Source organism: Haemaphysalis longicornis, unplaced genomic scaffold (assembly GCF_048455015.1).
Source record: "Haemaphysalis longicornis isolate Haplotype H1 unplaced genomic scaffold, Haemaphysalis longicornis Haplotype H1 scaffold_4, whole genome shotgun sequence".
NCBI lineage: Eukaryota > Metazoa > Arthropoda > Arachnida > Ixodida > Ixodidae > Haemaphysalis > Haemaphysalis longicornis.
Genome location: NW_027526361.1, coordinates 161762070 through 161906248, shown reverse-complemented (window position 1 = coordinate 161906248; position 144179 = coordinate 161762070). Strand labels below are relative to the sequence as shown.

The 144179-nt window shown below is 48.8% G+C and overlaps 3 protein-coding genes and 1 pseudogene across 3 annotated transcripts; 1 reads left to right on the top strand and 3 right to left on the bottom strand.

Moving 5' to 3' along the window:
- Nucleotides 1–39765: 39765 nt before the first annotated feature.
- On the bottom strand, nucleotides 39766–85196 carry LOC144180079 (uncharacterized). Its single transcript, XM_077708487.1, is given in 8 exon segments — nucleotides 39766–40299; nucleotides 40301–40452; nucleotides 40455–41582; nucleotides 41585–43052; nucleotides 63257–63337; nucleotides 65430–65756; nucleotides 65841–66484; nucleotides 85124–85196. Coding segments are annotated over 8 exon segments (4386 nt in total). The 3' UTR covers nucleotides 39766–39786.
- A 35151-nt stretch (nucleotides 85197–120347) lies between these two features.
- Nucleotides 120348–120833, bottom strand: LOC144180650 (uncharacterized). Its single transcript, XM_077708958.1, has one exon. The coding sequence runs from the start codon at nucleotides 120831–120833 to the stop codon at nucleotides 120348–120350; it is 486 nt and encodes a 161-aa protein (XP_077565084.1).
- A 12910-nt stretch (nucleotides 120834–133743) lies between these two features.
- On the top strand, nucleotides 133744–134750 carry LOC144180649 (uncharacterized). Its single transcript, XM_077708956.1, has 2 exons — nucleotides 133744–134184; nucleotides 134339–134750. The coding sequence occupies exons 1-2, from the start codon at nucleotides 133877–133879 to the stop codon at nucleotides 134553–134555; spliced, it is 525 nt and encodes a 174-aa protein (XP_077565082.1). The 5' UTR covers nucleotides 133744–133876; the 3' UTR covers nucleotides 134556–134750.
- Nucleotides 134751–136581: 1831 nt separating this feature from the next.
- On the bottom strand, nucleotides 136582–138295 carry LOC144180078 (uncharacterized; annotated as a pseudogene).
- Nucleotides 138296–144179: the final 5884 nt, after the last annotated feature.

Sequence of the window (144179 nt, the reverse complement as noted above, 5' to 3'; positions counted from 1 at the left end):
GTGTGAGGCCTGGCGACGCAGTGCACGGGACGCCGAAACGGTGGACGGACTCGACAGGTAGTGCAGTATGGACGCGATCCAGGGGTCTTTTCGCTGCTCTGCGGCCATGTCGTGTATGTCAAGTGACGCCAGGGCATAGTCCGTCGAGGAAATGCAGTCATTTTCCGACTCGACGGGACATCGAGAAAGGGCATCAGCGTCCGTGTGTCTGCGGCAGGACCAATACACAACGTGGATGTCGTACTCTTGGATGCGAAGAGCTCACCGACCAAGTCTTCCGGACGGGTCTTTCAGTGACGAAAGCCAACACAGCGCGTGATGGTCCGTGACAACGTTAAACGGGCGTCCATAAAGGTAGGGGCGGAATTTGTGAATCGCCCAAATGATCGCCAAACATTCTTTTTCCGTCACTGAGTAATTTCTCTCCGCCTTTGTGAGAGTACGCTGGCATAAGCAATTACGTACTCCTGGGCGCCTTCTCTGCGTTGTGCGAGCACATCGCCGATACAGACGCCACTGGCATCAGTGTGTACCTGAGTTGGCAAGAGGGGGTCGAAATGTCGCAGTATATGGGGGCGACGTAAGCAAACGCCGTAAAGATACGAAAGCTTCTGCACAGGCAGGCGACCAGTGGACAGGTTCTTTACTGGATCCACGGAGGAGTTTCGTCAAAGGTTTGATGATGGTGGCAAAGTTCCGTACGACACGCCGGAAATAGGAACATAATCGGACGAAACTTCGGAGGTCTTTAATCGAGGTTGGTTTCGGAAATTGGGCGACTGCGCGAAGCTTCTCCGAGTCGGGAAGGATGCCATCTTTTGATACGACATGACCCAAAATGGTCAGTTTGCGAGCAGCAAAGCGGCACTTTTTCAAGTTGAGCTGTAACCCAGCGGACGTGAGGCATGTCAAGACCTGTTCTAGGCGCTCCACGTGAGTGGTGAAATCGAGCGAAAACACGACAATGTCGTCTAAGTAACAAAGGCATGTTTTCCACTTGGGGCCTCGTAGAACACCGTCCATCATTCTCTCAAATGTTGCGGGCACGTTTCAAAGTACGAAAGGCATGACGTTAAATTCGTAAAGTTGATCAGGTGTCACGAGAATATATATATATTCTCACAATATGTCATAATATATATATATATATATATATATATATATATATATATATATATATATATATATATATATATATATATATATATATATTTATATATACATATATACAGAGTAAGGGTTGGCAGTCAAGAAAACCTCGGAAAGCAAAGGGGGGAATGCGTTAGGTCTTAGAAAAATATGAAGAATTTTTTGAGTCAGAAAGAAAGTGGTGAAAAAATTCCCGCCGGGTCGGATCCAAACCCACGACCTCCAGAATACCGGCCTGGTGCGATAACCACTACGCTACCGGCGGGGCTGTTTCCCCACCTCTTTCTGTGGTATGTATGTTAAGGTATTTTTTTGTTTCCTGCACTTGGGGGTGGTAGCCAACACCACTCGGACTACTCGGGGTGAAGGGGGCCTTCTTTTTAATCCCCGAGCCGTGACCCGAGTGTCTACGACATGTCGAGAGTGGTCGGCCAGCCTTTAACCGTCTTAAGCTACCTTTGGCACAAAGGCTGCCAAAACAGAGGCCCTCGCTATGCATGTAGCGAGGGCCTTCATTATACGGCGCTTGATACGCCGGCATGGGGCGCGTCGTGAGCTCCTAAGCGACAGAGGACATGTGTTTCTGTCAGTCGTTATTCGTGCCCTCCTTTCTGAGTGCCGTGTTGTTCATCGCACAAGTACAGCGTAACATCCGTCGACAAACAGGCCTCACTGAGCGCTTCAACCTCACCCTCGGCGACATGCTGTCGATGTACATCTCAGCGTATGTGCTGCTCTACATGACTTATACGTACAATGCAGCCATGCCATTCATGTCCCAACAGGTTTCTCGCCCTTTTTCCTCCTTTATGGTCGCGAGCCGTCATGCACCCTTGATACTCTTCTCTCCGACAGACCGGATCGCTCCGAGTGCTCCCCAGCTTCTGAAGCGGCCAAGTACGCGGAATAATGCCGCCAGCTTGCGGTGTCCTTTAAGAGTTAAGGTCAGGGGTAGTAAAAATCTCGGCACGACGACGCAGCTACCCCTCCGACATATTCCCCAGGATCTATGGTGTGGCTGTGGATTACCTCCACCACACCAGGATTGTGTAGCAAGCTTCGTTCTCGGTTTCACGAACCTTACCCTGTCCTCGAGCGGACGTCGCCGCTCAAATACACCATAGAGACCGTGACACCTTCCTCAGAACTCCATTGCCGCAGGACGGAGAGTGTTGCTAGTATCTATCTACCGAAGGAAACTGACAGTAACAGTTCCCGTGGCGAGAACTGCAACGCCGTCTAAATGCCGAAGGACTCGTTCCTCACCTGCCAATTCTATTGACCTGACTGTGGAAGATGTAGCCGCGTTATCGTTTATCGATACTAGTGCTCTGTGTCCGTCTTAAAGGTGCCCTGCACCACTTACCATTGACTACTAGGAATGTATCTTGGGGTAAAGTCTATTGTCCCAGCAATCTCCTCCCGCAAGAATATGAAAATCCGTTCACTATCAACGAAACTACGCGTGATGAGAAATCGCGCATAATCGTTCCCTCTCAACTCGACCGCGGACAACGCGACGAAAGCTGCGCGCTCTCTCCCGGAGAGGGGGGCAGCTCGCGCCGTTTTCTTCTGCTGCCTCCGATATATCACAGACCGGTGAGTGTTCTCATTTTCTCCGCAACGTGGAAGGGTTTAATTCCGGTCTGGTGCCACAAAAAAGCAGGCATGGGTGCCTGCCACAAGGGTGCGCTGAGGCCGGGAGGTCGTTTTTGAAGCAATAAACATTCGTTGCCGAGTGGTCTGGTTGAAAGGGAAGTATTGAGCTCATTACTGAAACTCCGCGCGCACTCAAAACCCAAAAGAAATAGCGGAACTCTGCCTACAGGTTCAGGCATAGAAGAGGTTCGTACACAGCGCCGACGACGGCGGATCGTCACAGGAAATGCGAGAAAGTAGCCGCGAAGTCGACGAGTGACGCCAGTGACAGCCAATCGGACAGCCATGGCCTCAATGGCGTCGTTTAGGCCATGCCCGGGCTACATAATGAGGACAACTGAAGAGAGCGCGGTTGGTTTTTCCGCGCCATTCCCAACGATTTGCGAGCTCACCGCTTCATGTGCACGTGCAATATTTGACTGGGATATTTCGGCTAATGAAAGTTAAGCGTCGCGCAACTTTACATGCACTGCTCAAAGTGTTTTGCAGGGTCCCTTTAAGAAATTGCCCCTGCCGCTTATTTCGAAAAGTGACAACGGCACTCTCCGATTTTACTCTCCGAACCGCAATCGCGCAAGCGGTTAAAGCGTTAGCCATGTGCACCGCTCGTGTAGCCATGCAGTACATCTCATACCTCAACGAGTTCATTGTGCTTCCTTCATGTTCTCCCGACATGATTCTCGTACGGGACTTAAAACGTCATCACGCCATCATTGACTGTGCTCGTGCTCAGGTCGAACTATTTCCGTCATGCGAACCACCAATACAGGACTTTTTTCACTATTTTTCGTCATGATTAACCTGACAGACACCCAGTCAGGTTAATAGTGACGGACGCCAAATTCTTCCGTGCTTGTGCCTCTTTCTTGTGACGTCACCAATTATTCACCTGTTGTTTTCACGCCATCGAGTGTAGTTTCGTCTAGGAAACGCCTGCCTTTGCCCGATGCTCTCTTCGACGTCCAATCTGGGTCTAGTGTGATGCTTTTCAGGAATCCATAATCTTGCCCTTCAACATTATATCATGGGCAATGTCTCGGATACGTGGAAGCTCTCAACCCCATTCTGGTGATGACTATCCCGGAGGAATCATCCTGGTTTTTGGTGAATGTCCTCAGCCCTCATCGCGAGGCAGACCCCGATGTTTTTCAACGATCCATCGATGGAAACATCACCCCAGCACAACGCGACAAACTCCTTGCCGTTCTCGACCGCTGCCGTCAATCATTCGACTGTCATCACATCGCCTTGAGCCGCACGTCGACTGTTGCCTACGAAATCAATGCCGGATCCCATACCCCCCTGCGGCCGCGACCTTATCGTGTGTCACCTGAGGAACGAGGCATGATTGACGAATCATTCGCTGACAAGCTCACGCGTAAAGTAATTCGACCCTCATCAAGCCCCTGGGCTTTGCCCGTTGTGCTTGTCACGAATAAAGATGGGTCCCATCCGGTTCTGCGTCGATTATAGGCGTCTGAACAAAATCACCCGCAAAGATGTCTACCCACTACCTAGTATCGACGACGCTCTTGATAGTTTACAAGGAGCTGAATTCTTCTTCTCTTTTCTCGATTTACGTTCACGTTATTGGCAAGTTGTCATGGCCGCATCTCATCGCTCAAAAACTTCCTTCGTGACATGAACTTTACGAATTTAACGCCACGCCTGTCGGAATTTTCAATGCGCCCACAACATTTGAGAGAATGATGGACAGTATTTTACGAGGCATCAAGTGGAAAGATTTCTTTGTTACTTAGACAACATTGTCCTCTTTTCGCTCTGATTTCACCACTCACCTTGAGCACCTGGAACAGGTCTTGACGTGCCTTACGTCTGCTGGATTACAGGTGAACTTGAAAAAGTGACGCTTTGCTGCTCACATACTAACCATTTTGGGCCATGTCGTATCAAGATATGGCATTTTCCGAAACCAACCACGCTTAAAAACCTCCGAAGTTTCCTCGGCTTATGTTCCTATTTTCGTCGCTTCGTCCGGAACTTTGGCGCCGTCATTGAAATTTTGAAGAACCTCCTGAATGGATCCAGTAATGATCCTGCCGACTGGTCGCCTGCCTGCGAAGAAGCTTTTGTGTCTTTACGGCACTTGATTACATCGCCCCCAATACTGCGCCACTTCGACCCCCTCCTCACAACTGAGGTACACACTGACACCAGGGGTGTCGGTCTTGGCGCTGTACTCGCTCAACGCAAAGAAGGCGTCCAGGAGTACGCAGCTGCTTATGGCAGCCGTACTCTCAATAAGGCGGAGAGAAATTACTCAGTGACAGAAAAACAATGTTCGGCGATTCCGAACTTACCTTTATGAACGCCTGTTTAACGCCATCACGGACCATCATGAGTTGTGTTGACTGTCGTCACTAAAAGATCCATCCGGTCGACTTGGCCCTTGGGCTCTTCGCATCCAAGTGTACGACATTCGCGTTGTGTATCAGTCCGGACGCAAACATGCGGACAGTGATGCAAAGTTCCAGGTGTCCAGTGGAGACAAAAAATGACGGCGTTTTCTCGATCGACTGCGCCCTGGCGTCGCATGAATCCACGACATGGCTGCAGAACCGCGGAAAGACCCTTGGATCACGTAATTACTGCAGTACCTGTCGAGTCCATCCACAGTTCCGGCGTCCCGTGCACTGCGTCGCAAGACTTCCCACTGCGCCGTTCTTGACGAACTCCTGCAAAAGCGCAACTATTTCGCAGACGGCCACAAATGGTAGCTAGTAATTCTGGGTCATTTGCGTTCTGCTATCTGTTCATCTTACCATGCTGACGCGCAATGCGTCCACGCTGGCGTCATCAAAATATTTCAGCGTCTGAGCACACGTGATGTACTGGGGCAGGATGTGCACGTTTGTTACGAAGTACATCCGCTCGTGTCCCAAATTCCAGCGCCTCAAGTCTCCGCCGCAACATCCTACCGGACCTCTGCAGCCACTACCATACCCCGCGCGCCATTTCGATCACGTTAGAATTGACATCTACGGGCGCCTCCCCAGCCCAACCGCAAGAAACCGTCCTCGTACAGGGTTTATTGTGCGCCACGACGCGCCCAGGTTGCTCTTGAGGTACAGAGGACGCGTCTTTTTGTCGGATGTAGTAAAGCCCTACCAAAGCAGTGCCAAGTCGTGCATAGAAAAACTACAGCGTATCACACGGAAAGCAATGGGTTGACCGAAAGATTTAACCGCACGCTTGGTGACGTGATTTCGATGTATGTGTCTTCGGGCCATTCGAACTGGGTCTTAGTTCTGTCATTTGTCACGTATGCGTAAAATACGGCGACGCAGACTACAACGGGCTGCTCCCATTCTTTCTGCGTTATGTGCGTGAGCGTTCCGGCACCTTAGACACCATCCTTGCCTACCGGCTCGACGTTTCCTAGTGCACCCCCTTTTCCGAGATAGCTAAGCATGCCTAACAGGGCCGTCCACTGGCTCGCTCCTTCACCGCTACGGATCAAGGACGCCGAAAATCTCGTCATGACTCTTCAGCCACATCACCTATTTATGCCGACGGACCCCTTCGTGTGGCTGGGGATTCCGTCCAAGACACGCGGTCTTTCGCCGAAACTCCAAGCTAAATACCATAAACCCTACCGAGTTTTCTAGGAAACGTTCCCCGTGCATTGAAATACGTCGTTGCGCCTATTGCTGCCATGACCGGTCTTCGTCGCCCTAGGCGCAAAACAGCTGACGTACAATGCATGAAGCCCTACTATGACCCCCTCCTTGTCGTATCGCCCTGAGTCCCCAGGATTGCTCCTCTCTTTGCCGGGTGCTTGTAATTAAGATACTACGGGCAGAAATTGCTGATTGACTGAATGTAGGGTTTAACGCGCCGACGCAACGCAGGCGATAAGGCGCGCCGTAGTGGAGGGCTCCGAAATAAATTTGACCAGTAAGGGATCTTTAATGTGCGGCGAAATCGCGTACACACAGGCGTTTTTGCTTTTCGCCACCATCTGAAAAGCGCCCGCCGCGGACGGCAATCGAAACGGTGTCCTTGGGCTCAGCAGCACAACGCCTTAGCCACTGAGCCATCGTGGCGGGTGAGATGCGTGTCGCTCTCTCTCTCTCTCGCGCGCGCGCGCGTGCGCACGCGCGTGTGTGTGTGTGTGTGTGCGTGTGTGTCTGTCTGTGCGTGCGTGTGCGTGTGTACGTGCGTGCGCGTGCGTGTGTGCATGCGTGCGTGTGTGTGTGTGTGTGCGTTTGTGAGTGCGTGCGCATGTGCGTGCGTGTCGTGTGTGTGCGTGTGTGCGTGTGTGTGTGTGTGCGTGCGTGCGTGCGTGTGTGGGCGTCACTCTCAGCGCCATGGATTCTGGGATTGTGGTGTTCTGGACAACCGCAGAGGTAAAGGGAACAGGGCACGGACCCTAGTAGTTTATTTAATGTCGCGCACGCAGGAGCTCGCTGCCTGTTCTCTGAGATGGAGATCTAAATACTTGTACTTAATTTTTTCTTATCCTTCAACTTCGTCATCATGAATGGCCGGCCCGGCACGATACCAATCACGGTCTGCTTGGACCACGCTATTCCGGTTCTGAACAGCGGATGGTACCGCGGCGGGATCGGCTAGTGCCAAAAACCTTGGTTGAGTGGCTGCATGAAGATCACCACTCGTATTTCCAGACCTTGCTAGTGCAGCGCCGTGCGTTCGGGGTTTTGACTGTTTGTCACTGGTTTCTGCTTCGTTGTAGCGAGTAGACGAGGGTAACGATTAGGGGCGCAGCTTTACGATTGACAAGTTCAGAGTACAGGTCCTCCTCGAAAGTTTCAAGGCGTTCGGTCTTTCTGTTGGCCGAAAAAACAGATTCTCAAGCTAATGGAAGGAGAGGAAGTGAGCGTCGGGTAAGCCGATGGGGATCATGAGGCAATTTTAGAGAAACTAGAACGACAGTTAGCCCAGAGACTACGGGAGCAAGAGTGTAAGCTTCGGAAGGAACAAAGGCACCGCCAGCACGAGAAAATGCTTCGCGAGCACTATGCTAGGATGGAGATTGTGTGTGCTAGGAGCGACACAAGCACCGAGCGAGTAACGCGAAAAAGAAAAGAATTCGCTGAGTTGCAACAACTCGACCAACATGGTTCCGAACTCGAATGTGATTTGTCAGTTTTTGATGAAGGAATCTGTCATCGTAAGCAACAGATCCGAGACAAGAAAACGCGTTATGTATACAGCAACTAGGTCCCAAGCATCGAGGAGCAAAGTGTGAATTTGGCGATGAAATGAAACTCTTGCAGGAAATCTTGCAACGCTCGGTTTTTGTCCAACGTTTAAGTAAGCGTACTGGACTTCTGGTAGAAGGAGGTCATTCGTTTTCAGGCGAAGTTGTTCGCGTGGTGCCGATGAGCTCGCAGGCGTATTTGCGCTCCCAGAACACGGAGTTACTCTCCCAGAATGCGGAGCTCCCCCTTTAGAAGTGCCGCCCATGCAACAGGCAGAATGCGCAGTGGCTGAACCCGTTGCCGCTCAGGAAAGTAGTGAGCCAACCGCCTCGGCAGGTCACGAAGCGCGAGCTGAACCGGTAGCCGTGCAGTGTAGAAAAGCGCCGATTAGGTCGTCAGATCGCGATACCCAAGCTGCGCACGTAGCCCCTCAGGATAGAAGTGGGCCGATCATGTCGGCAGATCGCTTACAGTGGGCTGACGCCGTAGGCGCTCAAAGTAGAAGCGAGCCGATTGGGTCGGCGGACCGCGGGAGAAAGAGAGAGAGAGAGAGAAACCTTTTTATTGAGTCTTGTGGTTTTGCGATGCGTGGTGGCCGCCGGTTGAAGTCTGGTGCCGACGGTGGCAGCTCTTGTGACCAGGTGTGTTTGCAAGTCCAGGTCAGAGCTTCCCAGCGCACGCTCCCATTGCTCATGACTATTTACATACGGGAAGGGGTCTTGGGGGGGGCATGCCCACATAGAGTGGAAAAGTGTGGCGGGGCGCCACAAAGGAGGCAATTCGGTAAGGAATACTGATCGACGTACATGCGATGGAGTACTGCCCCGCAAGTGAGGGTATTAGTTTAAAGGAGTCGCCACAGGCGTTCCTGATAGTTGGAGAGCCCTGGATGAGCTGGGGGATAATGGCGGCGGGCGAGGTGGTCATGCATGGCGATGTCGTGGTAGGTAATTAGTCAGTGCCGCGCGGATCGGGGCACTATGGTAGGGGGTGATGCTAGCCCCGGCACGGATAGTAAGCCCTCGTGCTACATTACGGGCTACCTCGTTCCCTCCCAGACCAGTGTGCGCCGAGGTTCAAATGAGTTCGACCGGAGAGGTCGGGGTATTTTAAGAGTAGTTTGGATGCCACGAAGGAAATTTACCCAAGGGCGCACTTTTGAATGGCCATTTTCGAATCTCTGATTATAAATGTTCAAGTAGGCCGGGTGGTTAACGCAACTGCTACTGCAGCCTCATCTATCGCCGCTGGGGAAGTGGTACGCACGGTGAGAGGTAACAGGGGGACTATCCGGGCTGTTGATGGCAGCGAGGGAATAGCCATCGTGATTGCGGTATTCTGTAGCGTCAACATACATGATATCTGGGCGGATGGGCAATTTGTTCGCTAGTGTTCGTGCTCGCTCCTCCCTGCGAGTCCGGTGGTACTCGGGGTACATGTTCCGTGGGAGGGGACGAACGCGGAGACAGGCATGGGTGGTTCTTGGGTTGGGGACATTTGGGTCCGACATCTCTGGTGCGCGGATACCCAAACATTTTAGAATGTGCTCACGCAGTTGAAAGTCGGCGGAGTTAGTTGCTGTGGTTGGCTTCAATAAACTCCTCAGCCGTATTGTGGATCCCTAGGCGTTCAAGTCTGGCAGTGGGAGCATTCTGGGGAATTCGTAGTTCTGCCCTGTATGCCTTCCTAATTAGACTATCAACTTTGGCCAGATACGCATTGCTGACTCAGAGATAGGGGAGGGAATAAGTAATCCGGCTGATGCCACATGTCTGTAAGAGTCGTAGCCTGTCCTGTTCTTTGAGTCCATGATTTCGACCAGAAATTTGTTTAAGGAGTCCAATTGTTTGATTTACATCCGAACCTAATTTGGAGATGTATTGCGTGTTACCTCGGTTGCGCTGTATTACCAGCCCTAGTATTTTAAGGGCAGTCACCTCTTGGATCAGGTGACCATCTATGAAAACTGCGATGCTTGGGGAGCGCGAGCTAGATCCGTAGCCCTGCACTCAAGTAGCGAGCCGATTGCGTCGGCAGGTCGCGAGGCACGAGCTAAACCCTTAGCCGCTTAGCTTAGCAGCGGGCCGCTTGTGTCGGTAAATCGCTATGTGTGAAACTTATGCTGCAAATAACTTAACAGGCACGCGGAGTGTACGGACAGCGACGGAAGCCAAGTTTTGGTACCCTCGTCAAAAACCTCTCGGCAGTTTATCAGCGCTGAGAAGGAGGCGCTTGTCATCAAACAGAGCACGTGTTTGACGCGAGAACGTGGAAGGCTCGGCGGCTTCAGACAAGGGCGAGCCGACGGTGAAGGCGAGTGAAGCCGTAGATTTTGGGGCGCTGAGGAAGCCACCTGGACCACAACCCATCCGTGTCGGCTTAGGACAGGATTTGGAGATAGCAGAAGCTGGCGATGAATCGTTTCACTGAGCGGGGTGATTTCCGAGCACGTTCCTTCTTGCAAAAAAAACGCGCGAAAGGTGTGGACCCTCGCGATACCTACGGCAAAGAATGTTCCGTGCGAGCAGCAGCTCAGAATAGGAAGCTAGTCTATGCTATCTTGGAAGTATTTGTGGGGCCGGGTAGCCATAGAACCAACGGAAGCTACAGGCTACAGATCGTATGCCCCCTGGGATCGGTGCATTGCCGTTCGATTGCACCGCGATACCCAACAGAAGAAAACGAAAAAAAGGCGGCCGAGAAACAGGGAACATGAAAAGCGAAAGAAAGAAGGCGAACCCTCAATGCTGCAAACTGTCAGTTTGCAGCATTTAAGTCTATAGATTTGAATGCTCGATGCTGATCTTTATAGTCTATAGGTCGACCAAAAGCCGCAAAGCAAAACGAAAACTGAGACGTGTGAGGGAAACTAATAGGCCGCTGCCCAGTCATGACAAAGGCCGATGGAGGCACCGCCGCAAAGGGCACAAGGGAGCGGCTCGGTTGCACAGGAATTTCACACAACTGGGTGGGGGAGGACGTGTCGGGGAGAATAACCACTCCCCGGGAAGAATAACCACTCGGGACGTGTCGGCAAGAATAACCACTCAGCGGGCCGCAGCTTGTGCTTACTTTCATGCCGGTTGAGATTACGCGCCGTTTAACGGGTGAATAGCGCAGCCGCGAGAATGTTTTAAATGCAGAGCATTTCAGTAACTCACGATGTCACCCGCGTGACGTCCGTAGTCGTAGTCCGCACCCCTCCCCCTACATTATATAAAAAAATACTATCTGGCGCCTGGTTTCGATCCCTCGGCCCTGCGGGCGGAATGCAATGTACATGGTGCTCTACCCACTGCGCCACAAAGCCGACACAGAATGGGAGGCTACGAACGCGCCTTACATCCTTGACTCATTCAAACTACGTCAAGAAGCTGCTGATACAACGCATTCACTACCACCAGCTCGCCAAACACTAAACGTTAACGCATACACCCAACCCCTATGCGACGCATTTACTCGAGTCGCCCAATTTTTCAACTTTCATCGTCTGTCTCGGGAGGCCATGATGCACGTCTGGAAAGGTTGCCTAAGTTCGAGCGCGCGCTGCAGGTACCTTGTGAAACTGCCCTATCTGTATATTGTCACGGGTAAATACCGCATTAGTGCGTGCGAGACGCGGGTGCGTTGTTTTCGGAAGAGTTGCGCTCGTTGTGAGGTGATTCGAAGGGTCACCGGCTATCAGTAGAGCTGGGTACACTGCTTCTCGGGATAGTGTACTGTTCGAGGTTACAGAGCACGCGCGCAGTTCGTCACGGCGCAGTATGTCGCCGATGTGGCGGGGATCAGTCGACGGGGGTGCCAGGTCCTTTTGTATTGCCCGCGACGTGCTTACAAAGGACCTGAATTTTGTCATGGGTGGGCCTAATTTCGTCGCGCGCCGTATGAACAATACCTGAGAGAGGCCGCCCGAAGGTCGGTGGCCAGCGTTCAGAGTTGCTTATCGAAGAACGTTTCGGAAAATGCTCACCACAAGTTTTTGTAGATTTGTTTTGTTTTTTAGTTTTCGCGCGTGCAGCAATGATTTGCCCGTCGGTATTTATATGTGTTTCTCCGTGAAATAATATTTAGTTCGAAGTCTCCAATGGTCCTAGTGTAGTTCTCTCTTTGTGGTGTCTTCCTCAGCGGAGCTTAAACCCCTTGATAATGTGCACCAACTCGCCCAACAATAAGTCCGTCTCAAGTACGTACTTGCCGGCCGCGGCTTCTGTTGTGAATGTCACCTAAAAAAGAGATACCCTTTTTCTTTAAATGTAATGTGGTTTTGTTTTAAAACAGTAAAAGGTTGGGGATATGCTTGACGCATTTACGTTGTTATCTTGCAATTATGCGAGTTTTTATTCGCCACTGCTATCATTATCGAACGGACTTTTTTCGCCATGTAGACCCGCATGGCCGAAGCGAATGTCACTTGTAGCTAATGTCGTTCGCGTTAAATGACATTAAATACCTATGTATTGTTGCTCTCGACGTGGTTTTTTATGCAAAAAATTTATTATGATACTGTATGCGAGTAACTTTCTATTTGCACACCGAAGAGCAGTCGCCTTACTGCACATTTGTAAGACCAAAGTGGAAAGTGCCATACAGGTTGCACCTACAATAAATGAGCACCAAAATCGCCGTCAGACGTGTCTGACGTTTGTCCGGTGCTCCCAGAAAAATTCGTCTAGGGGCGTATCTTTGGATTCCTTTTGTCTCTGTATAATCTGCGGCCGGCGGTGTTCATATTCGTATAATAAACGTAGTTCGATGTAAGTTTTAAATTTCTCACTTTATTTCGCGTTTATATCCGACACCATATTTTAATTTAAAAACAGATGTAACGTTAATGTAACGACACGTTCCAATGTTGGAAGTGGAACTAGAACGCGTTCTTTTCGCAATAAAGGAACTTGTAACGGGAACGCGTTTCAAAATTGGGAAGGAACAATGAACGAGCTTTTGTTCCTGTTTTAGAGGAATGTGAACAACACTGGTTTTGGTTAGCAGTGTCAGTTGTCGCGATTTAACACCGCGTGAAGTAAGCGTAATTTTTGTGTTCTTTTTTAGAAAAGTGGTTATTGTGCGCGATCTAACACCGCGTAGTTAGACCTCTTGTTTGGCCTTGGAGAGGAGTTATTGTTTGTGATAGAACACAGCATAAGGTGGGCGTAATGTTCATTTCGTCTCATCCCGATGGAGCGCACGAGTTTTCTGTATATACACCCAAAGTGTGTACTGCGTCTTAATGGTCAGTTCCCATCTTGGGGGCATCTACGTGTGCTAGTTTGATTGTCTTGCGTAATAGTAACCAAAGGCACTTTTGTAGTTGAATGTACAGAAGCGATGCTAAACAATAATATTAATGGCTCTAAAGCCAAAGATATCTATGTCAGATATCGGTACGTCACCTGAAAGATGCGCGTTCGTGTATCTCAGGCTTCGACTGTTATCCCAAGTTTCATTTTGTAAGTGCACGTATGAAATGTTTGTTCATCAAGGAATTGTACTAAAAGTCATACTCTGTTTTGTTGTACCGTCATATCGGTCCCGTAGGTTGTAATTTTGTGCTGTAGTCAGTGTTGTACCCATTCCTCTAAAACCGGAACGAAAGCTCGTTCCTCGTTCTTTCCTAATTTGCAATCGAGTTCCCGTTACAAGTTCCTTTATTGCAAAAGAAAGGCGTTGCAGTTCCACTTCCAACATTTGAACGGGTCGTTACAATAACGTTGCATCTCATTTTTAATTAAAATATAGCGTCGGAGGATTCCTGAGGCAAAATAAAGTGAGAAATTTAAAACCCACATGGAGCTACGTATCTTATAGGGGTATGAACACCACCGGCAGCAGTTTATCTGGAGATAAAAATAACCCAAAGAAACGCTCCTACATGATTTTTAAAGACGATAGTCTTTCTTGGGCTACTTAAACCCAGAAATTTTGGTCTGTCTGTATGTCTGTCCGCCTGTCTCTCTGTGACCCGATTCAGCGACCCGGCCAAAGCAAAACAATGCCTGCGCAATAGTCTTATATAGTCACAGCTAAAACTACCCGTCTATGTCCGGTGGAATGTTCATACTTGTCAACATTGTTGAAGAAGAACAAGACATTACGCAAATATGAGACAACTAATGAATACAGAAGTGATATTTGCAGTGTTCCTTTATAAAAAAATCAAACATGCTTGAATTTGCGAAATTAAATACTTCATCAACTGCAGAAAAAGAATTCACTCCGCCGTCACCTGCTGTCGCCCGCGCCACTATAGCTTCTGGGGCCATTTTAAGAAATCAACCGGCAACAGTTACGCAAGGTTCCACTAGGTAGGTTCCACGTTCTGCTTGCAACGCACGTGGAGTAGGGAAACGTGGTTCTATAAACGCTGAAGTAGGGCGCCTCGGTTAACGCGCGTCTTCGCCGTACGGCAGCGTTCGCATCGAGTCACCCGGTTTGGAGCAGTGGAACGCGGGAAATTTAAAATGATTTAAGGAAACCTTTGGCGTCTTTACCTTGGCAGGCGCGCGACGCAAGAGGAACAACATGAGAGGTGAGCGGGAAAGCGAAGGGAGGCATTTACTTCGCAAAAGCCGATAAAGACTATCGTCTTTTGACGGCATTTGCAACGAAAGGAGCAGATACGCGGCCAATTTTTTTTTTCAGGGACCACCGGAGAAACTTCCAACATGTCTAAATGCGACTTTGGTGCTCGACAATCATAGGTGCACCACATATCGCACTTCCCGCTTTGGTATTACGAATGCGCACTAAGGTTACTGCGCTTCAGATATGCGAATAGAAAGTTACTCACATGCAGGAACGTAGTTAAATGTCTTGCATTAGAAATCGTGTGGAAAGGAGCGATACACAGGATTTAATGAATACTGATTTAATATTACAGTTTATTTATAATACCGTGCAGGGCCCTTTGCAGGAGATTAAGTAAGGGGGTTGTGACAAGTGTGTGGCGCCCCCCGACCCTAATCTTTGTTAGCCGCCAAGTTCAGTGGCCCCACCAGGTTTGGTGGGCAACATTGTGTAGGGCTGACCAATAAACACCGACGAGCGCGGCTGCTCCATGCCGCTCTCGTCCGTCACCGTCACCACCAGCACGCTGCGTCTCGTCACTCGGCTGGAGGGTACCCCGACCCTCCCACGTTCATGAATGCAGGCCGAATAGTGACACTGGCGACGAGGGACGAAGCCCGCGGAGCGACCGAATCCACCTAAAACGCTGAGACACCGCCCCCACACGCCGTCCGCAATTACGCCATGCCGCTGTACGGGAGGTTCGAGCCGTTCGACGGTGAAGGGTCCGCCTGGCCGGTGTACGAGGAACAAGTCGGCGTGTTTTTCCGGGCTAAAGACACACCCGAGGCAAAACAGCGCGACCTTTTCCTGGCCAGCTGCGGGACACGGGTCTTCGCTCTCCTGCTCGACCTTCTCAAGCCAGCCACGCCGCATTACAAGTCGCTGAGTGAGCTGCTCGCGACGCTGCGCTCGCACTTAGGCCCGGCCCCGTCGACATTCGCTTCAACAACCGGAGCCGCCGAGACGGAGAGACTCTCGGGCAGTCCGTCGCAGCGCTGCGAGGGTTAGTGAGCGGCTGCGCCTTCGGGGACCAGCTCGACTCGCTGCTCCGGGACCGTTTCGTCTGCGGCATCAACGACGCCGCCATGCATACGCGACTCCCGGAGCTTCCTAACCCCTTGCTGGACGACGCCGTGAAGGCAGCGCTGGCGATGGATGCTGCGGCCAAGGACGCGGGCGAGATAGCGCGTGCCGCCGGCTCACCGTTGACGGAAGCGGCAGTGAACAAGATGGCGATACGGAATGGCAGGTGCAGTCGCTGCGGTAATGAACCCCCACCCCTCCTCCTCACAGTGACAGTTCGCGGAAGCGGAGTGCTTCGCGTGTGGGAGAACTGGGAACATTGCTCGGCCGTGCCGAGGGAGGACGGCGAACGGACGGAAGCAGCAGCCGGCGTCGAGCACATGTTCCGCGCCAGCCCACAGGCCAAGGGAGTCGGCGCAAGGGTTGGCGGCGGGGGCGTGCGGCAGCAGCTTCGGGTGCAACCGCTAGTCTTCACGTCGTGGCCGAAGACCCGCAGATTTTTGACAAGTAACACACGGACATACGTCAGTCGTCTGTGCCACCGTATATGCTCACTGTCAAAGTCTGCGGGCGTCCAATCTGCATGGAGCTGGACACGGGGGCCAGTGTGTCGGTCATAGCCGGGAAAGCCTTCAAACGCACCTTCCCTGGCGTGTCCATCGAGGCGTTGGGCGTCATGCTGCGCAGCTACTCCTGACAGCTCGCTCAAGTCGAGGGTCAAGTCCAGGTCAGCGTTCGCCTTGGCGACAGGGAGGCCACCTTGCCCTTGTACTTGACCAAGGAGTCGTCAACGACGCGGCTGTGCAGGAACTAGATTGAGGCGTTGGGTGTGCGGCTGCCGGAGTACCAGGAAGCAGTTCAGGTAGTGGAAGACGCCCTGAGCCTCTTGACCAAGCTCAAGGCCCTGTTCCAGCCCTTGGTGGGCACATTCACCGGCATGGCTGCGAGCATTCAGGTCCCAGAGAGAGCCCGGCCCCAGTTTTTCAACCCACTCCCGCTGCCGTTCGCCCTGAAGGATGGGGTAACCTAGGAGCTGCAACGGCTGCAGCGAGACAACATCTTGGTGCCCGTCAAATTGTCGGAGTGGGCAGCTCCCATCGTGCCAGTCCTGAAGCAAGACGGCAGTGTAATGATCTGCGGGGACTTCAAGGGCACCATCAACCCCTTCGCTACGGTCGAGAAGTACCCGCTGCCACGTATTGAAGATCCCTGGTCGGCGCTGTCCGGGGGACAGAAGTTCACGAAGGTCGACCTCAGAGATTCGTACCAGCAGCTGGTGCTCCAGGTGTCGTCCCGGAAGTACGTCACCATATCCACAACGCTGGGACTCTTCCAGTACACGCGCCTACCATTAGGCGTGGCCTCAGCACCTGCCATTTTCCAGAGGGAGATGAACAACCTGTTCAGGGGCATGAAACACGTGGCGGTGTACTTGGACGACATCCTGGTGACCGATACAAACAACGAGGACCACCTGCAGAACCTGCACAGCGCCCTGGCACGATTGCAGGATGCCGGGCTGAAGCTCAAAGAGGAGAAATGCATTTTCTTGGCCCCCAGCGTTGAGTACCTCGACCATGTCATTTCCCAGGCACGCCTGGCCCCGGCACCCCGCAAGGTTGAGGCCGACACACCCCACCACGTCACGGGCCGTGCCCACTACGAGCTCCTGTTGGGCCGGATGGTGAAGACACCGTTAGACGAGTTGCACCCAGACCTCCGGTCCACAGCGCTGCTGAAGCAGCTCAAAAAGAAGCTGGCAGCTGACCGAGGTTACCGTCCTGGGCCTTTGCCGGAGTCTGGGGCTCCGCTCTTTGCCAGGAACTTCCAGCTTGGTCTGCACTGGTGAAGCTATGCGGACTATACAGGGCAAATTTGCGAGTAACAATACACAAGAGAACAAGAAATTACTACGAGGTTCGCAATCCAAACTTTGTCCCAAGACGATAACAATAAAAAGAATGCCAAAGCGTAATCACACACGAAATCTACGCACAAGAATTACAAAGCATGCCGAACACAATCAGCACAGGAAACAGCAAAAAGATAGCCAAATATGTGGACGCGATGCACAAATCAGTTGTGGTGGTTAGAAATACGCATAAAGGAAACGCACAGAAAATAGCGCGGAGCCTAATCACGTACGTAAAAAACATTTACACCATAAAAAATACTGTCGCACACAAATTGCGGCATTATAAAGCAAAAGAAACGACCACAACTAAATAAAAAGTAATGAGAAAACAAAAACACACCTGCCGTGGTACGGAAGCGACAGATTATTTGCTTCTTCAACCAGAAAAAAAGTTAATGCATAACAAAGCTATAGGATATGGCAGAAGAGAAAAAAAAGTAGAATAAATAAAAAACGTGAACACAATTAGTGGGAAAAATGGATGAGTGCATAGTCGTAACTAAGTAGAGTCCCTTGTTTGAACTCAGCAAGAGTTGCATTTCGATGTTGGAGTTAGACAGGCGCACCCGTTTTTTCGCCAACACTTCGTTGGCAATGCTGAAGAGCCGTTCCACGGAAGCGCTTGAAGGTACTGACGTGTTGTACTTTGTTCAGTGCCTGGAAGTTGTTCAGTGTTGTTCAGTGCCTGGAAGTTCTTCATATTCGACTGCGGGTAGTCAACTGGTACCAGCAGGTACCGCGACAGCTCATCCTGTGCCTCGGCTGGAAGGATTTGCTGCCCAAAGGAAAAGAAATCCTCGGGCGTGGACGAAGTGGCAAGATCTGCACTGGATGGCTCGGTCCCCGCACCAGCACTGTCGTTATGTCGTTGGCCGCCTTGTCTGGGATCCACGATCGCTTATACATTCGGATTAAGCAACTGGTGACAACGAGCTCGCGCTTACCTTTGAGGGGTACAAACCTCCCATCCCGAACAATTCCCGGTGACCCAGTGACCCTGCAATCTCAGCGACCCTTCGAATAACCTCACAGAGAGAGCGACTCCCTCGACAACAACGCACCCTCGGCTCGCGCGTCTAATGCGGTAATTACCCTTCACAAGATGCGGTGGTTTCACAAGGTACCTGCAGCGCCACTCGGACGTAGAAAATTCCCGTAGGGAACGTTTTCTACGTAGGGAACAATTCTATCGAGCAGACGCGCATCCTGGCCTCCCCACACAAACGATGAAAGGTGAAAAGAATTCTCGTGGCTGCGCTATTCACCCGTCGAACACCGCGTAAGCTCAACCGGCATGGAAGCAAGCACAAGCTGCGGCCCGCTGCGTGGTCATTCTTCTGCCTTTGAACTTCGAGGAAGCACGTTCCGCTGAAGGGCGAGCTAATTGCCCAGCTTATAGGAAGAGAAATACAGTATCGACTAGTGGATTTTCGTACTCGAGCCTTGGCATCAAAAACAGCCAATTTCTAGGGATGTAACGTTTGCAGAAGGAACGCTGTTCCTGCCTATCCGTCGAAAACCCAACGAGTTACCGTTACAGTTACACCAAACGTTAATGGAACGGTGACGTTCTTCCTCTACTCAACAAAGGAACTAGTTCCAGGAACGCCGTTACGTACAACACTGGCTGTAGTCGGCGGCTAAAGGCTTGCGCACCTCTTAAAGGAGCCATGAAGAGAAAACACAAGTTTGGTTCATTGAAAAGATTGCCTCGTTAGAATCATACTGACAGGGCTTTTAACGTGAACTTGGCTCAAATAAGGTATAAAATTAGGAAAAAAAGGAATGGCCATGCGACCCACTAGCTGATTTCCCGCAAAAGAACCTATGATGTCATACCAGCGTGCTCTACGATAGGCGGGGGCCGGCAAAAGCAAACGCAAATTGCACAGAGCTTATAAGCTTTCCGAACGACCTATTTGCGCCTAAATGCCATGCATATTCATTTTACAGCAGTAAGAATGGTGCACTAAACAGCAAAAGTTAAGAAAATACACGTAAACATAGAAGTACCGATGCGCACTGCTGTTGGTACTGGGAGCCCTATGCGTCTTTTAGCTGCACAACAGTCCGGAGCTATGGAGTTTTCTTATACGACGCTGGCCGATTGGCGTAAGCGACGTTCCCTTACGTGACCCTGTTTGTCAAGCATACCCCACGTTTCATGAAGCGATTACTTCCTACCGTAACAAAAACAATCCAGGTGTAAATACGGTCAAAAACAAAGCAACGGCGGGGTAGTAGAAGTAGTATAACTTTATTGTGCGAAGAAGGGGAAGGGGGCAGGGATGAAAAGTTGAGAGGGAGTTCATGGGTGGGGCCCGACGCCCAGGGCCCCAGATGCAACGGCTCCCACCTTGGCTCTCTGGATCAGACGTAGCCGATCTTCGAAGGATCAACTGGAAAGGGCTGCCTCCCATGTCTCGATAGGATTATTCAGTATACAATTGTTTTCTCGGGGTCAGATGCGCGGGCACACCCAGGTTGCGTGAAATAGCGTGGCTATCTCTTCGAATTCTGTGCACGTTTCTTGGAAGGAATTGCGGAACGTTTTTCTCCGTCGTGATTTACGTGGGTACGTGTTTGTTTGTATTTGCCTCAGGATTTCAGCTTCTATAGCATTTCAGTTCCTTGTGTGGTGTAGGAAAGGTACTTCTCTTCTGCCTAATAAGCGAGAGTCTTGTTCCATATTTTTCGGGGAGGGGGATGTGATAAGCGTGATCGTCAGGTGTCCGGTGTGTGAGTTCACGCACTGCCTTGTCCGCTGCATCATTACCCTCCAGTCCTTTGTGTTCGGGACACCACGTGATGTGTGCTGAACATGCTAGCGCCATCTGAGAGGTTTGACGGCAAGCAAGGCTGAAGAGCCCAATGGCGCAGTGGAAAGTCTTTTGTATACGCGCCGTTATCACTTCAGTGTAGACGTCACCAAAACACGATTTGGCGGGAGAACGAAAATTTTAAAATAAATTCGTTAACTTCTGTGTGACAACGGCATCATTTGCTGCCGTGCAATCGCTGGGGACACTAAAAAACACGAAATCTTTCGAATAAAACAAACTTTTATATTGTACTCATGGCTCCTTTAAGGGCAGTTGTACAAGTTGAGTCGTTTTGACAAATAGTCATAAGCAAAAATTACACCATCTTCCCGTAGGGGAACTCTGAGTAGTATGCGAAGCAGCCATGGGGTCGACTGAAGTTCCCATTAGTTTTCAGTTCGTCGTTTCCGTTGAAGCTCAACTTCGCGTGTCTTCGCAGTATCAGTAGCTTCTTCACGTGGTTTGAATGAGTGAAGAACATGCAGTGCATTCGTAGCACATGCTCCCGTATCGTTTGTAGCGCAGTTGGAAGAGCGCCCGTTGCGCCCAGAGAGTCGTGGGATCAAAACCGGGCGCCGCCTACCTATTTCTTTTTTATAGTGGACTGTGCTGACGATAGCTCAAACGCTGACGGGGCTGAAGAGACGCGCATGCGCAGTAGAGTGCGGACGGCGGACAACGACAACGAGGGCGGGAGGGACGCAGCCCCGAGCATGAGATGCTTCGCATCTAAAAGGGAAGTGCCTTTTGAATTGCCTTCTTCGCTCGTTTGCATCACCTGCCCGAAACAGCTGCTACAGCACATTCATGATTCTTTGCACTGCTGTAGTTCTGGTTTCAACGACACCCCGAATTGAGGCCTGATTTTGAACCTATGCCACGAGATGAGCGCTTCGAATCGTTTCGGGAGGTGTAATATTTTTGCAGCCAGATTCATTTTTCATCAAGGTCTGGTAGCGCGATGGGTGTCCAGAGGGCGCTTTCCTCATCGCGTGTGGTTCGACAATCGTTCTCCTGTCGAGTTCGTCACTTCTGCAGGAGCCTTGTGTTCGCGCGTTCTTTGCGTTCATGGCCAGAGAGAGGAAGCAGCACTCCGGGGAACTCCGCCTTAAGGCATGGATGGACCTGCTGACCACCCGCATCATTCCAGCTGAACCGGGATGAGGCGCTCGCCCTCCTGATGCGTTGTCTGGCCGCGGGTGTGCTGTTGTTAAACCAGTCTTAGGTATTTCTCGGGTCGAGCACTAAATCCTGCCGCCAGCTGGGTGCCCTCCCTCATCGACGTTCGACGACCTGGTGTGTCGCCGATAGCGTCGCGGCTAATTGTGGCTTGAGTGCGACTGCGGCGTAGAACTGCGGGAAGGTGTCTGGTACGTCGACGCAGAGGGGGAGGGAGCTGTGGCGTGCCGGACCGGGAGTGGTGTGGGGACTCGGCAGTGAAGCATCGACCCTTGCTGAGCGTAGACCGTGTGTAGCCGAAGAAAATAAATGTCGTTTTGTTTCATGTCGCCAAGGTTACCGAACGATCCTTCATCTTCAATATGTGCCACGATGAAGTTCCTGTCCACGCCACAAGCGCGGATCAAACGGGAGAGCGCAGCAGCAGCATGCTTCGTTCCTCGCGGGGCACGCAACCGCGAGGAACGCAGACATGATAGTGCCTTTTTTACGCAGGTCGTCCTGCTTGCGAACATCACGTCGGGTCTCCAGATTTTCACCACCGCCCGCCTGGACCCACACGGCTGCCACGAGCAAACCCACCATACTCTGGCCGGCGACATACCATTGCGCCTTGCGAAACAACCGCAGGTCCCCGTCGCAGCCGGTTCTTCCCTCCTGCACGCTAGAACAATCACCGACCCGGCATTCCTCCATGCCTACTTAAGTGGCTCCCGCACCCGAGTCAGTCAGGGCACGCCACCGCGAGGAACGCAGACATGAAAGCGCCTTTTTTGACGCAGGTTAGTGACCCACAGCACGCTGCTTATTGCGTTCGTTCTGACGACCCTTTCTTTCTCGCGGTGTCGTGCCCCCCCAACATGCTCGAGTCCTGGCGAACATTTTTGTACCAGTTGTTGTGCTCTGCTACTACAAATGCTTACCTTGTATATTTTATGCTTGTAGTTTGGGGGACGTTAAATTGAACCCCGGACCCTCTCCTGTAACGCTTGAATCTATCGCGGAGGCCATCGCACGCTCAGAGAAATCCCAGAACACTGTGCTTTCTGATCTCGCAGGCATCCGTTCTGCGCAACTTAACTTAGAACAATCCGTCTCGCGCCTTTCGCTCCGAGTTGACGCACTGGAAAAAAATGCTAGCACCGACCTGCTGCGTGGCTGTCCGCCTTTTTCTCTCAGTAATGGTGCTGTCGGTGCAGAAAATGCTTTCACAGCACAATCAGCAGAAATAGCAGCGCTGAAAGCATGCTCACACGATGCCGAGAACAGCCAGCATAGAAATAATCTGCTTATTTTTGTTTCCCTGATTCCCTTTTTTTGATTCCCTGTTTCATTTTTTTGATTCCCTGTTTCACGGGCAATTTTGCAGTCAACAAAAATAAAACGTTAAGAAAGTTTGCACTGCCACTATGCGCACGCGCGCAAATGTCCTCGTTGACGGCGTAGCCTGATAACGTTCCTTCAAGAATGTTCGGCTGTGCTTTCGCTCACTTGCGGTGCCCAGAAAGTCAGTTCGGTGCGCGGATCGATGAATTCGGTGCACGAATCGAGCACCCAAGGCATCTCGTCGCGCACAACCACGGCACACACCCACACACACCACCGGCGAAAAAGGACGGGTGAACGGGAACGTTCACGTCCGTCGTGGCGGTATTAAGGCTGGGAGGCAATTCAATAATGGCCTCCCCGAGCAACATTCCGAAAGCAGAGTAGTGCATTCGAGTATTTCCAACCCCTCTGCAGATGATCCGGACCGTGTAGCGTTGCAATGTCAACGCAAGTCTCGACAATTTAGCCCCATGAGGCGAACACAACTTCGGGGAAGACGGAGTAGTATCGCAAAATGCGACTTCGCTTCCTGTTCCATAGGCCAAGTGGCCATGCATCTCCAATGCCCCAACGTAAGGAAATGCTGCGTGTTGGCAGCGTGAGCGAAGGGTTGATGCTGGAGCGGAATGGCGCCCAGCGAACGCGACGACCTTCTCGAGATCATTCTTTCCCCTACGCACAGACTGCTCCACAACAACGACCTCACAAGCACCTGTTATTACCAAAAACCGCTCGTGCACGCTATGTGCATTCTGAGCAGCGGCCCGACAAAGACAGCTTTTCGGCTGTCCCCGCACGCACTCATCCTGGCACAACTCAGAACTAGGGCCTGTGACACACTGCCAGGTCGCAGACCTTAGTGCGTCAACCCATGCAGCGCGGCTCCCGACTAATTCTCGGTAATGGCCGCAACCAATACTAAAGCTACGAAGCTCTATCCCAGACACCGGCTTCGCGAAATCGCCGATTGCGTCTCGTTCTTCTGTTTCAACTGTAGCTGCCTCCGCACATGGTTTTTCCCTTTCCTTCGCAACCTCCTCGGGAGCTCTCATTCTTGGCTTCGCAGTCTCCACGCATGCGTTTTCGTGTTCTCCATCGGCCTCCTCGGTTACACTCTCACCATCAAGACTGCCAAACCCACGCGACACCTCCGTATCGTTCCTACCCTCTTCAAACGTTCTGAGTACCTCATCCTCCGTCTTCTCGCGTTCCCTCTCACTTCCTCTTCCATTTTTTACATGCTCAACCCAGTCTACCTTCTCAGCTCCCTTATCGACCTTTAACTCCTGCTTTTCCTCAGCCTGATCGTCAACTCCGTCTCTTTTTCGCTCCGTCTCGTTACATGCTTTCTCGTCTTCTATCTCTTTTCTCTTCTGGGCGAGCTCCTGAACGCCCGACACGGAGTTCGCTTTCTCGTGCAACTTTCGAGCGTAATTGGGAGCGCGGCGGGCCCGAAGACTTTCCTGCACGACTCCAGTCTCCTCCAGTCCGCCGATTAGAATTTGGGCACTGCCCGTGCCAGCAAGTTCAGCATGCATTAGCGCAGTGTCCGGTGCAAAAGCAGCTGGCGGCCCTACACTTGCAACAACAAGGCTACCCCTTGACTCTGCTCCTATACCGGACGCGCTCGCTGGAACACGCCTCATGCTCACTTCCCTTTCCGTGCAGGTGTTCCCGGCTGGGCGCTCACTTCCTGTGCGCAGCCACGGCCACATATCTCGTTCTCGCGCGGCTTCAAATTGAAAAACCGGCTGCCCCCATTCAACTTTGCTGTCAGTGCATAACTGGGCCTGCTCGAAGGGTTCTGCCTTATGCGCTGCAGCTTCACCCCCACACTTTGCCTGCGAGGATGGTCGTCATGTTCAAGCATCGCCTCATTACACCGCTTTACGATATCACCGGACGCGCTTACCTCGTCACCCCTCATCCCAATGTCCATCTCCACGCGTTCGACACCGGCGGAACTGCTAGCCTCGTGTAGGGAGTCACGGCTGCTTACTTTGTCATCGCAATGTTCAACGTCCAAACACTGGGCGGAATCATTCAACTTCGCTGTCGCTATACAACTAGCTGGGTCTCTACCCCATTGTTTCTGCTCGCGGGTGTCCGAGCGCAAGGGCGTCTGCCTTCTCCGCTCCAGCTCCAACTCATACCTTCGCAACCGCTCTTCAGATTCGAGCCGAAGTTTTTGTATACGCTCCTTCCATTCTCGCGCCTCTCTTCTCTCCCTCTCCTCCGCTTCGCGCACTTCTTTTCTCATTCGCTCCACCGCCTCTCGCGCTCTTTTTCTCTCTCGCTCCGCCGCTTCTCGCGCTCTTTTCTCCCATCGCTCTTGAAACTCCAACTCCATTTGTCTAAGAATTATTGCCTCAGACTCCGCTTGGACCACCCCTCTTGCGGCCGTTCCTCCTTTAAGTGGCGCCTCATGTGTCTGACTATTTCCATCTCTTTCCGCCATGTTCGCCAGCATGCTCCGCGTGACTACAATGCAACCCCAGACTGAGCCTACACCGCCACAACGATGCGCAAGAAATCCCACTCACCCACACCTTTGGTGGTCGTCTGCCACTTCGTTGGCCCCGTGCGCTGGCTTGGCTCACCCGCTCCACTTCGCGCGGAGCTTGGCTGCTGCTAATGAAGGCAGGCTTGCGTCCGCTTGCTGCCCCTGGTTGTGGCCTGGTGATTTTTTCTGCCAAATCCTGTCGGCTGCGCCAGTAAAGATTGTCCTGTAGTTCATTTCCCCGAAGTCTGTTGTCGATCAGGAACCCAATCGCCCGGGCTCCGGTTGATTTCGCAGGAGGCTGACAGGGCGATGGTATTGAAGTTCTTGTAGATGGCGGTCGAATTGACGAACTCGAGGCGTTGAGGTTGATTAAGTGAAATGAAAGTTTATATTTACAGTAGGATAACTGGGTTCATGAGTAGTAAAAGGAAAAACTTCGAACTTCAGCTAGACGCTAGCTCCGAGTGCGCACAAATCACTCGAGCTCCTCAAATTCTTTTAACTCTCCTATTCTCGGAGCGTACACAAACCGCCAGAGAAACGACGGCCGAGACCCTGTCTCGCCGCAGGATCCGTTTAGTTGCCCGGTACGGCGCTGCACCCTGAACTTCCGACGCGATCCTAACCTTTATCCTAGGAGGCTCACAAATCCCAACCTAGCTTCAACGGTCGAGACTCCTTGTCCCGCCGGGAACTGCCCAGCTGGGCGCTCAGACAAGAACAACCTCCAACGGCCAAGTTCGGCCTTATAAAACCTCGAGATCACCTTCTCTCGGGAATGCCCCTGTAGCTTTCGTACACGCGTGAGGGAGTGCCCAAATTCACGTAGACAGCTGTCACTCAGCACGCCACGGAATATTCAAAGAGGCGCCGCCATCTTTGGGTCAACGGCCCGCTCGCAGACGAGCAGTTGCGTGCGACTGCGCAGGGTGAGGGCGAAAGACGGCGACAGTGCACTGGGCCGGCCAGGGCGCGTTAACAATGGTGTCTCGTCGGGCGCGCGCTTCAACGCCGGTAATCCCACCACCTCCGCTCGTCATGTCGATGGTACCCGGAATCTGGCGGCGCCGTCTGCTTTCTCAATGGGGGATTATTCCTGTGGTATGCGGTTGGCCAGACCATCCGTCTCCCGTGCGCGCCGTGACGAATTGGCGACGGCCGTGGCGTAGAGTCCACCTTGCTGGGCCCCCAGACAGAGTGGCGGGTTCTCACGCGCCGCCCGAGCGCCTGGCCGCTGATCTCATAAGTGGACCTTACACCATCTTCTCTTGGCTTACCAAACAATATTCTTTTCTGGCTTCAAAATTATCTTACTGGTCGATCCCAAAAGATTGTTGAATCAAAAGGTCGTTGAATGGTGTTGAATCAACAAACGTTCCTGTGTCATCATGTGTACCGCAAGGGTCGGTACTTGGACCACTTTGACTTCTGATTTACATCAATGACGCTGGTGGTAGCATAACTACAAGTATAAGGCTATTCGCAGACAACTGCGTTCTGTACAGGGAAATCCGAGGTGATGATGATAGGCTGGCGTTACAAACTGACTTAGAGAAAATCTGTTTTTTGGTGCAGCCACTGGCTCATGTCCCTAAACGTATCTAAATACAAACATATTCAATTTTCCCGGAAACGCAAACCATTCCAAACACAATATAATCTGGGTAACGAAGCTATCCCTCAGGTAACCCACGCTAAATATTTAGGAGTAACATTTTCTCAGAGTTACTGGATATATACAGTTGCGAAACTCTCCATAGGCCTCATGTATCAAAAGCCGGTCTTCGGTTGCCCCCCTGCGCCGGGGCAAGCACGGGGCAACTTGACTAGCCTGTCGTCTGTCGGCAGAAAGTTGAAGTAGTACTCAATGATTGCGGCTGCTGCCGTAAGTCATAAATAGAAAAGCCGCAAAAACGCGAGTAAATTTTACGTGTAATTAGTGTATTTTAATTTAGAAAGCAATTGTTATTTTACAAAAAAAATGTTGAATAATAATAGTCCAGCCAAGTTCAGTTTTTATCTCCTAGGTGCCGCGCGCGTCGACTTGCCCCTCAGCTTCCACGGAGCAGGGGGGCTAGCGGCGCCCGGATTCTGAAGCGGAGTTTCGCAACTGTACATATTGAGTAACTCTGACATTTTCTTGCGACCTGTGATGAGGTAGATGACAGTGCTGGTGTTTGCGTCGGACAAGGTGTCGACGACGACGAAGTTCAACCATTTAACGTGGAAAATCACCCTGGGGGGTATGTGCCACCTAGGTGTCGCCACTGGGGAACTGGCAGAATAGCCGGTAGAAAAAGGTGACGTCGAACAAGAGGAAGGGAAGATCATGGCTGTTGACGATGCACGGGGGTATTCGTAGGAGCAATGATTCGGAGGGCTAGCCGCAAGATGCGGTAGCCGTGGTCTTCCGAGGCTGTCGTCGAGAACGCCCGGAGACGCAGCCTGTTCGGCTGCAGTGCCAGCCATGCCCGCAAGCCGGCCGTCCACTACCGAGCATCAAATCGCCGGATCGACTAAACGACGTTTCGTTCCCGTGTCAACAACCAAGGGATCGCCGACAACCACGACAATAGCAGCATCGACTGCATCGAGAGTGCCAGCGCACGTGAGACATTTGCTTCCTTTCCGGTCCCTGTTGGAAGTGAACATGAACGTGTTAGTTTTTGCCGTAGTAGAACTTCGTATTTATGATTGGCTTTAGTGTTGCAGTCTTATAGTAACTATACCTTCCTATCTTCAGCTCGTCTCGTCTCGATAAAGGTCCGTCTTCGTCTTATACGCCGGTCTCGAGCGCCTGTCTTTTCTGTGCGACGCGACACCCAAAAGAACGATACATCGCTTTCCACTGTTTCCAAGCAACATGGAGCTTCGACGATTGGGTTCTCCGATCTGCAATCCAAGCGTCCACGGAGAAAGCCCCGACTTCCGGTACAGGCGAGCAAAAAGCAACAATCTGAACGCAAGTTCAAGAAGGTGCATTTTTTGACTATGGGTACGGCGAACCGGAAGGCCGTTTAGACGAACAGGAGCCATAGACTTCCGACGAGGAAGATTGCTTTACCGTGCTTGTCGAAGTGGAGGCGGCTGCAGTTTAAACCAAGTAAGAAGACGCTGCGCAACATTCGCTCCGCAGGGCTACAGTCACAGCAGTGGCGAAGGCATATCAGCTTCCCCACTGGACAACCGATCTCTCATGCACCAGACCACTCATTCCTACTCACGTAACCATGTGGCAAGAACGAGTCATAAAGACTCCAAGAACTGGTCTATGCTACAGCGACTTCTTGATGCCCAGAAGGATGCCAGAGGACACGGCATGAGCAAGAGGACTGACTGGTTTCGGATGAGACCATGCCGTCTCAATCTTCATGGCGAGCCCTGCTGGAAATACAAAAAAAAGATAAAGCGAATAACGAATAGGTTTCTTACAACATGAAAACACTCTGGACTGGATGACCTCACGCGAACATGTGCCAAATAAGTTTGTGAACCACGACATTAGAAAGCGTCGACTTTACGCCTCCAGCTGCGTGACGTGACATTTGTGCACTGTGGATGCTGTGAGTTTTATCTCATGGTGTGATTTTTTTTTAAAAGTGTGTTGGGTCCCCAACAACTTTCTTAAATGGGGAGCATTGTGATTAGGTACAAGACAGTGGTGGTGCGCGCATCGGAAACGGCGTCGACGACGACGAAGTTCACCTGTTAAACGTGGACAATCACTTTGTGGGGGTATGTTTCACCTAGGTGTCGCCACCAGGGAACCGACACAATAGCCGGTAGAAAAAAGTGACGTCGAAGAAGAGGAAGAAGAGAGGGAGAACGAAGCAGGGTTGGCTTCCGAGGACTCCTTATTCGAACGGCTAGCCGCAAGATGCGGTAGCCGTTGTCCTCCGACGCCGTCGTCTAGGACACCCGGAGACGCAGCCAGTTAGGCTGTAGTGCCAGCCGTGCCCGCAAGCCGGCCGTCGACTACCGAGCATTAAATCGCCGGAACGCCTGGACGACGTCTTGGTTCCCGTGTCAACCACCAAGAGATCACCGACAACCGTGACAATAGCAGCAGCGGCTGCATGGACAGTGCCAGCGCGCGTGAGACATTTGATTTCGTACCGGTGCCTGTTGGAAGTGAGCTTGAACGTGTTATTTTTTTTGCCCTAGTACAACTTCGTGTTTAGGATTGACTTTAGTGTCGCAGTCTGATATTGACTGTACCTTCCTATCTTCACCTCGTCTCTTCTCGATAATTGTCCGTCTTCGTCTTATGCGTCCGTCTCAAGCGCCTGTCTCGTATGTGCGACGTTAATCTCGAGTTCTAGCCACGAATACCACCACACGACCTAACATGGAATCGACACCTAGAATCAAAAAACACATAGGCAGCCCGCTTGTTTAACTTCATTAGGAGAAATTTTAAGCAGGCTCCGCAGGCTGTAAGGGAACTTTTATATATATCCAATTCTCGAATACGGTTGTACGGTTTGGGACCCTTTCAGGCAAAATCTGAAAGATAGTCTCGATGCCACACAGAACTGCGCTGCTCATTTTGTTACGCAGAGTTATGCATTTCCAAGCAGCATTACTCGGATAAAAGATTCTCTTGGCTGGCCTGCGCTTGCGTCGCTTCGGGCCTTTTTTCGTGTGGCTTCTCTTAGAGACGTATACTTCAACCGCACACCACTGAACAAAGATGCTTACATGGTGCTGCCCCCATATGTCACCCGTCGGCGTGACCACCCGCTCAAGATAAGAGAAGTACCCACTCGTACAACTGCTTTTATGAACTCATTTTTCCCCGCATTATAAAATCCTGGAACCAGCTTCCCCGGGACATCATCCTAGTTCCAAGTGACAATGAATTCCTTTACGTAGCTTTACGCATTTACGCAGTCATCTTGAATGCTAAAATTTGAACGCTATTCTTCCTAGCGTGCATATCTGTTTTTGCATACTTGTTTTCTTTTATACGCTAGTTAATGCATACGTTTCTGCATACATGTGTTACTTGAAATGCTGGGCATTGTTACTTTTTATGCTACTTTTCATAGAGTCATTTGTTAATTTTTGTCTGTTATTTGTCTCCTTGATCGTTGTTATTCTTTGTATCTCTCATTTTGTTGGCGCATTTCGCGTATGAAAATAGGTTTTTACCCCCCTACTGTGTGCTATTTGTTTCCCTGTTCCTTGTTATTCTTTATAGCTTTTACTTTGTTGGCGCATTTCGTGTGTGAAAATGCGTTCTTACGCTCCTATTGTAATGCCCTCTGGGCGAAATGTAGGTATGTGAATACATAAATACATAAATACGATGGGGCTACTTAAACGCCGCAATTTTGGTCTGTCTGTCTGTCTGTCTGTCTGTCTGTCTGTCTGTCTGTCTGTCCGTCTGTCTGTCTGTCTGTCTGTGACTCGATTCAGCCACCGGGGAAAAGTGAAATATTCTTCTGTGCATAGTCTTATATACCCAAAGCCAAATCTAAACATCCAAGTCCGGTGTCAGTGTTCATCCTTATCAACATTGTTGCACAAGAACAATGCATTACGCAAATATAAGGCAGAAAAATAAATATTTGCAGTGTTCCTTTATTAAAAATTCATGGATACTTGGTTTTTGCAATAGCAAATGAAATACTAAATCAACGGCAGAAAACCGTCGCCTGCTGTTGCCAGCTCTACCTCCTGGCGGCATTTAAGAAATCAAACGGCAGTAGCAACGAAAGGTTCCACTAGATGCGATACCCATCCTCGTGCAGTAGGGCACCGTGGTTCTATAAATGTTGTAGGGTGCCTCAATTCACGCTCGTCTCCGCCGCACGGCAGCGCTGTCATCGAGACACCCGACTTGGAGGAGTGGAACGCGGTAAAGTTAAATTGTTTTCAAGAAACCTCTAGCTTGTTATCTTGGGAGGGACGAGACCGGAAAGGAACAGCTTGAGAGGTGAGCGGGAAAGAGAAGGGAGGCTTTTACTTGGCAGCAGTGCCAGTCGACTATCGTGTTTCGGCGATATTTGCAACGAAAGCGGCCATTTTGTTTCGAATACATGGTGGCCGTGTGCAGATAACGGTATCAGTGCCGTTCAAACCATTCCATCCTAGTTATTTACTCTTCTTCGTCGTTTGGACTTGTTGTCTTTGGTGCCTCACATGAAAAATTCACAAGATTTGCTTAAGCAAAACTGTGTTGGATAGTACCAGCTCCGCCGCAAGTGCTCGTAGTTTTCGACGGTTTTTCTCGTATATACTTGGTGTACGTGCTATTCAGCATAGCGGAAAGTTTCTTACAACTAGCCCGAAAAAATGGCTTCAAACAAAAGCGGCGACTCCCAAAAGGCTGGGGCAAAAACAAGAACGCCAAGGCAGCGACGCAAAAAAACCTGCCAAGGTTTACCAAGATACGGTTCGCGTATAAAAAATGTGTGCTGGAACTCACAAAATGGTCAGCAAAAGAAATTGGAGGAAGTGAAACAAAGGGTCAAACAAACCATTCCTCTCCCCAAGCGAGCAGTTCCCTAAAAGCTCTCAACCAAATTTTCTTTGAGCCTCAATTGAATGGCGAAGCGCGATAGGCGTCTGCCCATTTCACGTGGATGGAGTGGAGACATAAACAAGGCAGAAGGCGCGTTCAAAAGCCACCCCCTTCTGTCACTCGTGTGCGACCAATCTGGGCGGGGGACCTGAGAAAGGCTTTGATTCCGCGAAGATTATATCCAAGCCATACTCGTGGAACCATGAATAAATTCGCCGACAGTACATTTCAATCCGGAGGGGATAGGCTTGTCGATTTCACCCCGCAAATCTGAACAAGGCCGCACCCTTTCTGCCGCCGTTGTACCGCGAGCTCCCTTCCGTGTTTCAATTCATTATTATTACTTCCAGCCTGCGGCTCGCCCAGCCTATTTCGCCCGAGGAGTCAACCCGACGAGTCCCCGCACAGGACGAGCAGGCAGGCGGCGGCCGATAACCATCTCGCACGGCGACCGAGCCGGCGTCGTCGGCGATTGCCTCTGCCCTACAACACAGACGGCACAAAGCACTCGGCCCCGCGCGCAGAACACAGGAGCATCGACAGGGAGACATGTGCGCTCAAAAAACGCTGCTCTCTCCTCCCCCGAAATTTGCATTTTGTAAGCGGGTAAAATCAGTCCAACGAGTGCAGCGGCAACCGGTGGGCTATATAAAGTTTAAACTGGGTGAGCTGCCACTCCACGGCCACTAAATCACTGCGATAAAACGCGGTTTGACTTAAAGTTGAATGCGTACGCTGCTACGACAGTGCATTGAACGCGATATCGAACAATGCTGCTTCCCTGAATGTATGTTAGCAGAAATTATGTTCGAAACGCTGGACAATGCCGAAATTCTGTGCTTGGCACTTTCCACGCCTCGTGACTGTTCCATCAATAAAGAGCGCATATCTCGTCTACGCCTCGCCCATTTCCTGCGCGTCTGATAGGTGCGTATGTGTGCCTGTGAATGCGTGTGTAATGACGCGCGATGATACCCTAAAATGCGCCAAAAAAATTGGTCCCGTTTTGGCAGCGGACGGCTTCCCTGAATCAGCTTGTTATACACAAAATTGAGGGCATAATCAATGCAGGTAGCCCCATGTGTGTACTCATGACTTTCGCTTTCCTCATAATTGAACTCATCTTCACAGTAAACAAAAGTTGCTCCTGTGTTCCTTTGGGATTTCTCCGGAACCTCCGCGAAAACGGCAATCCTGTTCATGAAGGAAGAGCCTTACTTCGAGTTGTTTTGTTGTTGCCCGATGACAGAAAACGTCAGAGCGGTGAACAGCGTAACAAGGGTCCCTAGCACGAGATAACGGCTACGCCCTCTTCTGTGCCTTTGTCGTTGAAAAAGTAGTTTTTGTCACCAGCACCAAATTGGAATCCCTCCAAGTCTGTTCCAAGGCCTATTCTGACAATTTATGGTTATTTTTTCTGCAAACATCGTAATGAAAGAATAATTACTCTAATAGTGCATAAGCATTTCGGCCGCACCCCCGTGGCTTTCTCCCTATCGTGTGACTTTACACTTCTTAACCCAAATGCAATGCGAGAAAGCCCACTTTACGAACACTACCACACCATCAAGTTCCGCTTAACTATCAGCTTTACTTCTGTACACAAATGCATTGCCGGGAAGGCATTTTTTCTGGGCTGCTAAAATCACCACTTTCTTACAGGGTATCTTATGAGCTACCCAACATGCCTCATATACATATACGAAGCGTGGGGTTCAGCAGTGCGGGCCTCCCGTAGACAACACATGGACAATTTCAGAAGCCATAGCGGACCCAATACTTGGCCTAGCCTTAGGCGGTTAGTGTCAACCTTTTCCGCTGTCACAAACGGCAGGAATGTTGCGGACAGTTTGTTTCATCTAGGTACTTGATTTTTTTCAAACGAGTAAGGAATATGAGCAAAAACATAGGTTTTCGGGGTGCACGTGTTTCTGCACGCCGCATTGAAAAAAATCGCCCAATATTGAAATTGTGTTCAGAACATTCCCTCCCTTTGGCTCTTCTGATTGCATACATGCCGGTAGAATTCTTCTGAGGCGCACAGTTTTACCGCTAGGCTTTCTGAAAGTTCCGCAGTCTGGCAGCGCTCGCAGTCGAATTCCCACCCTTGTTGGTGGCTCCGTCGTCTTTTGTAATCAGGAGGAAAGATTATTAGGCTCTACCACTCATAGAGTTTCTTAGTAAGTATACTAGAGAGGAAATTGCGTCTCGTAAGCCATGTCATCATGGGGGTTCATGGGAAGACCCCCTTTTTGGCTTGGGCTTGGCATGACAATTGGATTCTTGAGCGGTTTTTGGGATTTGCTTTCTTCGCTATACATTAACACGTTTACGAGCTACAAGGTAGCCGAAATCCTCCCGTTTCTGTGGTAGCCGTGTTCAGTGAAACAACACGTATTCATCGACTGTTGGGACGCCGTTTTCTTTTGGGATGTCTTGCAGCGTACCCTAAAAAAAAGACCTTCCGATAACGGCTCGAGGAATCCGCTTCCTTGATGGGAAACCGGATGTTTTACCATACGATTTGTTTTTCCTTCTGGGTTTACATAGCATTTGGAGAAGGAGAATGGATGTGAGAAATGCAGATGTAAATGCAAAATCGGTGGGCAACCACTTTGTAGAGCACGTGTGTAAACTGCGGGAAGTTTTTGTTAAGCTGGAGTATGATGATGATGTGATCACTGTTATGAACGAACTAGCTGTATTGAAAGTTCACAAAAACGTAATCGCCAGCTAAAAGCTCGGCGGTTTTTTTGTATGTTCCTTTTTTTTCTCAGCCCTGAGGGCTGATTGTGTAGTACTTGTTTTGTTGTGCCCAAACGGCAATAAAAAAAAAAGTCGGCTTTGTGGCGCAGTGGGTAGAGCACCTTGTACCTTGCGTTCCGCCCCCATAGTCGTGGGATCGAAACCTGGCGCCGGTAAGTAATGTTTTTTTAAATAGTGTGGGGGGAGCGATGCAGACTACGGACATCGACGCGGGTGACATCGTGAGTTACTGAAATGCTCTGCATTTAAAAGCCAGCCCCAAACAAATTAAACTGTATGACCGCGAAAACTACGAAGCGTTTAACACTGAGCTTGAAGAATTTTACACAGTATACAAAGACAAATTTTATAGCCGTTCCGTGGAAAGAAACTGGAAAATGTTTTGCGACAAACTAAATGAATTAACGAATTAATTCATCCCGTCAATTACGATAAAAAAATACGAAGTCTGCGCCATGGCCAAACACTGCTGTAAAAAAGCTAATCAGTAAAAGAAAACGTCTTTTCAGAAAAGCCAAAGAAAGAAATACAGCGGACACTTGCAAGCTCATTACAGCGCTGATAAAGAAGTGAATAAAGCCACTCTCACTGCTAAAAAGGCGTTTTATCAGACAACACTTCCAAACATGCTCAAAATAAACCCGAAGCAGTTCTGGAAAACCTTAAATCCATCCGTCGTTCCCCAGGTTGCCTTATCAGACAGCTCTGGCGAACGACTCAGCAAGAGTGAAGCGGCCAACTTATTTAACGACGCTTTTTGTGCAGTATTTACAAAAAAACAGCCCTGCTCTTTTCCAACAACTACTGACAGCGCACAAAGTGAACTCCTGCCACCCATAACAATAGCTGTGAATCGAATAATATGCATCATCAATAATATCAAACTTTCATCAGCTGCTGGTATGTAATATATCACCACTAAAATATTGAAAAACACAAAAGAACTAACAAGTGCTATTCTAGCTTTGCTATTTATGCAATTCCTCGACTTACCTCCCCATTGATTGGAAAATCAGAAAAATCACCCCAATTTTCAAAAGCGGCAGTAAAGCATCCCCACTCAATTATCGACCTATATCCTCAACGAGCGTCCCATCGAAAATAATGGAACATATCATATTCACGAACATCATCAACCACCTTGAACGAAACCATTACTTACACCCTGCGCAACATGGATTTAGAAAAAGGGCTATCGCGTGAAACTCAACTTGCCGCGTTCATACATGATCTTCACGTCAACTTCGACAAAAATACACAAACAGATGCCATATTCCTAGATTTTGAAAAAGGCGTTCGATAAAATGTCACATTACCACTTAATGGCCAAACTTGTACAGCTTAATCTGTATCCTGACGTATTAGCATGGCTTAACGACTTCCTTACCAACAGAAAACAGTTTTTGTTGACTAACAACGCGTCCTCACACACACACACCCCGTTTTTTCAGGTGTACCACAAGGCACAGTCCTTGGCCCTCTCCTCTTTTTGATATATATCAATGACCTCCCATGCAATATTGCAAGCCAAATCCGCCTATTCGCAGATGATTGTGTCTTGTACAGTAAAATCAATAACACTGAAGACCAAACAAAATTACAAGCAGACATTTTGGTAGTGGAAAAATGATGCAAAAATTGGAAAATGTCTCTCAATGTCACTGAATGCAAAGTCGTTTCCTTCCACATCGGTAACCAACAACTCACTTACACGTACACGCTTAATAACTCAATCCTACAAGCAACTAACACATATAAGTGTTTGGGCATTCACCTGATCAGTGAACTTTCATGGTCTACACATATCGCTCACAATTCATTATTAGCTCGAAAATCTCTTGGCTACCTCCAAAGCACCCTAAAACACGCCCCTCCTAACCTCGGCTTACACCACACTCGTCCGCCCCAAATTAGCAATCTGGGACCCCTACCAAACTTACCTCATCGATCAACTGGAAGCCATTCAAAATCACGCCGTTAGGTTTACATATTCTGACTTCTCTTCATTCACAAGTGTCACAGAATTAAAACAACGCGCCAACCTTCCTCTCCTTAGTCACTGCCACAAACTCGCCAAAATAGCCCTATTTCATAGATACTATCATTCCCTGTCACCTTGTAAGTACATCACCCCCTGCCCACAAACTTCTTGCCGCAGTAATATATTCAATTCAGCTATCATATCCCCGCCCTAGAACCAGCACATTCGCCAACTCATTTTTTATAACCTGTGCAAAACTTTGGAATAATCTGCCTGAAAATGTACAAACAAGCGACCCTGAACTATTCAAATTAAAACTGCTTGCCATGACTTCACTCTAGTTTATTTGAAACTGTGCTATATTGACACTGGTGCTATGCTATCTATAAATTCTACAAATTGTATATTGCTTTGAAGCTCATACTCTTGTATTTTTTTCTTTATTTACTGTACTACTGTTTATTTTTTTGTGTGTGTGTACCTTACCCACCCCTCATGTAATGCCCCTTCTCCATGGGTCCTTTGAGGTAACGAAAATAAAATAATAATAATAATAAAAAAATAAGGCATTAACAAAATTCGTAACCTTCTAGAATCTCATGTAACGAAAAAAACGGCAATGATACAGACCATGACAAGTCAGCTACCTCAACAAGACCCCAAAGAGGAACCACCTCGCAAAATTCCACCGCGTACAAGTGGCCCAAGTCAGTAGTGGCTGCACCTATATATTACAATGAAACTGTAGACGTTTTTTGCAAAATTCACCAATATTACAGCAGAAGATTCAGCAACTTAAACCGCTGTTTCTTCTCCTTCAAGAACCCAGAAGCAATCCTAAGGTGAATGAATATGTTACGTATTCGGACCCTGTAATAACATGCAAGCTAAAACGCCCCGAAACTCTGCCCCTCAAGCACCAGTGTACTCCCTGATACTGGTTCGACAAGAAATTGCATGTCATTAGATCAAACTTCCTGGACTTACATCGCAACAGCACGAAACAGTAGTAATCAGTGGCAGACTTCCTAATGGCAAAACAGTTCTTGTCGCCTCGTCTTACTAGAAGCCGATCACTGGATCTGCTCGACACACCTCTTTTCAATGGATCACCGAGCTCATACATCAATATCCTGCCACGCAGACAATAATTGGTGGAGATTTTAACGCCAAAAACACAACGTGGGGCTACGCAGCTACGGATATTAAAGAAAAACGTTTGGAAGAAACGATGGAGATGAACAATCTTATGCTGTTAAACGACCCCTTCGAAGCAACGAGAATAGGATTGCGCGCTTCCCAGAAAGACACCTCTCCAGACCTCACCATTGCGTCAGCGCGGCTAGTAACTACGTGGAAAACATTCGACACGACTTGGGGCAGTGATCACTTTCCAATATCAATTTCCCTTCGTGGTAAGCGAATCCGGACGGCAAAAACTTTGGAACGGACGAACTGTACCTCCTTTCGTGAAATTCTCAATGAATCATCAGACCCAGCAACACACTTTCATATTTTCATAAAACGTATTCAGAATGCTTCCCAAACCTCTAAAGAGTCCATAACATGTTCTGGGGACACACCTGCCATGGACGGCCACGTGGCAAACTTGTGGAACCGAGCTAAACACCTAACTCGTAAGTACAGACGACTAGGGAAACGCCACGTCGACCTAGCGAAACTAAGGCGTCAATACAAACTGATTCAAGAATATCACTAACAATTGGCTCATGAGCCAATGCTCAACATAGCTCAAAGAGCTATGCTCAACTTTAGGCAAAAAGCGCAAACTCTCCAAGCTTTGGAGAATCTACAGAGGCATGGCAGGAAAGGGCAAACAAAGTCTTCCCTTCTTCTCGACGCTCACGCTCCACAACACCCCGGAGGTAGTCGAGCGGGATATTATAGCAACGCTTTTCCCTTCAGCAAGTACGCAACCCCGCACGTACCTACCTGTCATCGAACTTGACTCGGACGACTCAGCTTTAGACACCGCTTTTACGATAGCAGAACTTCGCACCGCCATCCGACAAAGCAAGGTGAAATCATCCCCAGGACATGATGGAGTCACGTGGCAACACATCCGTAACCTCGACGAGCCTCAGCTAGAACAACGTTTTGGCCTTATAAATCATTCCTGGGACACAGGGAAAGTTCCTGACACCCTGAAGCTTTCCCTGGTTAACCTAATTCCCAAGCCTGGAAAAGACCCTTCTGTCATCTCCAACCTTACACCCATGTCTCTTACACCCACGTTATGCAAACAGATCGAACGCCTGATTAGCAACCGGCTACAATACCATCTGGAATATGTGAACCCATGGTTTCACCCGTCCCAAACTGGCTTTCGTCCGTACCTAGGGACACACGATTGCCTCTGGCTCTTACGACGGATAATCAACAGATCCCCGTACGACCGCGGACTTGCCGACTATGTCCTTACCACGGTGTAAGAGGTATTTTAGGTGAGAGAGCGCCGCCGCCCAGCGCGGCGACGTAAAGTTCTCCTTCGGGGGCGGGCCGACAGATGGCGACCGTGATTGCGGCCCGCTCAACCGGCTACGTTGCGCGTGCACGTTGGCGCGAAAGCAGCCCCGGCGCGATGAATAAAAATATGTCGTTCGAGTGAGCGACCATTGGGAGTTCATCTGTGAATCAAGCGATGTTTTGTCTTGCACTCCCTGATATCCGCTGCACGTACCCGCCCAGCTCTGACGCACTGCGTTTGAGAAGACGGCATATTGGCGTCAGCGTGCGGCGCGGTTGCACAAGTTTCATCGTATCTTCGAGACAACTGCTGCTAGTTTTTTTTATTTTATTAAGAGAAATCGCAACAATATTTAATAGACAGCACAGCACGAACAAGACATGAGATAATAATTGAATTTTTGAGGTTCGAAGCAGTCATAATGCTGTCAAATATGACACTCCTGTCGGCTTTTACGAAGAACCCTACCTGAAACCACAATGAAAAAACAACGCCAACATTTTTCTATCCTCGTAACTAGCCATTGTACAATGATACAACACATGTTTGCTTGTTTCTTTACCATTTATTTAAATGATAGCAACGTTCTCAAAACAATAAGGGCGAAACACACAAACTGAGGACACCTAAACTTATACGTGAATGAAGGTTGTAAAAGCGGTACTGCACTCGTCCCGACATTCGGTCTCAAACAAGCTTTGACATTTTTCGCAAGTCATGGCTTTTGGTTTCGTTCTTCTTTTTCAATTGCCTGCAGTACTGCCGCATGCGCAGGCACACGTAATAATGCAACAGCTTTGCCAGCATTTCTTCTTTGTGAGCACTGCATGGAAACATAAAGTTGTGATTCTCCAGCACAGCATCAATGGTTTTGTCGTATACATCTCGGTCACTAGCATGTTTTGCAAAATGCTCTTCAGTGCATTTGAAAAGATCGATGAGATGCATATTTGGGTGTGTCAGCCAGCCCTTTGTTTTGCAGTTCACTAGGTCGGCTTCAGGGACATTTCCAATGCCCTTTTTCCCCGCAAGAGCCTCTTTGAAACTGGTGCAGGATGTGCAGCTGCCAACCTTCCGGGATACGAATCCTGTGACGCAGTAGACGATGCAGTCAACTACTGTTGCGTCTGAGTCGTCGAAGTCGAAGAGATCGTCGTACTCCCAGCTCCCTTCTTCAATCAGACCGTCAAGTTTTTTTTTTCAGTTGATCTAATTTGGCAGGGCATTGCGAAGATGAATCATTGTAAATATTTCTTAAATCCGCCAAGGTGACAACAGAAGCTTGCTTGTTTCCAGTAGTCGTGCAGTTGCCGAACAGCGGTGGCTTTAGCAAGGAATACAAGCTCAGCATGGGTATAGCTGAAGGAACGTGGGAAATGTAGGGTGTCCGTTCTGCCCTCCAGCTTGCCTGACGATACCAAAAAAACATTCCAAGGGGTCTTGATTCATCTTCGCTATCAGAACATACTTGAAACCGCACTCTTTCAGTAGGTAAACTGAAAGCTCCCGCACCGACTTTAATGTTACGCGTAAGCCTTTAGCTGTTGACTGCGTCAAAAAAACGTCTTTGAAAATTTCTCCTTTCACGACCTCGGTCTCCCAAGAGTCTAGCCACTCAGATTCAGCTTCTAGGACAGAAAAATCTTTGCATCCCAGTTTTAGGCCTTCGGAGGGAAAACGCCGGTTCAGTGCATCAAAGAGGTCGTTTAAAAAAAGGGTAAACTGGGCTGTCGGCTCGGCATTAGTTAGACGTGGTGCGCCTTTCTGTGCGTAGAACATTATTCCTTTAGCCACGCAGTTACTAAAAATCTGTGTCGCCAGCTTAACTCTCATTTTCAGCATCTTAGATGGGTTGACGTGATTATACGTTATTTTTGGACATACTGTAAGTTCACCACAGTGCTTGCTGTCTGCAACGAACAGGGCATCATAGCATGACCATCTAATGAGCTTGCCATCTTTCATCAACACCTTCCTGTCGTGTAGTCGATTCGTAATGCACTTAAAAAGGTGAGGGGTGTCAGATAGGACATACACCTTCCTTGAAGTGTCCAGTGGGTGCTCGAATGCATTTACCACGCTGCCCAGTGCGCTACTGATCCCAAGCTGCTTCCACATGGAGCGGTTGGTGGATGCTCCATCGGACACAACGCCGTCAATGAACACTCCGGCCTGCTCAAGTTTCACCATGCACTGAATCAAGAGCTGCGCTAAAAGAGTCCCCTTAGTCGGTCCTTTGGACGCAAACACTGCTACGGGCTGCAAATAGTTCTCGCCGAACGGGGCAAAAGCAAAAACCAGGCCGTGATCTGCGAGCTCACTACTCTGATCCTTTGTTTCGCCATGATCAACGAGTCCAGTGTACGTCATCGTTTTCGAATTGACGGATATTTCCTTCCTTACTTGAATTTCGTCAAATATCAGCATTCCTCTGCGCTGAAACTGTGACTTGGAGGAAATTTTAATCTTGAAAACTTTAAAAAGTTTTCATCAAAGCCACACTTGAGGCCAACCATGCCTATGTACTTTCTTATCGTAGTGATGCATGGCAACGGCAGTACATCATTATTGCGCAAAAAAGCGTATGTAGCTGGGCTGCGGATGTTCAGAAGAAGACACAACAGGAGCCAGTCATCCGTATACCGTCTGTTTGTTTTTGAAGTGCACTTTGCGGCCGATATGCATTCTTCTAGCAGAAGAAGCTGCGCTTGTGGCAAGTTGAGGCCTTTCAATTTTTCAGTGATGTCTTCTTCCTGCAGCTTTGTAAGTTCCTTCCTGGAAGCTTGCAACTGCTCCAACAGAAGCTTGTTCCTTCTTGCGAGTCGTGCTCGTGATCTTTGGAGTGCATAGCTTGCTCGCCTCAAAGCGTGGAGCTTCTGTTTTTGAGCAGGTGCTACTTCCAACCTGATGCGCTTCAGTGGTCGATCCTGTTTGGCTCTTGCAGCTCGACGACCGGCATGTATTCGCAATGTATCAGCAAGGCCGCTGCAGAATTGACAGATGGTTCCACTGGGTGGAACTAAAAGGCACCTGTTGTGTCTCCAGTTCCCCTGGCAGTCCACAAAATCACACTCAGGAGCGACACCAGGAAAATCCTTTAAATTAGGCCCTCCGCAACAAACGCTAGTGCTGTCGATGACGCTGAGCATAGTATCCAGCTCCGATACAGTTGAGACTGACGGATTTAAGCCCAAAGCAGCAGTACCTACTTGCTTGCCGAAGACGTAGGCCTGCACGGTCATGTCACTCTTCACATGCAACGTCTTCCGATTGAACACCAGCGAAGAGCCGTCGCTTGTCCTGTGCGTCACCGCAGCGTCTATAAAGACGATGTCCCTCACGCCTTCTGCGTCAGTGCGATGCACAGCCCACAAAGATTGTGGTAGACTAATGCCAGGCGCCGTGTTAAAAAGCTCTCCAAAAGATGAGTCACGCGAGGCATTTGCGTAGGGCTCCATCACAGTACTGCTGTCACAGGGCATTTCCGCGCTAGAGATCTCACCAGGCGACGTCGGCATGGGCTCACTGCTGCTTCCACTGTGAGAAGTGCTTGTCGAAGGGGCTACACGATGGGCTTGTCGCTTTACTTGCTTGCGAGGGCTTTTAATCTTCTTGGAGAGGTATCTTGGTGCTCCCTCGAAAATCGACGGTACAGCGTCTTTCGCTAGGCCGGCTCTTCTGTTTCCAGACATCAGCACATGGCCGTCTATTTCAGCGGACCAAGTCTTCATGATTAAATGCGGGGCGAAATGCTTCTCGCAGACTCTGTCCGTCCTTTGAAGCACGCGGTCCTTCCGAGGTATTGCACGTCTCCATGCTTCGAGCCTCGATGGGTCGTGCGGCGGCGTGAAAAGCGAATACTTTTCCTTGCACGACTTATACCCCGTTTTGCAAAACGGAACAAAGCACTTTCCCACCGCGCATGCTCGGGAATGAGTTCTTAGCTTACAGTTCTTGAGCACAGGAAGTGAAAATGGCACAAAAACGTCGCACAAACAGCACAAATTCCGCGCACACGGGGACGGAAAGAAGTGACAAAGAGGAGCCGGCCGCGCGCGGGCGAGGCACTAGTTGCTAGCGCCCTCTCTTGGCGCGCCGCGGAAGGAAAACAACGCCTCCCCTTGACCGCGAGCGGCTCGCCCTTGCCGTTCGCTCACCTAAAATACCTCTTACACCGTGGTCCTTACTGTAGACCTCCGGAAAGCATTCGACAGAGTAGATCAAACGACGCTTTTGACTGAACTGGCCAAAGCCTTCCCGAGCAAAAAAAACACAAATTTTGCTTCGTAACTTTCTCCACAACCGGCCCATTCAACTCAGCAGTACGCTCCCTGGATGGACACCCAATACCTACTACAAGGACAAAGGTGTTCCACAGGGATCTATACTCGGACCAGTACTCTTCAACATTGTTATGGCAAAGTTAGCCAAAACTCTAGAACAAGAAACGTCCGCCCGTTTCGCAATCTATGCTGACGATATTACGATATGGACGGAAGGTAAAAACTACTCGTTAACAGCCGACATGCTGGTTGGGCTGCAGGCGGCGGTGACAGAACTTCTAACGGTATCAAGCGATAACAAAATGCACCCGGTGGACCCTGCTCTGCTGTACATTGGAGACACAACTATCCAAGCGACACGTGGACACGTACGCCTCCTCGGTCTCCCACTTGACAGTAACAATAGTGCTAAACTATGGGTAAAACAACTACGCCAGAAATAGAAACCCATGCTCAAATAATCGCGAGGCTGTCTAACAAATATGGGGGCGCAAGTCAACAGGCATGCCTCTCCATGGCCCGGACGGTTGCAATCGGCACTCTCGCGTATGGAGCGCCAGTATACAACCTGAACAAAACAAACACCTTCGGGTGCTCCATAGAGCCACATTGCGTACCATCACAGGCCTCCCAAGACATACAAAAACAGAAGCTCGTGAGCCAGCAGTTGCGCTCCCTCCTATGGACGTAATCATGAAAGAAACTTGTGAACAGGCAGACACACCAAACGCGGGCTCACCCGTCAAGGGCTTCTTCTCACAGCATGGGACGAGCAAAAGCCTATCCCGCTCATCTGACTTCCCATCCCTTTAGTACCCTGCACAATCTCGGAAAGCATCACCTGCAATCTCACCAAACCTATCCCCCATTCTAGAACGGCAACAAGATCTAACAGTAGCCTTAACTTGGAGAAGTTCCAACTTCCCAATGAGTAAAATGATTGCGCTAAAAAGGGACCCGGACGGAGTAAGGACAGACACACACGGCGCAAACTTCCAAGTACTTTTTATTGCCACTGTGTCAACTTTATACACTTTGCAAAGGACGATCGCGCACGCGCAAGCAAAAAAATTAAACTTTCGGTGATGCGGCGGCCAAGAACACCAATTCATTTTCGGTAAGAGCCAGCGAGGGCTTGCTAACACACATATCACCGAGTCTTGCTATCGCCTCAGCGTCAGTGATTTCTCGCAAAAGTTGCATACGACCACGAGATAAAACTGCACACTTCTCAAAGATAGGCTTACAGCCGCATCTCAAACAACGTGCCGCCAAGAAATCACCAGTGCTAGGTTTTGTATTATTGGCGGCACATTGTTTGAGATGCGGCTGTAAGCCCATCTTTGAGAAGTGTGCAGTTTTATCTCGTGGTCGTACGCAACTTTTGCGAGAAATCACTGACGCTGAGGCGATAGCAAGACTCGGTGATATATGTGTTAGCAAGCCCTCGCTGGCTCTTAACGAAAAGGAATTGGTGTTCTTGGCCGCCGCATCACCGAACGTTTAATTTTTTCGCTTGCGCATCCGCTATCGTCCTTTGCAAAGTGTATAAAGTGGACACAGTGGCAATAAAAAGTACTTGAAAGTTTGCGCCGTGTGTGTCTGTCATTACTCCGTCCGTGTCTTTTTTTAGCGCAATCATTTTATTTAACAATAGGGTACCAACGTGCCCAGGACACTACCGTTATTAAGTTCCCAATGAAATTGACATATATACCGACGCCAGTGTGGCAACTTCGCATATTAGCATAGCATGGACCTGCCCTGAAAACCCATCCCTTGGAGTTCAACTCCCCCTCAGACGCGATCGTGCAACTGCACTGGAAGGCGAACTGCATGTCATCAATGCTGCCCTCAATCATATTTGCTACGACCTAAATACCCGACCACCAGCTAAAATACGGATTTTAACGGACTCGTTCGAAGCAATTCAAGAACTTCGCAAGCCACTCTCCCTCAACCCGCTGGGAAACTCTACAATCTTACACAAAGAACTCCTCAAAAGCCACAACGTGCACATCAGAATTGACTGGATTCTAGGCCACGAGGAGACCGGCCCAGGGAACCAGTCCTCCCCCGAGGCGGCACAGGAGTGTTTGAACTTTACGCCTCCACTGGTTCCCCTTTCAGCCTCCACGCCCACTCCTCCAGCCCTCCTGCTTCTCCGACTAAAGAAACGTAAAAGACAACGTTACCAGCAGGTTACACCCCTTGGGTATCTTGCCAACATTGTCTCCTCCAGCATATCCGAGGAAGTATTCATTAACAAGCTATGCGCGGATGCCGCCTACACACCTCATCTTACCCAGAAATGGACAAGATGCCCCAACACACACCCACGATGCCCCTACTGTAACACCGACGTCAAATCAGATCTCCACCCTCTAGTGTGGACGTGCCCACACTTTGGCAAACATCGCCCAGAGAGTTCAACAAACATTAATCCCGACACCCTACCACATGACGCACATACTGGATTAGACGCATCTTTATTACGAACAATTGCCGCTTTTGCAGTTAAGAGTGGTCTCGCGCGACTAATCTAACTGGGGCCGATTCCGGTGAAGACTTTCAGGCCCCCATAACACGAATCCCCTCTTTGAATACGGACCTTGATTAGTAATCCCCTTCCTTCCATCCCTCCCCCCACTGTATGGCAAACGCCCTCCTTGTTCCAATAAAAAGACTCAATCAATCAGTCTGCTCGTCTTGGTTTTACATGCAGCAGCGGAAGGCTCACTGATAGAGTCAGTGGACTAGGCGCAGTAATCAAATAGTTTCGTTGTAATCTTAGAAATATGAATTTAAATGTGAGCATACACAAATCAGCATGTGTATTTGCACAAACTTTTCAATCCTGGATTAGGGTGATAAAATTGCGGGAATTATTCTGGCCAGTATTTCATAGAATTGTGTTAGTCTTACTGAATGTTAGTATAAAACAAGCAGCAGGTACTAAGTGCAGGGTCTAGACTACTGCAATTTGGGTTTGGGCTAGTTGGTAGCGGTAATGACTTTGTGTAGCGCAAAAAAAGACAAAGGGCACAGGGAAGCGACGGGCTTGTGCCTGTCGCCTCCCTGTGTCCTCGGTCTTTTTTTTTGCGCTACACGAAGTCATGGACTAGACTACTAACAACAGCAATTAGGTTCCATGCTTAGTGGCAGGGCCTACGTACTCTGCTGGCGGTAGTAAATTTCGTAAAGAGTTCGTAAGTACCACCCATTACTTCCTTTTACTAGCATCCTCTCCAGAGAAGACGCTACAACTTAGCGGCGGCTCCAAATGAATACCTATCCACATCCCACCCGCCTCCACCTCATCTTCCCCACCCACCTCATCTTCATCTTCACCTCATCTTCCCCACCTCATCTTCCCCACTCTTCCCTATGGGCTCACTGTCCCCAGCCTGGCACCCTCTACCATATACTACGGGAGCGCCAACGTACTCCGGACTTGCGCCCAATTCCCAACCCCACCTACGAGCAGTGGAGGGCTTCCTTGGCCAGCCCAGACTCGGGTACCCAGCTCAGCCTGGTGACCCGAGCAAGGACAGCCAGCCGAAGTCAAAGCATCCCGGACTAGGGATGCTTTCCACGGGACGAGGCCCATTCATCAGCCTCTGCTCGACAAATAAAATATTTATTCTAGAAACCACCTTCGTATTTCAGTCAAGTTGCTCAACACTCTAAACAGGATCTTATACGTATTTCCCTTAACGACGAAAAAACAACAGCCTGAGTCATCGCCACTGAAACGGGACAGATCTGAGATAAATGTCATATAAAGCCCATAAGACAATATCCCTGGATTAAACAGGGCCACTTGCAAGGACCTATTTGTCTGTACCGTGCTCAGTTCGCTGGCATGAGACGAGTGTTCGGTTTTATACGCGCTGAATTTCCACTCCATTATGGGTGTGCGTGAAAGCAGAGTTGTCTATTGCCTCAATCTATTGTAAAAGAAGACGGAGGCACTTATTGAGAAAGTTTTATTTCCAAACGACACCATTAGAACCCTTTCGGGGTGCAAACGAGGTCGGGTTGAGTTCGATGGCTTAGCGGGATAAGCAGCCTGCCTGGCTTGTTGGGGCTACCACTGCAGGAGGAAATATATTGCTTACGAAAAAATATATTACTTTAAAGCATTCACTCCCGGCCATTGCCTTATCCCGGCTTTAAATATCATCACAAATGCTTGGTGTTTTTGCGTGTCGTATTTTACCAACAATGGGCTCCCATATCTCAAAGAAGGTGTGGTGTATCAACCTAAGAAGGAGGGCGCTCATTGCACGAAGAATGGAATTAGGAGTAATATCAAAGCAAAAGTAACCAAATAAAGCAGTCCACCTCTTCCCCTTCGTCCTTTTGGTACTGCAGCGAAATGTAGAAATCACCGCGTAAATGGCGCTCAGTGAGTGAGCGCCATTTGTGATTGTAGCGTCTAATGGTGTTAAGGAAACAGCTTTGTTCCTCCCATTCAATTATATTTATTCTTCCTCGGGGGTCTTCAGTAACAACGTAAGCATTGCCCCGTTCGGAAGTATAGTTAATACAATTTCTGCTTGATGTGAATTTGGGACCGAAATATCTTTCCCTTATCGCCATATGCTCTCTAGTAATCTATAGCGTGTTGCACAACTCAATTTTACACAGGATGACTCAAAGACGGTGACAAAGAGCAAAAGTCCAAAGCGCAACCCATCTATGTAAATGAGAATTTGACCCCCAAAAACAAAATCCTGGAAAAACGCTCGAACTGAAGAAACAGAGCAAATGGATGTTCCTCTGGACCGATCATTGTGTGATCGAAGCCAGGAAGACTCTCGACAGCCGTGTGAATCGTATCACCTGCGATCAGGATCTTCGGGTTTTCGCGCAAAAATAACATGAGCTAAGCGGCTTTCCTTTCATCCATTCCCATGGCTTACATTTCAATGAGTGACGTCAACACAACTTTGAACAATAGGTCTTGCTTTCCTGGAATTCATTTCGACGCCCGAAGCCTCCGCAGGTACTACGACAACATGTCAACTTTCGTCCACTCGTTTGATCAGCAATTTTTCGTTATCCGCTTCTCAGAATGTTGGCTTTCTGGCCATGATATTTTTCAATATTCCAGGCTACAAAAAGTGAATACGGTCATCGTGACGGTAGCGCGTACGGAGGCTCAGCTATTTACGTTTTGAATGGCTTGTCATATAAAAGGCATTTTGATATAAATTTTAATGTTCCTTCTTGTGAATCTGTATGGGTCGATCATCTTTAAAGGATAATCATTCTAATGTCGTCTGTGGCGCTATATATCGATCTCCCTCCTCTGATCCTGCAATTTTTTAAAGCATGCTCTCGGACATACTTCACCAACTTTCTTGGAAAAAAAAACGTCGTTATTTTTGGTGACATTAACATTAATCTCCTCGATGATTCAAACCATTATACCCTGAAATACATCACCTGCATGTACAGCTATAGGTTTCAGTGTCTTATTAACGTTCCTAGCAGATGTCCTAATCATGGCACTCAATCCTTCATTGACCACATCCTGACAAATTCCAGTTGCACTTTGAAGCAGGCGTAATTGAAACTGAAATTACTGTTCATTACCCTGTTTTTATAACCGCTAACCTGTCGGTTCCTACTATCATCAAGCCATGCTTTCGAACTATTTTTGTGCGGAAGAATACACACGGATTATATCAGATACTGACTGGTCTGCGATACTCGATACACCAGATACTGACATTGCCCTTGAAATGCTCTCTGAAACAATTACATCAGCGATTGGCTCGTCCACTACTGTTCATGTGTCCAATCGACATTACCACGCCCCTCGCTGTCCTTGTATGTCGAACGGCTTCTTATGTTCTTTACAAAAAAAAGACAAAGACAACCTGTATAAAAAAACTAAGCGCCAACCCTTTAACACGCACCTCAAAACCAGGTACACATGATATTGCAATATGTTATCCGTATTGCAAAAAAGGCCAAGCGAAGCTATTATGAAAACCATATTAGGGACAGCGGAAGCTATACAAAAATAAAATGGCAATTGATACGCGAATTCCTTAACACACCACTTCAACATGACTCGGTCACATCCATTAAAACGAACGACTCGCACGTCACAGCACCGCGTGATATTTCGAACGGTTTTAATCAACATTTTTCTACAGAATCTTCTGACCCTTCTTCTTTGCCCACATTTACTCGCCACATTACGCCCACATTTACTCGCCAACCACAATGATTCTGTCTTATGCCTACCAACCCTGCGGAAATTGAAGCCGTAAATTCAGGGCTGAAAGCGACTGGTCCTTGCTTAGATAGAATTCAGGCGAAACACATCAAATTGATTTGTCCATTCATTCTCTCAATCTTAAGTTCTGTTTTCAATGTTGTCTTTAAAAACGGTGTGTTCCCAAGCGTAATTAAATTGGCTAAAGTTGTTCCGGTCTTCAAAAAAGGCGATCCGAGTCAAATAGAAAATTATCGATCGATTTCAGTTCTTCCAATTTTTGACAAAGTTCTTGAAACGTTAATCGAAAAGAGACTGTCTAACTACTATAAAAACTTTAATAGACTAACTCCCAGTCAATTGGAATTTCGACCTGGCATTTCAACAGATACAGCTTTGGCATGTTTTGTCGATAGCATTAAATTATTTATTGAGAAAGGAAATTACGCTGGCTCGGTATTCATTTGACTTATCGAAAGCACTCGACAGTATTCATCACGACATCCTCTTCACTAAGCTTCAGTTATACGGCATAGCTGGGCCGCCCCTTCAACTGTTGAAAAGCTTCTTGTCATATAGGCAGCAAATTGTTTGCGTCAATGGCACTTTTTCTTCCTCTACTTTTAGCAGGAAAGGTATCCCCCACGTCTCTGTTTTAGGGCCGCTTTTATTCCTTACTTATGTAATGCCTCACGCGCTCGAAATGCATTCTATACGCCGATGATACCACCATCTTTTCAGACAATCCTGATGCAGAGATATTAATTTCTGATTTGCAAAATGACTTATCTTCCCTTGAAAATTGGTGTGCTAATAACAGACTATCTATTAACTCGTCCAAATCGTCCCTAATGGTATTTTACTCCCGCAATAAAAAGTTGCATATAAATCCTTGCCTCCATATAGGTCACAATTTCATTCTACTGCGGAACCAAACACCTTTTTTAGACGTTATTGTTGAGACTCACCTAAGGCTACAATGCAATATCTCCTCCATTTGCAAAAACATATCATTTGGCATTCGAGTGCTTCTTAGAGCTAGACTGTACTTCAGTACGAAAACTCTGTAGGATTTATATTGAGCATTTTTTCATAACCACTTGAACTACTGCATCACATCGTTGGGCGATCGTATAAAAATCACCTTTCACCATTAGAAAAACTTCAAAAACAAGCAATGCGTATAATAACATTTCCCCCCAAAATGTCACCATCTCTTCTTATCGTTACTCAACTTAATTTATTACCTTGTCCAAAGATGTATTATTATAGCGTTGGAGTTCTGTTTTTTGAACTACTGCATAGCCTCCTAGATCTTGACATTTCCCTCGCCACATGTTAACCAACCCTAATTGCACCAGATTTTCCTCGCGTCAGAACTAAGAACTAAGGTAAGAACTAATTATGGCAAAGTTAGTCTACTTTTTTCTGCTGTTTCCCTTTAGAATGACGTACCAAAGGAAATAAAGATAGCTCGCTTCAACCCTTTAAAAGTAAATTGAAAATGTTCTTAGCTACTCACCAGTAGCTCCTAGAAATATTTTTCTTGTGTGAAATCTTTCCCTGCTTTGTTCTGTTCTCAATTGATTACAATTTTTCTATTCTTTCCACAATGTGTTATATTTTCTTTAATATCCCGTTTTTACACGATGTCTTATAAGATTTGTATAACGTATGCAATACATACTGGTGTATTGTGCTCACAACTTATCTCCAAAACATCTAGCATAGGAGGTCCCACCTACGGTTCGGAAACATTGGGACCTCCTCCTGTATATTCCGCCAATGTTAATACACTCTTGTACTTTTCTGAATAAATTTGAATGTGAATTTGAATGAGTGCCCTGGACACGTAATTGTTTCTAATACGCGACTTGTCCAACCCCCTTCGAGGGTTGCGATTTAAGAAAGCTGAAGCTGCGCCATTGAATATTGGTAACATATAAATTTCGGATAACTCGTAATGCGGCGCTAAGGGATAACCGGTTAATGCAGGCGAAAAACGCCTGCCCTTCCCCCTTCCCCCCAGGGGCAAATAATAATTGTCACGCCAGACGTGGAGCACATTTAAATGTGGGACAATTTAAGTTGGACGTACAGACCAAAATAAAGCGATAAGAGCGAGTGAAGCGCGGACTATACATGCTGAAGTCTGTTGATTGCTCGTTTGGCACCTTGTACAACATTCCCCTTTTGTGCAAGACGTCGTATTAATGCCTCGATGAGCGGGTTAATAAGGACTACCTTACCTGAGGCAAAGACGGCTGCTTGGGATAACCACGCTCGGATTTTCGCAAATTGCAAATGCGCCCCATCATTCTACAAGACCACGGTCCTATTCAAACTGAAAAATCAAACCGTCGGAGAACTCTTGGAGGAAGTGTTTGCTGTGGTACAGGAAATTGACGGGCAGTGTTTTTGAACAGGATCCATTTCCTTGTTAGCGAAGTAGACAGAGCCCTTCCGGGATAACAAATAAATGTTAGACATGTGCAGACGCCTTGGGCAAGTATTGGCTCGCATGCATTGTCTTTCACTCAGGCGCTAAAGCCTCAGTTCTCACTGCGCGCTTGAGGCGTTCTGTCCTTTTCGTTTTTAAGTGCGAATGCACTTCTTAAGCGACCCTGAATCACGCGTCCACCGCCGTCCGTCCGTCCGTACCACATACCCACTTAGGGCGATTGGCCAAGAAGAGTTCCTAATTTCTTTAGCACATACCCACTTAGGGCGATTGGCCAAGTAATTTGAATCACGCGTCCACCGCCGTCCGTCCGTCCGCACCACATACCCACTTAGGGCGATTGGCCAAGAAGAGTTCCTAATTTCTTTAGCACATACCCACTTAGGGCGATTGGCCAAGTAATCTGAATCACGCGTCCACCGCCGCCCGTCCGTCCGCACCACATACCCACTTAGGGCGATTGGCCAAGAAGAGTTCCTAATTTCTTTAGCACATACCCACTTAGGGCGATTGGCCAAGAATCGGGCGTGAGAAGGGCTAATGCACCCGCTTAAAGGAGTACTGACACGAAATTTCAAAGCTGAGATCCGCTCTAGCAATCAAGTACAACGACAACACAAATAGGTGTCTGTGCATGGCACATACCCACGTGGGGGATTGGCCAGGAATCGGGCATGAGAAGGGCTAATGCACCCGCTTAAAGGAGTACTGAAACAAAATTTCAAAGCTGAGATCCGCTCTAGCAATCAAGTACAACGACAACACAAATAGGTGTCTGTGAATAAATGCATCTTTCTTTCTTTGTAGTTGTGTGTGTGTGTGATCTCTCTTTCGCGAACATTACCGAACCGCGCAAATTCAACTCCTGCATTCGCACATTCACATTCTTCCCATCGGGGAAATGCGGGGAAATTTTTGTGTATGCCACTCGTAAATTTCAAGCGCCCACCGCTTAATCATGCCAAGTGCACCAATACTGAAACTTTTTTAATTCTTTCTTATGAATACATTCCATTTGGGCGGTGCTTTCTCACGGGAAAATATGCGTGGGTCGCCCGAAATGCCTCCGTTCTCGGCAACGGAAGGTGTGTGGTAGCCCCTCTTCAACTGGACAGGGCGGATGCAATATCTGCACTTTTGTTACAGCTAGTGCCGCAGGGACTCGAACGCCGCTGAAAAGCAACTTCATGACCGGCTTTGTCAGCGCGGATTGTTCCTGTTTCTGCCTGTATCTGTTGGTGAGGTCCACAGCACAGGGCTGACTGAAGCATCTGAAACGCAGGCTCTTAATCCTAGAATGCGCGCCCTCATTCGGCATGAAACTTTCTCGATGGCTGACTCAAGGGCGGAACGGAAAACGTAAGTTCTTCAGACGTGAAAGTGGTCGGATTGACTATCGCGATTTCGGCAGACAAAGAATTTTGTGGTATAGCAGCAGCGCGCGCAGGACATCCCATGAAAATGGTTGAACCGCATATATGCCTCCCTGCACCCGCCTTCCCATCCAAGGACGACAAACAGGTATCGCTGCACCGTATGTTTTTTGCTGTCGCACAGTTTGTTCTGTGACAAATTGTAATCGATGAATAATGATGGCAGACTTTGTTTTTTAACATTTTTCTTAAAATTCCACCCTTTTATATGTAGAATGAACGTATACCTTGATGAAAATGTCGTTTTCAAACGCGGAGCAGTTTTCGAACATAACAAAAGACGCGGTATACACTGACGGTACCGGTAAACCACTGCTTCAATTTGTGTTTGGCTACCTGCATTTTTTTGTTGGCCCCACAACCAATTACGACCCTGAAACCATTAGTTAAAATTTTCCACGGAGCTGAAAACCTACGAAGGGCTGTATATTTTTAATGTTCTGGTGGAATATTACTTGACTTTCTGTTCGTAGTCCTTGTCGGTTCACCAAGCTTGCAAATTGCACGGAGTTTGCCATGTTTTGACTCACGGCATTTCGGAGTGTACGCGCGCTACTCACGTCTTTTGTGTTGCAAGTAGTGAGAAAGGAACGGAAGAGGAGAACCCTTACTTCAATTACCAATTTGTAAGCAAACAAAGCACGGCTCGTTGTAGAATAAAAGTAGCAAGAGCTATAAAAAGTGCGATGATTCATTTTCAACAAAGTGATGTTCACCTTGCGGCATCCTCCGAAAGGAATTTCACAAAAAATTCCCGCGCATTTCCCCGAGGGGGAGAAGGTGAAAGTGCGAATGCACGGTTGTCGGCCCGCTTGCGGCGCTTGCGCTCGGCCCCCGCAGCCCACCGCCTCGCCGCCTTCTCTTCCATCTCTTCCATCGGGTTTGTAGTATCACGTGTACACCACGCAGTTATCAAGCCGCTATAACGCCGCTGAGTCGCCAACGCACGCCGCTGACGACGTAGTTTGAATGCGTTAAAGATATAAGGCCGTCACTAACACTGATATCAGCGTTGCGTCCGTGGCTTGGTCGGTAGAGCGTCGCGCTGCGGCCGCAAAGTCCTCGGATCGAAACCTGGCGCCGGATGCTGTTTCTTTTTTAAATATAGAGGAGCACTGCGGACGCCGACGCCGCCGCCGCCGCCGACGCCGGCGGTGGATGGTTTGGGGTCGCTTGGGTGTGAGCAATTATATTCTGTAGGCTGCCAACGAGGTTGTGTGGCCGAGCCCACGTTTGTTTAGTTTGAGATGGCCATGCCATGGCGAAGGCCATAGAACCGGTGCCTTTCCAGATGTGTGCCGGGTGCGTTCTGTCCGCGAGGTGGCTGATGTCGATAATGTACTTCGATGGACATCTCTCCTGTCGCATTGTTCTGGCCTGGCAGTATGGCAGAGAGAAATTTCCGCAAGCTGTAACATAAGGATAGCAAACTATTCTTTACAGAGGTTCTTTACGTATCATTACATTCTTTACGTATCATTACATAAATGAAGTAACAGTTTCAGTACATCACAAAAGGAACAATGCGTGCTAAACAATCCCCAAATATCCAATTCCATCTCGCTCAGAAGTACAACAAAGCAACCGTATTACATGAGGGAATGTGTAATCCAAACACTGAAAACGGTAGAAATAACAAAAGAAATAGGACATTCGAGCGATCATTTGCGCTTCAAACGGTACATAGCAGTTCAAGAAGATTAATTGCGTTTGTCAATCAACAATTGCTTGTTTCTAATTTATTCGTTACTGCTAAAAACCACTTTTAGAAAGCCTTGAAAATAAGTACGCTATTAAACATATGTTTTAGAGAAAACGGCCAGTTGTGTTCAATAGATTGCTACTTGCAATTATTGCGGTATTCCCGCTGGTGCCAGTTGTCTGTGTTACGGGTATCTGTGCAGTTCGTTTGTCCTGGAGTGATGACGCATTGCGAGTAAACTTGCTATTAGGGAAACTAAAAACGTAATTATCACTGTGTTATTGCCGAGTAAGCATTCAAGTAAAACGCTCAAACAGCACTAGACGCCCTTCAAAAGCTGCAGTTTTATTTCTTGGCAATGGCTTTCCGAAAAAAATCTAAAAGGGTTGTTTGAAGTCTGAGATAGAATTGCCACCATTTCTATTAGGACAATGCAGTCTTCTAATTATTCCAAACATGCATTTTGGGTTCAAAGTCGCTTTACCGTAACCTAAGCTAGCTTAACCTGACTTGACTAATAAGAGCCCAAGATAAGGTTGCGTAGGCTATTGGGGCTGGTGCCCTTTACTCGCGCCGCATAGCGTTGTGGGTTGTACGAACTTCCCAAACTCAGAGCTCGGAGCAAAATAACATGGAGACACTTGTCGCGGCACTTGCGCTTCGAGGTACGCGCAGCCATTGGCTCGGCTAGAGGATTTGTCCGGCTTTTCATGTTTGGCAGCCGGCGCACATGCCCCGCCTACTGCTGGCTTCGTGGCACTGCTTTTCGCGTCGGCCGTACTAGCGACGGCACGTCAGTTCAAGCATAGGGGAAACGAGCGCTTGAAGGCCGGATATGGGGAGGCCAACGCAACAGGCTCACTCGGGGCAATAAGGTGTATTACGAATTATTGTCGTGAGTAATAGTGCGTATTTTTGGTGGTTCTGGAGTTGTTGTTGCATATTTTTACCGAACCAGAAAAATGTTCAGTAAGTAATCCAACGGAAACAAGAGATGCTACATTGTGACCTTGTATACTTTCGGCCGTATCTCACAAATATTCAATATTCTGGCAGAGAGAGAGAGAGAAATGACTTTATTGAACATTTGTCCGGCGGGAGGAGACGGGTCAGGCCACGCAGGGCTTCGCCGTCCCCCCTGTCTATATGGTTAGGCAGACCTCGAAGCACTGGAGCCTGGACCACAGCCTGGGCTACTAGAAGGGTCCCCGTCTCTCTTCCCTCCGCCACCCCGAGGGGCGGCAGAAAGAAGAAGGTGCGGGTCCCCCTTTCGCCTCTGCTGCGCCAGAGCAGCCTCGAGCCGCTGGACTGCCTGCAGTTGCCGCTCGCATTCTGGCGAGCTCATGAGTCCGTAAATGTCCGGGGGGAGGTCCTTGCAGCCCCCCGCTTGCCACGTGTCCACCGCAACCCCACAGGAGGTGGGCGAGGTCCGCGGTTGTAAGCGCACACACACTGCACACACTGTCTTCGTAAACGTCCGGGCACACGTGTCGCGCAAGCGCTGGCGTGAGCACAGTCTTAGTCTGCATCTGCCGTAGGAGCACCGCTTCTCTTCTATGTTCTACACAATACAAGCATTCGAATTTTTCTTCATGTTATTAATCCTCTAAGATATTAATCCTCCAAGTAAGGCTTTAGGGCCTGTTTAATATAGGTGTGCGCATGTTTTTGTTAACACGGGATACGTTTTACCTTGTAAGGGAAATTCACGAGAAAATAGTACCTTTTTATAGATTTAGTGTTTTCTACATTTCTTTGCTTGAAAGAGGTAAAATGTTATATATTCCTATGTTCTTTCTTGGTATGAAAATTTCCATTTTTAACCTTTCACATAAAAATTCCATGTTTTATTTTTATACCAAATCTTTAAAAGGAAATACGTTAGTTCAAGTTTCTTTTTTGTCTTTATTGGGATAAACAGGATTTCAACTGCTGAATTTTCGCATCAAAAATCAAATTTTTATGGCGTGGACTTGCACTAGGAAATTTATTGTGACATTCATTTTGGTACTTACTTAGAAAGTCCTCTCTTTTTTAATTGCAACATAGAGGAATTGGACGCCTGTGAGCAGGCAGTATCTGACTGCCTGCCTTGATGGTACCCCTTAGCTCATTGATCTCCGGGTTCTTTAGCTTCCCCCGAGTTTCACAATTAAGCGGCACCTGAAGTTGTTTCTTAACAGTGCTTGCTGTACGGCATAGCTCAAAAGCGCCCACTAGCTGTCCTGTACAAGCTCAAACAGGTCTGCTCTGACCTGGTATGGCCATGGAACAGGAGCCGTTTGCAGTACTTGCTTGCTGAAGCTGACCCTTTCGCGGTTGAACAGGTCAGGTTTGCACCTGCATACGGGTACGAACCGGGCCTCTATGATCAGCAGGCTGTACTTGTATGATCCTGTGTGATCTTCAAACGGGTCCTGTTTCAACGCGTTCAACCTGTACGGCCGTCCAACAGGTTCGGTATGAACCCGCTTGAATAGGAACAGGATTTTTCAATGGGCTGTTTTTCGCACGTAGTTTTTCATCAGCGCATTAGGTGCAAGAAGTCACGGAAAAGACTCGGGTCACGTTCAAAATACTCGCAGTAGGGCTGCTATGAATTAGGTAGCGTCTATTTCATGACAACCGTAAAAATCATCTTCATAAATTTCTCACGGCAGTAACCCCTCACTGGCTAAGCACGCTACCCGGATATTCTGTGGAATAAATATTCCCTAAAAAACCGTGTTCGTACCTGCTCCTGTAGAACTGTGCTACACTACTAGCTGTTAAACGAGAAAGCTCAGGTTCGAGTCCGGCATTGCGAGATTTTATTTTGTTTAGCTTTCGGATTTTTTCGGTCATCGTAATTTTGTTAATGCTTTTTTTACTATGGCTACTTACTGGTCAACAGTAAGGGGTATAGTTTAATAAGAAAGAGACCAAAAACCCTAAAGCAGACTAATGGCGTCTCTGCTTGCTGAGGGAAGCCCGCGCGAGAGAGAAAAGTCCTCTTCCTCCTTTAGCCGGGGTGTTCCCGTGCGGGAACCGGGGTGTTCCCGCGCAAACGAGGGATTGACGGCACCGCCCTGCGCTTCTTGAGTGCCTCAGAGTTGCCTTCTATGACTTGACTGTGGCATTGCCCCCCTCTTCGGAAGAAGCATCGTCTCGATGCTCAAAGTGCGGGTCACCAAGAAGGAATAGATGACGGCCCCGGAACGAGATAATGGAGTGCTTCATTGCCGAAAACTAACCATCACAGGGATTCGGCAGGGAAAACGTTCTATCCATCAGCACTGTAGAAGACATGGCTAGTCTCTGTCGTAGTACGGTTTCATTCGGACCACCTGCACAACCTCTGGAGTTAGCCTGACGCGTCGGGAGCAGGGTGCCCTTCCATAAGGTGCCACTTCATAGTTGACGTCGCTAAGGCGGCGAATAACTTTATATGGCCCGAAGTACCGACGAAGCAGTTTCTCAGAACGTCCACGCTGTCGAACTGGTGTCCAAACCCAAACCGCGTCCCCTGGTTCGTAGAACACGGCCCGCCTGTGCTCGTTGTAGCGAGCAGCATCGGAACTTTGCTGACATTGAATTCGCTCCCGTGCTAGCTGGCGTGCTTCCTCGGCTCTTTGCACGAAATAGTCGGCGTCGCCATCTTGACCCTCATGGACCGGAAGCATGCTATCAAGTGTCGTAGTGGCCGTGCGACCATAAACCAGCTGAAATGGAGTCATGGCTGTGGTCTCCTGAACTGCGGTGCTGTATGCGAAAGTTGCGTATGGCAAGATCTCATCCCACGTTTTATGCTCGACGTCGACATACATTGAGAGCATGTCGGTGAGGGTCCTGTTAAGTCGCTCAGTCAAGCCATTCGTCTGCGGATGGTAAGCAGTTGTTCGCCTGTGAGATGTGTGGGTTAGTACCATGACGGACTGCATGAGGTCAGCTGTGAAAGCAGTGCCCCTGCCCGTTATGACAATCTGGGGAGCTCCATGCCGTAAAACGATGTTGTGGACGAAGAAATGAGCTACCTCAGGCGCAGTTGCCCTTGGGACAGATGCTGTCTCCGCGTACCGCGTGAGGTAGTCGGTCGCCACCATGATCCACCTGTTCCCCTTCGTGGAGGTAGGAAATGGGCCCAGGAGATCCATGCCTACTTGCTGCAAAGGGGCCATCGGTGGTTGTATTGGCTGAAGAAGCCCTGCTGGTTTCAAAGGCGGAACCTTCCTCCTCTGGCAGTCGCGGCAGCTCTTGACGTAGAGCTGAACTGTTCGCAATAGCTTCGGCCAATAGTATTTCTGGCGTATCCTCGCCAGTGTACGGCTGACACCCAGGTGCCCCGCCGACGTTTCGTCGTGGCATGCGTATAGAATTTCCTGGCGCATCGCTGTTGGTACAACGAGTAAAAACGCGTCCGAGCTATATCTGAAATTCCGCTTGTACAACACTCCGTGCCGGAGGCTAAAGGACGAGATGTTGCGGGCAAAGGCGTGCGGAATTTGGGCATTGAGACCTTTCAAATACTGGATGACAAGAAGCAATTCAGGGTCCTCTCGTTGTAGTTGGGCCATTTCAGCAGGAGTAACGACTCCGAGAAAGGGGAAGTCTTCGTCGCTGTCTGGGCTTGCCGACTCGACAGGTGCCCGTGACAAGCAATCAGCATCGCTATGCTTCCGCCCGAACCTGTAAACGACCGTCATGTCGTACTCTTGTAGGCGGAGACTCCATCTGGCGAGGCGTCCAGATGGGTCTTTTAGGTTTGCCAGCCAACACAAGGAATGGTAGTCACTGACAACATTAAACCGCCTGCCATAAAGGTACGGCCGGAACTTGTTGATGGCCCGGACGACGGCAAACACTCTTTTTCAGTGGGGGTGTAATTCATCTCTGCCTTTGATAGAGTGCGGCTGGCATAGGCTAGAACTCGCTCGGCTCCGTCCTGCCACTGAACGAGGAGTGCGCCAAGACCGACGTTACTGGCATCGGTGTGGATCTCCGTATGTGCGTGTTCGTCAAAATGAGCTAGTACTGGCGCTTTTTGTAGCCGGTCCCGCAGGTGATTAAAGGCGACTTCGTGCTCTTCTTGCCATGCGAAAGGTACGTCGTCTTTTGTCAGTCGCGTCAATGGTTCCGCCAGGTCAGAAAAATTCTCTACAAAGCAGCTGTAATAGGCGCAGAGGCCTAGGAAGCGCCTAACAGCTTTTTTAAAGGCTGGTCGGGGTAAGGCTGCTACGGCTGCCGTCTTCTCAGGGTCTGGTGCGACACCGTCTGAACTGATGACATGTCCTAGGAACCGCAGCTGTTTGTAGCCGAAGGTGCACTTTTCGGGTTTTGTAGTCAGACCAGCTGACTTTATAGCGTCGAGAACTAGTCGAAGTCGTTGTAGGTGGTCATCAAAGGTGGCAGAAAACACGACGACATCGTCCAGGTAAACCAGACACGTCTGCCACTTTAAACCGGACAAGACAGTGTCCATCATTCGCTGGAACGTCGCGGGTGCCGAGCAGAGACCAAACGGAAGTACTTTAAACTCATAAAGCCCATCGGGTGTGACAAACGCAGTCTTCTCTCGGTCTCGCTCGTCAACCTCAATCTGCCAGTACCCACTTTTGAGATCCAGAGAGAAGTACTTTGCATTACGCAGTCGGTCTAAGGCGTCGTCTATTCGTGGAAGAGGGTATACGTCTCGTTTTGTTGCACGATTTAGCTTCCTGTAATCGACTCAAAATCGTAAGGTTTTGTCTTTCGTTTGGACCAGCACAACAGGGGATGCCCACGGACTTGTCGACGGTTGAATCACGTCGTCTCGCAACATTTCCGTTACTTGGGTCAGGATGGCTTCTCTTTCCTTATAGGACACGCGGTAGGGATGCTGGTAGGCTGGCTTGGTCGTTTCGTCGACGATGATGCGATGTTTGGCCACAGGCGTTTGTCGAACTTTCGATGAAGTAGAGAAACATTCGCGGAAATCCTCGAGGAGGGCTGTCAGCTGCCGTTGCTGTTCTGCCGACAGGTCAGGGCTGATGTGGATTAACCCGACAAAGTCTTTCGGAGCCGATGCTTCATGCCTACCTTCTCCCACAGTGCAAACTTGTGCCGCTTGAATGAATTCATGCGAGCAGGCGATGGCGGTGCCTTTTGGGACGTGTTGAAGCTCGTTCCCGAAGTTTGTCAGCACCACATTCGCACAGCCGTTATGCAGGCGGATACGGCTCCTTGCGACACACATTTTTCGTTCTAAAAGCTAATTCATGTTGCCTTCCACTAGCCGTTCGCAACTTTCAGCCACGTCCCCCTTAACAAGGATCATTACGCTGCTTCGTGGCGGTACCACCACGCTGTCGTCCACTACGCGGAGGGCACAGAATTGCCCTGCTTCTGAATCGTTTCTGGCGATGGCTCGTTCGGTGGAGAATGTAACGGTCGATGTCTGTAGGTCGATGATGGCGCCGCTCGTTTGCAGGACGTTCATACCCAGTATGACGTCCCTCGAGCATTCCGGGAGTACGATGAAATCGCCCACGTAGGTGTACCCCCGTATAGTAACCCTAACCGTGCATTGGCCTGTAGGGGTAACCAAGTGACCGCCTGCCGTGCGAATGTGAGGCCCAGTCCACTGCGTCAGTACCTTCCTCAGCTCTCTTGCCAGATTGCTACTAATTACCGAGTAATCCGCACCTGTGTCCACCAGCGCAGTCACGTCGTAGTCGTCGATACTAACGGCAAGGTCACATGTGGCTCTTTTCCCATAACTTTCTAGATGCGTCGGTTCCGATGTACGTCGTCGTAAACACGATGAAGGATCTTCGCTGACGGTCTTTTCAGCGGCCCCACCTCAAGAGGTCGCTGGTTTCAGTTTTCCCGATTGGGGCTGGGCGAGCGCCGCCCAGGCGAGCTAGAGGAGAGACGAGGGCTCGGTGACCTGTAACGTCGGAACGATGCTGGCGTGGTTTCCGGGCGAGAGGGAGCGCGCTGCGCGAACAGATACTGTTGGATTTCGGCAGGTCTTTCACCGTTCCGAGGGCAGGGCGCGTTTGGGGGAAACCTCGAAGGCCAGCACGACGGTAGGGGCACGACCTGTACAGATGACCAGCCTCCCCGCAGTGGAAACACAGTGGTAGCCCGCCCGGCGCACGCCACACGTCCGTCTTGCGTACGGCGCTCCGTCCAGCAGGAGGGGCTGGGCAGTTTCCAGGCTGGTGACGAATAAAGACACCAGCAGACGACGGGGCGTACGCGTCGGTAGTAGCAACGGCGACGTTCGAAGCAGCGTACGTAGGGGCTTCTTGCAGAACCGTGGAGTATGTCATCGCGCTCTCCGAGATGCGTGAGGGCGGCGGCATGTCGAGGTTCACCGGTGGTTGAACCGCTTGCTTAACCTCCTCTTTCACGAGTTGGGTCAGAGAAGCGTACGTCGGTGAGGCCTGCGGCAGTTTTAGGAGGTGAAGCTCCTCCCTAATCACTGAGCGGATGAGCTCCCGCAACGTGTCACGACTGGTCCCCGAGGCCGAAGCAAACACGTCCACCGACGCGCAAGCAGGGTGGCGGTCGTACTGTCTGGCACGCTGTTCTAGCGTCCTTTCGATCGTCGTCGCTTCCGTAAGAAACTCAGTCACGGTACGTGGGGGATTGCGCACAAGCCCAGCGAAAAGCTCCTGTTTCACACCTCGCATAAGGTGACGAAGCTTTTTATCCTCAGCCATGCTCGGGTCTGCACGTCGGAAAAGACGGGACATCTCCTCGTAGTACATCGAAACGCTTTCATTGGGGCCCTAGTTTTTGGAGCGCAAAGCCGCTTCAGGCTTTTCTTTGCGGTCACCCTGGGCAAAGGTCTTCAGAAATCTGCGCCGGAATTCATCCCAGCTTGTAAAACCTGCTTCGTGGTTTTCGCACCACGTCCTCGCGCCGTCTTCCAGGGTGAAGTGCACGTCATGCAGCTTCCGCGCTTGATCCCATCCATAAAATCTCGCGACCCGCTCATACAGCTCAAGCCAATCCTCCGCGTCTTCGAAGGCGTCTCCATGAAAACTTGGAGCCTTTCGCGGCTGTTGGAACACGCACTGACATGGCGTAAGGTTGTCGCTTGCCATTGTTGGGGCCGTAGGGTGTGCCGCTGCGGCCCTGGATGTCGCCGCTGCTGCCCTGGATGTCGCGGGCAGAAGTCCATACTCAGGCGATGCACCTCGAATCCGACGACTGGTGCGTTGATGAACGGGCGTCAGCTCTGTTTCATGCGCCCGGTCTTTAGAGGCGGTGTCCTCACTGTGCATGCGAGATTCGCGGCTGGTACCCGGCTCCTCCACCAAAAATGTAGCGTAAACGTAGCAACTGGTCAACAGTAAGGGGTATAGTTTAATAAGAAAGAGACCAAAAACCCTAGAGCAGACTAATGGCGTCTCTGCTTGCTGAGGGAAGCCCGCGCGATTGTTGTTGTTGTTGATCCTGATAATTAATGGCGCGAGAGAGAAAAGTCCTCTTCCTCCTTTAGCCGGGGTGTTCCCGTGCACAACCAATCTCGCGCAAACGAGGGATTGACGGCACCGCCCTGCGCTTCTTGAGTGCCTCAGAGTTGCCTTCTAATGACTTGACTGTGGCAATATCAAGATATCGACGCACAGGACTTTTTAGGATGTGTTGGATTACGTTTATTACACGTTGCGTTCTGTGTCGCTGGGCTGGGTTAGATTTGGTTTGTTGAAGTTGGGCTGGATTTGCGTAGGTTGTGATGCGTTCGGTTAGGTTAGGTTGCGTTAGCTTCGGTGAGGTTATGTTAGGTTAGGTAATGTTGGGACGTGGTATTATGCACCGAATTTTAGGCCAGCCAGCTTTTATAGAAATTGCCGTGAGATTAGACGCAGCCTGTAAATTATTGATGGGCCAGATCTCTCGAAGAGTTATGAGAGAGAGAGAGAGAAAACATCTTTATTTGTCCTGCAAACGCGACGCGGCCTCACGTCGTGTCAGCCGGCCACTCGGCTTCCGTCACCTACTCATGCCTACCCCCGGGTGGGGGTGACACTTTCGGGCGTTGAAGCTCGAGGGCGTCCGACACTTGCTGGACGGCCATGTGTTGTATGACGTAGTCTTTGCACGCCGCCGCACTGACAAGGTACGGCGGGAACGTCTCTGCTGCACTGGCCTCGCTCGGGTGTCTTCTGCAGTCCCACAGGATGTGGGCCGCCGTGGCCCTGTCCTTCTTGCACATCACACACACATCACTGGGGTACACCTCCGGGCATATGTGTTTAGCTATTACTGGCGTCATCAGCGCACGTGTTTGCAGCTGCCTAAACACCACTGCTTCGCGTCGCGTCAGCTTAGGGTGGGGTGGGGGTAGCGTCCGGCGGTTAGTCCGGTACCACTCCAGGGTGTCCTTGTAGGTGGTGAGTGGCACCACCTCGTCGTCTTCCTCCGCCGCAAGTTGGGGGCTCGGGCTCGCGCCGCGGCTGGTGAACGCGCGTGCCGCCCGGTCCGCCTCCTCGTTGCGGTTCTCGCCCGTGCTCAACGGGCCGGCGTGCGCCGGGAACCACTTAATAGTCACCGATGATCTTCTGGGGTGTAGGGCCCCGCACACCCTCACAACACTGAGGGAGACACTATTCGTAGCGTAGTGCGAGATCGCCTGTCTAGCGTCACTGATGACTGTGGTGCACTCTGGGTTCGTAAGGGCTAATGCGATCGCCATCTCTTCGGCCTGGTCCGTGCTCTTGGCCCTGACGCTGCCGGCCGTGTACAGCGCCCCGGTGGTGGCTGCTACCACTGCCGCGGCGTACGTGTTGGGCCGGTCCGGGTACTTGGCTACGTCCACGTAGTATGCTCCGGTGTCCATCGCGTGTGTCGCCGTGAGTGCCTTGGCTCTGGCGAGCCGTCGTTCCTGATTGTGCTCAGGATGCATGTGCCGGGGGATGGGTCGCACGTGGAGGTTGCGGAGCACGTCCCGCGGGAGCGAGGCTCGCTCCGCGCCGTCCTGCGTTCCTTGTCCCTGGTGCCCGAGCCGCTGTAGGATCGCGCGTCCCGCTCTCGTTTGCCTTAGTCTCGTTAGCTGTGCCGTGCGCTGGGCCTCGGCTATCTCGTCAAGAGTGTTGTGAACTCCCAGCTCGAGGAGCTTGTCCGTGCTGGTGTGCGTGTATAGCCCGAGTGCCGCCTTATACGCCTTGCGGATGATGGCGTCGAGCTTTTTGCGCTCCGCCGCCTTCCAGTTGTGGAAAGCCGCTACATAGGCTACGTGACTGACTGCGAATGACTGGACGAGCCGGAGCAGACTTGCTTCCTTCATCCCCGCATGCCTGGTGGACACTCTCCGGATGAGTCTAGTGGCCGTTTCTATCTTCGTTTCCAGCTTCCTGATTGCGAGGCCGTTGTGCCTGAGCGCGTCTATGTGGAGGCCGAGGACCCTCAGGGTCTTAACGTGTGGGATGGCCGTGCCGTCCCGCGTTCTCAGGGTGATGTCCGGGGTTGTACCCTTGCACCTTCCGTTGGGTGGCAGAATTAGGAGCTCCGACTTTGCAGGCGAGCAGATCAGCCCGGTTCCCTGCAACTGGTTCTCGATAACGTCGATCGCCTGTTGCAGTGCGGCCTCAATGTGGCCGTCACTGCCTCCCGTCATCCACAGGGTGATGTCGTCGGCGTAGATCGTGTGCTTGACGTCCGGGAGGCCGGCGAGCCTGTTGGCCACCCCGATCATCACCATGTTGAACAGAATAGGCGATATCACCGATCCCTGCGGCGTCCCGACACTGCCCAGCGTCTTGGTAGGTAGCTGTATATCCCCGACGTTGATTGCCGTCGTGCGCTCGGTGAGGAAATCCCTGATGTAGGCAAACGTTCTCTGCCCCATGTCGAGGCGGGACACTTGCTCAAGGATAGCTGCATGCTTGACGCGATCAAATGCACTTTGTAAATCTAGGCCCAGGACCGCTCGGTTGTCTAGAGAGTGGGTCGCTTGGTCGATCACCTCCTGCTTAAGCAACAACATGGCATCCTGAGTGCTAAGCTTAGCCCGGAAGCCCAGGATCGTATCGGGGTAGAGTCCTTCTTCCTCGAGGTACGACTGCCATCGGTTGAGAAGCACATGCTCTAGCACCTTGCCCACGCACGACGTAAGCGATATCGGACGCAAGTTGTCGATGTGAGGGGGCTTACCCGGTTTGGGGATGAGCACCGTCCTCGCCTCCTTCCATCGCTTGGGTAGCTTGCCGTTGCGCCAGCACTCGTTGTAGTACAGTGTGAGAGCCGAGATGGCCGCGTCGTTCAGGTTGCGGAGCGCCTTGTTCGTCGTTCTGTCGGGGCCTGCCGCCGAGAGTTATGAGGACGTAGTCGTGGTTAAAGCGTGCACATACACACACGATGTATACACAAAACAAGATGGACCTCAGCGACGGCGCGATAAGGAATTGCCGATCAGAAGTAAACTGTATATAAGGCACATAGAATAATGGAGTTATGGCAGAAAAGAAAGTACAGTCATACTTTAGTCCGACGCGGTCATGGAACAGTCCCGAAGAGCAGAGGTGAGCTTTCGGCATCCGGTGGTTGATGGGCGGCGACACTGTGTTCAGGATGCTGGTCCACTGCGTACGCCGAGATGCTCGCCCCGCGATGGCTGTCCAACGGCAAGGAACGTGGCAGTGGCCGATGGCTAGCGGTGGGAGGAGAAGCTTCGGCCTCCCTCAAAACGAGGCCTCGCTGCCCGCGCTCTGTGCCACCGACGCACCGCCCACTCGTCGACAGACACCGACATCTCGCAGCAGCGCTGGCGACGGTCGTCGGGCCCTCACCACGACGGGTGGCCGTCCTCTCCTTACCGACCGGGTGGTGGCTCGCACGCGTCAGCGCCGGTGACGGTCCTCAGGCGTACACACCGCGAGGTGCTCTGTCTTAATACCGCCTTCTTTGAACTGCTTCCTCTTTTCCTTCGTCTTCAATGCGGCTTTCACTCGCGGAAGCATGACGACAATGGTTCAACGGATTCGCCACCACTCTGCACCGGCCCTTCAGTGCAGGAGCACCCTTTGCGCCGTGCGGACTAACTCACAGCTGTGGTGATGAGGCGCAGGGGCAACTTCCGTTGTCCTTCTTAAGTTGTCCCCTAGTACACGAGTATGCTTCATAGTCGCTAAATGGTGCTTGGGAGTACGAGGAACTAATTTTTTTTTCGAATGGGTTGGCAATATGGCGGTTCCTACGTGTGCCAAGAATCGCCCGCCTCAAATGCTCCGACCCGTTACTGAGTTTGCGAAGCGTCCTTTCGTGTTCCAAATTACTCTGGGCAGGGAAATGTGGACTGTTGAGTAATTATTACAACATAATTCACTCATTATATGCCTAAATAGCGTAGGCGTGAATTGTAGCCAGAGTTATTTGACGCCAATGGAGCCGAGTAGGCTGCACGGGCGCTTTCTACAGCAGTGTGACAATACCATAAATGTATTGTGAATTCCTAATATATATAAACTAACACATTTAAGCTACGGTAAACGAAAGCGCCTAGTTCTGAGGAACAATATTTTTTTGTCATTTCGTTTGAGGCTATTTCGCCATTGGTTGCCACTGGCATTACAGCAGCCGGTCAGCCGGAACACGGAAACCGCTAACGGTTTGCTACAACGTGTCCTACCGTTCTCAGCGCCAACGAGAAACGCCGGCCTCCGGTAACACGCTATGCTGTAACGTCAACACGGTAGCGGTATGCTGAAACTCGCTATTTTGCGGAAACCGTGGAGTGAACTGTCACCAGACTGCCTGTCGTAGTTCGCCCCATAAGATAAAGAAATGAAGAGACGGAAAAGATGCCAGCTCGATAAGGGAGCAAAGCCTCGTAAATTTGTAACTGTCACTAGTTGGAAGCCATAATGCTTTAGCATTCAAAGCACGAGAGCACACTACAGTGGTCCGAAAAACTTATACGCACGCGCGAAGGCACACGAACACTTGAAGATAGGCTTGACCAGCGAATCCCGCGAGGTTCTCCGCATAATGAAAATTTCAAAGCGGAATCATAATCACGGGTCTTGACAAACTTGAGCCTGAAAGACTGTTGCGCAAAGCATCTGTGGGTTCATGAAAGAGTGTATTTTAAACTAGTAGCTACCTTGGTTAAGGCGGACTTCTAGGCATGCTGGTATTCCATTGTACACTTGCAAAGCGAAATACTTAAATGAAGGATGAAGGAGGGCGACAGGGACAAGCGCTTGTCCGTGCCGTCATGCTTCGTTCTTCGTTGAAGTATTGCGCTTTGTACGTCTACAATGGAAGGTGCCTTAGTCTGGATTTATCTAATTTTACCGTCCCACAAAAAACTTATCAATTTAAACGTGCGTTACGTTGGTTATTGTGAAAAACTAAGTGTGAATTGCGGACAGGAAACTATTGTCAGAAATGACTTATATTCGAACCACAGACAAAATGAATTTTCATTTCTTTCACGCACCCAGGGGAAGTTTGCCCCACCGAAGCTGATACAGTTTGGATGGCCACGGCGTGGCACTCGTCGAGGAGGTGAGCATTTGCCGGACACTTACAGTCTCTGCTGTTCCCGCCGCCACTATTCACATCACGCGTAATTCTCATTCCTTAATAAATTAAGTCATATATCTAAATATCAAAGCACACGTCACCAAAGTTCTCGCCATTTGTAGCGTCATCACCACTGCTACCTGCCTTCTGGTAAACTACACGACAGTCCCGTCCCATGAGTCCAATGCAGTACGCAGACTGTGCTTCCTACCAGCCCTGAGAAGCTGAGTATAAAGCAGTTAAGTACTAAACTTGCTGAATTTGTCTGTGACGAATGCTGCCGGGTTGTCGGGCTGTTCAACAGCGTGTGCTTAGACCATCCTGGGCAATAATAGGATGCGATTTGTCGCGGAGACAGGCAAACTGCAACAGCCCGAGGTTAAAAAAGCGCAATGAAGAAGGACTAAATGGAAGCCGGAAAGCGTTAAGCGTTTCCTCCAGTCGGAATAGAATGACGAAATCCCTCATCGAGGAAGCTATCCGGTGACATGTCACAGGAGACAGAGCACGGTGTGTACTGCTCATCACCCTTGGAGCAGTACAGGGGCAGCCGGAAGGTCGGTTTAGGTGTGGACGCAATGGAAAAAGACGTGCATACACATTTGGCAGAGGTGGCGCACGTCTCCCGTGCCATCTGCCGTATCCCAAAAATTATTGCGTGACGCGTTCCGCACGAAGGAGCAATCCACGCAACGCGCCACGCGCGTACACAACGCGGGCGACATTGCCGCGAAAACGCCGTGAATTTCAAACAATAGAAAGGGCGACGGCACCATCTGGTGAGCAGTCCGCCTTTAGCGTAGATGTCACAATTAGTCCAGAAGCTACCAGCCGTAAAGAGCGCGCGGACCCAACGGGACAAGGGCGCCTATAGTAGAGGCTGGCGGCTTGCAGGATTATCCACGCAAAAACAGACGCTTCGAAGGGCCGTATAACCCCCTCACCGTAAAGGCCTGCGCACTCGCCACACCTCGGATATTACTAGACCTTCCCCACGACCCCGAAGTACGCCCAAATGGGCGGGCGCACACTTTACGCTGTATGTCCCACCGCTCTGGTGTTCAAAGGCTGCCTTGTCGGTGTGGGATCGAGCCACACGGAGAGGGTGCGATGAAATGGGGGAACGAATAATAAAACGTCCTCGGAGCTCGACCTGTTGGCACTCGCTACGTTTGCATCTGCAATGAGGCGTCACAAATGAACAAAAAAATTTCACGCGCTGCCCGGGAATTTTTTGGCATGTTTATGGTTTTTCTCTTACAACTTCCTCCCTTTGTTCCGGCCTATTTTGCTTATTCAACAGAGATATGAAAGAAATATTCTACGTGTCGCATTTTATCACCTGAAATAGCCTGTTACACTTTTTGCAGGTTCCAGGGAAGACTAATTTTGTTCCGTTCCACTCCTTTGAGCTCGGCAAGCTAGTGAACAAAACAAGAATACCATTCCCGCAATGAATAAAATAGACGCTTATCTACCAAGAACTTAAAGAGCTGAAGTAAATAAAGCATTACATAAATGCCCGCCAGTAACCAGCCACGAAGAGTAGGGTGTCCGAAGAAGCCTGGACAGAAAAATTCTGAAAGAAGCATTAAAGAAACCAACACTGCCTTTTTCTCCGATTTCTAATCTAACTTGGCTAAACGCGCTTTTCGGGTTAACCAATAGCAATTGCTTTGCGTTCAATTTCTTTGAAATGAATGGCATTGAGCAGCCCTGAAGAAAGCATACAGAAATATAAACGCGTGAATATTTCCATCAGGGTGTGGAACCGGAGCCTAACCAGTATTTTTGACGTAATTAATCCCAAAACAGAACCATTATTTTTAGTACGCATCTTCAGGAGGAGCTTCAGAATTTTCAGCAGAATTTAACTGAGAAAAAAAATTCATCTGGGCACTTGGAGCTACTTACCTGCTTTTAATCCCAATATTTAGAATTAAGCTGCTTACGTGCTTTTAATCCCAATGCGATACTTATGAACAATTGTGAACAGACTATGAGCAGATTGTTTTACTACTCCATCGTATTTTGGTGCCTCTCTTAACCCGCGCTTGTTTTTTGTATTGAGGTGCAAATCAATCACTTATTCCACATAACAAAATTTTAGTCATTGGTTGCATTTATCGTTCCCCTTCGTCTTCTTTCACTGAATTCCTACTTAACCGTGATTCTACTAACCTAAACGTAACCTAAACTTACCTAAAACCTCTAAACCAGCGATGACTTCAAAATAAGGACGTTCTGCAAGTAGGTGACTTCAACATTAACTTACTTGACACCGAACTTACTTGTATGCTGCATACACAGATTGTTTTAATAGATACGGACTTCAATTTGTGATGCATGCGCCCGCAAGATGCGTGCGCAATGGTACACGTACAGGAGAGCATGTGCTATCTAACGTATCACCCCAACCCTTTTCTGCCATTCATGAAACCGACATCACCAATCATTGTACTATTTTGCTTATTTTTTAAACGTGCATGCCAAAAAAAACGCAAATCGCATTTTACATCTGTTTTTGATGCAGTTCAATTCATAAAGAGAAGCTATCCGGTTGACTGATTGGTCTGCCATTATTTCAATGGATGATGCAGAGATAGCACTGCATGACTTTTCTTCTGCATTTTAAAAAGCCATATCATCAAGTACTACCACGCTTAAATGTAACATGAGATTTAGCTATCCGTACAATCTATGGATGACTAAATGGTTATTAGAAAGCATACGGAAAAAGGACAATATGTGCCAAAAAACCAAAAGACAGTCCTTTAATTTTAATTTTGGTAAGCGCTATAAGAAATACTGCTTTCTGCTAAACGACCTGCTAAAACAGGCTCAAAAATGCTATTATGCAAATGAATTTCAATAATTAACTTTAACAACCATAACCCCAACACTATGTCCACCAAAACCGTATTTACCATAACTACCCCAAAAAACAATGGAATCTTTTGAATACATTTCTTAATACAACTCTAGCTAATGCCTCTGTACCAAAAATAATATACCATGGAGTAAGCCTGACGGAAACACCTCACATTGCTGGTGCTGTTTCCGAATATTTTTTCATTTGTTTATAACAATACCCTTTAGCCCTTGAATGCGCAACTTGATTGATTGATTATAGGATATAACGCGCCGACGCAACGCAGGCGATAAGGCGCGCCGTAGTGGAGGGCTCCGAATTAATTTTGACCACCTGGGGATCTTTAACGTGCGCCGAAATTTCGCATACACGGGCGCTTTTGCTTTCCGCCTCCATTGCCTCCATCATAAAAGCGGCCGACGCGGCCGGTAATCGAACCCGGGGCGTCGTGCTTAGTAGGGCAACGCCATAGCCACTGAGCCACTGCGCCGGATGAATGCGCAACTTGGTTTGCCCCGTGCTTTCCAATCTTTCTTTTTAGTCCCGGTCATACCAGAAGAAGTGCTCGCTACGCATGGCACGCTGAAAAGTACGAGCCCCGGCCTAGATAAAATTTCAAATCGCCATGTAAAGCTAGTTGCTCATTTAATCATTCAAGCAAGCTAAATAATCGTTTCTTAAAGCAAGCTAAATTAATACCTGTTTTCGAAGGGGCGACCGGCTATTAATATCTCATTACCGCCCAATTTCTATTCTCTCTTGTCTTAGTAAACTAACTGAGCAGATATTTTTCAAGCGTCTCAACAGCTACCGTAATGAATTTATTATACTCATATACATGTCAATGCGGTTCCCGGCCTGGACGTTCAACCAACCTAGCATTTCTTTCCCTAACAGACTTCATTAAAAAATCAATTGACAATGGAAATTTTCTGGGCTCAGTTTTTCTAGATTTTAGCGTTTCATACGATTAATCATAACATCTTGTTTAAGAAATGAGAATCTTATGGCATAACCAGCCCGCCCCTAACAATACTAAAAATATATTTACTTAACCGTTACGTGGCTGGCACTTTTTCTGAAACAAGAACATTTAATCAAGGTGTACCTCAGGGCAACGTTTATAGAACAGGATCTATTGTAGGTCCTTTACTTTTCATATTGTATATCAACGATCTTCCGCATTCTCTTAATTTTTCTCACTGCGTCTTGTATGCGGACGATACAACCATTTCTTCATCTAATAAATCAATTGTTTGCCTCACCGCCAATTTGAATGCCGTATATAATAACGTTGTAAAATGGTGCCGCGTCAAGTATTTAGTTATTCACCCAGAAAAAAACTAAATTTGTGGTGTTTAGATCTCATCAGAAAACCATCGGTTCTTCTCGAATTAGATCTTGGGCCTCATTTAATCACACCTTGCGACCATGTAACATTTCTTGGCATTCACCTCGACCCGCACCGTATACTTATTTCTCCTTTTTTCCATCTAAAAAAAAACAAAACAGCTTTTTATATTCGAGCTTTAATCAAGGCTCGGCGCTTTTTCCCTGACCTAGCCCTGCTTTCTTTATATTTTGCTTTTGTTCACAGCAATTTTTATTATGGTATTGTTTCATGGGGTAACACTTACTCCTCTCACGTTTCATCTGTTGAACATATACAAAACCAGTATATACGTAATATAACATTTATTCCATGTCGTTCTTCCGTTTACGTCTTCTACATCAGAATATTATACTATCCACTAATGGGCTGTTTCCATAAAACTTAGGTATTCTTTTTTACACATTATTGCACTGTAAACTCTCTTATGATCTGTTTGATGGTACTGTTTTACGCAGTAAAAGCGCAAACAGGTTTTTAAGTAATAACAATTTGTTACTACCACCTATTCACCCTAAGTACGGTAAGAAAACTACGTGTTTTACAGCTGTTATATTTTGTAATAATTTGCGTACGGCTGTCAAATCATCCCCATCCCTTGCTTGCTTTAAAAAACCTTAGGGGATTTTTTTTGCTGTAATTAGGACCTTGTTTTCTGTTTTATTCTTGTGTTATACTCAAGGTTCCCATATGCCTTTGCTTCGTTAGTGTAATTTACGAACTGATTTTCCTACGTTTTATATTATATATCTACCAGTATTAGCACTACCTTTCTGAGTGTATGTGCATAAAATGCAAATTTTTTGTGTCTCCTATACTGCGGATTCGTTTGTTGGGCTGTTTCGACCACTTGCTGCTTCAACGCAAATCGTTTGAGGTATTCATAATCGAGGATTTCCTTTTAGTCAATTGACTCTGGAACCCTCGTCTGCATACTACTATGTTTTTATTCGTTTCATGCAATTAACTTTCTCTTTCACTTACTTCGACCGTCTTCTTGTCTTTTACACCATGTTTGCTCTCTGCGTTTGCGTTTCTTTCTTCTTTCGCGTGAATTCCGACAGCCAGTAGACTGGCACACACGTTCCTAAAATCGGGGTTTTGAACGGCTCGTGGGCACTTGCTCGGCTTATGTGTACTATTCAACAGCTTTTAAGTTCCTAATTTTTCGTTTCCTAAATTCGCCCCTCAAAGCTCCCGATTCCAGGCCAATCCCCCAAGTGGGTATTTTCCAAGAGAGGAGCAGCAACCACAACGAAAACAACTTTTAAGGCGGCAGCCTTGAGAGTCCGATTCTGAGAAGTAGAAAGTACGACGTATTTATTCCACATAGCCTGGTTGGAGTGGAGCCTTCCTAAAGGCAGCCGTGCGCAGTCCTGGATGCCGCCGTCTCTCCAGCAGCAGAAGCTGATAGAAAAGACGGGAGCTAGACTGTAGCGTCTCCCACTCCCGGGAGGAATACGAAGCGGGGGTGGGCAGGCGGAGGGTAGATCGCACATCAGGGTTCTCCGTGCATTCTACGGTAATATGCCTGCGGATTACTGACTGCTCGCAGAATCGACAGTGGGCTATGTGTAGGCTTGAGAAGATTAGGCGCGTCGGTTCTGGGCTTATTTGCACAAGTATGAGCGTGGTTTATTGGGTATTGGAAGTGTTGTGCGACTGAGTCTGTAATGGTCAGACACTCGTGGCAGGTAGTGAGTGGTGTGTAGGTTCAGGTAAGTCTGCGGTGGCCTGGTTGACGAAACCCTGGGTTGTCGTCGTACTTTCACGGCGAAGCCGTTTGCCTCTCGTCGGTGCGAAAAGTTCGTGCCGTAAACAGAAATCCTAGGCAGGACCCAGCAGTTCCCGTCCAAGACGCCTAGCGCATGCTTCAGGCTACTGAGGTGTGCAGCATCGACCTCAGTATTGCTGAAAAAACAAACACAAAACAAGCACCGAAACTACATGATGGATGATGCGTTATGGTAAACATAAGGTCTGCAGCTCCTCCCGAAAGCGGAGGGGGTTGACGTCATTCGAGGGCTAGCGCATGCTAGGCAGGGCCCAGCAGTTCTCACCGAAGACGCCAAGCGCATGCGTCAGGACCCAGCATCGCACGCCAGAGAAGCCGGGTGCAAGTGACAAGCCCGCCGACACAACGAGGAACATTTCATACCCTCCCCCATCAGCATGTGTCCTGGTTTGCAACGGCTGCGCTGGACATCCACTTTCGCAGGGCGAGACGGCGTCAATTTTTTAGTTGCCGGTAGAAAAAATGACCGCCGCTGCAAATACTAAATAAACTGTGATTGATTGGTTGATTGATTGATTAATTGTGGGGTTAACGAGCCCACGCTTCACAGGCGATGAAGCACGCCATAGTGGAGAGCTCCGGATTAATTTTGACCGCCTGGGGATTTTAACGTGCGCCTAAATATCATACACACGGGCGTTTTTGCTTTTCGCCTCCATCAGGAAACCGGCCGCCGCGGCGGGGAACCGAACCCGCGTCCTTGTGCTCAGCAGCTGAGCGCCCTAGCCACTGAGCCACCGCGGTGGGTGACTAACTGGAAGGAGGCCGGACAGGAGAGGAAACGCCGGAGGGGAGCCTTCGAGCCCGAAGAGAAGCAGAAGAGTCTGAGGCTCTATGAGGGCCCTGATCTTACCAGGGAGCAGGCGGCGCTATTTAGACAGCTGCAAACGGGCTCGTTACTGACTCCGGTCATAATGAAGCACATATACCCAGAACAGTATACGGACGACACGTGTAAGGTGTGCCGCAGGGCTCGGGCCACTATGATCCACATCCTTTGGGATTGTGCAGCAAGACCAGCAGAAGCGGAAACAGAGACTGTGATCCCGCCGTGGCTTCAAGACGCGGAGCGGAGCTATAACAAGGAAGACCAACTCCTGGCCGTCCAGCAGATCCTGGAGGCCCTCCAAAGACAGCGACCGAGTGAAAGCTGCGAGGCGTCAGCCACCCCTCGGGGTAACGGCGACTAGCCTGGGGGCGAGTAGCGAGGACGCTGACGAGTAGAGGGTCCAGACAGGACCGACGTTAGGCCGCGTCTAGATATCCCGGCAACGGGGTGCCTACCGCAGGCGATTTAATAAAGTCTTTGTCATGTCATATGAGGGCACCACCCCTGAGACAATCGCGACACTTCCTTTTTTTTTCCTAATAAAAGTTTTTAAACGCGGAGCATTTCTTAGCCTCGCCTGGTCCTCCGTCGTTGATGGCGGCGCCTTCCACACGCTCACTCCGCATGCGCAACTCTCCTCCTTACACCCACAGCTCCGCGATACCACACTATGAAAAAATAACACCATCTTCCCGTGGGGAACCCTGATAAGGATACGAAGCATCGTGGCGGTTCCGTGTGGTTCCATTGTGTTGCCGTTATGTTGAGTGATCTGGTTTTTACTAGCGCCAGAGGGAAGTCCGCGTCCGGGTCCACACCGGTGGCAAAGGCATGCAAGTGCTGTTGTGTTACGGTGAGTAGGCGGTGGTTCTCGAGGCGCTGAAACTCGTCCATCATGTTCTTGTCGATGTTGTCTCTGTGGTAGAATCGGTAGTCTCCGTCAGCTTTGGTGAGGTAAAGTTATTGGTGCACCGGCTGAGAGCAATGTACACGCCCTCCTCTTCGCAGCTTTGTCTTCTCGTTCTTCTTCTTCTTCGGCGGTTCCCCTACGGGAAGATGACGACGGTGGTTAAACGCGAACCTATCTCGTGATGGATTCTTTGGTTGGCCAATCCCTAGGGGCATCCTGCCACAATCAGCATCAGAGGCGCTGTGGACGGGGCTGGTTGAGCTGCAAGGTGCGTGGCGCTTCCCGCCAAAGTTTTCCCACGGGAAATTCAGCATCCCCCTCTAAAGTTTTCAGTGCGTCGTTTCCGTTGACGTTCAGCTTCGCGTGCCTTCGTTGTATCAGTAGCTTCTTGACGTAGTTTGAATGAGTCAAGGACATAAGGCGCGTGTTACGAGTCGGGAAGCCGTTCTTCAGCGTTTATTGGCGCCGTGGAGAGAGCGACGCAAAGCCGTGCTTGGTCGTTCAAGCGCAGCGTTCCGAACTCGTGCGTGTGCCTGCTGCATTCCGCGTGCGTGCAAACGCGCCACTTCTTTCTCATCGTCTCTAAAATCCTCATCATTGTCCATGTTGGCGGCAGATTAGAAATCCGCAACATCCTCCGCGCCCACCAAATGCTCACTCGCATAGTTACCAAAGGCACAGGCACAACATTTGCACTAGTCAAGCAAATTCTCTACTGCATGCTAGCTGCAGTGGCTCGGTCCATGTTCCCGTTCTTTCCTATACACTTCGCCGATTGTCCAAGTTTCCAAAGCGTAGCACGCAGGCATATCGATGACTCCGTCAGTCGGTAATGGTGAAACTGGAGCAGTTTGCAGCTTGAAAAGTGCGCCCACTTCGCAACGTCCGAGTTGTGTCTTCACGGATTTTCGGCCGCGAACTACCTTGGAAACATTGCGGCCTTCAACGACAGTATCGCTGACCCCACGGTGAAGTCGCTCATGACCGCTGTAAATGGGGTGGTTATAGTGATGATCTTCGCACAGTTGTACCAGACATCTTTGTCCGATGTGGAGCTGAGATTCGGTTCTATTTTATGGTTACTATTAAAGGACGATGCTTCTTCGAGGACGTCGTTCAAGGACGACGTTCTCACAGTGTCTGAAAATGCGTCAAAAGCGTCACGAAGGATAGTGGTTCTTGACGCCTCTAGGAGGGCCTCACGATGCGGCGAGTAGAAGGCATGATCCGGAACACACGTTCCCCCCACAATATTTTCTGCGTGGTCACCCCACTGGCATTGCCTCACAGCACCTTCGTGCAGTCTTATCACGTCTTCGTTTGAAGAAAGTTGTCGAGGTACTCCGTGAGCTCTAGAAAGGGCATTCTTGCCATCATCGTCCATGGAGACCGGTGTGGACTTCGGCGGGAGTTGTGCCTCATAACGTTCATTTTCAAACACAGTTGAGTCGGTGGATCTGCGTCCGAATCGTTCACTGGGATGCAAGTTCGGCGTGTTCATAAGGCCAACTGCGTATACCTCCGGAAACCGCCAAAGAGAGGAAGAGAAGTCTTCATTCGCGTGCGCGTCCGTGCGGAGAACGCACACGAGGCTAGTACCTTTGCATCTATTGCTATCTTCCCGAGATAACGGTCCTTGTAAGGTCCATCCCATGCCTGTATTCACAGCGACTAAAGCAGGATTCGCTTCTTCCCTCTGTACCTGGCTTGTTTTTCGAATGAACTTCCAGATCTGGTCGGATCCAACGAGAAGGCTTACTCCTTGCTTGAACTCTATTCTTGGGAAAGCAATGGTGTCAGCCAGTGGCTTCCCCTCGGAGACCAGGTGTTGCAGAAGCGTGTTGCCCTTCGGTGCTTCAGCCACGTCTTCACAAATGAAAGGCACGACGATGGCGTCGACCTCAGCAGACGTGCTGTCATGTTGACTGCGGAGGGTCGCTCTGACAACTTTAAACTTCCTCTTGGTACCTCCAGATCGGCCGAAAGCACTGATGGCCAGATCGACTTCTCCAATTGCAGCTAACTTGAGCTCAGAGGCGACGTCTTGTCGGATGAAAGTTCGCTGGCTGCCATTGTCAAAAATTCCACGGACGTAGCAGCAATGCGACGATGCCATAATCCACGCCCGGAACGTCTGTAGTAGGACGTCGCTGGAGAGTCGCGAGATGGCTGGTTTGCGCGTGTTGACGTGCATCGCTGCATGTCGCGTTTCTGCAGCCGATTCGGATGGTTTTCGAGCGCGGTGAGCAGTGCACATCGTGGTAGCATGTCGTCGCCTACATGCCCCACACCGGACCTTTCTTCGGCACCTCCGTACGAGATGTCCCTTGGCAGTACATCTGAAGCATCGGCCGTCACTTGCTAGGCGAGTTCGCTTGCCGGCCAAAGGGATGTCGCTCGGACATTCTTCCGTGCTGTGATCTTTGGCGGAGCAGAAGAAGCAAGAGGAAGTCTGTGCCTTGTTGTGCAGGACGGCAGCGGTAGGAATAGACAGCTGCTTCTTGGGCCCTCGGTCAGCCTCCTCACTTCGTTGAGGCTTGCTGATCTGGAAGCTTCTTTCCCTGCACTCTACTTCCACTCGCAGGAAAGACAGCAGATGTTCTACGTCCTGGGCAGAAGAACTCTGACTGCTCGTGGAAGCGGCGCTGGCTGCAAGGCTCTGCTGTTTGAAGTAATCGACAATAATGTCGCCAGGTATCACCTTTAAAAGCACTTCATTCAGCATTGCCGCGTAAGAAGAATTGCCAACGCCCAAGCTTTACAGTCCTCGCCGGTTCGTTTGCACGTGGTCGTACAGCTTCCTCAATGCGGGCACGTTGCTGGCTGAATCGACAGGCCTGAGCTTCCGCAGATTTTCAAAATGCTTCAGCTCGATCAATTTGGAATTGCCAAACCGATTCTTCAAGATATTAAGAGCATCTTGATAACAGGACTCTGTCACTTGCAGGCCCGCAACGGCTTCAGCAGCAGCTCCGTCAAGGAGCGAAAGCAAGTAATGAAAGCGGTCAATATTGGACAGCCTGGGATTCTCGTGAACGGAATGGCGAAACATGTCCCAAAAAGGTTGCCACCGCGTTATAGCTCCGTCAAAGCGCATCAGCTCTAGCTTCGGGAGACGTGCTCCAAACTTACGAGTCGGTGGTATGGGCTGTCCGGTAGACGTCGCAGCCCGGCGGTCTCCGCTGGCGTCATCAAATGAAGAAGCAGTCTGGATCGTCGAAGATGACCTCAACATCTCCATGTGATGCTCGAGTAAAGCCAGTGCGCTGGTCGCTGCGTCGTCATACTCCATGACCGAAGCGTAGTCTTCGGCTGCCTGGTCGTCGGTCAGGTGGGCTTCGAGTTCGGCGTTGAGCGCAGACAATGCTGAATTGCTTGCTCGGAGACGTCCGTGAATGACACGAAGGGCGGAAAGGTCCAACTGCTGAGACTGTAGCAGCTGGTCCACCTCGCTGATGATCTTCGTGTTCATAGCCCGCCGTGACGCGCGCTTGTTCTTGATACGTTCCATGCCGGTCGTAGCTGAAGAAAAGGCTCACCCAGCTCGTAAAAAGAAGGCTCGCCGCGATGCTGGCTTGCTTCCCCAGTTTTCGGCACCAGTGTTACGAGTCGGGAAGCCGTTCTTCAGCGTTTATTGGCGCCGTGGAGAGAGCGACGCAAAGCCGTGCTTGGTCGTTCAAGCGCAGCGTTCTGAACTCGTGCGTGTGCCTGCTGCATTCCGCGTGCGTGCAAACGCGCCACTTCTTTCTCATCGTCTCTAAAATCCTCATCATTGTCCATGTTGGCGGCAGATTAGAAATCCGCAACAGCGCGTTCATAGCTCCTGTCCCGGATTTGTAGCGTAGTGGGAAGAGCCCCGCGTACCTCCCGTTGCGACCAGAGAGTCGTGGGATCGAAACCAGGCGCCGCTAACTATTTCTTTTTTTTATAGTGTAGTATCGCGGAGCTGTGGGTGTAAGGATGACAGTTGCGCATGCGCAGTGATCGTGTGGACGGCGCCGCCATCAACGACGGAGGACCAAGCGAGCCTAAGAAATGCTCCGCATTTAAAAAAAGAAATAGTTAGCGGCACCCGGTTTCGATCCCTCGACTCTCTGGCCGCAACGGGAGGTACGCGGTGCTTTTCCCACTACGCTACAAATCCTGGACAGGAGCTACGAACGCGCCTTATGTCCTTGACTCATTCAAACTACGTCAAGAAGCTACTGATACAATGAAGGCACGCGAAGCTGAACGTCCACAGAAACGACGAACTGAAAACTTTAGAGGGGGATGCTGAATTTCCCGTGGGAAAGCTTTGGCGGGAAGCGACACGCGCCTTGCAGCTCAACCAGCCCCGTCCGCAGCGCCTCTGATGCTGATTATGGCAGGATGCCCCTAGGGATTGGCCAACCAAAGAATCCATCACAAGATAGGTTCGCGTTCAACCACCGTCGTCATCTTCCCGTAGGGGAACCGCCGAAGAAGAAGAAGAACGAGAAGACAAAGCTGCGAACAGGAGGGCGTGTACATTGGTCTCAGTCGGTGCACCAATGTCAACAACCTTTACCTCTCCAAAGCTGACGGAGACTACTGATTCTACCACAGAGATAACATCGACAAGAACATGATGGACGAGTTTCGGCGCCTCGAGAACCACCGCCTACTCACCGTAACACAACAGCACTTGCGTGCCTTTGCCACCGGTGTGGACCCGGACGCGGAATTCCCTCTGGCGCTAGTAAAAACCAGATCACTCAACATAACGGCAACACAATGGAACCACACGGAACCGCCACGATGCTTCGCATCCTCATCAGTGTTCCCCACGGGAAGATGGTGCAATTTTTTTTCTGTCTCTCTCTCTCTCTCTCTTACAACTACACGGGGCACGCGCCGCGCCTTAGCTTGACTTTGAATGGCGAAATGTGCAGGGACAAGCAGGCAGCAAGATTACGGCACTGCGCATAGATGACCTTCTCCGCAAAAGTACCTCCTTGCCACATTTTGTCACGGGAGTCTGCTCAGCAGACTCTCGATGAGACAGAAGGGCATCCAAATCTTATCCCTAAATCAACAAGCCTCCAGAGAAGTAATTCTAGGATGCTGAATAGTAGGAGCTCAGTCACGTCATATTTCCGAAGCTAGAAGTATTCCTGCCATTAACAACCATCGCATTGAGCGGCTCCTGCGACGAATAGCCAACAGCGAGTAGAAGCGCAGTAGTGCGCTCACGCGGTAAGCCCCGAAAATGTATTTATTTATTTACAAGATACCTACACCACCACGAGGGAATTTTTGTAGGGGGAACATGCAACACGTAAAGAACAGAGTAGACAAATACATTTATACGTCCATACACTTTCTCGAAAACAGTTATTCATATTGGTTAAAAAACGAACACCACACTTCTCATAAACGGGAGCAAAAAAGATGGTTATTTTGTAGGCTCAATTTATTCATCTGGCAACATATTCCAGTCCCGTATTGTTCTTGGAGAAAAAAGAATTTGCAGAAATATATGTTCTGTGGGAATACCCTAGCACTCTTTGTGGATTATCATGATGAAGTGATAAGTAGTTTGGCTCGAGGAGATACTGTTTTTTGTCGATACCGGTGCGATTGTAGTAAATGGAGTGGAAAAATTTTAACCTTAACTTTTTACGTATGGACTGCAGTGGTTCCCAGCTCAGGGTAGTTTTAATCGTCGAGATATGCTAGCAAAAGGGTCATAATTGTTAGTAACAAAACGCGCTGCCTTGTTTTGCAGCGTTTCTAATATTTCTATAAGGTACTCTTCTTGTGGGTCCCACAGTAGACACGCATAATCAAGTATAGAGCGGACATGCATAAAAGACAATGTTTCTTTCACTTCTCTGGATACATCCTTAAAGTTTCTACGGATAAAATATAACATTCTGCTGGCCTTTGTAATTATGTACTCTACATGTTTAATCCACTTGAGTGACTGAGTTAAGTGTACACCCAAGTATTTGTACTCCGTGACGCTAGTGATTATTGTGTCTTTTATTTTATAATTTGCTTGGGTTATAGCTGATTTTCGTGTAGAACGGAGGTGATTACTTTTCTCGATACTTAGGTTCATGCCACATCCGTCACACCACCGAGTTACCGTTTCTAGGTCTTTTTCTAGCGCGTATGTGTCGCTTAGTGAATTTATCTGCCAATAAAGAACACAGTCGTCAGCCAATATTTTAATATCGCACGTAATGTTTCTCTTATATCATTTATATGAATTAAGAACAACAATGGTCCTAGTACGCTACCTTGTGGTATGCCAGAACTCTCCGCAATAGAGATAGATTTCTGACTATTCAAAACCACACATTGCTCGCGGCCGTCCAGGCAGTTACGTATTCAAGTATAAATTGTATGGTAATATTCAGGGATGCAAGTTTATTGTCCAGAAGGTTATAAGGAACGGTATTAAAAGCCTTTCTAAAATCTAGAAAGAGTGCATCTACTTGCGTACTATTATCGAGGGCCTGTGATATGTGATGCTGAAATTCTACCAATTGAATATTGCATAAAAATATACTGCAAAAGCCATGCTGAGAAGGTGTAAGGTAGTTGATGGAGTTGAGGTATTGAAATATTGCACTATATATAATATGCTAAGAGTTTACAGCAAATTGAAGTAAAAAAAATCGGTGTATAATTTTTCACATTTTTTGTATCCCCGGACTTAAAAAAAGGTGTTACATTTGCAAAGTTCCAGGCTTTGGGAACAATGCCTGACTCAACTGACATTTTGTAAATACCGTATTTACCCGATTCTAACGCGCCCCTGATTCTAACGCGCACCCGATTTTCCTGGCAAAAAAACCGAAAAAACTTGCACCTCCGATTGTAACGCGCACGGGACTTTGTGACCCAGACAAACGAATGCGAGAGAAACGGGCGAGTTTTTATTTCCGAAGTAATCTCACTCATCTCACTCCTCGTCGCTCTCCGCTGACCACAACATCTCGGCCTCGGTGCCTTCAAGCGCGTTCGCGATGCCACACTTCTGAACGAACGTTCAACCATGGTCGATGGGATCGTGGCCCACGCCTCGCACGCCATCCCGAGAGCTTCCCCAGAGGTGCACGCTTCAGCCGACCGCTCGTTTTGAACGCGTGGGAGCCGCTGCTGTCATTGCTGTTATCAAGCGCGCAAGTGAAACGATTTGACGATTTGTGTGAACGCCGATAGAAAAGCCTAGGTGCCCAGGCTTGCTGCGTCCGAAAAATCGTTGCTAAAAGCTTTGGCGCCATCTTGAGATGGCGATGGCGATGGGTGGGACGAAATTTTTGCTGTTTAGGCAGTTTCGGTTTTGTATCCGATTCTAACGCGCATGCGATTTTTCGCCCTATTTTTTCGGAAAAAAAAGTGCGCGTTAGAATCGGGTAAATACGGTAATAGCTAAATACCTTGCAATAACGTCATGGCACTCCTTCAGTACAAATGGCGATAGCTTATCTGGACCAGATGAGAAGTGTCCAGTTCGCGTAAGAGGCCATCTGTACCACAGACATCTATAATGATGTCGTCCATAGAGTGGGTTACATCACTAACACATGACGGTAAAGGAGCAGTTGACGTTTTTCGTGAAAAAAACAGTCTGTAAAAATGCATTGAATGCTTCCGCCATTTCAGCATTACCTTGCACAGTGATACCATCCACTGATAATTACTGTATAGTAATGTCATCTTTCCTCGTTTTCTTTACGTATTTCTTAAACTGTTTCGGGTTTCGCTTAAGGTTCAACCGGACAAAAAACTGTCCTTTCGCATTTTTTATTGGAATCAACCTTATTGTTAAAGTCTTTCAAAGCCTGTTCATTAAATTCGCTACTATTCCTGCGGAAACATCTACAGGCTCACTGGGCTTTCCTTAATTATTTTGCGAATTTATGCGCTGAACCAAGGTTTTTGTTGTTTTTTTGCCGTTAGGTACTTTGATGGTATAAACGTTTCTGTTAGATCTTTTACTTTACTGCGAAAGACACACCAAAGTTCTTTTAGCCCTAGGGATTCAGACAGCCGAAAAATTCCCCGCATTTCCCCGAGGGGAAGAATGTGAAAGTGCGAATGCACGAGTTGAATTTGCGCGGTTCGGTAATGTTCGCGAAAGAGAGATCACACACACACACACAACTACAAAGAAAGAAAGATACATTTATTCACAGACACCTATTTGTGTTGTCGTTGTACTTGATTACTAGAGCGGATCTCAGCTTTGAAATTTCGTGTCAGTACTCCTTTAAGCAGGTGCATTAGCCCTTCTCACGCCCGATTCTTGGCCAATCCCCCACGTGGGTATGTGCCATGTCAGCGGCCAGGCAGCGCGCGCCCATCTCCCCCCGTTGCCAAGGAAGACGAGGAGATTCCTGGCCAATCCCCCACGTGGGTATGTGCCATGTCAGCGGCCAGGCTGCGCGCGCCCATCTCCACGTGCGCGGACATCGCCGGTGGACGCAGGTTCAGGGTCGCTTAAGAAGTGCATTGCACTTAATAAACTTTTCTAGGTATGATTCTAATTCTGCAGAGATAGCTTCATTGAGGATCGAGTCAGCATCCTCATTGGCTCCGACTCGTACTGGAAGGTGTCGTCGGGAAGAATATTTCGCCTCACCCCTCACCTCACGGCAGCCGAAACAATCTTCGGGTGGACTGTACAGGGAGCCGACCTTGACAACGGCAGCCATGGCGCATCCGAACCATCCTGCGCAATGTTCATCGGTCTCGCAAACCCATCGGAAAGCAACTCGGACGAGATGGACCTGTCAGATCTGCGGCGCTTGGAAGCCATTGGCATCAAGGAAATGCCAGAAGGTCTTGGGCTAGACGCTGAGGCGACGAACCAGTTTGAACGGGAAATCCGCAAGCAGGGTTGCCGCTACGAAGTCCCACTCCTGATTTAAGACCCAGGACTGGAGGCCCAGCAAGACAATTATGCACTTGCGGAGCAGCGATTGCGCTTGCAGCTCAGGCGTTTCCGCAGCCGACCGGACTTGTCACAGTATGACAAGAAAATACGTGATTATTTCAACGAGGGTCATGCTGAGCGATTACCCACTCCCGGAACGCGCGGGACGCGGAATACATATTGCATGCCGCATCATGGAGTGGTCCGACAAGATGCAGTCACTACTAAACTTCGCGTCGGCTTCGACGCCTCGTCGCGCGCACCGGGCCATTCTTCACTAAATAACGCGCTCCTAAAGGGACCCAATTTGGATGCGGACCTTCTACGACTTGTTCTGGCTTTTCGAGGTCAGGGCGTGGCGCTAGTAGCCGTCATAAAGAAGGCATACTTGCAAATGGTGATACGGGAAGAAGACAGACGCGCCCTGCGGTTCCTGTGGATTGAGCGTTTTCCAACTGAGGATGAACCATTTCCACATATTGCAACCTGGCAAATGACAAGGGTGCCATTCGGCACGTCCTCCAGCCCGTTCCTGTTGGCAGCCACCCTTCGTCATGATCTGCTGGCGCTCAAAGAGCGGTTCCCGGACACGATGGCAAGCCTTCTTTGTTCTTTCTATGTGGATGATTTGGTCGTCGGTGCTGACAACGAGGCAGCAGCGCACAAAATCTACACGGAAGCGAAAACCATCATGACCAATGCAAGCATGTAATTCCGCAAGTGGGCATCCGACGCATCATCTTTGCGAGACCAGTTTGTTGCCGATGGAGTTGCCTTCGAGATCCAAGGGGGTGATCCGTATAAAATGAAAGTCCTTGGGCTCCCGTAGGACAGATACCACGCACAGGTTCCGGATGCTCCACCCGACGCGGCACTCCTCGGGCGCCGAACCCGTAAGTCAAGGCGTCACCCAGCCAGAAGAGCTACTCCAGCGAGTTGTGAGATGAGGAGCGCAACACAAACTCAAGCGCCGAGAAGAAGTGAAACCCCACTCAAGTTTGCGACATCACCGATACCTCTGTAGGGGTCGCTCAGCAACATGCGTACGTTAACGGATCCCGACAGTTCAACGCATGAAGCACAAGTTTCGAAGCCTTCCAACCCAGTACCGCTGGCTCCGAAGAGTTCCGGGCGTGAGCCTCTAGCCCTCGAGAGTGATTCGCATGAATCGCAGCTCAATGGGAGTGCATCAGGAATAGCACCTGCCGACCCGCGCATCACGCCTAGAGTGCTGGCAAGCAGAATGAGGGGAACGAAAAGCATCGTGCTGTCCAATAACGACAATTCGCTCTTGAATACCGACATGGCCCCGCGAGTATTTCCGGCCGCTGCTCTTCAGAACAGCGCTCTTCGTTCCCGGCCGCTGTAGCTGAGGGCAGCGCTATCCGTCGCTCGGTCCTTCGTCAAACATTGCGGGGCAGCCCGAGGCCGAAGAAACTCAGAGACGCCGCAAGGTGATTCTGCTTAATCGGTGCCATGCTGTTAAGGGGCACAGCATAGGATGCTTCTTCTTTCAGTGCAGCTTCATGGGCGACGCAGCGGCGTGAAGTGCTCTGCGATAAACTCACGCCGAGGATGCAATGAGATGTTCCTGCTCCACATGCAATTTTCCTCACCTTTGGCTGCTGCATTTTCATGGCATTTCCCCTCCTGAACTTACTAGTGCTATGTCTTGAACATGACTGCATTTGTGTGATCGGCTATCAGTTGTTTTCTTCGCGCTTGGCCTGAACATCTTGGCGGAGGGGGAGGGTGTTGAGGAACGACAATGATGATGGCAATGAAGAGGCCGCTGCACGGGAACGGGGGCACGGGCCCAGCTCGCATCTCGCGCTCGAGCAGTTCTGTGTGACGAGACCATCGAACGGGCGATCAGCTGTCGGGCTCCTTTCTTACATCGCGATCCGCGACACTCACTTCGCGTGGGGATCGCACTCGCACATGGCGATCCAAAATGATGGCAAGGCTCACTCACCACTCACTCATGAGTGGTAAAGGGGGGGGGGAGGGGTGTCTGAGTGCACTCGTTAGTGAGCTTGCCTACCTATGGCTGCGGCTGCCTTAGGATTATTTATCTTTCGGCGCGATTGTTTCTCGAAACGTCGAATCATAAAGGGAACACTACGGATCCAAGATTATTTTAGGCTACCGGCCTCAGGGCCATACACTCCCCCTCTAAAAATAAGGTATCTTGTGCGGAATTCAAAAGCCTGGAAAGTGCAGACACTTTGCTTGAAACACTGACAACACAGCCGGGCGTCGCCGGATGATAAAAACAAAACAGAAGTACACAAACAGAATGTATGTTTCGCGGCAATACTTGGCTCACGAGTCCAGCACGCTGATAGTAGCACCGTAAGGGTTAACTCGCTCCCCTAATAATTACGGCTCAGAGCTCCTTCATAAGTGTCCAACTAGACAGGCATCTTGATTTTTATTAACATTTTGCATCCTCAGTAAAAACAGCCTTTTGGCATTCGTGTACTAAGGAAAGTTCGGCGTTATTTCAGCTTCTCCACGTTAACTACTTTTTATAATGCTGTCATTCGTAGTCACAAAAATTGCTGCATGACATCATGGGGGAACACCTACTTGTCTCACCTTAACTGTAGCATATTCCAAACCAAGCATCCCGAATGATCACCTTTAGTCCGAGACACGCCCATGTAACTCCTCTTTTGCGATCTCTCAGCCTTCGCCCAATCAGTGACCTCGTTTTGTAAAACTCATAATTACCGCTCATACCTGCTTTATGTAATAGGATGAACTAATCTCACCAACCACAACAACACGGTCTTCAATGCGAAACAATTTCTTGTTTCCTGCAGTCCGTACGAACTACGGAAAACAGCCGGTTGAATTCAATATGGTAGGATTGCGGAAGAACCTGCTCCTCGCCCTAAGAATTCAAAAGCCATTATCATTCTCAAGAAATCACTTAAACGTTCCTTCTTGAATAGTCCTTCCTTCCCTCTCATCCCATAGGTACAAAGAAAACGTGTAAAAACGAGTGTATATTATACGGGAAGCTGTATGTCTCTTGTAGACCGCTGCTTTGTGCGTTGCGATTGTATTTTTCTTTATTCATCCCCGTTTTTATTTTTTTTATTTTTTTTTATTTATTCTTGATTCATTTTGCAAAAGTGTATTTACAATATTTTTGTTTCCATGTATGTTCGGCTTGCTTTTATCAGGACTTAAAATCAGTCACAGCGGTTTTGCCGCAATTCAACAAATTTTGTTCTATATTTCAACGTTGTTGATGTACAGTGACCATTCTCATTTCTCTTACCACCACTGTGAGCGTTTGGCCTAATCAGTAACAAAGGATAACCATCGAATTGTATTAATTTTTCTATGTCCAGATGATTTTCATGGAAATCTGCACTACATTTCTGCGTATTTATTCTGAGTGTTCATTTTATACCTGTTCTTGTGTCCAGTGCCAAACTGTGGGACCTTTTTCTGTATTCCTTATAAATTGATGCACTATATTAATTTGCAAACTTCCTATAAGCTGCAAACTTCCAGCAACGTCATCCGCGTCGCTTAGAAAAGCGGCCATTAAATATCAGCCGCTGTTAGGTGGTCCATCTCTAGGTTGCAGAGCCGGCTCTCCGAGTGCTTCGAATCTGCCGCCTTGAGACGCGCGTCTCCCATTGGCGCAACTCGTAAGGATTTTCACTCTTCGGGTTGCGTGACGCGTCATCTTCTAACCAAGGCCCGCGCGGACTCTTCGACGTGGCGCATTGCCGTCGCACACAAATCGCTTGCAAAAACACCCCATGCTGACGCTCGCTTTAAATCGCTCACGTTACCCCTGGCACGATTGCTTCCAAGCAGCGCAATATTGCACAGAAGTGAAGCCGACTTTACATCAGCGTGTGAAACCGGAACCAAAGCTGACCGAAAACCGGAACCGAATCGGTATTTTTGCCGTTTTTTCCCTCCTCTTTACCGGAAGCCGAACTGAACCGAAAAAAAACCACCACCTCCCTTCGCGGGAACCCTTGTGTAGATGCGACGCATAGGGGGTTGACGTTGCAGCGTTGGACAGCGGAGGAAGGGCGCTGGAACGATGGAGCGGAGCGGCGCAGGCACCGCGTTTTATAGCGCGCATAACGGTGAGGGGACGCGCCGGCGCCAGTGCGTCTGCCGCGGCTATGACGCAACACAATCCAACACAATTCACTTCAATCCAATCCAATCCAAATCCAATCCAAGCCAAGCCAAGCCAAGCCAAGCCAAGCTAATCGAATCGAATCGAATCCAATCCAATCCAATCCAAGCCAAGCCAAGCCAAGCCAATCCAAGCCAATCCAATCGAATCAAATCCAATGCCCCTCGCGAGAGAGTGTTCGCTATCGGAGAGGAGAGGGAGGGTGCGGAGGAGAGCGCAGCTAGTGCGGCGAGGAGAATGGGGGAGGGGTGGACGCCGACAACGCTGGATGGATGCAGGGACAAGGCGAGTGAATGACATGCGTTCGCATCTAAAATGAACAATACTTACAGGTTCACGACGAAACTTTTGACCGTGGCCGAGTGGTCTCGGGCCTCCGTCGCGACTGCGGGAGGTGGTTGGTTCGAAACCCACCGCCGGACACCCACCGGTAGAAATGGGTACGAGCGTCCCCCGGCCTGGCGCCCGGCTTCTCAGAGGTGTGCACTTGGAGGAAGTACCGTAAACCCCGCTGCGCCCCTCGGGGCAACGCCGTTTCGAACGACCAGCGCGCAAGCGTGGTTGCTTCGGTATGTGGAAACACGTGGTTCGTTGAGAAGAGTTCGAGGCGCCTCGCGCGCACAATTGTCCCCGGGTCGTTCGCTTGAAAAAGCTCGAAGACACCCCGCCGGCCAGCCGCTGCAATTGATTGATTGATTTATTGATTGATTGATTGATTGATTGATTGATTGATTGATTGATTGATTGATTGATTGATTGATTGATTGATTGATTGATTGATTGATTGATTGTTTGATTGATTGATTGACACAACGCAGGCAATGAGGCGCGCCGTAGGGAAGGGCTCCGGATTTTGACCACCTGGGGATCTTTAACGAGCGCCGAAACATTGTACACACGGGCGTTTTTGCTTTTCGCCTCCATCAGAAAAGCGGCCGCCGTGGCCGGGAATCGAACCCGCGTCATCGTGCTCAGCCGCACAACGCCTTAGCCATTGAGCCACCGGGGCAGGTCCGCTCCTCAAATCTTTCCCTTGCATGGAAGGAAGAAAGCTCCAGTATACAATACGGCAGTCGCGAACACTTGCTTGCAGTATAGTGACAGAGTTGCGAACGCTCGCCTACAGATTCATTTCCGTGAATATGGCGGTCGACTGATTCGTCAACCGACCTTTGAACAAACTACAGGTTTACATTTTTGCCTCCAGCCATTAAATCCCCTCCTCAATATTTCGCCAAGAATAAAAGGAACAAAGCCCCAAATAAAAGTACCGGAGTCACGAACGCTTGCGTACAGCATTTGTTGACGTGACAATGGAGATCGACTGATTTGTCAGCCTGCGGTTGGATGAATTACGTTTTGCTTTTTCCTTCCTGGCAGAGTTGGAGGCTGGGCAAAAGAAATGGCCAACTGTATAGGCGTTTTGTAGGCGGTATAAAACATCAACGGTGCCCTTCCTTTGTTTTCACAGTATAGAGACATTCAGGCCTCAAGATTTTTTACTGCAAACGGGGAAGGCCCACACCCTGAATGGGAATCTTTTTTTGTTTTTCATAATTTGCTTAAGAGGACCCACGCCACAATATTTTAAGCATTTCGCAAAGGCTATTGGCAGGAGTGGTTCACTCGCTTACGCTGAAAGTTGGGTGACTTGGTGGGAAACAACAGCCAGGAAAAGAACCGAAAGAAAGACACGCAACACTAGTGCTCTGTTGTGCCTCTTTCTGTCCAATGTTTTTGCACGCTGTGTTGTTTCAGTGGACCTGGAGATAATGCATGTTCGATCACAGCCCCCGGCGGCCAATGTATTTTCTTCTCTTGTTTTTATTGAACGAAGAACGAAAATGCATATATGTCGATATTACGACGTTCTTTAAACATCCCCCGGTGGTCAAAACTTTTCTGCCGCCCGGAAATATATAGTCCACGTCACAGCCCTTACACAGGTTTGTACTATTAAACATGGCAATACTTACCCTAAACTGTGTTTTCCTGTAAAACGGAACGAAAACCCCATGAGTTGGTTTTAAATTATTCCGCGCAAAGTTCACAGACGAATTATTTCAGCTTCTTTTCGCTGCATTCAGACATCGAATGAGCACAAAACAAAGGGTATGTCTATCTACCGCCCTACCCTTAACACTTTCGCCGTTTTCTTTCTGCTGGGGTGGCTCGTTTACGCGGACGTTTTCGCCGCCACGAAAACCCTGTGCCGGGAGTCAAAGCCCTTAGCGCTAAAACGAAAGCCACACAAAGACAACGCTCACTAGCTCGAAGTGCCGGGCAAGTGTTCGTAGTTCCCTGCGGATGAAATAACCAACTAACCCACGAGTTTACATTCATACCTGTAGGAACGAACACACAATGGTATACGGTGTAGTTATTGCTTTGTTACAACGGAACCTGTAAGCGCTGCGCTCTCCGAGTCTATGCAGCCTGGTCGTTCACGAAAACTCCAGCGCCAGTAATGGTGGCAGTGATAGCTAACTCTCGCTGCTAGCCACACCCCGCCCCCTTCCTCTTCGTCGTTCGGAAGGGGACCGCCAGCGCATTTAGCCATGTGGGTGAGGTATTTTGCGCTACCTGGAACCGGGCACGTCATCCTCAAGCGTCCATCACGCGTGGCGCAACGTGTGCCGGCGCAGTTTTTGGCAAGGGTGGGCATGCTTTGCAATGAAGCGATGTAGAATGAGGCCGTAGAAAAAGCGTCTCTTATCCTTCATTTGAATACCAGAGCATTGTGGGCAAAGAAAAAAAGGTTCAGTTTGCACAATTGGTGCAAGGCTTGGAGAAACAGCAGGGCTGGTGGAGAAACAGCTTCTCCCCGCACTGACAGCAGATATCAGGGGACAGGAAGCAGCCGGACGCCAGCAGTGCAAAGCTGTTTTCAACGGCACTGTAAAGCAAAGACCATTAAAGTATGTACAGTGTTTTATTCAGTAGCAATCCTCGCCATCCCTTTCATCGTCGTCTTTCGACGGAACAGCCGCGTAGGGCCAGTGGTCTTGTAGCGCATCCTCGCCTCGGCACACTCCATAGTCAGCTTGTCCGGTGGCCGTCTGGCGTCTCCACGTGTGGGTCGTGAAGAGATTGGTCTGCCATCCTGTGGAAGTCAAGCAAGGTCACACAGTAAAGAAGGAATAGACAGAGAGAGAGAGAGAGAGAGAGAGAAATAGGCCCCGTTGATTCAAAATGCTCCCTCGTGCGGGGCGCTGGCCGCTGCCCAGTAGGCCTCGGCCAGCTGGAGGCCTCGCGAGGTGACTAGCACCTGGTCCGAGGCGTAGGGTTTGAGCAGGGGTAGGTAGAAATCCTGCGGGCACAGAGGGAACGAAAGTGCGTGTCCAGTGCCCCGCAATGCAGACAGTGGCAATAAATAGAGCGCGAGCGCGATTGTGTGTTGCCAATTGACGGGTTGGCCGGCACCATTGGGCATTATTAGGAACACCTGCTGCTGCGAGTTCCAATGCTATGCGCGCCAGATGGCCAGAATACGCAGAATGCACTGAAAGATTGCTAATTTGGCCTTATAATTAAAATTTATAAGTAAAGCCCGCTTATATCGAACACGGATATATCGAATTATTGCCTATATCGAACACTTGTATAATTTTGGTAAAAATTACATGCATTTAAAACTTTTTATATCGAACGCGATTTTGCTCACAATGGATATATCGAACTCTCTCCCGCGCGGGATTTTTCGCTCTCCATAGGCATGCGGCAGGCTTTCCCGCAGTACATGGGCGCGCCGCGGTGGTGCGGGTGTCGCTCGCTACTCCCGCGCGAGCTCGGGCGCGTCAAAACCGGCCGTGGCAGAGTTGACCAGACCCACGCATGCATGCCATTGGAGCCGAAAGCGCCACGTTGGGCGCTGCGGGCTGGGGTGTCACGCACTTCATGTCCGCGCAACTCGCAATCCGCACTTGCTGGGTCCGCAGGGTTCGCCGTTATTCGCTTGTATCCATGCTTGTCTCTACTCTGTCGAAGACGCCGAGGACTCCGTACCGCTTCCCAGCACGAGCGAAGCCGTCGCCCTGCTACGGCGATACTGCAGTGCCATTGAGGGCAGCGGTCTTGTGCTTGTCGACTGTTTAGATACCGTGGAGCAAGCAGTCACCAGCAACGCGTTGTGCTCCAAGAAGCAGGCTGCACTCACGCAGTTATTCCGCCCCAATAAATTAATGTTTTCTTTCCGAGAAAGTGTCGTATCAATAGTGAACTGCAGGGCGGCAAGAGCTCAGCGTTAGCTCGTGACTACGTCGGCGAGATTGCTCTCATATAAGTTGTTTTTTTTGCTTCACTTTCTATATCGAATTTTTTCTATATCGAACCATTTTACAATCCTCGCGCTGTTCGATATCAGCGAGCTTTACAGTAAATAATTCAGGCTGTACAATTGGTCCGCCATAACTATGGATGTATATCTATAATAAAGCCAATTAATAGGAACGACAGTAGTTTTGCCACGCATTGTTCAATCTACGAGCCGCCCACCCGTGGCATGGCGCCTCACATGGCCGAAGATACGAACCTTCTGCCTACACATGAGGCTTCGTCGTCTCACGAAGGAAAAACAAAAAAAAAAAGGAGAGGGAGGGTAAGATAAGGTAAAGCCAATCCTAGACCCCATTGGCGCATGTTTTGGAAGGCGCCTTCTTTATGAAATACGCTGATGTGAACGCGAGTACAGCGGTGTGTGTTGCTGTGGTTTTGAAGAAGGTAAAGAGGAGGCCTTCCGCCACATTTCGTAGTTAAAGCGAAAAGTACTGTCTTCTTCAAAGGCAGCAGGACGACTTCAGTCACGGTCACGGTCTTTTCGAAGCATCAGTTTGTTTACACGCCTGGCTGTTTCCCATTTGCATTCTACTTTTGTTATTCTTCCGTTTCATTAGTGTACTCTTTCAATTATTCGACCCGAGATAACTTCCCCTTGCGGTTCGCATTAACAAGGATTTTCTCTATATAGCAAATTTCTGGTTCACGTGGCTTTACCTCCTTGTTCTAGCGCAGCGTATCGCCTTAATTGCCTTTATCGTCTCGCAATTCTTCCAATGAATGGAACAGCAGTATTACAACTATCGATGCTACGAATCGCCAAGCTCAACGTGCGGTTCTTTGCCCGCACGTTGAGCTATAAAAGAAACAGCAGGAGCAAAAATAAAAAATTTAAAATTGAAGAATAGGAAAGAAAAATCCACGGTTTGAAGGTGGTTGGGCTGTGAAGCTGTAAACAATTTCCACAACGATTACCCATGCGGGTCGAGAACTGGGAGATCGGTGGGGATTCATTGTGCTGAAACATCGCGCAAAACAAGGACACAAGAGAAGACAACAACACGAGCGCTGGCTATTAACTGGAATGTTTATTACACAGTGAAAAACACGCCCGCTTTATATACTTTTTCTCTGCGAAATAAACGCTTCAGTTGATAGCCAGCGCTGCTGTTGTTGTCTTCTCTCGTGTCCTGGTTTCGCGCGCTTTTCAGCACACTGCACCCATGCGACGTCACTTGAATTCACAGACGTGGCTCTACAAAGACTGAAACCAGACTCTGCCAGCCTTTACCTGGGATTCACAGGGCGGCGTCCCGAATGCAAGGCGTCGGTAGAAAGAAAACAGAGAGGAGCATCTTTCGAAGGGTGAAGAGGAGGGCTGTGCGCGCGGATATGGCGTCACCTGTATCACTGCCTGCCCCTCGCTCATGTTTCATGTGTCGCCTCCAAAAAGCGCCCTCCCCCTCCTCAGACCCTGAATCAAAACCACCGTCTGTTTCCCCGTCGCCACATGTGTGCGTAGATCAGTCAGCAAGACGAGGGGCTCTCGCTCTCGCTCCGCTTCTCTTCGGGCCCCGGTTCGGTCCCTTGCGGTGCCAGCAGTTTGTTTCTGTAGCCTGGGCTACAAGTCAGTAGCCAGTAGTAGCCTGGGATGTTTCTTTGTGTAGCCAGGAGCAGCCTGGAGTTTTTGTCGAAGCGGACACGAAAATTTCCTCGGCTGGTTAGAGGAATATTACTTCGCAGTAAAAAGCAGTCAATGAGGATACGGGTTTGCAGTACTAGACTTCTTACTAATTCGCAATAAAAAGTGTAGTAGAAACGACACGCTAGGAAGGTTTACTACTTGCGCTCTTTGTGCAGAACACGAACGTGGTAACCGTGTGGCCGTCCTATGGGAACACGGCCGTATCGTAAGCGCTGCCTTTATTTAGCTCAATTGCAGTATTTATGTTTGTTTCTTCATTCATTTATTAATAATTTGTTTATGGTATTTATTTATTGTGCTCACTTTGCCAAAAGAAAGCATTGTAGAGGTGGTAGTATGATAGAGCATGACTGAGCCATACCACCTCAAAAGTTCGTAATGAACGCAGAAGAAAATATTTTTTTTCTTTAGTTCGAAAGTTTGCTCAGCAGCGTATTACGCTGAAAGCGAATATAGCTAAATCTACTGGAAGAAGTAGTTTTCAGCAAGGAAGTCTAAGCGACTGCTGTGATATGGCCCAAAGAGCCAGCGTTGGTAGTCGGGAGGCGGCCTGGATACAGTTTTACTGTGTTTAACTGCCAATGTCAAGAGCACTGCCGACCACGGGAATTCCCCAAAAGATGGCGCATACGTGCTGTCGATGACGACGTGGAGCAATATGGACAAGTAGGGTCAAATATTCCTCGTCCATCCTATGGACAGGTGTGGGTGACGGCCGAGGTGAGTGCCGAACCGACACAAATCCTCCGCAGCGCCACCTTCTGACGGCGGGTGAGTCCACCAGGGAAGTTTGATCCACACGGTGGAATAAGTGCGTGTGTGAAGGGCCGAAGGTCTCCTTTGTCGGTGACCAACTTGGAAATTGAGTGCAGTAGAAATAAAGGTAGTGGTGGGAGGTACACGGTTCGCCGCATCCGCTCCTTCCTGTCCAGAAGTGGACGTTCTTGGGGCCCTGGCAATCTTCACTCTGCCTTCTTCAGTCTTCCGCCATTCGTGTGGATGACTTGTGGTATAGGATCCTAATGAAATACTTTCCGAGTGCCTCGAATGGCCTGCATTGGGTGCGTAAAAATAACCACACGTTATCATTGCTGTAAAAAGCATCGGAAATTGTTGTGAGCACAGCGAGTTTTGAAGGGGGCCTCTAACTGACGTACTAGCGGAAGCTTGGACAAAACTACATGTTCCAAGTCACTTCACCATATCCATATATGGATATGGTGAAGTCGAGGACGCTCCGCGTCGAGGACGCCCCGAACACTGCACGGGCACGCATCACACTGCATTATGTAGCATCATTCGCTGGTCGTCAACTGATATTTAATCGCTGAATTTTATTATTATGTAACAAAGTACAGTCATGGACAAATGAAATGCAAACCCGCCAATGTGGCACAGCACACGAAACATCGAAGAATAGGGTTCGTGGACGGCCAGTGTTGGCGCACTATTGGTTGATTGATTGTAAGGTTTAACCCGCCGACGCAATGCAGGCGCTGAGGCGCGCCGTTGTGGAGAGCTGCGGATGAATTTTGACCACCTGGGAATCTTTAACGTGCGCCGAAATCTCGCACAAACGGGCGTGTTTGCTTTTCGCCTTCATCATAAACGGGGCCCCCGCGGCCGCAAATCGAATCCCCGACATCGTGCTCAGCAGCGTAATGGCTTAACCACTGAGCCACCGCGTCGGGTGCGCGCTGTTGGTATATTCTAAAAGCCGCATTTACAATCTTTTTTTTGGCAACGGGTCATCTCTACCTGCATGGATAGGAATCGCACTATTTGTGTGTGCTGGTTCATATTTTCATGGCGCGCGTTTCATGTGTCTATGACTGCTAATTACTCTAGCCATTATGCAGTAAACGTGATCGAAAACACTGCTTTTGTTTGCACCGATTTCTCTTAAACTGGGGACGCGGGTAGCGAGTGGTGGTGCATTGCATCATACCACACATTTGGTGCATTACATCATACCACACATTTCAGCGTGCGAAACGTAATCGGCGAGGGAATGCCCCGAGCCAACAGATCGGGAAAATCAGAATAACGGCGTTTTCAGTGCACCACCACCAATAATGAACCTAGTGTGGTTTTATTATGTGTGAGTTCTGCTGTTCAATAGCATTTGTTCCAAAATATACGGGCTCCCCAAAATCCACTGCTGCGTCGCTTGACTTTGAACCAACGACGCTTATCCAAATTGAATGTACACGCATATGATTTGAAGATTCCGCCTGTAAATAAACACAAAATAAACATGATTTCTGCTCCAATTTTATGCATTATTGTCAAGTGGCACAATTTCTTCTCTTTGTCTGCAAAGCGCAACTCGAGCCTCACGCAACTTGGCCCTCCGCCTCAAAAGGTGGCCGACCCCTGCTCTAAGCAGTCAGATAAGGGGTAACTGTCACGTCAATTCATCAGGCGGACTGGAAACACAGAAAACCTTTTAATTGATGGCGACGGTGTCTCATAGCACAAGTAACGGTAAATAGGCAATAAAGCATTCTCGCGGTTTGACTTCGCGTAAAAGTCTTCAAGTGTGATGTCGGCTAACGTTACCGTCGATGTCTTTTATTTGAGGTGGGGATCAAGGAGACCGTCACGTCTCGTAGAGGCTTGCAGGAAGTGGGCCCAGCCGTCACCGCCGACAGCTAAGGGAGCGTAGCCCTAGGTGCGATGTGGAACTGCTTTTGGTGCGTAGCACTAGCGTGTCAGCTTTGCAGCCCAGCTGGTTCTCGTTTCTGGCGTTGCCGACAGTGCCTTGCCGCGGGGTCTCCTTCCACGATCACCGCCTGGAACATGTGTTGGCAGGCCTGAGGCGTAGACAGGCCCCAATGACGCTGGGGTCAGTTCCAGGAGAGTAGCCAGGTCTCCTGCGTCTTCCTCCTTCTCCCCCCTCTTGCCTCCTTATTCCTCCTCTCCTCCTTCCCTGTGCAGTTCCTGTCGGCACCCTTCGTACCTTATTGACTGGCACATACCCCTTTGGAGGGTTTGGGTTCATACACCTTCGAGGGTCTCGGCATATACCCGTTCGGGAGGTTGCACATGACAGTAACGCGGGTGCCCAATGCCGCCCCGCACAGGTCTCTGACAAATTCATTGAAGAGTCCATTTGAAGGGTAAGGTTTAACTCGTACTCATCACCTGCGCCCCGAGAGTCCCTTCGACCTCAGAGCAATAGGTGACGCAGCCGGTCGTGTCAATTAGGGGCGGATCCGGGATTTTTTTTTAGTGGGGGGTGGGACCAGACTCTATCAGTGAAGATTAGGATTATGGCGATGAGGACGAGGAGAATAGTGGCTTTTGTATGTACCGAATTTTAGAAAACCGAAAATACAATATATATAAGAAAAAAATCATCAATAAGGCTTTTTTACGATTCCAGGGTATCTTCTTGGGGAACAAATCCCAACATTAAGGGAGGGGGCTGAAAACAACACCGAACCGCCGCTGCCTCTTTATCCCCCAATGGTTCCAACCAAGATTTTTATCTTCTACAAAGATGTTTGGGCCCTTAAAGCAGCCTTACAATTGCGGGGTTTCGATTTGCCTTACACAACGGGGTTTCGAAGAATTGGGGGTTAACCGCCGCGGTGGCTCAGTGGCTATGGCTTTGTGCAGCTGAGCACGAGGAAGCGGTTTGGATTCCGCTTCCGCTTTTCTGATGGAGGCGAAAAGGAGAAACGCTCGTGTGTACGAGATTTTGGCGCACGTTAAAGATCTGCAGGTGGTCAAAATTAATCCGGAGCCGTCCACTACGCCGGCCTCATCGCCTGCGTTGCGTCCGTTCGTTAAACCCTCTAATCTATCAATAACTCAAGAACTGGGTGTTTCAAATTCTGTAGGAACCTTCGGTGTTTCGAGAAAGCACCTTGGAAGAGCAAGATTTTATCCAAAAACCGAGAAAATGTGGGAAAAGCAGCGGTCCAGGAAAAGAGAGTGACGGCGCGGTCATTCTTGCAAAGGTGTGCTGTAAATTAAGTATTTGATGGTGGCAGCATTCCTGCGTTTGAAAGAGGTGCTACGAATAAGAGAGGATCGTCCTGGAAACACTGATAGACTTTACGTGCAATGGAAAATGACCATAGCGGGCTAGAAATGCCCACTGTTTTCTCAGTACAGTACGGAACAAAATCCTGATAACTAAATTCCCCACTTCGTATGCGCTCTGAAACCGGTGAGAAAACGCACCCCGAATCACGGGACCGTCAAAGGTCACCTCTAAACCCGCAAAAGCATAGGCGCACCTGCGCAGATGCTTGCGTGCAGAATGCTAAGTGCCTACAAAACAGCGGTAGAAGTTTCTGCATTTAAAAGTACCAACGTCGCCCGGGCTGCCAAAGTCACCTGGGGCCACCCCTCCCCCGAATTAGCCTTTGCGGCAATAAAATTTCTCTCTCTCTCTCTCTCTCTCTCTCTCTCTCTCTCTCTCTCTCTCTCTCTCTGCGTCTCACTGTTTGCATTCCGAAAAGGAACAAGCACTCCGACCGGTCGATTCCAACCGAGCAAATAAGGCAGCAAAGTAGCCGTGTGCCTCACAAAAGAGGTTGCCGTAGCGAAGGGCGCAAAAAAGCACCATGATACAGACCATGTTCTGCGTTTAAGCGCAGCGCACATCAATACGCTCCCCCAAAACTTTGTTAGCAGTGGCTAGACTAAATCAACAGAAAATAATTAGCCCTTCTTTAGCCTGCCTGTTGGCGTCGCGTGCGACAATCGTGCCTTTCGGTCTTTGGCGAAGTAATCAAATCCGCATAAATTACTTCTAAATGGCAATACGGTGTTTTCTAAAACGTCGACCGGGCCTTGCGTGCCATCAAAAGGTTTCGATCAGTCTCCCACAAAAGGAGGCAGGCAGCAGCGACTATGTGCTCCCCTGTTTAACAGAATCGATACTGCGACCGCAACCCAAAGCAATTAAACAAATCTTCCAGCAATAAAGTTCCTCTTGTTAACAATTATGTGCGATGGTTGTTTTTATTTCGCCCGGCTTTTATTTAGGACAAATAAAAATGTTCAGCTATGGTGGAAGCGCTAAGAACGAAGCGAATGCCTGTGTGCATTTTCGCATACCCGCTGGCACTGCATGGTGGGCCACAAAACTGACTTCGTGGTTTGATGATGAAGTGATTGCCACCGATTTTATTTCATGCATTTTTCTGTGTTTACCTGTTGTAACAGTATATATTCTTCTTTCTGTAGACAACTGTTCTTTTATTTCGTATTATGTAAAAAAACGCGTGCAACCGGGATTGTCGCGCGCTTTATGTTATTGCAAAGACTGCTGATTGCTTGTTTCACCTTTTTCTGTTTTCTCCTTTCTTTTGTCGGTGTGTTTATTGTACGCTGTTAACTGCTGAAAAATTGAACATGTTATATTGGAATTTAGTGGGGGGGGGGGGGGGGGGGAAGTCAAGCTGATTCGCGGCCGGGCTGGAGCGGAGGCGTGCGCGCACGGGTTGGTAACAACACAGCGCGCACTGCCGCTCTGGCGCGGCCGTAGATGATTGTACAGCTTTTTTTCCTTGCCTCCCCCATCTCCAAGAATGGAAAATAAAGGGAATACTATTATTACACCGCGCTTCCAGAACCTTCTATAACATTAAATTGGGCAAATTAACAAAAAAAAAAAAACAAAAGCGGACCTCGAAAAAAGTTATTCTCTCACTCTACAAAAAAAAATGTGTCTGCTCGTTGCAGGTGCTGGCAGATGAAATATTACACAAAATGCTTAAACCAGTATGCGATTTTATTAGTGCCTACATGAACTATAGTATACTTTGTAGAATCCCTGAATCAAATCAGCTTATATAATAGTGGTTTAATTTGGTTTTACCTTAATTGTCAGGTATAAGATATAACATATAAACAATAAATCCCACGCTTACAGCTAGGCACGTCTTTTCTGATGTAATGGAAATGAACTCAGATTTGAAGTTCCATCTTTGCATATTTATTGTTTGCAATTATGTAACGCATGAAGTTATTTTTTCACCGTCAATGCCTGTATGGTTGTTCGCTGCCGCTGCTGCACGATTTAAAGGAGGGTATCACCTAATGAAGCTGTACATGACAGCTTTTTCTGCAGCTCCTCTGTCAATGCACCTTTTTGGTACGAAAATAAAATGACCAGCGAACCTTCCGTCAGCCTTCGTGTATTTTGTTCTGGATACCCAAGGAAGCGCCACACTACAACAGTGCCCAATACGGCTATAATGGCCCGCAGGTTTCCCTCGGGCGACAAGACGTTAGACGTTAAACAGCGGATCTGTGGTAGCTGGCCGTAATGTGTACCGCGCAACGCGTAGCGCGTTAAAAATGCCACGAAAATGCTGAGCGCTCGAGAGCACAGCGCGCCTGGTGGCGACCTTCCAGCGTCCCTGCCACGCGCAGTGGCTTTAACAACCCGTGCTCGTGAGCGTGTGCCTCGCGGCAACCGCCGAGCGTCAGCACAAATGCGCCGCCACGCGTAAGAAAATGCGCTAAGGCAGCATTTTAATGCGTGCCCGTAAGAAATGGAAGACCAAAGCCTCCTTGAAACAGTGCAAAGTTGCCGCCACATGTCGAAACAATGCAGGCTCAAATGTTTTGGCTTGAGTGCAGTGTGGACACACTGGGCAGCGCAGGATGCCACATTTCGCCGCACGTTGGGAGAACTTCTCAGAACCTCAGCCACTCAAAGTCCGGAACATAGGGCAGAAGAGTCACCGAACTACGCCGATATCAATGGACGACGCGCGATATTCGCACTTCTTGATCATCTAGTTAATTTCTTATCAACTCTTCACAAATATGCCTTGCCGTACTTTCTTTCAAATGTAACCTCCGCACGGTAGACCGGAGGTTTCACAGTTTTCGTTACACATGCACAAAACGGTGTTGATTGTTCCACGGACGGACCGGTAATGGATTCATCTGGCGTGCTTATTATGTGTTCAAATCCTGTAGGAAGAAGCAAAGCTCGAGCATGCTTGAGGAACCACAAGAACGTGCTGGTGTATTTGGTGAATTTAAAAGCTAAAAAAACAGACACGTGAAACGTGACCAGGGAAGCGGGACAACGATCTGCACATAACGGAGATTGCGAGCGTACTTTTAAGTAAAAATCCACATTTGATTATTTAATCAAATGTGGATTAAAGGCAGCGAGTAAAAATGAACGCCTTAAAGAAAAGGCGGCAAAAAGAAGGGAGCTTTTCTTCTACAGCAGGCGACACGAGAAATGCGAGCGCGAGGAAACTGAACAGACTTGAAAGAATCTCCACTGGTAGGAGCAACAGCTTAGTGCTGGAGCCTCAGGAGTGGGAGGGGAAGACACGACGCGTTTGTATGAGGCAGGGGTGGTGTAACGCTATCCGGTTTGGGCGACATTTGCAGTGAGCGAAGGTGACACACGGCCAAGTTACAGCGGCTACAATTTTTTGTGCTGGTCAAACAACGCTGGTTTCTCACTCCATGGGCACTTTGGGCTTCCGCCTTATGAATAACTGCTCCGTTATGGAACCTAAACCCTGTTGAAGAGAACAAATGGATGCCGTTTCCAGTACACCGCTGGAGACGCTATAAGGAGGTGCTTGGTCTTTTCCTTCCCCACCATGAATTCGGTGAAATCAGCTCTTTATTTAGTCAGTGTAAGCATTTTTACCGGTGCGCTCAGTAAAGCACCCAAATTTCGGCGGCCACGAATGCAGCACATACACCTACGAGCGCCTTCCTTTTACGTGCACTCATCAGCCGTATTTGTGTTTTTTGAGGGCATTCGACGCAATCCGCGCCACCAAACAGTGTTCGCAGACTAAAGGCGGGGCGTGGGCGGCGGAAGCATGGCTGTGCGATGGGATCGAGGATTAGCGCTGAGCGCGAAGTGAATCAGCGTCGTTCGCAGCCCCCCGCACCGTGCAGGGCTTCCACAAAGCGCTCGGTCCCCGCTAACACGACGAAGGGGCCACGTGAAAGCAAATGGCATTCGGGAAGGGCTTTGCGGCGCCAAAATGAAACGTCGTATAAACGCATGCAATATTGCGATACTTAAGCTCGGTTCAGCAAAGAACAAAGGGGGATGTGGTGGAGGGGCTCGGAGATCCACGCGACCCCCAGCACTGGCCAGTGCTGCGGGCGCCAGTTCTGTGTAGCTCTTAAAAGGAACAGGGAGATTTTAACCCCCGGGCCAATCATCGTCTGATCAAAAGTCCCACCAGAAGCAGCAGATATGACGCGGTCAGTGTGGGCGGACAGTTCCGTATCTCATGCGAGTGGTCCAGAGGCGGGGACGCGAGGCGTGTCATTCGTCATGCTTTTTCCCCGTCTTCATTTCTGTGGTTTCGGCGCCACTTAAACGCGAGAAAGATGCACGACTACAGAAGGCAGTTGGCATGCGACTGATCGTTACGACAGTCGCCGCAACTAGTCGTGCGCGTGAATTTGAGAAACATGCCCCAAAGTGCGCGTGCGATGCGTCGTCGGCATCGCGCCTTTTGTTTTCGCTCCATGGTTGCCTTCATGTTTACGCGCACTCCGGCAGACTTAGATATGTGCAAGAGAAATTCGAGCACGAAAAGAAAACATTTGTCAACTTGAAGGTTAAATGAATAGTGCTATGACGTTATACATTGCATTTTATATGTGCAGTAAATCGGTGTGGCCACGTTTAGCACCGACGATTCGTCTCGTACGTGTTGTTGGTACCGCCGGCAGCATGTGTCTACCAGGCGTCTGTATTGTCGGTGGCATAAGAGTTTCTTAAAGCCGTAACCACATGGAAGCGAAATCACCTGCCGCGCGAGCTTCGGCGTCGTTCGTCGGCACCGCGCCAACCCGCAAGAGAGGGCGAGTAACCGCATGAGAGCGCCGAAATCACGCGGCAGCCGCTCCGTCGACGTGCATTGGTGAACACGCTTGTATGAACTCTGCCGTCCTATGAAAACATTTTGACCGTTTTTGTACAGTTATGCTCGAGTTCTTAAATGCATTACGCAGGACCCTAGATTTGCCATAAAAAATACACTTGCCTTACTTTATTCATCGCTAGGAATGTTTGGGGGCAAAATGGTTTTCAAGTTATCACTATAAAATACTAACAAAATAATGGAGTTTTGTAAACAAGAACGCACCTGGAATAATTTATTTCCTTGATACTTGGTGACCTCCTTGATTCATAAGCGTACGGACTGATTCATAAGCATAGGCAAACAAATTTCTGCGCTGCCTTGCTACTTAGGTTAAAGACGAACGTCAGTTGTAGATTAGGAGGCAAAGTATTGTGGCACCCTTCTTTTATCCTGCAAAAAAAGAGCTGATAAAACGCTTACCGCAAAAAAAACCGCGAGGGTTTGCCAAAATTCGAACCACTAACTTACCGTACCTGTCGACCGCGCAAGGAAACGCGGCGGAATTCAAGGATTTGGTGTGCCAAGATACCAACAAATATTGCCAGGTGTATTTTGTTTTTGCCGTATAATAATGAAATTTCGGTAGTGATAACGCGTGTTTCTCACACATCGAACTCAGAGGCGGGGCCAATTATGCTTATACTACAAGCGATGAAACGAAAGCACCCAAAAGTGGGTCAAGAAAAGCTATCGCACATCTGCGGCCTCCCCTACGCAAGCCACGGTAGCCGCAAAAGGCATGGAATGCGCCCCTAGAATATTGGTGTTGATAACGCCTCCTGGTCTCGCATCGATCTTGCAAAGAAGCCCCTTCATGCTAATTCTACAAGTGCTGCAGCGCGAAATCCCTTATTTAACTCGCAAAAATCTATCGCAAATCCCTGATCTTCCCGATTGAAGCCAAACAAGCTACGAATGAATGTTCACTTCAGAACTAAAATAGCTTGCAATTCGTCCCAATGCAGCCGAATACCGCAGCTTAAAAATAATTTGTTTTCTGCTAAAAGGAATGACCCCAAATCACGAGACGAACCGGAAACCCAGACGCTGCCGCCCGCTTTCCGATGGTTTCTCGCGCTGCATCGACGCCGATATCTGGCGAGCATAGGCATGGGCGTCGCTGGCGCGTCAGCTCGCGTCGCCTTTTATTTTTGGTGACGCGCGCTGACGTGCTTAGACGCGGTACGTCGTCGACGCGGGAAAACACCGAAAATAAGCTAACAGCTTGAACCAGCTTAAGGGTACTGCTTATACATTTTGTAAAATACAAGGAAAAGCTAAAAATGGCAGAGATGAACTGAAACAGAAAATTGTAAAGTGTGGGCCGTATAGTAACTCAGCATGCTCCTTAATTTAGCTTTGTGCATGTGCAATTAATGGGGATTAATTTTGACCACCGTATTAATTTTGACCACCTGGGGATCTTTAACGTGCGCCGAAATCTGGAACACACGGGTGTTTTCGCTTTTTGCCTCCATCAGAAAAGCGGCAGCCGCGGCCGGGAATCGAACCCTCGTCCTTAAGCTCAGCTGCACAATGCCAGAGCCACTGATCCACCGCGGCGGGTTTTATTGAAATGAAAGCACGAGTAATCTTTTTAGCACAGAACTAGGCTCTTTACCACGGCTCTTCACCACCCAAGTACACGCAAACGCTAACTTGCTGCTCGAATCACGTCATTAGTTTATGCGAAAGGCGAAATTAAGGCTGCCGTCAAATAACCTCATCGAACAATCCAGCTTATCTATTGGTATTTGCCATGTAAACCGAAAGAAACACGCAAGCGCTTCAGCGTCCCTGCCTTCTCCGCGCCCCTTCTGCCCAAGGCAATATGGCCGCTGACCGGTTTCGCCGGCTTCACCTCCCCACGTTGCCGGCTATGGGAGGCCTCCACTCCAAAAGTTTTATACAACCTCCTTGGTCACAACTGCCAGGGGCCCCAAGCGGCATGGTCCCGCACAAGTGAGAAATTTAAACAGGAAAAACAAATCATCAATGTAAAGGTCACAGAAAACATCACCTTCCCAGAGGCGCGAAAGATGTTTGCCTCTTTTCCCCTGGGAAAGTACGCCGGCGCAGCTCGCGGGGGGCGGTGTGGTGTCTGCTTTCGGCGCGGACCCTGTACAGAGAGTCGGACTTGGTCCCGCCGCCGCCCCTACCCCCCCCCCCCCCCCCCTCCTCCGCTGGGTTATCTCGGGCAGCCCAACCCACTGCCGCACCGCTCGCCGACCCAGTATCGACTGTGGTGGCTACAGCCACTGTCGCGACCGATGCCCCTGCTGCCCCTGCTTGCTCACCCTCACTGCTTCCACAGGAGCAGGTGGAGGAGATGGACACCGGAGGTTCCGCATCGGCTCCCACACCTTACGCACCGCCCGTGCCACCTGTGGTGCTCCCGACGCCTTTGGCGGTACTGGCTCAGAAAACGAAAGGGACCCGAACGGGTGCCAAATCCAAGGGGCCTGGTCCATCGGGCACCTCTAGGACATCCGAGGATGAGGTGGATGTGGGAGCGTTCCTGCTTGCGTCGCAGCGAAAGGAACGGGTCCTGCATCCAAACCTGTATAGAGGCCGAAAAAACCCCCTCCGAAAGTCCAAGCCCCGAAAGACCATACATAAACAACACACTCCAGTAGCCCCAAACACTTCACAATGAGAAGAGAAAGCATAATCCAATGGAACTGCAGAGGCCTTATTAATAATCTTTACGGTGTATACGAGATCCTCGTGATAATCAGCCAAGTGTAATGTGTGTACAGGAAACACATTTTAATCAAACAAATTTTTTTGAATAGTTACATGGTGTTCAGAAAGGAGAGGGATGGCTGCACACACTCTTCTGGTGATGTGGCCATAACTGCCCGGAAAACCTCAGCATGCCACCCTGTCACTCTGAACACTGTCCTTGAGGCTGTAGCAATTCGTACAATAATATTTAATAAGTTGATAGCGGTATGCTCCATATACATTCCTCCTGATCTTGCACTTTCGAGCTCTGACTTCGAGGGGCTGGTTGACCAGCTTCCCAAACAATACATCCTCACAGGAGACCTGAACGCTCACAATTCACTTTGGGGCTCTTCTCGTACTGATTCAATGGGTCGCCTAATAGAGAGGTTTCTAACATTTTCTGGAGCATGCCTTTTCAACAATAAACAGCCTACATACCATAACATAAGACACAACACCTACTCATATCTTGACTTGGCTATTGGCTCCGCAGTTCTGTTTCCTCTTCTCGAGTGGGGTGTGGGCACTGGCCCATACAGCAGTGGCCCCTTCCCCACCCCACTAACATATGTAGCTAAAGGGCCATGCAGTCTATCTTCCCAGAACAGGTTCAATGAAGCAAGCGCAACTGAAATACAATTACACAGACACCCAAACTACACTACTCCCCCATAAGACACCTACACGTTGAAGAAGCTACCCAACTCCTCATGGCGCACATCCTCCACGCCGCCGAAAAGTCCATTCCCCACGCCTGTGGTGCCCCGCGCAACCAGAGGCTGCCGTGGTACAATGAGGAATGTAGGCGAGCACGAGAGGCCCAGAACAAGGCGTAGAAATCCTCCCTGGGTGCCCCACGTCGGGCAACCTGCTTTTGTACAAACGGGCCAAGGCGGTAGGAAAATGCGTGCGCCGTGAGGCCAAACGAGAGAGTTTGCGTTCATTCGTAACATCAATAAACTCCTATACAGACACACGAAAAGTATGGACAAGAATACGCAAAGTCAAGGGACAACAAACACACAGCCTGCCTCTTGTCACCACAACAAGGGACACACTCGAAGACCAGGCTGACACACTCGCACAACACTTCCAAGACGTGTCCAGTTCAGCACACTACACGAACACTTTCATGAAATGCCAACAATCGGCCGAAAAGAAGCCCTTACTAGATAACAGTAGGTCAACATCTTATAACTCAGAGTTTTCACTGCATCAGCTGAGAGCTGCTCTTAGCACGTGCAAACCCTCATCTCTAGGCCCCGACAATATCACACATACAATGATACAATCCCTACACGCAGACACACTTGAAACACTTATACAGTTTAAATTCCCATGTGCAGAATTTTACAGTGATGCTTCTAAAACCTCCCCTATGAAGTACTGTGCTGCTCATGGTCCGAATTTCAATGCAGCCAGAACCATGAGCCTACACACAACCATTTTTGAGCAGAAGCATATGGAATTTTACTCATCGTACAGCACATTCTTGAAAATCAAATTCCCAATTCTGTCATCTATACAGATTTTTTAGTGTTGTTCGCGCTATCATCACACAAGCCCCCCGAAAACCACATAGTTAATCTTTTGTTCAACACTATCATGTCTGTGTATGCGGAAAAGCATGAGCTGCTCCTTTGCTGCGTCCCAGGACACGCTGGGGTCGTTGGGAACGAGTCGTCAGATGAGAAGGCCGCTGCTGCTGCACTCAGGAACACTGTAGACGGCAGACTACACAGACCTAAAGCCACAGATAAAACAACACTTGCGTAGAACATGGCACACACACCGGAGTGAACAAACATACAACAATCTAAATGTAATAAAGACACACATGAGGCGGTACACAGCTGACTCTCACAACAGACACACGGAAGTCGCCTTTGGTAGGCTTCGGATAGGGCACAACCATGCAACGCACTCGTATCTGCTGACGGGATCTTGAAGACCCCAGTGCAGCAGGTGCGGAGAGGCCCTATCCGTAGGTCACATACTCACTCAATTCAGGGAACTTGACACCACATGACGCAAAAACTTTCCACAACTATACAGACAACACATCCCGCTTCACCCATCATACTTTTTAGGAGACCAGCCCATGTTTTCCATCAACTGTGTTTTTAAGTTTCTCACTGCTGGCATGTTTTTACATCTCATTCCTACCATGCATCATTATGACAACCTGGCCCTTTATACCAGCCATCTTCATGCATTCGCTTCACTTTTGTTTCTACTTGAACAATTCAGTATTTAATTGCACACCTGTCCTCCTCAAATAACTTTGTCATTGGCGCTCTTTGCCCTTGTTGGCCTTGCGCAATGAAACTCAAACGATCATTATCATCAGCTTGATAAGACTATTAAAGGTTATGGTTCGAATGGTCACATCCTCTAGTATACTCTAGAGTGTGACAGTGTGGCGCGCCAAGGATTTTCGTGCAATGATGGCTACTCCGTCTGAGAATGTGCCACCACCATCCCTGTCCTTCCTAAATACCATGTAACTGTTCACGGAATGTTTTGTGCCTGGAGTTTAAATGGGTTTCTTGGAGACACATCACACTTGGCTGATTCGAATGCAATAACTCATAGACATCATGAAGATTTTTAACAAGGCCTCCGCAGTTCTATAGCGTGATATTTTCTCTTTCCATTATTTAAGTTTACAGCGACGGGAGTCTGTGAATTTATGTGTCGATTTTCATGGCTTGAACGCTTCGAAGGGGTTTATCACCTTCTCTACTGACCTGGATGCCGCAGCCCGTTCCTGTCGCTTCGATGCAAGCAGGGACGGCTCGGCGTGCATGTCGTCATCCGAGGTTGGGGGGGGGGTGTGCCCTGCGGACTGGACCCCTTAGACTTGGCAGCCTTTCCGGTGCCCTTCGTTTGATCCGCGACCGCCGAGGGCGTCAGGAGCGCCACGGATGGCACACGCGGTGCAGCGTGCATGGAAACGGCCACGGGTGCCTTCGTCTCCATCTCATCCGTGCCCTCGCGGGTGGTTTGGGCCGGTGGAGAGGAAACAGTGGATACAGCGGCATCCCCAACAGACGTGGTTGTCACGACAGTCGTTGCTGGCTCAGCACGCGTTGTGAGGGCGCGACGGGGTGCCAGAGGCTACCCGAGGGGGGCCGGGGTGGGACCAGGTCCGACTCCCGGTACTGGGTCGGCGCCGAAACCAGACCACTCTCCGCCCCCCGGCGAGCTGTGTCGGCGGCGTACCTCCCCAGTCGGAAAGAGGCGAACCTCTTTCGCTCCTCTGGGAAGGTTTTGTTTTTTGTTACCTTTACGTTTATTATTTCATTCTATAGTTTAAACTTTTCCTATTTCCTGGAAGACGCCGCCGAGGCCCCAGAGTTAATGCAGAGGAGTTGTTGTGACCTACAATTATCTGTGGGGTTTTCATTTTCGGCGCACTTGGCACAACTTATTTGTCCCCAAAACGAGTTATAGTACCATGCCCGAACCGCTGGAACTTGAAACAGCGCCCCGGATTCAGGATGTACGTTCCGACGGAGCACGCGATGAAACCAGCATTGACCAGAACAAAACTTTCAAATGTCAGGACGATATGTCTAGTAAGTACTACCTTGTTATGTATTCATATGGTGATCCGCATGACAGCGTCACACAATGACTTCTCAGGCCTCCAAGAAGATCGGCCTATATTTTGTGCGGTAGATATGGCTCCGAAATCACGCCCCGCGAGCGGTTTAGGCTGCGTTGAGGCGTGACCTTGATGTCAGTATGGGCAATATGGGTCTTGTTCCTGAGTTTTGTGGCCTGCTGCTGACTGTGCGCTTCGACCAAGATCTCGGGGGTTCTTTGTTTCTTATCTTTCTAGGATTCCCCTATAATACTTTCTATAAACTTCGAAATAAAAAAAAACGGACTGCGAGGCTTGTTCGAGATTGGATTACAAAGGAGGGGGGGGGGGTATTTTTCAGGTTTGGGGTGTGTAGTGCTTGGAAGAAGTGAAAACAAAACTTCGGTGCGGCTCCTTTTAAGGGTCCGATCATTTGGTTTTGAAAATTGGAAAATTGGGTTTGGAAAAGCCATAAAGCATAGGAATAAAGCAGGGGAAGGGGGTACTTTCTTCCTAAGCCTTACATTGATAGCTGAAGAGGTCCCGGAGCTTCCTGCCTGGTAAACAGACAGGGAGCCCCCGCCGGAGTTGACCTGGGCTCCGACGGCCACCCTTTGTGGTTTCTTACCCTTCATCTTTAAAAACATCACCGCGGTAGGTTGCAGCTTATGTTGGGGGGCTCGGGGTTGGCGGTGTCGCCAATACCGTCACCAATATTACTGAAGGTGCCCCGTGCCGGGAATTACGTCGTATAACAAACACAACTTTATTCTGTGCGCCTTCGACGTCTGAATTTAGAATTCTATGCTGACTATTGTAACGCACCGCTTCTACTTCGCTGTTGTTTATTGTTCCCTCATCGATGTGCGAATACGCTCTGACGAAAACGAGAAATGCCATCGGTCAGCCTGTCTGACTGTGTTTTATGAGGTGGCAATTTTATGCGATAAGAACACCTGTTTCAAGTCCATGATTTTGAGAGTGCCGGAATAGGGCGTGTTAAATTTTGCACCTCGAGCATTGCTCTCACGCGCTTTTTTCAGAACCTCGAATAAATCATTCTACATGGACACAGCACCCTAAATCGGCACACATTAGTAATATTCTGAACGCATGCAATTTAGAAGCCTGCCAGAAAGCTGAAATTGCCGGCCAGGGCGTATTTAGCTAATGTCTCTTCCTGTCAGCCGGCGTACAAAAAGACGGCATAATTCTGTGCCAACCTCCATGAGCTGTAACGTAGCAGAAGATGGCAGCAAGGAGATCACCATGATTTTTCTGCGTGCTTTCGAAAGCTTCGCAGGTGCGCTGTACGCGCGGTCGGTGTTTCGTTATTTCATGTCCGAGGTTACCGTCCAATGTGTGCTGGCAGCCGATAATCACTGCCCATCACCCCCAGTCCGTCTGAGAATGGGCTGTCTGCTTTACTGAGCAATAAGTACCCCACGGACACACTGCGATGAGAGGCGAGACTCCCAGTGATGGTCACGAATTTTTGTGACCAAATGATAGGGTGCAAAAGTAGGGGAGAAACGCCCGATTCAATTTTCTTCTACTACCCTTTTTGTCCATTCTGCTAACGGAGAGCGATCTACTGTTGTAGCACCTATGAGCAGCAGTTCAAAGCAGACATTGACAAGAGGACTGTGGTGGGCGTGGCCGAGAGAGGCCGGGGCCCATGACAGCCACGGTTCCTGTATTGTTATGAATGGAAGGTAGCAGCCCCTTTCGAAACACGTGAGGACCGCGTGGAGTGTGTACAAGTAGAAAGCGTAGCGCAGAAGAACGAAACGTCGAGAAAAACATCTAATCTCACATTAGTACAAAATCGGTGCCTCAGGTCCTCACTTTTATATGATTTCGAAGTACGGAGTATGAAAAAAAGCCACTTACATGGCATTCATAGAATAAGAAGCGTTTTATTCTATAGGCACTAGCACACTTCTTGACGCCCTGAGAGACCATGGTATAGAAGAGACTTCCGTTAGACTTTTGGAGAGCATGTACAGGGGACACATGGGCAGTGTTATTTAAAAGGGTGCTAAGTCTAAAAATTGGCACGGAATTTGGAAGCGATGCTTTCTTTGACTTTTCTCCTGGTTTTTAGAGTAGCTGCGGCTGCTGCTGCTGCTGTTGGAGATTTTTTTGCCGGGTGCGACGCTGGGTCTTCTTTACAGCCACCAGATAACCCAAGCTATATTGCATACGCTGGGCCGGAAAGCGACTCACAAAGGTGGGAAAGGCGCGGTACCCGCGAGAGTTTGACTAGCTAACGCTGGAATCCCCGTACCCCACCACGCCCGAGGGGCCCGCATGCGAAGCTGCTGCTGGCTGTACAGCGCCCAGAGAAGACCCAAATTCAGCGTGTATCACGTTCTCTGCCGCTTGGTGCTCCTTGCTTTTTCACCGAGAAGATTGGGACGTTGAACGTTCATGGTGACGTCCCGTATTTTTTGGCGCACTCGTCGCTGCTCACCATTCTTAAAACTGAGCAACTACACCAAGCACAATAACACATTAACAGATGCCGCGCCCAAGTTAACCTGAACCCAGGAATGCACAATGAAATCATTCCGTTAACCGGTTCCCACGAATGCGTGCATTCTGCCATTTTTTCAATAATGTGCCACAATAATTTGCCACAACAAATATAATTTCATCCTCTATGCCGATGACACCACACTGTTTGCTGGGGAGAAAACTTTGGCCAACGTAACGGAGAGAGTAAACAGTGATTTAAAAAATATTATCTCTGCTGTGAAAAAAAAAACAGCTTCATTTAAACCCCGCTAAAACCAGCTTTATCGTCTTTCACTCACATCAAGAACACCCTCCTTCAACTACCTCCGTTTTTCTTCGTAATCACTGCATAGCCGTATCTAGATCAGTTGTATTTCTGGGAATTACCTTAGACTCCGTTTGAAATTCAATCTTCGTGGAGAATCTCTCACTAAGCAGTTATGCTTTGGTATTCGTGTCTTGTTGCCATCACAGTTCATTTCCCTGTTCACATATTTCGTTTGCTTTACTTTTCCTTTGTTCACCGCCACATTTCATATTGCATTTCATCATGGGGAAGCACTTATCAAGCGCATCTATCTGGGATTGCGCACTTACAAAACCAAGCTATTCGCATAATCATCTTCAGCACATACACAACACCTACCTATTCCATTTACAGCAGTTTGAAAATCCTTCCATTCAGACGTTTAGTGCTAGTCAAGTTAGGAATACTGATCTATCGCCTTCGCTCTGACGTCATCGTCATTGATGGGTTTCTCCACAATCACCTCACAAACTCTAACATTACCAGATATTCTGAACATCATAACCTCCTCCTTCCAAATGCACGCACTAATTACGGCAAACAAGCAGTTCTGTTTTCAGGCATTGCATTCTGGACCACAATACCTGTTGAAATTAAATTGTCTCGTTCCCTATCCCTAAGTTCTTCACACTGTAGATTTAAACGCTTTTTCTTTGAGAGCTATCCGGATCTGGGCACTTAACCCATGAGTGCGCTCTACGCCGCCTGAACAACTCCCGCCACGAACCCGGTGCCATACTTTTAAATGCAGAGCATTTCAGTAACTCACGATGTCACCCGCGTTGACGTCCGTAGTCGTAGTCCACACCCCTCCCCCTACACTATATAAAAAAATACTATCCGGCGCCTGGTTTCAATCCCTCGACCCTGCGGGCGGAACGCAATGTACATGGTGCTCTACCCACTGCTCCACAAAGCCGACACAGAATGGGAGGCTACGAACGCGCCTTATATCCTTGACTCATTCAAACTACATCAAGAAGCTGCTGATACAACGCATTCACTACCACCAACTCCCCAAACACTAAACGTTAACGCAATACACCCACCCCCTATGCGACGCATTTACTCGAATCCCCCTCGCGGGGAGATGGGCCGAATTTTTTTCTTTCTGTGCCTTGTTTTCGTTTTCTATTGTATACTTTTTATTATACACTACCGCAATCGAATGCTGCTGCACGTCTGAGAGTTTCTGCAGCATATAAAGTTGTTACAGGAGGTCCCACCAACAGTTTTTTACTCTGGGACCTTCTTCTGTATGCATAAATTATTGATTGATTTGATTGATTGATTGTGGGGTTTAACGCGCCGACGCGACGCAGGCGATGAGGCGCGCCGTAGTGGAGGGCTCCGGATTAATTTTGACCACCTGGGGATCTTTATCGTGCGCCGAAATCTCGTACACACGGGCGTTTTTGCTTTTCGCCTCCATCAGAAAAGCGGCCGCCGCGGCCTGTATGAATTATTGTTTTTCAATGTACCAACTGTATTTTTTCAATAAACCTTCGAACTTAGAATTAAGCCGCAGTCCCACTTTGCAGCAGCAGTCGGAACTGAATGCACGTGCCTGACCGCATCCTTTCCGCCAAACAGATATCCCCAGTCAGCTGCTGTCCACTCATCGGATGAACGAGCGGCCCTATAAAAAAAACCTACGTCTGCTTTCCCACCAACATGTTGGCAACTTATTTTGTAAGCACTAGTTTTTGAAAATTGTCTGCGACTACTGCTGTTACCAGCGTCGCATTCTTTTACGTTTGTGCCAACACGCGTAGTAACGCCGAGCTAGCAAAGCGCATTGAAGAGCTTGAAAACAATTTTAAGGACAGAGTAACCAAAGTGGTTGACGGTATTATGGTAAATCTGAAATTGAAACTTGAAGCAGGCTCTGCCGTGACAAAGGAAAGAGCTGATGATGAACTGGATGAATTCCCACGCAGTCTTACTTTTCTTAATAAAACGATAGAAGAAAATACAACAGAACGGGAACAGCTGAAAGCAGCAAACAAAACCTTGGTCACACCCAACAAGGACCTGGAGAGAAGGGTTGCTGACATGGTGCAGTACTCAAGAAAGAACTAGATATTAAAGGCGTTCCAACATCAAAAGGTGAAGATTGCCTCGAAATTGTGCAAGCTATTGGAAACAAGATCGAATGCCCTGTGTCAGAGTCTGATTTGGATGTTGTACCCCGCGTACCAACCAAAGGCGACACAAAGAATTTGAGTGCTCGTTTTCGCGCACAAAAAAAAAAACCAGTTTGTGAAGAAGACACGAAAGACCCACCTAGAAACAAAGGATATTGGGTTTTATGGCATGGAAACAAGCCAAGTTTACGTTAAAGGTCACTTGGCTCTGAGCAACGAAAAAGTGTTTGCAAAAGCCTTGGAACTCACAAAGGAAAAAGAACGGAAATTTGTGGACAGTGGACTGCCAGATTATGTCCAGGAAAACTGAGTATGGCCGGGCAATCCGTATCAAGGACGAGTCTGACCTTGCTATCTTTGCTTAACTGGCCTGAAGCTGTTTTCTCGTATTTGTAATGAAGGCGTACATCAAAGGTAAAGGCGTAAAATCATTCTTCACTACTTCCTATCATTTTCTTATTCACTTCATCTCCCGCAGCCTTAAAAAGTACTATGATGAATTTCAAACTTTTGTATCGTTAGCAGCACATTCATTTTCGATCATTTGCGTCTCAAGAACCTGGCTTAGCGATGCTGATAAGAATTAATGCCGTTTTCCCTCATATAATTTAGAGTACTCAAATCGTGTAACCTCGAGTCATGGCGGCGCAGCCATATTCCTATTATCATGCATCAACTACCGACGCTGAACTCATCTATGCGTGAACGTGGGTGACTGTGAGTCGGTGTGGATTAAAGTTACTGACCCTAATTTGGCTGTTGAATGTAAAAATGTTATCATCGGTTCTATTTATCGCTCCCCCAGTTCAGCAATTCCTAACTTTCGCCTGGAACTTGAGAATTTATTGTAGTCGGCGACATCAAAATTGATCTTTTAGTTCACGGAACCTCCCAGCATACCGATTACAGCCATTGCTTCCGCGGCTATGGATATGAATATTTGCTTAATCTACCTAATCGTTGCCCTACCCCTGAATCAGGCACTTTAATTGATCATGCTTTAACGAATGCACTCCTCCCACCGGAAGGCTTTATCATTCAGGTTGACATCACCAACCACTTCCCAATTGCCCTCCGTTTTCCGTGCCCCAATCCCAAACGTGTATCGCATTATACGAAATCTACTTTCAACAAAGCAAAATTTATCAATTTAGCTAGTAATTCAGATTGGACCAGAGTCGTATCTCTACAAGATGCCCAGTTATTTTACACCGAATTCGCATCAATCATAAATCACTGCATACTATCTTCAACATCTGTCATATGTTCTCAAAAAAGCAATCGTCTTTGCAAAAATGATGGCTTACAGTTGGTTTGCTCATGAGTCTACGAGAAAAGGATAACCTGTATCGGAAAACTAATAAGCAGCCATTCAAGAGCGCATTAAAGCAACGGTGCACTAAAAATTTGTACTGTGCTAACGTCGATACTACGAACTACTACTACAATCAAATGTATGTGTCTGGCAGCAATATCCAAAGGCAATGGCGCTTGTTGAATGAGTTCATGTACAGCAGCACGAGCAGAAACCTGACAGTGGGAATAAATGATGAAGGCAACACCTTCACTCACCCTGATGAAATAGCAAATGGTCCCAGCATCTTTTTCTCTGCCCCGCAAAGCTAAGCTGACCGGCCTACTTTAGATTATCCGCGACACGTGCCATAATCTTTCTTCCTATTACCTTCTACACCCAGTGAAGCACGTTCCACAATTCGTAATCTTAAAAATATAAGTTCGAGCCTTGATAATACGCGTGAAAGCTACATTAAAGTCACTGCCTACATCATGTCCGATACGTTTGCGCATACCGTTAACCATATATCTGAGGCAGGTATTTTCCCAAATGAACTGAAAAAGAGCAAAAAACCCCGGTGTTTAGAAAGGGTGACAGAACCATAATTTCAAACTACCCACCGATTTGCATTTTTCATTTTTTCCATTTTTCAGAAACGTTGTCGAAAAGTTATTTAACAGCGACTGTCTAATTACCTCGAACAAAAGAATATAGTAACTAAAAGGCGATTCGGTTTGCGTAATGACTTATCAACCAACCTTGCTTTATTAACAGATAAACTTAAAAAGAAATCGACCAAGGGAAAATAGTGGTGTCTGTCTTAATTGACTTCACCAAATCCTTTGACACAATTACCCATTGCTTGCTTCATATGAAATAACCTGCCACCCCTACTAAAACTCATTGAAAGCTATCTACTTAACCGCGAACAAAAATATTTTTTTGTGTAATGAACTGTCCGCTACCAAGATTATTAAAATTGGTGTTCCTCGGGGTTTCATTTAAGGGCCGATTTTGCGCTTGCTATACATTGCCGATCTACCGCAATGCCTTAGCCCGGAAATGAAATGCCTGGTGTATGCTGATGACACCACAATCCTTCCGTTCCATACAAGTATAGAACCCATAACCGAGCGCTTAAACCCCGCCCTCCGAAACCTTAACTTGTGGTCTAGAAAATAATTTAAAATAAAATCCGGCGAAAACTCACTTTGTGATAATCGGCTCGCCAGTCCACCGAAACTATTACGGAAACTATTACTGTGATGGTCAAATCACACCCCATAATAAGTACTACTCAGAGTTCCTCCTTTGGTGTTCAACTAGACACATGCATCTGAAATTTAATTTACATAATGCATCGTTAGTAAAAAATAGCATTTGGAATTCGTGTACCCGTAAAATATCGGCTTTATTTCAGCTGGTCCACCTCATTTTTTTTCTTTTGTTTCTTTGTTTTTTCAACAGTGTACATGTCTAACAGAAGACCAGGGCTAAAGGCGAAAACCACCAGACAGGGTACCGGACCCCTTTCCACGTTAACACATCAATTCACTTAATACATTAAACAGTTTTATCGCAGTAACTGGCAGCATAATGCAGAAAAAAAAACATTGAAACTGTGAACTTGTTGGTTTCAGCAAAGTAAGAGAATATTCCCGCAAATGAAGAAAAAAGCATGAACATGAGCATTTATCAGTTCATACAGTACGAGCCTTACCCTCATACATAGATTTTTATTAACACACGTAACGAACACAAAAACAAATACAGAAACTTAAGCCATAATAAGCATACGCAAACAAAAAGATATAATTTGTACTGAGTTTCATTCAGGGCGATGGATTTCAGCAGATATCAAAGTATTTCAAAGTTCTTTTAAACGCCTTTTTCTATTTCATAAAACAGCTCAATTACATTGTATAGAGACAGGGGTTAGCGAGTTATCACAGAAATATTTGGGTTTACTAAAAGCGTCCTGCACTTCTTTTCAAAAGTGGATGGGACGCCCCGAAAATTCACACTCAGTTCTTGCATATTTAGCACTTTCGCTGACAGAAAATCAATAGTCTGCTGGCCGTAATTCGTCCTTATAGGCAATGGCCTTCTTTCGGATTCCGGATATTATATTCGCCTGCACTTTCACATGGTAATTTGTATATCCCGCTCCTGTAAATTAACTGTAGAAGCTTAAAATAATAAACTTGGTCGTATTTCAGCCTGTTGGATTTGATGAAGGGTGGTCGTGTTCTTAGATCGCCCCTATCCCCTTTTAAATTTTGGGACATTCGCATAATTTTGTTTTGTAGAATTATTAACTTCTTGCAGTTATACGCGGTATTGCGTCCAATACCAGGATTCCGAAGGCGTAGCCTAGAATAGAAAAGGAAATAATATGTATGTTTCAGCCAGTTGAATATCAGTGTGTGCATTTGATAAATTTGCCCGGTAACACCTGATACATCGGATCTAAGGCAGTCTAAGGCTATTTCCATGCGCAGTCCATGTAAGGTCTTCCGCAAACCAGACACCTAAGATTTTCTGTTTGACTACTCGGTCCAGTGTGGTACCATTGTAGGTTATACTGATGTTGTAGGGATCTCTCTTTTTTATTGGTTTGAATATAATGTACTTTGTTTTACTTCTATTTATATGTAATTAATTGTTATGTAGCCAGTTAGGAAGCTTCAGGAGGTAGGAATTCGCACCTTGTTCTAAACACTTTTGTGTTGTTCCTGCAAAATAATATATTAGTGTTGTCATCGTATTGTACTGTTATCAACAGCCGGTGTTCGAGGTCTACTGTCACAACAGATAGCGGGAGCAAGCTGCGTCCACCAAGAAGTATGTCACGTGATGTTTGAAAGTGTATATTAGATATTATTAGCTATCGGAATAAACGAGGCATTCTTGGGTTCGAAACCTTCAGCGCGGCTGGATGAATCCCTTGTTGCTTCCGCAGACGCTTCGCGCGTGCGAGCTGTGTCTCGACACGTACATGATCGTGTCGGTTGAGCCAGGTATCGTAGTTATGTCATTTATAAATATAAAAAACAGGAGTGGTCTCAAAATGGAGCTCAGCGGCACGCCACTGGTTATTTTCATTTTTGTAGAAAATATGTTACCAACATATACGTACTGGGTTCTGTTAGCGAGGTAACTTTTCATTACGCTTAGTGCTGCCCCGCGCACACCGTAACACTCAAGTTTGTTTAAGAGAATTCTTCAAACTGAATGGCCTAAAAATAAAAAAAAATATTCAAGAAAATAAACTTGCAAACGTACAATTCTAACTATTACCGCTTACGTGGGAGAATTTCTGCAGGGTGTCGAGGTTCAACCACGTGTGGTTGTTAACGTCATCCAATAGGTGGGAAAAGTTTTGCTCGATGTGCTTTAGCACCTCGTTCGTCAACGACGATGTGGTGGAGCTGTGTCGGGCGAACAGGCTCTCGAGATCGCGCAGCCGGTTCGGGTACGCTAACCTTCCAAGCGTGATGTAGAGGGCCTCGTCGCCGGGAACTGACACTCGCTGAGGAGTTGTTAGCACTTTAGGTATGCACAATGCTCTCTGCAGCCTCGGTATGTCGTTGTTTTCGAAACGAAAGTACGTCCGAAAGGCGCCACTGACGAACGCGTCAATGTTCAAAAGACCGCGCATGGACAGTGGGTCATGCCGTGTCTCGCCCAGTACTTCTAAACACACGGCGTCGACTATGTCCGACCATTTCAGACGAGTCACGAGCAGGGGGTCCTGATGATTGCTTTTGGGCATCGAAGAAAGCGGTTGTCTGCAGCAAGTTGCAGCGGCAAGCCCAAAACTGTGTGTTAAAATTCGCGGCAACAAACAGCTGGCGTGGAGCTTCGGCTTCAGCTGGCGTTGGTGGAGCACGTTTTCTTACTTTAACGTCCTCGATAAAAAATCCAAATCACTGATAAAGTAAAATAATATGCACTGAAACATAAAATTCGTGTTTGTATTGTGGTTTTAGCATCTAAAAATAAACCTTTGTTTTTATTCCTATCAAGGTAGTTGAAATTTAAACGGACAGATGGCGCAGTACAACCCTTCGCCGGAGGCGGCAGCCGATCGCTGAGCTAAAACTCTTTTTTTTTTTTTTTTTCGCGCGTCGTTCCGCTGTAACTGCGCTCGTCCCTCTGCTGAAATTCTCTATTGTCACGAAGCCAAGGCGACGCAGTAGTCTTCAAGGAAAACAACTTTATTGGAGCGAACTTGTGCTCCCCTAGCCACTCAAAGAATGCTGCTTTGGTAATTTGCAGGCGGCAAAGCCGCACTCAGCAAAGTGACGGGCCTAGGCGAGCCAGGCGAGCGTCGGTTGAAGAATGCCGCGGCGTCTGCTCTGCAGGATTTTATCTTTCAGCGTGAGTGTTTCTGGAACTGTCGATTTACATCGAGAACATTGTAGGTCAAAGAAGATTATTGGGGGCTAGTCACGTTAGGGCGAACCGCTCGCCTGATCAGAATGAGATAACCCGTGCGGAATAAAAATAAACAATGGAACTCGGGCTTCGCATGGAACACAGATAGTACAGACGGTCGCGGCCGAACAGTAAAAACAAAGCAGAAGCAAACAAACCCAATGCATAATTCGCACCAATATTCCGCAGCTCCGCCAAGTTACTGGAGAGAGGGAGAATAAACTTTATTGGAGCATCAGTTGGACTAACGCCGAGTAGGGATCAGCGCTTACTGGAGACGCTATCACTGGGAGGAACACGCCTTGTCAGCAACTAGTGCATTCCACTTTCCAACCATCCACTGAGCGCAGTCTAGCTGGCACCGATATATTGGTTTGTACCACAGCCCGAATTATCTTGATTGCTGCTTACGGACAACAGTTTCATTTATCTCTGCAGTACATCTACACATCGATTGTTTTTAAAGTGGAGCTTTCTACGTCTGTCTGATGGCGTATGTCAGACCCAGAACGCACTGCGAGAAAGTCAACCTTCTCTGACGATGATGATGGCAGTGGGTGAGGTGAAAGAAAAAAGTGCTTCCCGTGGTTGCTATCGAACCTAGGTCGCTTCCGTTATGAAACCGATGTCCATCTGATTTCACCATTTCGACACGATCGAAGCAGTTCCGATTTATAAAGGGGCGCATGGACGTGCAATAGTAGACAAAAAAATTATGCACATCCCTGTTTAACGATGACGATGGCTGAACGCGAAGCTTTCTTCGTGTGAAATCAAATGGCGAGGGGTCAAAGTCAAAGCCGCTGCGATCAAAAGTCCAAACGTAGTCAATGTAAAAGCTAAACGAGTGGAAGTCCAAACCGTCTGATACTCAGATTCCAAACTCAGATGGCAACCAAGGAATCCTTCACAAAAACTCTTCGCGTTCAACCATCGTCGTCGTTGGACGAATGGGTGCATAATGTTGGGGGGAATCTTGAGAATGGATGAACAGGTCAACCATAGCAAGACGGCTCGCACACTAAAGAATCTCTGGGTGGCTTGTGGAGGTGGTAACGCACGCGAAATAGGTAGAGTGCGAGGGGATCATGTGCAATTGGTGACAGCTTTCTTTTTAGCCCAAAAGGAAAAGTACACGTTTCACGTAAGCAGCTTAAACAAAAACAAGATACCGTAATTTTCGTTCAGAATGGAAACACCAAACTAAATAAATGCAATAAAAGGAGAAGTTTTCGAAAAAATGGCAACATTGGCAATTGAGATACGAAGACTGAGAAAACCTAGGAGCTAGTGGTCTTCCCTAGCTTTACCTCGGTTTTTTTTAGGTCTCCGCCTTTCTTAAGAAAAAGATAGTTGTCAAACTGAGTTAGATTAAAGTACACACTCCACCTTCCTAAAGTCCAATATCTTAACTGCCGAATCTGTAGCCAAAATCCTCTTCATATCAGCCGAAGTCCGGCGCCAGCGCCCGCACAACGAACCCAAGAAAAGGCTTTGCGCTCGAATGGGATAATAGCACAATCGAATAGGCGTCGGTTCAATAACGCGAAGGACGTAGTTTCTATTCCGGCCACGGGGACGCCTTTTTTCCATGAGGCTCACACTCCGTCCCCCCCCCCCCCTCAGCTCGTGGGTTCCTTACCTTCTCGTCACTTCCCGTCACGCGTCTACCCGTCACACGTCATACGTCTTTTCAATTCGCCTAGCGTGGTTTTCGGTTAACGATCCGCATGGACAGAGCTGGAGGTCAAAGAGCTCCGCTATTGCCGGTGAGCGCGAACACAGGCGGCGCTGCGAAGCGCGCCTCCATAGGGACCTTACGCCTCCATGACGTCAGCTTAGGGATTCTCGTATTTGTCGTCTGCTTCACTCAGGATCGCTCTCCCTGCTGTTTCTTTGCGCTCGGTTAACGTCTGATGCTTGTCCGCACCAGAATTGGCGTGTGGGTAACTTTTTATCATAATAATAGGCTGAAAATCGCATACACTAGCTCATGGTGTCAATTAAAGTATAGTTTTGAATACCGCTATAGGTTGAGTTCCAAATAACCCGGTATGTATATACGAGCGAGCGTGCTGATTCTATACCAGGCATCTAACCAGTACAGAGGTTTGTTGAGCAAAACGAGTCACGTCTTCGTTAAATTTATAGTAACACATATATGTTTGTTAAGACGTGGAGGGATATTTCGGGACATTTTGCACAGCCATATCTTCCCGATATTCGGATATGCGTTATAGGAAAACTGCACTCAAGAGGAGGAGGAGGAGCAAGAGGAGGAGGAGAAAACTTTGTTTAACAATTAAATCGATCTGGTTAGTGGGCCGGGTCCTCAGTCCAGGACAAGAAAGTAAAAGTAATTTTCTTCGAATCATAGAACGCCATCCCGAGTAGAATAGGATTTGTTCTTCGCGCCTGGAAGGGTTGAAAAGCAATAAAAAGCTACTTGGAATTCTTCTTCGGTTTCGAGTCTTATAATATATGCAGGTATACTATTTATTACGTTAGTTAGCGAGTATATCATGCCTTCAACACCGTAATCATGTCATCATTGTTCGAGTTGAGAGTCAGTTCGTTATGATAACGAAATAATTACGATAGAAATTCGGAGCACAAAAGCCGCCTTCGAGTACTGTGGACCACCTTGTTTAGGGCGCGATCGCGGTGGCGTAGCACAAACCGTCTCATTGTATTTGCATGTGAATAAACAAAACACGCTGCGGATTGCACGCAGCCGTAATGAAAGCCAATTTGTGAAGAAGGGAATGTATGCCATACAAAATATCCACACGACCTTTGTGAGGCTCCCAAACATCCCGAAACCTCCTAATAAGAAGTTGGTGACGGCGCAGAAAAATTAATGCGTTGGGCAGAAAAAAAAGCAAGAAACATTAATCCGATACAAGACAACAGCAAAAGAAACAGAAGAAAGCCGCTTTATTTCCTGCTGTGCGATGAGCGTGTAGAGGCCGCTGCTTGGTACATAGTATTAGACTGTTCAGTCTTCATAGGAGCATCTCAAAAATACTGCAGGGAAGCCTACGCATTTTGAATACTTATCGAGAAGCTCTGATCGCTGATCCTCGCGAATAAGCAAGAAAGGACGAGTTACACACGATCTTCTGACCGATACTCTGAAGAAAGTTGTTCTCTTTCTCTTCGTGTGTTGCAAACTTGTGGGGGATACAGCTTCAAATTATTCAGATGCGGCAGAAGCTGGCAAAATAACTGAGTCGCTAGAAACAGGCTTTTTAACATACAGCAACGAAGCGGGCGATTTCTAGCCCAGGCACTGTTGCCCCTCACAATCGGAGTGTAGCAGACGACAGCGGCGCGAATCCCTAAGCCGACGTCAGAGCCAGTGGGCGCCACTCAAAGATCTCACCGCCAATTGAAATATGTCCGTCCTGAAGTGTCCAACAGCTTCCCGCGAAAAAAGAAAAATGATAACTAAACGATTGATTTTTCACCAAGCAATTAAATGCGTGGACAAGCTTTCACACTACTGAGAAGGAGGTATACTGGGGCGGAAAAAGTTTTTTTTTCTCATTTTTTGCGTTTTTCTCAAGTGGCTTGATGGGAATTTCTGCTGACCAGTATTGTACAACGATATAATGTTTGAATTCCTTCTTTTTTTTTCGCCCACACGGAAAAAGTTACGTTCGTCAATGCGCCACCACCGAGATTTTCTTTATTTTTTTTCAAGGAATTTCAGGGCTAACTGAATGTCTCTAGCTAACCCGAGGAAACCTAGATATGCGAAAGAAACGTGAATGAACGAAATAGAAATCAGAACGCGATCGCTAAAAACTCTCCAGAGTTAGAAAAGCATGCGACTAGGGGGCAGAACGGGACTGCGTGCCGATTTAATGGGCGAGGGTAGCAAATAAACGGGGACGCACAATGGGAAGTTCCCCCGGCCTGTGGGAACTCAGCTCCTCACAATGCCCGTTTTCCAGCCTTCGCGGGCTCCCCCGCTCAACGCGGCCTCTGCCGAGGCCCCGGGGGTTGGGCGCGCCGCCGCAATCAATGGGAACCCAACAAAGCCTCTCCACGACTCGACAGTTTGGAGGTGGTCTCAATTTTTATGAACTTTCACACTTCTCTTTTTTCGCTCCCTTGAATAAATGCTTGTGGCGGACGGACCGCTTACTCAACCGCGACTGGTTTCCGGTTTCTGAAATTCCTCGTGCTTTAAATAGTATATTCCCCTTTTAACGAGGATGTAATGCACCGCTATTTCAGCCAGTGTTAAACGTTGACACCTTTCCTTTTCCCGGTACTGGTCGTCCGCGTTTCCAAAAAATGTGCCTTGCGAATCGGCACCAAGACCGCGGTCTTTCTTTAAGCCTCAAGGTTTACAATATCAACTACTAGGAAGACTTTCTTTTCCCAGTCATTTTTTTTTTTCGGGCGGGGGGGGGGGGAGGAAGGAGGGGTGACTCTCCTTATACGAGGCAGTATATAGCTGCAATTTAATTATGCTCTTATCTAAATAAATAGTCGTACGGGGCTGGACCGAGTAGCTAGCGAAAACAATACCTGCTGCCCAGAAATGGTCGGCTAGTTAAATAAATACATAGAGTTTCATACTATTATATACTAGAGAAAAATCTGGCGCCACCGTCTAGGGGAGCCGCGCTTCGGCGAGCGTTCATTCATGTACCGGGCAGGCACGTTCCACTCGTCCTTGGCATGGCTCATGAAAAGGCTGAAAAGTTGGCTCTGACTGCAAACATGCTACAATATTACTCTAGAAGATATATCAAATTTGCTTAGTTATTATAAAGTTGAACTTCCAAAAAGAATAATTCATCAGGCACGATGAACAAGAAGAAAGTTTTACCCTTTTCTGTTGATTTTGGCTTCGAGGCAAAAAGAGGCAATATGGCTAGCTAAGACAAGTACGCTAGGAACGTTGCTAGCGCGACGGCGCCGCTAACGACGGCGCCCCCGGCGGCCTGCGACTGCAGCGACATATTTCCCTTTAGTCGAACAGATTTAGGGGAAATCCCCAAGGTGGAGTAAGTTTCTGTGAAGGAAAGTTTGACATCCACCTGTGAATGAATGAATGAAACAAATCTTTATTAAAACAAGGAAAGTTTGACATGCACGCTAGAAACCTTAAGCCATCTTGATTCCAAAGACACCGAGTTCACGTCCTTGAAATACGATTAGCATCAATACAGAGTAATTCTTGTGCCTGTGAATGTGGGTGATTCGTTTTTATAGTACTATGTGTTGAGGCATCATTTTTTCTATGAGAACGCGGACATACGAGATCGCCACGTTCCCGTGACTGACTAATCTTACCGCGGTTTAAAGAAATATACACCTCCATTCTGTGAAGGTGTATGATCAGCGGTGCTCTATAGTTCCGTTCACCGGTAAAAATTCGAAGGCGTGCACGAAACAAACAGACCTGTTTTGTGTTTAGCTTAGTGAAACTTGGAACCAGCTTAGTGAAACTTGGACATTGGATGTATGGACATCAGATGGACATTCCACGATAATTAAAACAGAACTAACACAAAATTTTTAGGGCGAGATAACTTCGTAGATAGATGTGAACACACCTCCATAATCTGCGCAATATCAGCGGGAAAAGGAGCCTGCAGCATAGTTCAACTCAATTTTATAGTGGGCGAAACGCAACCGAGTAGCAAGCGGAGGAACTTCCGCAATCGACAATGAACAATGAGTAAATGAACAACATCCAAACACGTCACGAGTTGTAGTCGGTATTCGCCGCTTCCGCACTGCCGGCGTTTCTCGCAGGCCTGCTACTCCGATCGGAGGTCAGAACTTTTTCTATCGAGCAATCAACGATCCGATCGTTGGCGGCGGAGCCGAGATTCGTTGGCTCGTCAAGCAGCAGGCCGGGACCTAAGTTCTGCAGCAACTTCAGGCACTTCTTCTCTTGCTCTTTATTACACTGGACGGGAAAACGGGCCGGGAACGCGAAAGGCGCACGGAGGGAGGCGCAAGGTGGCTGCGCAGGCGGCGGCGACGGGCGCGAAGCTGCGCAGGCCGGCGCAAGTAGCGGGAGCGATAGCTTGTTACCGGTGCACGAAATGGGGTTAAGTCCCAAACAAGGCAGCACATACGAGAAAGGAAATAATGATGCGATGGCGAATTGCATTAAAAATGTGGTTGATCCCTCTTTTATAGGCATCGGGGAAACACAAAAGTGTAATCTGTTTTCACAGGAGCATTTGAATGATTATTGTGCATCAGTATGAATTTGCCGATAGCTATTTATTTATATTACGTCGGTATGGCACCCTTAGACGCATCAACGTTAGACACTGGACTGCACGTGCCGGAGCATTGCGTAAATCCGACTGTAACGTCAGCCGCTTGAAAACCGTGCGAACGAAGCCGAACGGGTTGTCGGCAAATCGTTTCGCTGCGTCGAACACCCGATCCGCCGCAGCGAAAGGGGAATGACGTGCGGGTCGGCAGCTTGTCTTGTGGGTGTGCTTGTCGAGCGCTGCCCTGCTGGCGGGTCGCTTCGGAAAAGGTGCGACCACTTCGGTCCTGCTCCGTGGCGTGTACGGCAGGCGGTTGCATTGCGACGAAGTCAGCTTGTGGAACGCAATAGACGGAATCGTACTTGGGAACGTGCATGAGTGAACGCGTTCTGCTTCTCGCTGGCGTGTCCTTCGTATCACCACAGCAGTCACGAGGCCAACATTCGTCAGTCGGCTTTTTTGCCTTTCTCCGGCGCTAAATGAAACAGTTTCCTTAACACGTGGCCATCACACACGATGTAGAAGGCGGAGGAGGGTTCCTCAATTTACGCACATCCCCCTACACGCAGGCGCTCGCATCGAGGCGCCAACTGACCGCTCTTATTAGTGTGAAGATGCACTGCTTCGCTTCGCCTCTCCAAGACGGCAGCACTATCTGCATGAAAAATTGATTGATTGATTGTGGGGTTTAACGCGCCGACGCAACGCAGGCGATGAGGCGCGCCGTAGTGGAGGGCTCCGGATTAATTTTGACCACCTGGGGATCTTTAACGTGCGCCGAAATCTCGCACACACGGGCGTTTTTGCTTTTCGCCTCCATCAGAAAAGCAGCCGCCGCGGCCGGGAATCGAACCCGCGACCTCGTGCTCAGCAGCGCAACGCCTTAGCCACTGAGCCACCGCGGCGGGTATCTGCATGAAAAAAAGTCATAGGGTAAGATATAAGGCGCGTTTGTAGACCTACTCGCGCGCTAGTTCTTAACTCAGTTGGCAGAGCGGTTTCTATCTCCTGTTGCGGCGAAAGAGTTCTAGGCCTGAATCCAGGCGCTACCGCGTTAAAAAAAAACTTTTTCTGGCGATATCAATTCCGTGACGGATATGACAACGGTGAGGTCTTGCTGTACCGTGGCATGAAACACTTTTGTGTTCAAATCGTCGGCTGAACCACTTACGAGAGCGGCAATTGAATATCCGCGGCAGTGTCAAGCCTAACACATCTGTAGGCAGACCGGCCGGCTGCTCCGAGCGCGCGTCTCCCCACCCACTGTCTCGAACGTCGTGCGTCGTTCTCCAGCCACGGCAGCAATTTGCACTCGCGGCGCCTGCATCACGTCCACGGTCGCATTTTCATTAAGCGGCTGACGATATTAGTACGTAGGGGCATTAGCAGAAACAGCCGCCGACGCGCGAACGACAGTGCTACGGCAGCTCTGCTCTGTGATATCCGCCTGGCAGTCACGTGGGCCGCTGTGTTTATACGAAATCAAGCCTTTCGCGGATCGTGGGTTGACGCAATTGAGGTTTCTACACACAATAGGTCATTAGCTACCTTTCGCAACGACAACAAAAAAGCAAAATTTTTGTGTCAGTGCCCCTTTAAAGCTTTACTGCGAACTACTTAAATACGAAATACAAATAAAACTAGGTGTCATGTTAGACTTGCCTTAGCGGCTAATTATCCCATTGGGTCAGTTTTGACAAAAGACGAGCTACTGCCATTTTCTGCGACCATACTCCCTCGTAGATGTCCATGTGTAGACAGGAGACGGGAATTTTGCCAAGTTCGCAAAGTCACTGTGAACTGATTATGACGTGTAAATGAAACTCGGCTTAATGGTAAAGTTGTCCTAGTGGCCAACTTCTATGTGATTTTCGCCACTTGGCTGGTTTCCACACACGCCGTTCGTGACTAAACTATATACAGCATGCAGTAAGGACCGCCTAAACCAGATGGCTCCAGCAATGCACTCGGCACCACGGCCGCAGTCCACTCTCCTCCTCCCGCGAGAGGAGCAGAGTGGCGTCTGGCCGTGTCGGCGACTAGAGAGGATTCTGGTGCTAGCCGCCGTCTATGCGGCTCACATCAGGGCCGTCTGTATAGTCATGGGCCGCCATTACATCATGCACTCGCCTTAGTTCCATCATTGGCCTGGGTTGAAACGCTTTAGTGACCCTATATTCGAACACAGGGCCACAAAAAACGCAAAGAATGGTGTGTAATTATATGTATGAAAAATAAAACGGGCTGTTTTAAAGCTAAGGAAAAAGGAAGTAAAGCGTATTTTTGTAGGAACGGTTGTGCCGACTATTCTGCAGGCCAAGCCGGAAATTAACACCAATGTCAATATTTTGGGGAAAATTCATTTGAGAACTGAGTGAATTATTTTACCATTATTTCAGATAATAGTTGTTTCAAGAGTTTGGGAAGGTTTTTTAACATGCCCATCAAAAGGTCGTCTTCCTGGTGAACCGGTGCACCGACCGTCAGCTACAGTTTAAAGAGCCATGAAGAGAAAACACAATTTTGGTTCGTTCAAAAGAGTGTCTCGTTGGAATCATACTGACACCGCTTTTAACCCAAACTTCGTGCAAATAAGCTACGGAATTAGGAAAAAAGGAATGGCTATGCGACCCTCTAGCTAATTTCCCGCGACAGAACCTATGATGTCATACCACACAGCTCTGCGATTGGCGGAGGGCGGCAAAAGCAAACGAAAATTAGGCAGAGCTTATAAGCTTGCCGAACGACCTATTTGGTTTTAAATTTAGGGCACATTCTTTTTAAAGCTCTAAGAATGGTAGGACAAATAGTGGAAGTTACGAAAGCACACGTAAACATAGAAGTACCGATGCGTAGTGCAGTTGGTACTGCGCGCTATGCTTGGTTTAGCTGCACAGGACTGTGGGCCTATGGGGTTGTTTCAGACGACACTGGCCGATTGACGCAAGCGACGACGTCTTACGTGACCGTATTGGTCGAGCGAGCACCATGTTTCACGAAACGATTTTTTTCATGAACAAAACAAGCCAGGTACAAATACGTTCACAAACAAACCAAGGGCAGAAAACGGCTTGCCGCGGTGTGGTGACGCCATCAAGGTTCTCTAACGGAAAACAAGGCACTCTGATATCATTGCCGACCACGAGAATGCATGATTTAACGGGAAAATCAAAATGTTAACTTAAAATAATTAATTTCTGAATGAATAAAGCATCGTTTGCATTCGGGCAAGCGCTGGGGGCGCTATAAAACACGAAATCTTTCGAAAAACACAAACGTGTGTTTTGTCTTCATGGCTCCTTTAACAACACTTGTTGCTGGGCGAGTTGGTTCATACTTGAAGAAAAAAGAAAACGTGGCGTTAAACAGTCGCGGACGACGAGAAGATAGGAAAGATACAGGCTTCCGTTTCTATGGTATCTTGGTTCGTGGAAGTACGTTTTTCGTCAGCTAGAACTTTTGGGGGCGCATATTACCCGCTGAGTCATACGTCCTTCGACTGCAGCTGGACCAACGTGAGGTACGATCACGCACTGCCTGCCTTTTCACCGAACACCGAACCTACCACAGAACAGAGAGGTTTCCTCAGAGCTCGTAGACGTGAATAGTGCATAGTGAAGAACGAATAATGCATAGTGAAGAACGTAAATCCCAAAAAACCTCTTAAGAATCCAATTGTCATGCCAGGACCAAGGCAAAAGCGGGGTCTTCCCGTAAACCCTCACCAAGACATGGATTACCAGATGCAGTTTCCTTTCTGGTATACTTACTAAGAAACTCTATGCTCGGCACTACTAGCCTTTTTCGGTTTCGGCCGTACTGCCATTGGCAGCATCCAAGTGTGTCTTGAACTAAATGTGGTAAGCACGAAGAAAAGTCCTAATTATAGGTTGTCCACGTCGGAGCTTATGTTGGCCGCCCCCAAATGGAACAGAACTTTCCTCGAAGCGCTGCAATATACGTAAATGAGGGAAATCCCAGGCGCGCCTCCACCTCTAACGCGATTTGATCATTCACTCCAAGATTGGCACGGGAGTGGGCACGCTGCGCCGTAGCTGCTCAGATGGTCGAACGATCTCGCCATCTCCATTTCCAGGTTTTGGGCTGGTTCCTATAAGCTGTGACTGCAACGTATAATACTAAGACAAGCCCTGGCTGTCTTGTTCTTTTGAACCCGAGAAAAACAGCCGTCATTTCATCCGGGGTCGCTTCTTCGAGGGCATCGTCCCTCGTCATTCCCAATGGCCCGTGACGCCTCCTCGCCGCTATTGGCACAATGGGCGGGGGATATAAACAGCTACGTCGGCCACAACCCTATCAGTGGACACGAAGGGGGCGTACTGCTCAGATGGCTGAACGATCTCGCCTTCGCCATTTCGAGCTCGAACCGGCTTTCGCTATATACAAAGTGTAGTAGCATTCGCTGCCTGTGCTGTTCCCGTGCCAGTCTGCTTTATGTTCAATTCATGACTAGTTGTAAATACTGTGTTAATGCTGATGTGCTGTGGAGATATCGCGAGCAACCCTGCCCTAAAGAAGTCCTCGAAGGCACGAAACAGCCCGTGGCGAGTGAAAAGGATCCCCAAACCGAACTTCTGCAGTAGTTGAAAGGAATAAAACAACATTCATGTGTAACTACAAAAAGACAAGCCGACCGCGCCCAGGGTCAAGCCAGCTGGCACCTCGAGGATCAACGTACTCATCAAATTCCTCGCGCAGCATGTGCGCAGTGTTCTTGGTGACAGGAAAACGACGGTTGAAGTCGCGGTCGCTCAGCAAAAACGGCTCGCGGTCCACATCTCGAGGCTCAGGCACGGGAACGTCTTTCCGCACCGCTAAAAGTGCAAAAACAGGCGGCATCCGCACAGCCATCTTCTTTTCCTGAGTGCTTCCAAACGCATCCTATGTAAGCCATCCTTCGTGGCCACCAGGTGGCTACGGGACGTAACGGAAAAATAGCTAAAACATATGTGCGTGGCGCAGGCTGGATGACGTTCCACCTCTGAGCCAATCGCGTGAGACCACGCGGGAAATCACCCCACTGGATATCTTCAGGCTCCCTGTAAGATTCGGCCCCAGGTGGGCAAAATTATTTCAGAGCCCACCACCACGGAGCGCGTCATGGCCTGTGTAGTGAAGGTGCGTTAAACCTCATTATTATTCAATCAAATCAATTTTTGAGTTCAGACGGATACCCGTAAAATTTACTGACTCACATCACAACAGTCATCTTGGCTTACCACTCCCCCTTCTTATTGAAATTAAAAATGGTCCAGCCCGTCATACACACAAACACGGAGATTACAGATGCAATAATTTCTACGCAAGCAAAGGTTAAGTTTTTTTAGCTTGTGGCTGCGGAAAGTAACACGTACGTTACTGGAAAAGAAACTACTGCCAGGCTACTCTGCAGTCTACGCATCAGGGGAAAACAAATGCGCGCGCTTAAGCGACAAGAAACGCGCGAATTCCTATAGGGTGTATTCACAGAGCCTTGGACCTCGCGGCCGCGCTACCTGCGCGGCGGCGGTGACGCCATATTTAAGGTTGCACTCCGCTGCGCGGGCATCGCTTTTCCCGACGTGAAACGTTGTTTGCGGCGTGGTGCTGGCAAGAACGTTCGTGTGGACGGTGCTTTTCTCGGCGTGATTCGTGTATTTGAGAATGCCTGGTCGTAACGAGTAGCCAGCATCGTTTTCGCTGCGAAATTCCGGATGCGCTGTTCACGTCTACAACCGCAGACCCGAAGCAGGCCGAACGACGAAAGCAAGCGCGCCGTTCTTTTGTTGTTGTTGTTTCGAAGCGAAGGCCAGGACAGTGCTTGAAGACGGTATGATTTCGCGCGACGAATGCAACTGTCTGATGGTTTGACAGGCGCGGCCAGCGGCGTGCATACCCCGGTCCGTTTTGGCGATTTCGCGCTATCTCGGTGTCATCCCCGTGAGCCGATTTCATTTAGCAGAGCGGGCCAGCGGGAAGCGCAGCGGAGCGGACCAGCGGAAACGCCACTGCGCATGCGCCAGTACGCTGAGGCGGCGAGCGGATTTACGGCGCTGCGCGCTCGCCCGCTCGTTTCGTCATCCCAGCGCAGCGGCGGCCGGGCGAGCGAGCGAAGTTATCCAAAATGGCTGCCTCCAACGCTCGCGGTGTCGCGTCGCCGGCCGTGGTCGCGTCAATATCCCGCGCGAACGCTTCTGAAACAGGAATGCAACCAGCTAAAAAGCCCCGGAGGTGCTTCAGTGCACACGAGGACCTCTGTCTTCTTCGGGAGGTGGCCGCGGCGAAGCCGTTTGGCGATGACATCAAGTGGGTGCATGTTCTCGCTGCGGTGAATCGGGCGGTGGGCCGGGAGCTCACCCTAAGAGGAATAAAAGATCGTGTAGACATTTTGCTGGGATGCTGGAAGCGGCAGGACGCCAAGATCCTTAAAAAGTGAATTTATTTGTTCATTCTGCACGTAATGCTTTCAGGCCAACCCCCAGCGACAGTCTTGTGTTCCGCTTTCTCGTCTCGTTTTTCTGGCGCTGTTTTATCGCTGTTAGCTGGCGCGCATGTTTATCTGACGATCGTCCCTTTGCCTATTCAGGTCGGGTACAGAGGAGCAGTACTCTGAAAAGGAGGAGATCCTGCAGGACTTGTGGGATTTTTGCGAAAGTGTGAAGTACGAGCCCAGGATCGCTCCCAGAGGGGCCGCCTGCGAGGCACGAAGGCGGAGGTTGGGAGCGGAGGCCCCGGTAAACACGGACGAGCTGCCGGGGGTGACGCTCTCAGACTACGGCACAGGCGACGGCGCGCTCGGTTAGTTGATGACACCTACTGTTGTGCTGTCTTCTCTTTTCTCTTATTAATTGAAAGCAAGTTCTGCTGCCGAGCTGTTGCAGAGCGTATACCTGCCACCTGCTGCCAGCCCTGGTGCTGAACCGGGGCAAGAGAACGAGCAGCAGGAACAGCGCGCCTCACCAGAACCAACACAGCAGCAGCGGCCTCCCTCAACTGAGCTACAGCGGCGCCAACCTGCAAGTGAGCAGCACGCCCTCCCAGGCACGAGTAAAGGGAAGTGTGGAGAAAGGTTTATACACCACTTCTACATAGCAGAACGATATGCAGGAGAGCATCATAAGAAGACGCCAGTGAATGCATCTTAAAAGAGTTAACAGTGCATGTAGACGAGGACACTCAAGCAAGAAAAGGCAACAGAAAGCGGTGAACTGCAACTGATCTTTTATTCAGACTCTAAAACGTCCACTGTGAAGGCCAAGAGAACCTTCCCGTGTATGCTTATCGTTTGCACTGGAAACCACTGCGCACTCTGCATAGCGGAGCAAAAGCACACTTTTTACTGTACGAAGCTAAGTAGTCCCAAACAACAGTCTTATGTTCTCGAAGAAAAGAAGTAGACTATCTGGAGCAACGAGGGTGGCAAGCATCTTTCAAGATGCTACACTAACTAGCCCACCAAGCCACCCCTGAGACAGTAAATGCAGTAATCAGTCACAGTTTATGTATTTCTGTCCTTTAGTGTAGACAAGTCGGCCTTCAGTGTGCTCACAGTTATACAAACTGTGGTGCTGTTTTGTGACTGTTTCTAAATTTTTCTGGATCACATGCATTCAGTTCCCTTACATGTGCACTGACAAAATCTCCACAGCAAGAAGGGCAATGAACAAGGCAAATGTTAAGTAGGCACACATTTCGCCAAAACCACCAGCTCCCTGTAGAAGTGCAGCTTGCTGAGCCAGTTGGTACATGTCGAGGGAACGGAAACCAGCGAAAAGGACGCAAAACACGAGGAGGGACGAGAGCCAGCGTTGTGTTGTCTCGTCTTTCCTCGTGTTTTGCGTCCTTTTCGCTGGTTTCCGTTCCGTCACCACCTCCCTAATGCATCTTTCAGACATAAAACTTCAACAGATTTCACAGCAGGCTTTTACAGAATTCACAGCAAGCATCTAAAACTTAGGCAATTAAACACTCAACTGCAGCACAGTTGCGGGTTTTACAACGACTATGTGTTACTGCTGATTATGGAGATCGTGTTCTTTGCTTGTTGTTACACAATTACGCAACAACGTCCGCTACAGTGCATAAACTCGCATTAACTGAATGCCGAAATTTTTTTGCCTTCACAGGAATAAGAGGCTTGCAAAGTCTCGGGCTCCAGCTGCTAGCCCAAAGAGAAAAAAACGAACTAGATTTGCGCTCCAGGGAGCTAGAAATCGAAAAAATGAAAGTTCGCAACGAGGAGCGTCGTCTGGCACAGGACGAGCGGAGATTGGCCCTGGACGAAGAGAAGCACCGCTTCGAAGTTGAACGCTGGAGAGGCGAACGGGAGAGCCTACTCGACGAGATAAAAAAAATGCTTGATGAACAAACCACCAAACTGGCGCAGCACCACAACACATAAGACAACACCACCACAACACGTAAGTAGAGAAACATCTCCAGTGGGATCACATTTCCTACACGTAAACTCAAATACAACTTTATTTAAAATGCAATGGTTTAGCCTCGAGGACGCCTAAGGTTGTAGATTATTTATTTATTAGGAGGTAACGGCAAGACATCACTGCGCACCAGCATTTTTCTTGCGCCGAGGGGTCGAAAACGGGTAGTTCCAGCAAAAACACGTTCGGCTGGTTAACAGTTTTGAAAACTGTTTTTCAAATGTATGGAAGTGTATGTCTTGCCGGAACAATACGGGTAATTTCATTGAAAATGAGATACTGTCGTGTTGTACCTAGAAGTCCTCAGGTAAGAGGATCTTAATTCTTTGATAAATTGTCGTCTTCATTGCAGCTGTCATCTGTTTTTTTTTTTTGTAGTGCGAAAGGATCCAGCGTCAAGTGGAAACCTGACAACACCATACGGTATGCAATTCTTCAATAAAGTCTTTGTTTTCGAAGCTGCTTTTCATGGAACATTACCGTGGGGCAAAGCGAACCTCGAGAACTGGTGGTTCAAGGCCCAAGTGTAGGGATACGTCGACACTGTACACACATTTCGCACTGTACAGAGGGGACTTGCATGCATGGGAAATTAGATGACACTGCCAGTAATGTTGTGGCATTTAACACAGTATAGCGGAAACGCTTGTAACAAAACGAAATCACAATTTCTCCATACGAAGAAACACAGGAATGTCAGTTTTTTGCACTTTTCGCTCGGCAGATTTCATTCACTAGAGTGTCATAACAAGTAGCGTACATTTAGTACAGCAAATGACAGCCACAAGATCATTCTAAAGCATGGCTCGCCAACAAACTTTGTTTCGATAACTGTGTGTGGTTGTACAACACTATTTGCGGGCAAGGTAAACTTCAAGCTGTGGTGGTTCAAGGCCGAAGTACTGCGATACCGGGGAATCGTACAAGCAGGTATGACAGTTTGCGAGTAGTGCGCTGGCCTTATAAATGCGCGGCAGCTTCTGCCGGTAGAGCTTCTGGTTTTTTCTGAAGTCTACGAAGGCAAACAGTCCCACAATTTTTCCAAAACCCCACTCCACAGCCTGCCTCACACTACTCATGGCTTTGTTGAAAGCACATTATTCAGGAGTCAGGAGAGCTCCGCCATACGGCTTGAGCAGAAGGGGCCGCAACGGGCAGGCAGGGTCCCCGTAGATGCAGTAGTCGTGACCTTGAACGAGGTTTTGTAGCTTCGTATATGCGGCGCTGTTTACAAAGTTACCTGAAAGAATAAATTACGATTAGCTGGAGCTGCGCCCGTTCCTAGCAGGGAAGGAGGAGGCGAGCGACGTTCAGCAGCGGTTTGATCCACCAGCTGTGCTTGTCATTTACTCTCCTGAATCGTGTTTGCTGCCGGGGTATGATCCGTCCAACTGGCAGATTATGCCATTTGGGCACATTATAGCTTGGTACTTCAGGGCGTGGACTCTCTTGTGGCCGCTGAAGTACACTTTCTGGTTCCTTGTTGGTCGACATATTGGCCGCGCCGTGCCATCGATGAAGGCCCAGCAATTTGTCAGCGGGGCACCTTTTGCGTGAACGTCCTGAAAAAATAACGAATGAATATGTCAGAAAGTTTTAATTGCAAACGTACAACTCTAATTATTCTCGCTTGCCTGTGAGAACTTTTCTAGGGTGTCGAGGTTCAGCCACGTGTGGTTATTAACGTCGTCCAGAAGGTGGAAGAAGTTGTCCTAGATGTGCCTGAGCACTTCGTTCGTCAATGACGATATGGTCGAGCTGTGTCGGGCGAAAAGGGGTTCCAGATCGCGCAGCCGGTTTGGGTAGGCTAGTCTTCTTAGCGTGATGCAAAGGGCCTCGTTGCCGGGAACTGACACCCTCTGCGGAGTTGTTACCTTGTCAGGTATGCACAAGGCTCTCTGTAGCCTGGGTACATCGTCCTTTTCAAACCGAAAGTACGTTCTGAACACGCCACTGTCGATCGCATCAATGTTCAAAAGACCTCGCATGGAGAGTGGGTCACGCCGTGTCTGGCCCAGAACCTCTAAACACAAGATGTCGACTATTTCGGACCATTTCAACCGAGTCAGGAGCAGGGGGTCCTGCAGTATGCTCTTCGGCATTGTTCAAAGCAGTTATCAGCGGCAATTTGCAGCGGCAAGCCACACACTGTTAAAAAGCGCGGCAACAAACAGCTGGCTTGGAGCTTCGGCTTCAGTTGGCGTTGGTGACGTACTTTCTTCAGTTTAACGACTTCGCTAAAAGATACAAATCACCGTTAAAGTAAAATTATATGTACTGAAACATGACGTTCGTTTTTATTTAGGCGTTTCAGCATAATAAATAAATCTATGTTTTTTTTCTATCACGGTAATTCACATCTCAACAGATAGATGGCGCAGTGTACAGCGCTCCGCTCTGGCCGGCAGCCGATCGCCCAGCTAAAACTCTTTTTCCCGCGCTGCGTTCCGCTCGCTTTCCGCTCGTCCGCTCCTCTCCGCTGAACGTAAACCCGCTTACCTAAAACTGTTTAATTATTTCCTCCGTTGCTTGAAGCGACCGTGGTGCGAGTCGAGAAAATTTCTTCACCCAAGGCTGCGAGAATATTTGATGTGCTGGTGGCGTGTGAGAGAGGAGCTGGTTTTACCGTGCCACCCAGGCATGTTGCGCACTTCTTGAGGAGTGTGAGAGACGGTGAGGTGCTCTGGTGACAGTTTTCTGTGCGTTGAACGCACGAACGTCGTCCATTTGAGCTCCTAATGAAGCGGAAAAATTACGCACAGGGTCTGGGTGGAAACCATCGCGAGGTAAGTACGTGATAAAATTTGATATGGTGGCGACGACAAAGATCCCACCGATGATTTTGTGTATTTTCCTTTCGGTAAAGATGAAGCGGAAATTATAAGCAGAACAAGATTATGGAACACATACGCTTTGGCTACTTCGGAAGCAGCGCAGAGACAAGTGACAAAGGCTGCTTGTTCCTGCATACGTTAATATTTTTTAGTCTCTGCGCTTTTTTTGAAGTATTCAAACTGTGTACCCAGCATCAAGCTTTAGTGTCTGATCACGTAACACGCTCGGTCATTAGAGAACAGTCGAAGGCGACGAAGAAGAATTGGATCAATTTGGATGCCCCCAATTACCTGGGAAGCAAAATTGCATGTACGCGTGCGTTCACCTCAACACTGGAAGTATATATAGCCCATGTTGAGGCTGGGAGGCCAGTATGGTTCGTCTCATCCATAAAGTACGCCGGCTACCTTAATTTGTGAACATTTTAAGAATGCGAATTACTCAAACATGTGACGAGGTGCGAGGTGAAAGCTCTGACACCCATCGTCCCGGAGCCCACCTGGATGAAACGGATTCCAGCAGATTCGATACTGATTAGCCATATTATCGATAACTTCTTTGGGAATTCGTCGAATGAAGACAGACAGCCTTCAAGCACTGCCCCAGCCATCGCTTCGAAACAGCGAAAGGAAAAAAATACACGGCGCGCTTTTTTTATTTTTTTGTCGTGCGGCCGCTTCGGGTCTGCGGTTGTAGGAGACCAGCGCAGTCCGGATTTTCGAAGCGAGAACAATGCTAGCTACTCGGTAGGACGAGGCATTCGCAAACCCACAAATCACGCAGAAAAAACGCCTTCCACACGAACGTTCTTGCCAGCAGCACGCTGCAAACCACGTTTCGCGTCGGGAAGCGCGCTGCCCGCGCGGCGGAGTGCAACCTGAAATATGGCGTCGTCGCCGCCGCGCAGGTAGCGCCGCAGCACGGCCCAAAGCTCTGTGAATACACCCTATATGTCAGGAATGGCCGCTGCAATCCCAGTAAAGCGGGAACACAGTTGACGCTGAGCATATGCTGTCGAGTGGACAAATAAAGTAGCCAGAGGTAATATAAATTTTGCGGCTGGTTGGTTCTACAAACCCACCCGCCGCGTTGGCTCAGTGGCTATGGCGTTGCGCTGCTGAGCACGAGGTCGCGGTTTCGATTCCCGGCAGCGGCGGCCGCCTTTCTGATGGAGACGAAAACCAAAAACGCCAATGTGTTCGAGATTTCGGCGCACGTTAAAGATCCCCAGGTGGTGAAAATTAATACGGAGCCCTCCACTACGGCGCGCCTCATCGCCTGCGTAGGGTCGGCACATTAAACCGTACAATCAATCTAATCTACAAACCCTTAACTGCGCCAGCAGTAGCAGCGCTTCACGCGAGCACGCAGGGACCATGCGCCATGCAGAGAGTACGGAGCAAGCACGTCAACAACACGCACGGCACAAAGTGAGCCGGGAACAGCGTAGCGTTGTGGAATGGTTCGGCCTTCACGACACACCTCTGGCGACCGGACCGTGCCGGCCGCCAGTGTTGGGACGTGGATTGCTATCTCCACCTCGCCATCCCGATGGGGGCACCGGTAGAAAGCCAGCCGAAGCCGGTAGCGCTGCTTGGGCGTAACCAAACAGCCACAAAGCACACGCACTACCATGCGACTTGAGACCGCATGACCACATCCCACAGCCGGACAGGAGGAGCGGCGTGAGTGCATGCACGCCGCTCCTCCAGTCCGGCCATGCCGCATCCTCTTGTAGGCCTTCCTTTCGTGGGGGCGGGACACTAATTGCACAGTAGCGGCGGCGTAGCGGTAGCGCCCGTTGCGTACTGCCTGCTGCCACCGTGAACAAAGAGCTTTCGCCCGTTGAGGCTTCTGATTCTCCTCCATCTGATACCATAGACAAAGTAAGCGAATGACGTGTGGAGGGCGCTTTTGAGAGGTTCAGCTTACACGGACTCGCGTAATACTAGAATTGCTGATCATCTTCTTTGTTCCATCCTTCTTTTATTGCGAAAACATTAGATGCTCCAGTAGGCAAAAACGCAGCGTCCGCTGTAGGCGTATCTTAAATATGGTCCGAAAAAGTACCAGCTGCCCGAACAGAATAAAAGACGAAAAGCAAATTTAGATATGTATTGGATTCAATGACATGTCATGTAGATTGCAAAACCAACGCGCACTCCCTGTACTATCGCCAACGTTTTTTTTCACTCGTCTTTTTTCTTTGTGCACATTCAAAATCCAGTAGTCATTGTTTATTTAAAATAAACTGTCTACCAAACTTACGTGGGTGAAAGGTACTATAAACATAGAAACTTTACATATGCTCGAAAATCGGTCGCAAATATTGCATTTTAAGGCCATTTTGTTTACACTTATTATTTTAGAAAATGTACATGCTGGCAGCATTACCACCAATATCGGAGTGGCACACCACCATTCGACATCTCCATACGGATCTCCAAGTGGACCGCCGAGCCATTGATAGAGAATTTCGTGGGTCTTCGACTTAAAAAGTGTGTGTTTAAGAGATGTGATGAGGGCTACAAGAGTAATTTGAGTCTGCTAATTACAGTAGAGCTAACCACATTTAGAATAATAGCAAATACCACATACAAGTACGAAAAAGTGGGAAACAAAGGAAAGAGCCTCCCTCGGTGGGTAGGATCTTAAATCCCTCAAGGGAGAAGACGAAGAAACGCAAAGAAATAACGAGAACGGTGCAAAGGGAGAAGAACAGTTAGCATCGTTATGAGAAAACACAATCGCACCAGTGGAGGTGTACAAGAGAATGCAGAGCATGCCCATTGCTGGAGTATAAACAGCGTGCGCTCCTTAACAGCGTATATGTGCTCCAATCAGGGGCGATTTGTCAAGCCTTCCAGAAACACCAGACGAAAGCGACAGCATTGGGAAAAGAAGTCGCGCTTTCAATATGAAACAGAAGGACCGGTGGTCTAACAAGCGGGAAAGGGTGATTAGGAATGGTGTTAGGGATTAATACACACAAAACAATATATTGTTTCGAGGCAGAAGCACGGAAATACAGTAGTATATTCACTGAAATTACAATGCTGAGCAATGCCATCGAGAGAATACAGAGACAGGTAGCTGAAGCTCTTCGTGCTCTTCTAAAGTTCAGCCCAAGCAGCCCATTGCCCTAGCTGCCTCATCGTCTTCACTCAACTGTTCCGAACACAACCCCCCCCCCCCCCCTTCCCGGCGGGAAGACGCCGTCACGGCGTCTGGTGATATAACGTTTAGGTTTTGGGGTGGTAAGTCTTAAGCCGCGCCACGTGAAAAAGGTCCGTGTGAGGCTGAGCAGAGGAGGACGGGTGCGGCGTAATTTCGTACGTGACGTCGGGGCCGCGGCGAAACACGCGATAAGGGCCGGTGTAAGGAGAAAGTAGTTTGGTAGAAAGTCTTACATGACGCTGGGGTGTCCTTAGCAGAACCAATGAACCTGGGTGGAACTGGACATCGGCGTGGTGGCGATCATAGACGGGCTCCCGGGACGCTTGGGATGAAGTGAGGCGTGAGGCGAGCGATCTGACGAGCGGGATCAGCTTGGGCGATGGCGTCGCTGTCGTACTGACCAGGAGGAGGTGCGGCAGGCGAGACAAGGGTATCCAAGGGTAAAGCGGGTTCCCTGCCGAATAGCAGGCAGAAAGGGGAGTAACCAGCTGTTTCATGGCGGGAGGAATTGTAGGAGAAGGTGACAAATGGCAAGGCGGCATCCGAGTCCCGGTGGCCAGACGAAACGTACATAGAAAGCATTCTGAGCACCGTGCAGTTTAAGCGCTCCCTGAGGCCGATCGTTTGCGGGTGGTAAGCTGCAGTCAATTTGTGCTTAGTGGAACAGGAATGAAGAATGTCGGCAATCACTTTAGAGAGGAAATTACGGCCCCGATCGGTCAAGAGCTGGCGTGGTGCTCCGTGATGCAGAATGACGTCGTAAAGGAGGAAGTCAGCCCCGTCAGTTGCGCAGCTTGTGGATAGGGCCCGTGTTATGGCGCATCGTGTCGCAATATCTGTTGCAACGGCAACCAACTTGTTGCCCACTTGCTGCCGACTTGTTGCTCCTAGATGGTACTGGGTGAAAATTGTGTGGTCTTGCACAGAGTTGTCACCGATTATAGGGACCGGGGAGATGAACGGTTGGCGGCACCACTCAGCGCTCCTCTCGTTACTGGAATGGGCCGGCACATTGAACTACGCAGTCTTCTGTTGTTTTTGTCTTGTTTGCTTCGGTGCTTTTGATGTTTAGGTGGCGTTGTGGGCGGATACGTGCGGTAAAACGAAGTCTACGCAGATGTGTTGAGTTCTTAGATGCGCTAATGGTTACAAAAACTTGTCCGACGTTTCTAAAGTTAGGTATGGGCCTCATTGACATGAGCGCTTTTGCAGTGCTGTACGCCTGGCTCAATTCGATTTGAGTACGAGTAAAGGTATTAGTATTAGTGTTCATTTCTACCAGTTCAAATAATTTTCACTGGTTGCAATGACTACGATTTCCACACAAGCTTTATAGGTGCTATACAATTAAAGCTCGTTAATTCGGATCTCTGGGGAATTCATCGAATGAACGTCCAAACAGCACCTTTTAAATTCCGTTATGCGTAACTTTTACTTTGCGAAGAAATTCGGTGATACTATTTTGTCTTTTGGCGGAGAGCTGGGCGGGAGGAACAAGCTTTCGGACGTTCGACAATCCGTGCGGAGCGACGTTGTTACATGGAATAGCATAGCAGAATTTTTCCACAGCATCCGCAGCTTCTTTTCCAGTACGATCCACCGGGAGCACATCGCATGAGTCATTGGACGTCTCATCTGCCACGTCGAGGGCATCGTTGTTGTTCCGACATCGCTTAACTTACCGGCGATGACAACGCCACCATCAGTGATAAAGTAGTAGCTAGCTGAACTTCCGACTGCAGCAGATGAACGAATGTCCCGTCGTCGTCCTCCTGCTTTGGCGCGGTGCTTTGAAGAGAAAGGCACTTCGTACCAGTTCGATTGCCGTACGACTGTGGAAACGCCGCGGGATTTACACTTTCTTTCTGTAACCATGAGCTTTGTGCTTTCTGTTTCCATTAGTTTCCATGAGCATGGGAGCCTGAGAGCTAAATCGGAACTCCTGCGTCTTTTTATCAAGAACCAAAATAATTC

Bases quoted from the DNA above. Each gene is read 5' to 3' on its own strand.
- LOC144180650 (XM_077708958.1), bottom strand. From the start codon at position 120,833: ATGCCCAAAAGCAATCATCAGGACCCCCTGCTCGTGACTCGTCTGAAA.
- LOC144180649 (XM_077708956.1), top strand. From the start codon at position 133,877: ATGGCTGCCTCCAACGCTCGCGGTGTCGCGTCGCCGGCCGTGGTCGCG. The intron at 134,185-134,338 runs GTGAATTTATTT...TTGCCTATTCAG, and splicing joins GACGCCAAGATCCTTAAAAA to GTCGGGTACAGAGGAGCAGT.